At 49.6% G+C, this 120,110-nt stretch overlaps 5 protein-coding genes across 5 annotated transcripts in view; 3 read left to right on the top strand and 2 right to left on the bottom strand.

The window, feature by feature from the left end:
• The first annotated feature begins 381 nt into the window (after nt 1-381).
• MVD (mevalonate diphosphate decarboxylase) lies at nt 382-10,958 on the top strand. Its single transcript, XM_056862394.1, has 10 exons — nt 382-451; nt 2,516-2,586; nt 3,115-3,229; nt 4,886-5,041; nt 6,861-7,060; nt 7,269-7,343; nt 8,728-8,946; nt 9,500-9,615; nt 10,026-10,134; nt 10,878-10,958. The coding sequence occupies exons 1-10, from the start codon at nt 382-384 to the stop codon at nt 10,956-10,958; spliced, it is 1,212 nt and encodes a 403-aa protein (XP_056718372.1).
• A 4,612-nt stretch (nt 10,959-15,570) lies between these two features.
• On the top strand, nt 15,571-29,509 carry LOC130488754 (cytochrome b-245 light chain). Its single transcript, XM_056862393.1, is given in 7 exon segments — nt 15,571-15,629; nt 19,657-19,726; nt 21,273-21,347; nt 22,093-22,176; nt 24,338-24,419; nt 26,818-27,038; nt 29,386-29,509. Coding segments are annotated over 7 exon segments (714 nt in total). The 5' UTR covers nt 15,571.
• A 3,793-nt stretch (nt 29,510-33,302) lies between these two features.
• Nucleotides 33,303-35,427, bottom strand: IL17C (interleukin 17C). Its single transcript, XM_056862392.1, has 3 exons — nt 35,383-35,427; nt 34,539-34,837; nt 33,303-33,576 (listed from the first exon to the last, which is right to left on the bottom strand). The coding sequence occupies exons 1-3, from the start codon at nt 35,425-35,427 to the stop codon at nt 33,303-33,305; spliced, it is 618 nt and encodes a 205-aa protein (XP_056718370.1).
• A 16,707-nt stretch (nt 35,428-52,134) lies between these two features.
• ZC3H18 (zinc finger CCCH-type containing 18) lies at nt 52,135-105,690 on the bottom strand. The gene is made up of 19 exons (XM_056862749.1): nt 105,556-105,690; nt 97,044-97,668; nt 95,903-95,987; nt 94,164-94,318; nt 91,450-91,542; nt 88,117-88,274; nt 85,864-85,896; nt 83,742-83,868; nt 82,402-82,670; nt 68,567-68,767; nt 67,710-67,835; nt 65,406-65,507; nt 62,596-62,739; nt 61,984-62,136; nt 60,456-60,616; nt 59,431-59,642; nt 57,128-57,227; nt 53,489-53,585; nt 52,135-52,461 (listed from the first exon to the last, which is right to left on the bottom strand). Exons 2-19 carry the CDS (start codon nt 97,650-97,652, stop codon nt 52,257-52,259), a joined length of 3,030 nt encoding a protein of 1,009 aa, XP_056718727.1. The 5' UTR covers nt 97,653-97,668; nt 105,556-105,690; the 3' UTR covers nt 52,135-52,256.
• A 14,313-nt stretch (nt 105,691-120,003) lies between these two features.
• LOC130488752 (thyrotropin-releasing hormone receptor-like) overlaps nt 120,004-120,110 on the top strand; it is a 3,848-nt gene continuing 3,741 nt past the window's right edge. The window contains exon 1 of the mRNA XM_056862390.1: nt 120,004-120,110. This exon is cut by the window's right edge and continues 279 nt beyond it. Coding sequence (XP_056718368.1) covers nt 120,004-120,110 — 107 coding nt within the window.

Here is a 120,110-nt window from a genome sequence, read left to right as displayed (position 1 = left end):
AGGCGCGCGGCATCAGGAGAGCGAAGAGCCCCACCTTCCGCCGACGCTGATTGGCTGGGAGTCGGCACGAGAGGGGGTGTGGCTGGCGCCGATTGGGCTGCCGCGGAGCAGCTGGTGCTGCGCCGGCCAATCGCAGGGGAGGCGGCGCTTCCGGGCATGCCGCTTTTGCAGCCACGTGGAGGAGGCGTGCAAACTCCTGGAGGTTCCTGCTCCTCCCCTAGCGATTGCAGCTGGGAAACTGAGGCTGCTGGGCGGGCGTGCGGGCAGGCAGGCTGCTGTGGGGGGGACGATCCTGCGCCGGGTCTGCCCTTGGCCAGTTGGCCTTGGCCAGTTTTGCCTGCTGCCCACCCACCCACCCCCGGCCCCCTCTGCAGCTCCCCCATGGCTGAAGAGAAGCCCATGACGGTGGTGACCTGCACGGCCCCGGTCAACATCGCGGTGATCAAATACTGTAAGTAGCAAAATATTGTCGAAGGCTTTCACGGTCAGAGTTCATTGGTTCTTGTAGGTTATCCGGGCTGTGTGACCGTGGTCTTGGCATTTTCTTTCCTGACGTTTCGCCAGCAACTGTGGCAGGCATCTTCAGAGGAGTAACACTGCTGACTACTTCTTCTTCTTTCTGAAGAAGTGAGCTGTGGCTCACGAAAGCTCATACCCTGCCAGAAAATAGTTTTGTTAGTCTTTAAGGTGCTACTGGACTCTTGCTCTTTTCTAATACTAGGTGCTGTGGAACACAGACAGGACAAAGCTGCTGCAATCGTCTTGCTTGTGGGCTTCCTAGAGGCCCCTGGTTGGCCACTGTGTGAACAGACTGCTGGACTTGATGGGCCTGGGTCTGATCCAGCAGGGCCTTTCTTATGTTCTTATGTTAAGGGTTCATGGGAGGTGGTGTGGAGTTGGAAGGGACCACCAGGGTCATCTAGTCCAACCCCCTGCGCAATGCAGGAAATTCACAACTACCTCCCCCACACACACACCTCCAGTGACCCCTACTCCATGGCCAAGATGCCCTCCCTCTCATGATCTGCTGAAGGTCATGGAAGCAGCATTGCTGACAGATGCCCATCTAGCCTCTGCTTAAAATCCTCCAGGGAAGGAGAGCTCACCACCTCCCGAGGAAGCCTGTTCCACTGAGGAACCGCTCTAACTGTTAGAAGATTCTTCTTAAAGTCTAGATGGAAACTCTTTTGATTTAATTTCAACCTGGTCCGACCTTCTGGCACAACAGAAAACAACTCGGCACCCTCCTCTATATGACAGCCCTTCAAGTACTTGAAGATGGTTCTCATGTCCCTTCTCAGTCTTCTCCTCTTCAGGCTAAACATACCCAGCTCCTTCAACCTTTCCTCATAGGACTTGGTCTCCAGACCTCTCGCCATCTTTGTTGCCCTCCTCTGGACATGTTCTAGCTTATCTACATCTTTCTGAAATTATGGTGCCCAAAACTGAACACAATACTCTACGTGAGGTCTAACCAGAGCAGAGTAAAGCGATACCATCACTTCACGTGAGCTGGACACTTCAAGAACCCCTGCTCTGCCCTGGAAGCTCGCTGGGTGGCCTTGGGCCTGGCACACACTCTCAGCCTAGCCTACCTCACAGGGTTGTTGTGAGAATACAATGGAGGAGAGGGGAATGATGCCAGCCACCTTGAGTCCTCATTGGGGAGAAAGATGGGATATAAATGAAGGAAATAAATAATAAGTGAGGGGGGCTTTTTAAAGACTAGCCAAGCTACTCTCTTTGCATAAAAGGGATAGATCTGAAAAGAGAGGGCCTCTCTTCTTTCCTATGACTTTGATGAGGTGCAGCGATGTGCCTGCCCCCCCCCCCCATTGTGCCTGAGACGCAACCCAGTTGGGGAAAGGAGGAACACATTCACAGGTGCCTTGGAAATAATCCATTTTTAGCAGTAACTGAAGCTACTACTGAGGCATTTCTTCTTGAGCACCAATTTTTTTTTTGTCAGGTTCATTACAACTTTACAACAAATTAAAAAATATGATGCTCAAAGAAGGGGCCTTTCTTAGCGCTGCCAAATGTGAACAGTCAAGGTGTGCAGAAGAACTCTGTTGTTGTGCAGTTGCTTCAGAAAAGTTACAGTGCTTTGAAGATGCGACAGTTTAAAAAGAGAGGGTTTTAAAAGATGTCTTCTGAAATACAGGCTGTAAACAAAACTGTGCTTCGCTCAGCCCTTTAGAGAATTCAAAGCATCACTTTTCTCTCTTGCTCCCTCCACCTGCAGTATTTACATTTCATACACAGATAAGTAATCAAATAAAAGCCAGGAGAAGTTGGAGAAGTGAATCCCAGCCTATAGCAGGCTTCTCTTCTCAGTTGTTTTACAATTCCTGCCTGTTGGCAAAAGAGAGAGCAGGTTGGACTACCTGTGCCGAACCCCGAGATGTATGATTCTCTGCAGCCTCTGACTACCATCAGGATCCGGTTACGGAAAAGGGACTGGTGGTGCAATTTTACTTCCTCCCCCATTCTAACAATCTCATCCTTCACCCAGGGGGGAAACGTGACGAAGAGCTGATTTTGCCCATTAATTCCTCCCTCAGCGTCACTCTGCACCAGGATCAGGTTAGTATCTGATTGTAATAATTGTGCTGTTTTGCTTGTGAAACCAAACAGGAAGCAGACAGAAGAGCGGTTAGCTGAGGATCCAGGGCGAAGAAGTGTGTGTGTGTTTGGGGATCAAGTCAAGAGGAGAAACCAAACCCAGTTATGTTGATTGCCTTAAAAATCTGGCTCAAGAGGTCTGAACCCTGCTGAGTCTGCTAAAACTTGGGGTGGGGGTTTGTTTTGAAATTGTCATCTTTCATAAGGTCCTGGGAAGTCCTGTTCCTGTGATTTGAGGCAAGATCACCAGAAGAAGTTAACGACCCTCAAATATCTTGGAATAAGCACTCACTCTGGGGACACCAGACAGTGATGGTGGATTTCCATAGTGTGGAATCTGCACACTAACATTTCTCTGGCCCTCTTTGCATCCAGAGTTAGCCTGACCTGGAAAGGTGCTGATGCTGAAGTCTTGCGGAGCAAAGGCCGGAAATGAGAGCATCTCATTTATTGTCACTCTTGACCTTCAGTTTTGTGCTTCTTTTGCAGCTCAAAACCACCACGACAGCAGCCGTCAGCCGGGACTTCAAAGAGGACCGCCTCTGGCTCAACGGGAAAGAGGATGATATCGCGCACCCCCGTCTCCAGTCTTGCCTGCGGGAGAGTGAGTGGGAGGCAGGGATAGTGTGGCAAGGGCAAAAACAGTGTGGAAGATTAAAATTCACAGTGGGTAGCCGTGTTAGTTTGTCTGCTTCTGAAGAAGTGAGCTGTGGCTCACGAAAGCTCATACCCTGCCAGAAAATAGTTTTGTTAGTCTTTAAGGTGCTACTGGACTCTTGCTCTTTTCTACTACTGAAGATTAAAATGTTAGAGATTTGGGTTCAAATCCTTCCTCTGCTGCGAATGTTGCTAGGTGACTCTGGGTCAGTCACCTAGACTACCTTACAGGATTGTTGTAAAGATAAAATTGGGAGTGGGGAAGGACTAATAATAATAATTTGTAAAAATTGGATATTGGAGCCCGAACTGTTCATCCTGAAAATCTTCACTTATATGGGAGGGAGGAGGTTTTAGCTAGGTTTACAGTTGCCAAAAATAGGGTATTTGTGTGAGTGTACCCTCAGACGCTGGTGGGTGCCAAGCAGAATTTTGAGTGTTCCCCCTGAGCTATGTGAATGGCAGATATGGAATGAACTGTGGCTAAATTCACAAAGCAGGTGGCAGAATTTTGTTTGGGGCAGCTTAACTTTGATGCAAAATTCTGAGGCTTTTTCTGTCCCAATTTAGGCTGCAAGTCAGACATTCATGACTGAGTATTCCTCTGTGCAAAAAATATTTTGATACTGAAAAGAAAGATTCGAGCCTAGCCCCTCTCACTTGCTCTCTCTCTTCCCTCCCATCTTCCAAGGACCTCAGGGTGGTGTCCTCAATTCTCCTTTGCGCTGCTTTATATTGACATTAACCCCATGAGGTAGGTTAGGCTGAGAGAGAGTGAGCGGCCAAGGTGAGCGTCACGGCTTAGCACAGATCTGAAGCCAGGGGTCATCATAAGAACATAAGAAAAGCCCTGCTGGATCACACCCAGGCCCATCAAGTCCAGCAGTCTGTTCACACAGTGGCCAACCAGGTGCCTCCAGGAAGCCCACAAACAAGACAACTGCAGCAGCATTTATCCTGCCTGGGTTTCACGGCACCTGATAGAATAGGCATGTTCCTCTGATCCTGGAGAGAATAGGTATGCATCATGACTAGTATCCATTTTGACTAGTAGCTATGGATAGCCCTCTCCTCCATGAACACGTCCATTCCCCTCTTAAAGCCTTCCAAGTTGGCAGCCACCACCACATCCTGGGGCAGGCAGTTCCACAATTTAACTATGCGTCCTAGTCCAACGCTTTCAACTGTTCCCCCACAGTGGCTCTCAGTGCGCAAAATTTTCAGTGTGCAGGGAATTTTTTTTGTATAGATGAGACATTCTGTTCTCTGAGCCCTACCTGCTTCGGTAGCATATAAGCCCACTTCACACATGAACAAACATGAAGCTGCCTCATACTGAATCAGACCCTTGGTCCATCAAGGTCAGTCTACTCAACTGGCAGCCACTCTTCAGGGTTTGTGGTAGAGGTCTCTCGCATCACCTACTGTCTGGTCCTTTTAACTGGGGATGTTGGGGATCGAACCTGGGCCCTTCTGCATGCCAAGCAGGCGCTCTACCACTGAGCCAGGGCCTGTGGATGAGTGCCTGTGTTTCTGTGACTGCAGGGCTCTTCTCACTCTCTCTGTAGGCCTGCCCCTGTTCCTAACCTTTGCTTTCTTGCAGTTCGCCGCCTGGCTAGGAAGCGCCATGCGGGCAACGGCAGCGGTAACGGTGACGCCCTTCCCCTCAGTCTCACCTACAAGGTCCACATTGCTTCAGAGAACAACTTCCCTACAGCTGCTGGGCTGGCCTCCTCAGCGGCTGGCTACGCCTGCCTGGGTAAGCGTGGGATCCACGGCGTCTGTCAGGCATCGGTTCTTCAATTGCAGTGCCTTGACATTGTTGCTTCTCTTGTTCAAAATGGAGCCTCCACGTTCAGAGGCAGTCAAGCTCTGAATCCCAGTGCCAGGAAGCAACAACAGGGAACATGAGAACATAAGAAAGGCCCTGCTGGATCAGACCCAGGCCCATCAAGTCCAGCAGTCTGTTCCCACAGTGGCCAACCGGGTGCCTCTAGGAGGGCCACAAACAAGACGACTGCAGCAGCACCATCCTGCCTGTGTTCCACCGCACCTAAGATAACAGGCCTGCTCCTCTGATCCTGGAATGGACAGGTCTGCATCATGACTAGTATCCATTTTGACTAGTAGCCATGGATAGCCCTCTCCTCCATGAACATGTCCACTCCCCTCTTAAAGCCTCCCAAGTTGGCAGCCATCACCACATCCTGGGGCAGGGAGTTCCACAATTTAACTTGGTGTTGTGTGAAGAAATAGTTCCTTTTATCTGTTTTGAATATCTCACCCTCCAGCTTCAGCAGATGACCCTGCGTTCTGGTATTATGAGAAAGGGAGAAAAGCTTCTCTCTGTCCATTCTCTCCATACCACGCATAATTTTATAGACCTCTATCATGTCTACCCTTAACTGCCATTTTTCCAAACTAAACAGCCCTAAGCGCTTCAACCACTCCTCATAGGGCAGTATGGAAAAGAGGAAGACCCAACAAGAGATGGACTGACTCAATAAAAGAAACCACAGCCTTCAATTTGCAAGATCTGAGCAAGGCTGTCAAAGATAGGACATTTTGGAGGACTTTCATTCATAGGGTCACCATGAGTTGGAAGCAACTTGACGGCACTTAACACACACACACACATAGGGCAGTTGCTCTAGTCCCCTGATCATTTTGGTTGCTCGGCCTCTCCCTGTTCGTTTGGCCCCTCCAGGGCAGCTGGTTGGCCACCGTGTGAGACAGGATGCTGGACTAGATGGACCCTCACTGGCCTGATTCAGCAGGGCTTATTTGTAGAACTGCAGTCATGTGGGGGTTGAGGTGAGGAGGAATGGGTTCAGAAATATTGTGGAGAGAGCCGTGGGCTGTGATAGCCATCATCTGGGGCAGGGAGAGAGGAGGGTTTTTGTAGACTGGCATACCTGGTTCACACATGCAGGGAATGGGGGTAGAGACTAGAGGGGGTAGAACAGGCCGCACTGCTTAAGCCTGCAGGTGGGAATCACATTTTTGGAATGTCAAAAACTCCCTGCCAGTGGAAAACCAGCACTGCAAACAGAGAGGGAAGGTTAAACCTTTCCTGCATGCTGTGCTAGCTTCTGTTTGCATGGATGTTTTTTTTAATGTAAAGGAACATTCAAAGTTGGAATCCCCGGCGTGTTCTGAACTGGAGAAGTCTTCTCTATCACCGCAGGGCTCTGCCACCTTATCTGCATGTAGGAAGTAGACTTAAGGGCAGAGGAAGAAGCGGGGTCTCCTTGGGTCCTAAAATGTAGACAGAAGGGTGCCGTGCCCCACAAAAGTCCATAAGATCGAGGGAGGGAGGCTGTACACAGCCTCTTCCATTCCTGTCTGGTGAAACTGCAAAGCTCTCTTGGGCAGGTCCTTCATACTCAGCCTAGCCTACCGTGCAGGGTTGTTGTGAGGATAAATGGGAGGAGAGGCAGAGAACCACTTATGCAACTGAACTCTTTGGAAGAAGGATGGGATAAAAATGTCTTCTAACACAACGGAGGACTGTCTGTCCTTGGGGACATCCCTGCTAGCCCTGACCCTCAGCCCCCCCCCCCACTCTGCTCTTGCAGTCTATACCCTGGCCAAGCTGTACGGTGTGGAAGGGGAGCTTTCTGTAGTGGCCCGCCAAGGCTCAGGAAGCGCCTGCCGCAGCATATTCGGGGGCTTTGTGCAGTGGATCATGGGGGAAAGAGCTGATGGCAAGGACAGCGTTGCCCAACAGGTGGCACCGGAGACACACTGGCCCGAGCTGAGGGTCCTGATCCTGGTGGTGAGTGGCTGTACTTCAGGGCGCCAAGGAAGCGGCACAGAGTCTGGGGGCTGTGCCCTGGCAACGCTGCAAAGGATTCTGGGGTTGTGAGGGGCAGCCAAATGGCTGGGGTCGGTCCTGGTTGTCTGGTGAGTGGGGGTGGGGTGGGTTGAAACACCCTTCTGCAGGGAGCCTGAGATGTAGCACCTTCTTGCTTTCCCATGTCCAGGTGAGTGCGGACAAGAAGTCAGTGGGGAGCACAGCCGGAATGCAGACCAGTGTGAAGACCAGTCTGCTGCTGAAGGTCAGAGATGGCGCTGCCCCGTGCTGGCAGGGGAATGCATGCCGCCCAGGGGGCCTCCTCCGTTCTGTGCGGGTGTGGGCTCAGCTCGGGGAACGTTCTCTTCATGCACCATGCAGTACCTTAGCAGCAAGTGAGGACGCAGCAACCTTGCAAGGGCAGAAAGGCGAAATACAATTAAAAAAAAAATTATTTAAAAAAATAAAATAAACACAAGCAGTATACAACAATACATATATGACATAAGCAAAATACGTAAAATATAATAAGAACTACATTTCAAAATTGGAAAATGCTCTAAAAAACCTGCACCAAAATTACAGAACTAGGTAATACAATTATCAGTGCCAACGTAGTTGACACTCCAGTCTAATTCCTTAAAATCGGTGTGCAAACTGGGGGGGGGATGTTGATTTTAAGATTAAACAATTTTGTAAATAATAACAACAATAATAACCCTAATGAAATAACCTGGCTACACCCAAAGTATTCTGCATGACGAGGTCTTTTGAATGGAAGACGTGATGTAAAGAGCGTGACCGCTCCGTGTTCTTAATAATGGCCTGTCAGATGCCTCTGGGTAGAGGTTGTGAACAGGAGAAGACGGAGATCACCGATTCCTCTCGTTGAGTGAGATTCCATTTTTAAGCTAAAGTACATTAGTAGACACAAATGAGGGCCTGCAAAACACGTGGGGGGGGGGAATCTCATCTCCTCCCCCCCATCACGGCTCCGGCCCATCCCCATCCCTGCTCACTCGCTGGCTTGCCCAGAGCCAGATGGGGAGGCCCTTGAAACTTGCACGGGGGGAATACAATATCCTCCCCTCCTCACCTTCCAGCCTGGTTGTAGCCAGACACACCTGCTAATGGCTCCCAGGTGCTGCTGCCGCGGACAAACTTGGAATGGTTCCCGGGCTCTGCCACCACAGGAGTTAGAGGCAGCCCCGAACTGAATGCTTTTTGGAAAATCAGTGGGATTTAAACCTCCCAGTTTTATTTAATTTCAGATTTTTCTGCAGACCTAGGGGGTCTCCAAGTCTGCAGAAACATATGTTTGGGGTGAGTGCATCCCCTATATGTGGATTTAAGTATCTGCAGGCAGGGGGCACATTTTGGCATTAGATATATAGATTTGCTCTGTGAACCTCTGTTCTTGCTAGCTTCTGCTAGCAACCGTTGCCACATCTCATAGCAAGGAGTTCCATAGGCCACTTGCTCCAGAGAAGTATTTTTTTCTGCTTATCAAAATCAGCTGACTTTTCTGTTGGACTTTGAAAGAGAATGAATTATCCCCCCCACACTCAACTAAAGGTTTTATTAGGCGCTCTTCCTTATCTAGGTGAGCTTGGGTGTGATCTAACGTGTCCCGACCTCCCCTCTTCCAGCACCGTGCAGAGGCAGTGGTTCCGGAGCGCATGGCGCAAATGATCCGATACATCCAGCAGCGTGACTTCGAGGCGTTTGCGGAGCTCACGATGAAAGACAGCAATCAGTTCCACGCCACCTGCCTGGACACCTTCCCACCCATTTTCTATCTCAACGACATCTCCAAGCAAGTGATAGGCCTGGTGCACCGTTTCAACGCACACTATGGCAAAACCAAGGTTGGAGCTGGGGAGGGGTCACATTGGGAGTCTGTGGGGACAACGGGGGCCCTCCCCTCCAGCAGAGTAGGGGCTGCTTGGGAAGGGGAGACTCTGGGGGAGTTATCCAGGGCATCCTTTGATCAGGAACTCGCTGGAGGATAATCAAGTCCTTCACTGCATGAAGGGAGAGAGTGTTTTCTCCTTCCGTCACAATACTAGAACTCAAGATAAGGAAGGACAATAGATTTGGGATAGTCACACAAGAGCTGGATTTGGCACGTGATTTAACATTTGGAATTCACTGCCACAGGATGTAGTGTCAGCCACTTGCTTAAAGCTGTTCTTGTTTTGCAAGGGCTTTTAAGGATGCCTCCGGGTGGATTGGCGTCTTTGGATTTACTGTGTGGTGTGTTTAAGTGAGCCACCATCCAGATTTGGGAGAAGTCTGGATATAAATACATTAATTGAAAGAAGTAAAGCATAAAAGGGGGCTAGTCTGTTCTCCCAGGGCTTAGTTATCCAAACAGAAACCTTTGGCAACTGCTTCACTGATGTCTGGGCTGGATTGCAGGTGAGCTATACCTTTGACGCCGGTCCCAACGCAGTTCTCTTTGCCCTGGAAGACACCGTGGGGGAGCTGGTGGAGGTGGTCAAGCACAGCTTCCCTCCAGATGGCAACGGAGGCCAGTAAGTGAGCCGGGCATTCGCCGGGCTTCAGAGGGCGAGGAGCACAGTGGGTTGGGCTGGATCCCTCCCTGAGGCCTCCCTTCCCTTTACCCTTTAGGGGAGGGGCCGTGGCTCAGTGGTAGAGCATCTGCTTGGCACGCAGAAGGTCCCAGGTTCAATCCCCGGCATCTCCAGTTAAAGGGACTAGGCAAGTAAGGGATGGGAAAGACCTCTGCCTGAGACCCTGGAGAGCCATGCTGAGGGGCTGTGGCTTAGTAGTAGAGCATCTGCTTGGCATGCAGAAGGCAGCAGGTGATGGGAAAGACCTCTGCCTGAGACCCTGGAGAGCCACTGCCAGTCTGAATAGACAATACTGAGTTTGATGGACCAAGAGTCTGATTCAGCATTCATGTGCACCCCCCCCCACTTAGGTTCCTGAAAGGCCTGCCGGTGGAAGGAGCCTCCCTGTCTGACGAACTTCTCACAGTGGTGGTGAGAGATCCAGCGCCGGGAGCGATCCAGTACTTGCTGCACACCAAGGTGAGGCCGGTCTGGACTGCCCACTGCGGCCTGTCCATTGCCCTGGGGTGGGGGAGGGGCCCTCTTTATGGATGAGCCCATGCTGCGGCTCATGATGCGGCCACCCAAGGTGCTCCTGGGGTGTAGGAAGATGCTTCTGAGTCTTTGCCCCTCCTTTCCACCCCTGGCTTGGGGCTCTGGTGTGCCTGCTCCAAGTCCAGTTGGATGCTGCAGGTGCCATCTTGGAAGCTGGGAGCATTTAAGGCCAAGCGCCACCTAACCTGGGGTTAATTGAACAGAGTTTAAGAGCATCAGAAGATCTTGCTGGCTCAGACGAAAGGTGCAGTCTGGTCCAGCACCCTGTTTCCTGGGCTGCCAGGGGCTTCTGCCAAACCCACAAGAACCCAAAGCCCAAACCTCCCCCTGCCCCCCCCAATCTGGCTCTGAACTCCTGACATAGTCTTTATGGGGAAAACAGCCCCACTTTTACACCCCAGGCCCAGGATGCAGAGGACAGATCTGCTTGTTGGCGTAACATTTCCCTTTTAGCGACTTCCTTGTGGCCGTCCCTGCCCTGCTTCTTGCAAAGGATTACCACACTTTGCCAGACTATGCTAATTAAAACCACCAAGGGAGGGAAGCCTTGTAAAACAAATGAATCCTCCTCCTCTCCGCCCTCCCAGGTAATAACTGAGCCGCCTGCTCGCCCAGCTTCCTAGCTGCCAGCCTCCCTTGTCCTAACGCTGGTTTTGTTCCTCTTCCAGCCGGGGCCGGGGCCGATGACGGTGGAGGATGCCGGCGGTCATCTCCTCGGAGCAGATGGGCTCCCTCGAAGCAGCTGCTGAGCAAACTGTGCATTGTTTGCAGGAGCGCACAAGGACAGAGTCCAGGATGCGAAAGACCCGTGGAGGAAGCTGTCCTAAAAGATGGGTGGGTTTTGTTCATAAAGGGTGGCAAAAGGTTGTGGGGAAAGGTGTGCTGGGGGGAAAGATCTGGGTTTTCCCAGACTATGCAAACGGGTTATTTGCATAAGAAACCCCTCCCTTGGTTTTATATGTCTGGTTTTCTGACAGATTTCACACAGAGAAGCCTGGCTAGGGAAATAGCGGGCAAGCCGGGCAGTTTGTGGGAAATGTGGACCCGGCAATGGGGCAGGCTGAAGCAGAGTTTAGTTGCCGGTTAGTTGGAACCAGACAGCCAACTTATTTTGGGCTGTGAGACTTTGACTCTGGCTGTGCTTCACCCAGTGGGACCTGAGTTAAAGACTGTAATTCTGCCCCTCTGGGAATGAGATACAAATCTTGGTCAAGCCAGTTCCTGGTAGTGTAGAGGAAGTTTTTTTCCTGGTACTGACAGGTCATAGCTGAAATGCTGGGCTTTTCTTAAGATGGGTTGCACAAAATCCCGGCCTTGGGTTGTTCCTTGATTGGCAGGGATCTCTTCCCCACCACCCCTTTCGCTGTTCTTGTTAACTGTATACAAGTAACAGCACATGGTTAGACCTGCAAATGTATATCAGGTCTTGCCCTGGTTGCTTATTTCTTTAAAATATTTAGAAACTAACCTTTATAAAAAACTTTTTGGTTTGTAACGCGGAAAACAGGAAATGCAGCTCTAAAGTAAAGCCCAGTCAGAGCACACAAGGGGTGTCTGGAATTGCAAAAGCCAAATAACTTTTTGCTTATGAAATTCTGGTCATTGCAGAGCAAAACTGAAGCCTGGTTTGTGGGGGGGAGGGGGAGAATCTTGCTTGCTCCAGCCCCAAAGGCTACACTTCATTACTCTCCATAGGAGCGACAGCAATTGAGTTAATGCAAGGACATAATTGGTGGTGGGTAGGGCAGAAATTTGGGGGCGGGGGGAAGAGACAAGAGATTTTGACCATTCTCAGATTTTTCCCAGATTGCAGCTTGCTATCGTCTGCCCTCCCAAAGGTGCTGAGCCAGGACCCTGACTCTAAGAGGGGGGCCCCCACCTTCGACAGGCTTGCCTTCCTTTTCTTGCTGTGACCCTGGAGTGACCCTAGTCACTTTTTAAAAAATATATCATAAATTTACAAAATTACACTCAACATCAAAACTCACAAGTAATGACAGTAGTTAACAAATGTAATTCCTACTTTTTGCCAAAAACAAAATAATAATTCATCTGTGTGTCTGATCGCTCCTTCCCCTGTGGTGCCAACTATCCACTGTCTGTCTTTCCAGACGGACCAGTGGCGGTCTTACTTTTTGGGACACTGAAGCTTGAGCTGTTATGGGGGCCCCTTCACAACCAGCAACATTTTGGGGCCATATGAAACAAGTATTAAAGCCTATTTCTAAGGTCAATATTAAGTACTTCAACCCATTGGCGTACGATTCTGTCACTAAAATATCCTTATTTTAATAGCAAACACTTAAAAAAAACCTCCATCGATTTTGTTGAAGAGTCCACTCATTTAAAAAAAAGTTCCCTCCGAGATTAGGGGCCCTGAAGCTGAAAGCTTGGTTAGTTTCGTAGTAGATCCGCCTCTGAAACGGACTACACCAAATTCAGTGCTTCCAATTTTGTGGATATCGTGAGATGCTTCTTATTCCAAAAACCAATAAAAATCCTCTGTTGCTGAATAAAATGTTTCTGTGCAAATTTCCTCCTATTATCTTGGTTTTAATATTGACTGTTTATCCATAATCTTCACCTGCCTGGCTTTCTGCAGCCCTTATCGCCATCTAGGGCAGCCTGTGCTGTTCCCAACTCCTAGCACTCCTAACAGGAGTTGGAGGGTTTGGAGCTCTGGATCCAGTGGCCGGAGCTGCAAGGGAGGTTTTTGCAGTCTCTTGTGAGCCCCAGCACCTTTCTGTTTGAACAAAACAAGCCCTGGTGCCATCGCCTTCGTCTGACATGCAAATTCACATAAGGTGGGTTGCCTGCAGGGAAGCAACCCTTTCAGTGCAGGGACTTAGCAATTATTCCTTCTCAGAGGAAGATCACGACGGGTAGCCGTGTCAGTCTGTCTCCAGCAATAGACAAGAGCAAGATCATATGAAAGGCCCTGCTGGATCAGACCCAGGCCCATCAAGTCCAGCAGTCTGTTCACACAGTGGCCAACCAGGGATCTCTAGGAAGCCCCCAAACAAGACAACTGCAGCAGCATTGTCCTGCCTGTGTTCCACAACACCTAGTATAATAGGCATGCTCCTCTGACAGTAGAGAGAATAGGTATGCATCAGGACTAGTATTCATTTTAGATCATAAGAAAGGCCCTGCTGGATCAAACCCAGGCCCATCCAGTCCAGCAGTGTTCACACAGTGGCCAACCAGGGGCCTCTAGGAAGCCCACAAGCAAGACTGACTGCAGCAGCACCATCCTGCCTCTGTTCCAAGGCACCTAAGGTAATAGGCATGCAAATATAATAGGCAACCTGTGACGACCCCTTGGGTTTTCAAGGCAAGTGACGTGCAGAGATGGTTTGCCATTGCCTGCCTCTGCGACCCTGCACTTCTTTGGTGGCCTCCTAGCCAAGTTCGAACCAGGGCCGACCCGGCTTAGCTTCCGAGATCTGGCCAGCCTGGCTCATCCAGGTCAGGCCCCACACCCAACCAACCCTGGGAAAAGTTTGCAGCTTCTCCATCTCCAAAACGACCCTGCAGGGAGGGCCTCCAGTCTAAACCCACCGGCTCCCTTCCATCCAAGCCTGCTGATTCCCACGACGATGGCTCTCATTGTTCTTTTCCTCCCTCCAGTAGCACCTGGTCCAGTAGCACCTTAAAGACACACAAAATTACTGGCAGGGTACGAGCTTAGCTCATACCCTGCCAGAAATTTTGTGCTAGTAGACTCTTGGGGTGCTTTCACACATCCCAAATAATTAGGGTTGCCAACCTCCAGGTGGCGGCTAGAGATCTCCTGGCAGAAATCAGTTTCCCTGAAGAAAATGGTCAATTTGGCAATTGGACTCTATGGCATTGAAGTCCTTCTCCTCCCCAAACCCCGCCTGCCCCAGGCTCCACCCCAAAAACCTCCCACTGGTGGTAAAGCGGGACTTGGCAACCCTAATGTAGAATAAATATATGCTGCCTCTCCAGAGGCACCAAGTAAAAGTAATACCGTTAAATCATAAAACTATCAATGTTAACCCAATCTATAGAGATAATTCACAGTGGGTAGCTGTGTTTGTCTGCAGTAGTTGAAAAGAGCAAGAGTCCAGTAGCACCTTAAAGACTAACAAAAATATTTTCTGGCAGGGTAGGAGCTTTCGTGAGCCACAGCTCACTTCTTCAGATACCTGTATCTGAAGAAGTGAGCTGTGGCTCACGAAAGCTCATACCTGGTATCTGAAGAAGTGAGCTGTGGCTCACGAAAGCTCATACCTGGTATCTGAAGAAGTGAGCTGTGGCTCACGAAAGCTCATACCTGGTATCTGAAGAAGTGAGCTGTGGCTCACGAAAGCTCATACCTGGTATCTGAAGAAGTGAGCTGTGGCTCACGAAAGCTCATACCTGGTATCTGAAGAAGTGAGCTGTGGCTCACGAAAGCTCATACCTGGTATCTGAAGAAGTGAGCTGTACACCCTGCCAGAAAATATTTTTGTTAGTCTTTAAGGTGCTACTGGACTCTTGCTCTTTTCTTTTTTTTCTTTTCAGAGCCAGCACTGTTGACCTAATGTCCAGTATGCCGATATGCCAATATAACAACCACGTAAAGTCCAAAATAACTGTTATAGATAGGTAAGTATTTTATAATGCTATTACTTTTGCTACATTGATTCAATAATGTTGATGCAGGATACAAAGATATCAGTTGGACACCCAACACATTGACAAGAGACACAATTGTATCCATTTGCACAATTACACGTGTTCAATCAAATGCACCATTGATGCCACTGGATTGCTGCGGCTCCCGAAAGCTCCTACCAGGTATCTGAAGAAGTGAGCTGTGGCTCCCGAAAGCTCACACCCTGCCAGAAAATATTCGTGTTAGTCTTTAAGGTGCTCCTGGACCCTCGCCCTTTTCTGCCCATCTGTAGAGGTTGCAGAGGCCACTGCCGGCCCAGGCTTTCGGGTGTGGCTCCGTTCGCCGTCTTTGTATTATATTCTCTTTGGGAAAAGAAGACCCCTCCCTTCCCAGCCCCCCACCTCCTCCTCCGGCTCTTCCCCCAAACTCTCCCGGTCTCCCCCCGCCCAGAGGCGGCCGCCCCACCCACAGGGCGCCCTCGGTCCGTTTGCAAGCGGGGGCTGCGGCTTCGCCCAGAGCAGCCGAGAGGAGACTTGGCGAAGGAAGCCGGGGGCGGAGTCCGGGAGGCGCTGGGGGGGGGGTCCCAAGCGAGAGGTGCAATAGGTCCGAGCGCCCCCCGCCCGCCCGCCCGCCGGCCGCCGCCCCGGGCAGCGCCGCCCCTCGGCCGGGCTCCGGCCGCCCCGCCCCGGACGGCCAGGAAGGGACGTCGCCGGCCGAGCAGCGAGAGCGGCGGCGGCGATGGGGCGCATCGAGTGGGCCATGTGGGCCAACGAGCAGGCGCTGGCCGCCGGGCTGAGTGAGTGCCGGGGGGGGGGGGGGAGAGCGAGCGGGGGGCGACGGGCCCCTGAGCGGGTGCAGAGCGCCCTCCCGGAGCCGGAGCGCGCACCCCCGACTCTGCCTCGGGAAGCGCCCAGAGCCGTCGGCAGGGAGGGGCGGCGTTGGCAGCGCCCCCCCTCCCAGGAGGGTGGGCTGGGGTGGGGCGGGGGTGGCAGCCCCCGGGGTGGGCGCGGGCTGGCCGGAGTCGGCGGCGGCGCTCCCCCCACCCGCTCGCCGCGCCCGATCGCGGAGTCGCAGCGCGGGCATCGTCGGGACTCGGCAGGCGGCTCCGGCGCGTCCCGGGGGGCTTCCTCCCGAGGAGGGGGGCGAGCCCGCAGAGCCGGCGGGGGCTGGGCCACTTGGCAGTGGGCACAAAGGCTTCCCGGGGTCCCCCCAGTCGCGCCTGGGTTTTTGAGCGCCCACTGCCTTTGCTGGGGAAATGCCCGGGGCACCCCTCCCTCCCCCCCCCCGGGCAGGGTGGGCTCCCACCCACCCAGTGCCCCCGATGGGGGCTTTGCACGACTTGGCCTGCACGCTGCAAGTCCAGCTCAGAAGCTTTGGGGGCTTCTCCCCTCTGGCAGGCTTTAACCCCCCACCCCTGCTTTGTAACCTCTGGGTGGGGGTGGGGGAGAGCCCTTCAGGTTTGGGAAGGCTTTGGACCCTCCTGCCCCTGGCTGGATCTGCCCAGGCCGGAGGAGGAAATGAGTCCGCAGAGGGAAGATTAAGGAAGTCCCAGGAGCAAAAACAGGGAAGTCAAACTGGCAGAGAAAAAGGGAAGGAAAGGGCGGCAGCTGTAACCTGCTGGTGGGTTGGGCAGGCAGGTCCTTCCCAGCCTAAGTCTCGTCACGCGCCCGCTTTTGCCACCTACCACTTTCCTTGGGGCACCTGGTGAGTAAAGCTGCTTTAGCAGCCCTTAAGGCAGAAGCCCTGCGAGGTGGGCGTCCGGAAGAGCGGGCTCTCCCATTGCACCAAGTATCGGCCACTCCCTGCCTTTATTCGTTTATATCACACTTTCTTCCCCTGTTGGGATTCAAAGCAGCTTTTTAAAACACTCCACTCATTGCTCTCTACTCCTCCATTTTCTCACAACAACCACCCTGGGAGGTAGGCCAAGCTGAGGTTTTGTGATGGTCCCAAGGTCATATAGCAAGCTTCCATGGTAGAAGTGGGGATTCAAACCCACGTCGCCCGGGATGCTCATCCACCGCTCCGTCCACCACACTGCCTCTCCCTGCTTCTGGACCTCTGACCAGCCACACGTAGGATAATTGCCACCAGGCCAAAATCGTTGCTTAAAGGCAGTCAAAAGGGAACTTTTCCTGCCGTCTCCCTGCACCTGCCACAAGTCAGTCAGCGACTTCACAGGTCTCGGGGTGGGGGGAACACAGGTGTGGTGCCAAAAGGTGCACATTGAACAAATGGCACTGGATGGTGCAGGCGTGCGAGCCAGGTTGCTTGCTGAGGGAACTGGCTAACTGCAAAGACCTTGGGGGTTACCGCACTTGTCTTCCCAGCAATGTATTAAGAGTTTGAAAATGTTATAAAAAATACTGTTCGCACTTTGTTTGGCCCCTTTAGCTGTGAAGACGTCTTCCAACCATTTTTTAGCCATGGCATCCAAAAACCCTTTTAAAGCGATGTTTTTTATAACATTTTCAAACTCTTAATACATCGCTGGGAATACAAAGTGCTGTAACCTCCCCTGTTAGACGAATGCAACACATCCACTGCGTGTCCTAAAGCACACTGGAATTTCACCACAACTCCATGCCACTTGCTTCTTGATGGCTTCTGGGAAACATCACGTTGCTTAATGTGCTGGACTTCATAGATCCTCGCCCGGATCCAACACATGCTGTGCTTGTAGTGGGACATTTAAGCACTAAGCCATAAGTTGCATTCAGAACTTAGGGCTGTTTAGCTTGGAAAGAAGGCAGCTAAGGGGAGACATGATAGAGGTCTATAAAATTATGCATGGTATGGAGAGAGTGGACAGGGAGAAGCTTTTCTTCCTCTCTCATAATACCAGAACCTGGGGTCATCTGCTGAAGCTGGAGGGGGAGAGAGTCAAAACTGATAAAAGGAAGTATTTCTTCACACAATGCATAGTTAAGTTGTGGAACTCCCTGCCCCAGGATGTGGTGATGGCTGCCAACTTGGAAGGCTTTAAGAGGGGAGTGAACATGTTCATAGAGGAGAGGGGCTATCCATGGTTATCAGCAAAAATGGATACTAGTCATGTTGCATTCCTATCCTCTCCAGGATCAGAGGAGCATGCCTAATTTATTAGGTGCTGTGGCACACAGGCAGGATAAATGCTGCTGCGGTCGTCTTGCTTTTGGGCTTCCTAGAGGCACCTGGTTGGCCACCGTGTGAACAGACTGCTGGACTTGATGGACCTGGGTCTGATCCAGCAGGGCTTTTCTTATGTTCTAACTGCAGCTTTCTGCCTCTCATTTGAATGGGTTTCTGGGGTCCCTGCTGTGGGGCAACCTGCTTAGCAGGCCCTTTTAAGCCCTGCGTGGTTTGCTGCCCGTTCTGCCATCGCAATGCTGCCAAGGTCCCGTGGGGTCAAGCGTCTTCTAACTCGCTCATCTGGTTCTCTGACGGAGGCCTCCCCGGCATGCAGCTGGCTCCCCTCTGGCAATCAGAACCCGGTGTGGTGGCGGCGAGGATTGCTTTCGACAAATTCAGTTGCCCGCCGGACCCAAACGCCGAGGAAGCGGCGAGACTCCAGTCTACTGCCAGAGCGAACATTGTGGGTGGAAGGGTCACACGATCACTTGGGAAGGGAGAATCCCACCCAGAGAAACAGCCTGCCCCACTTAGGCAAGTCTGTTGTGGAACTGGCCCTTTGATCTGGGTTTTTTTATTTTCTTAAGGAATCTTAACCTGGGTCAGCGCATTCCAACAGTCACAAGAACGAACTTAGGAAGAGCCCTGTGGGATCGGACTAGTGATCCATCCAGTCCAGCAGCCTGTTTCTCCACTTGAGGTCCTTGGAAGTTGGCAAGCCGAAGCTTGCCTCTGTTGTTGCCCCCTTGCCAGCAGTAGGCATTCAGAGATACACTGCCTCTAAGCATGGAGGTTCTATTATATTTCCATGGCTAATAGCCACTGATTTGATCCATCTCCTGGGAATATGTCTCAGTCCTTTTGGAAACCATCTCAGCTTATGGCTGACAGACTTCTACAAGTTAATTACACACTGTGTGAAGAAGAATTTCCTTTTGTCTGTCCTGAACCTAGTGCCCATCGACTTAATTGGGTGTCCCCAGGTTTATTATGGGAGAGAGAAAGAAAGAGATCTCTCTTTCCACTTTCTACATAGCACATGTTATTTAAGAAGCGGGAGTTCATACAAAAAGGATGAGAAAAATCAGCATCCCCGGTTCACTCTTGGCAGCAGGAGGTGGATGGGGGAGGTGACGGGCATGTGGGTGGCAGATGGTGGGTTTCACTTCTCATTCCTCCTGCCCATCAGGTTGTGAGCCTAGCAAAACGATTTTGTGATTTCCATCTCAGTTGTCGGTGGTCAGGGGACCACAATCTCTGAAAGTAGCGAGATCGAAATCTGGTCTGCCGGCTGAGAGCGCAAGGTGGGAAGTTCCCCCTTCGAAGCTCCTCTCTGCCACAGACATGCTGGGAAGCCACCGTTTCTTAGCTCCCTGCCCCATCTCCACTACGAGCTCAAGGCAGAGGCCTACCTTACAAGGCTGTTAGGAGCACGGCTGAGTGGATGGCTGTGAAAGGCTTGGAACACACCGAACAGCGGTGCGAACACCACGTAACGTGGCACGTTCCACTATTATTGTAAGCCGCCTTGAATCAAGAGGAAAGGGAGGGGGGATAGAAACGTTTTAATAAATAAATATTAAGCATGGAATCTTGTGTGTATATCCAAGGAAAAATCGGTGCCACCAAATGGATCGAGGCTTTTTTATTTGTCAGGATAAAAAGGCAACCAGCGTTGAACCCCAAATGACTCATCTTTCTCTTGTCTGTAGTTCTTATCACCGGTGGCATCGTGGCCGTTTCAGCCCAGTTCCACGGCTGGGAGTTTGCAGCCTACGCAATGTATCCTTCTGGGCAAGTTGTGATGTGTCCCCTGTGTTTTGTTAATTGCTGTTGAATTTTATGATGTCAGCCACCCTGAGCTTGGCGGGGGAGGGCGGGATATAAGTATGATTAAATAAATAAAGTGTTCCCTTGCCCCTCCCCCATGCTAGGACGAAATGCCGTAATTCTTGCTGGTCCTTTCGGGACATTGGGAGGAGGTCTGGGTGTTACAAAAATCTGGCCGGGTTGCAGTAATTATAGTTTTTTCAAAAAAAAAAACCAAGCTTCTAGTCCATAGGGCCACTTTGAGCATTGCAACATTTATACATGCAAAATAGATGGTCGCTATGGAATTCCAAGATAGGAAGCAGGAATTACCAGGTAACCTGTGTGTACACTATGGCACATGACAATTGTGGAGGTGCGCACGTGTGTTTCTTACAAGGCACGGTTTGCATACAAATTGCTCAGAACCTGCAGCGTCCCAAACTCTTTGGAGAAAAGTCTGAAGATGGGTGATTTGTAATTTGCAGGTGGGACAGAGCAGGATGCGGAAAAAATCTACCTTGCTGAAGCTGAACAGTTCTGGGTTTGGGTGGAAGAGTTTTTGGGATCCATCTGGAGTCGTCTTCATGAATTCAAAAGAGATGAGCGAGTGGAGATAGAAGGGGTCTGAGTCCGGGTTCTTGGAGGAGGGGAATGTCAGAGAATTAGGATTGGGCATCTTTCCTCATCCTCGCTGTTGATGAGCATCCTTCCTTTCCGTTACCCCAGATTTGACAACAGCAGTAAACTAAGGGAATCCAGTTAGTCTCCACACAGAGCTTGGTGATTGCAAAATGTGGAATTTCTCTGGTTGAAGAATTTGGAAGTTGCTTAATGCAGAGCAGGGAGGGGGTGGCAGTGGCCCAGGAAAGCATGTTCAGGAAACTTTGATACCATCATCCACGGATGCTGAGAGATTCCCCCACTCCGAGCTTAAAGAATGTGTGTTGGGTGGATCACTGTGGATAACGGGTTTGGGCGTATTTTCATGGGCTGGCCTTGGGCAGATCACTTCCTCCCTGCTTCAGTTTCAGGGACGATTGACATCTGGACATGTTTTTACTCTCTCTGAAACTTTAGGATAGAGTTGGTGATGAGTCCGAATCTGTCTCTGCTACATGTGCAAAGTCTCCAAAGGGGTTCAATTTTTATGGCACCCTTTTTTGTTTTTTTGCAACTGCTGCAATAAAGGAAATGGTTGTGGGGTGCCCCTATGTACAGCTTAACTATCTCCCACCCCCACCCAACACTAACTGGCCCTGTGTCTTTGGAGAGACTCTTCACCATGTTACCGTTTGTGGGTATTTTAAAATGTCGCTTCCTCTTTTGGAAAAAAGAAGAAGCGACCCATTTCTTTAAAAACCAAACTCCTCCTCCCACCTCTCAGGGCTGACGTGAGGAGGGATTTGTGGGGTGCTGTAGCAATTAACAGGCCTCTGCGGAGAGGGTTTTCTGGGAATCTCCCAAGAATATCGGGATGCATAAGAGATTTGTTGCCCCTTAACCGAATTCCTTGAAGAGCAGCTGGTGTGTTTGTTTGCCTGTTGGAATATCCTCGTGGGAAAAGGAAAAAAGGTTCTACCATGGAGAGATGGTAAGTGTCAAACTCCCGGTCCTTCTGGCGATGGTCAGGATCAGGGCTGTGGGCGCTGCAACTCTGCGCGAGTGAAGAAAATCTGCAGCAGCCGGAGAGGTTCAGTTGTTAAGTTTCTAGTGCCTGTGGTTGCGAAGATTGACTCTTAAGTGGGCTCACGAAGCTTGGTACCACCTCCAACACCAGAGGGCAACTTAGCTGAGAGGGAGGCAAATTGTACTTTGCATGTAGGTTGTGTGTGTTAAATTCACACGTTCTTTTGGCACTACCTGGCTTGATTGGCGTGGACCTGTAATTCCACAGCATGGACTTTGTCAGCTGGCACAGTGGGAAGCGTGGAAATCAAAAGTTAGCTCAGCATCACCAAAGAGTGGGCTCCCTCAGTAGACAGCCTGGTTCCTTGGAAGGTGCAAAATGGTATCTTTAGTAATTCAACCATCCTGCCTGGAGCAGGACCAAACTGTTTTTCCCCTCCTGCTGCAACCAGGTGAGCCCCTGCCCAAAATTTTGTCCCTGGAGGGTCAGCAGAACCTCAAGAATAGCATTAGGGCAAAATGAGGGTCGGCAGTGTGGGGGGGAATCAGCAGAAATCTCCACCCGCTAGGAGGAAGTGCATGGTTGGATACAGGCCATCCTTAATGGGGTAGCTAGGAGGGTGCAAGCTTTTGAGCACTGCAGAATTCTTCAGCAGAGGCTGTTTGTGGTTGTCTCTCTTTATAAATGTTTTTATTCTCATCCCTAACAGTGGTCAGAGGTATTTCACAGTGGTGGTGAAGGTGTTTGGACCTCTCACTAGGAATTATTATGTTCGAGCCATCCTACACGCAAGGTAAGGGTGTTACTTCTGTTCCAAGCCAGTGTGTATTTGCAAGCATGCAGAATTCTCATCTTTAGCTCTTCTTCCTGCTGCTTCAATTTTTGGGTGGGCCACAATGTCTCTTTACATGGCTTTTGCAGTACAGTGGATCCCTCTGACATCAGCATCCAGCGTTTGTGTGTCCTCAGCAATATTATTGTTATTATAATTTGGTCATTTATACTCCACCTTTCTTGCTGAGGCTCCAGGCGGATGAGATAGTGTTAAGTCAAGTGCAATCGACAGGACGGGACAGCCAATGAACAGGGCCAGAGGGTTCGGACAACAGAAATCAGAAAACAAACAGGACTCTGAAACAGGAGCTTTTAAACATGACATGTTAGGCGGTGTAGAACTACCTGGTCTTCAACACACTTAACAGTGATAGGCGGCAATACAGTAGTAGAGGGCCACAGACTCTGTCCCTTGACCAATGCAACTCTGAACCATTTCAGTACAGCACAGTCTTATTTAATGTGGGAGTCACAGCCCTGCCTTAGGATGCTGGCCAGGCTTTCTTCAAGTCCAATGAGGAAAGGTTGAAGGAGCTGGGTATGTTTAGCCTGAAGATGAAAAGACTGAGAGGGGATATGATAACCATCTTCAAGTACTTAAAGGGCTGTCATATAGAGGAGGGTGCCGAGTTGTTTTCTGTTGTCCCAGAAGGTCGGACCAGAACCAAGGGGTTGAAATTAAATCAAAAGAGTTTCCGTCTAGACATTAGGTAGAATTTTCTAACAGTTAGAGCGGTTCCTCAGTGGAACAGGCTTCCTCGGGAGGTGGTAAGCTCTCCTTCCCTGGAGGTTTTTAAGAAGAGGTTAGATGGCCACCTGTCAGCAATGCTGATTCTGTGACCTTAGGCAGGTGATGAGAGGGAGGGCATCTTGGCCATCTTCTGGTCACGGGGTGTGGAGGGGGGAGGTAGTTGTGAATTTCCTGCATTGTGCAGAAGGTTGGACTAGATGACCCTGGTGGTACCTTCCAACTCTATGATTCTATGAATGTCCCATTTTGTTTATTGCACTGACTCTCTATGTGTAATCCACCTTGGATCCCTGTGAGAAAGGCAGACTATAAATAATGTAAATAAAAATAAGTAAGTTTGAGCAACTCTCTTCTACTAGGTGTCAGAAGCCTTTGCAAGTGGGGAGGAGGGGCTGCAGATAATCCTAAAATCCCAAATACCCTGAAAGTTTTGAACAATGCACCCAGTTTGCAGATCACTCCAGGGGGGCAGACAATGCCTGTTAGAAATCACAGCTCTAACTTCCTCTGCAAAACCCAAAGCCAGTTTACAAATCGTCTTAAAAACTTTCAGATGTTCATAGTTTCAAGCGGGTAGCCATGTTGCTCTGCAGTAGAAGAGCAAGATTCGAGTCCAGGAGCACCTTAGAGACCAATAAGCTTTCAGGAGTATGAGCTTTCAAGAGTCTTTTTTATATCTGATGAAGGGAGCTTTAACTCTGAAGTTTAGACCCTGAAAATTTTGTTGGCCTCTAAGGTGCTCCTGGACTCGAGTGAAGCTCTCTGTATAAATATGACTCCATGTGGTAAATCAGAGGCCCACCCACAGAAACGCCTCGGAGAGTCAGGTGAATGGTGGGATGGAGGAGACAGGCAGCCTGCTGGATCTTTTATTCAGGGCCCACACATGAACATATGAAGCTGCCTTATACTGAATCAGACCGGTGGTCCATCAAAGTCAGTATTGTCTACTCAGACCGGCAGCGGCTCTCCTGAGTCTCAGGCAGGAGTCTTTCACATCCCTGCCCAGTCCCTTTAACTGGAGATGCTGAGGATTGAACCTGGGACCTTCTGCATGCCAAGCAGAGGCTCTACCACTGAGCCACAGCCCCTCCCCTCAAGCTTCTGAATAATTTGCCAAGAGTATTAGCCCGCTGAACTGAGCTCTAAGTGCCATTAAGTGCAGCTAAGAGGGAAATGGGGGACTTGTGGGTCTCTGCACACTTCTGAGCATTCCTGCTCCCAATGGGGCTGGAAATAGAGAGCCAGGGTCCCACTCGGAGCTCTCAACAGCAGGTGGGGACTCAGTCGTAGCCCTCAGGCCCAGCCAAGCCTTTGCCCCTGTTCTGTCCACCCCCTCACCTCTCTCACTGGTCTTTCCTGCTTGCAGTTTGGCTGTCCCCGCGGGGTTCTTGCTGTCCACCATCCTGGGCACAGTATGCCTGGCTATAGCAAGTGGCATCTACTTACTGGTAAGTGACTAATGCGGTGCTCCGTCCTTCCCACGCAACCCCAGGGAGGTCAAGCAATTAATTGATTGTAGTTGGTGGATCATTTGCCTTTTAGCAGGCGGGAGCGATAATCAGTTAATTGCCAGCAGCTGTGCAGTTTTAGCAGGGCTTCACCGTTGCTGGGATACGGAAGGAAATGTGATTTCCCCCCCACTTTCTTTCTCACACACACACACACACGCAAAAGAATGAGAAGGGGGACTCAAAATCCAGCAACTAATAAAAAGGGAGGAAACATATATAAAAAAGCAGAAGCAGAAATATAACAACAGTGATATGTGTTAGAATTACATAATGTGATATGAGAAATGTGGTGGGATGGCATAAGAGGGGCAGGTCGTTGGGCAGAGAGGCTCTTTTGGGATCGGTTTTCAGCTGCTGAAATGTGCCGGGGCCTTTAGAAATTAGAAATCAAAAGAGTTTCCGTCTAGTCATTAGGAAGAATTTTCTAACAGAGCGGTTCCTCAGTGGAACAGGCTTCCTCGGGAGGTGGTGAGCTCTCCTTCCCTGGAAGTTTTTAAACAGAGGTCAGATGGCCATCTGTCAGCAGTGCCCTGATTCTATGACCTTAGGCAGATCATGAGAGGGAGGGCATCTTGGCTATCTTCTGGGCATGGAGTAGGGGTCACTGGGGGTGTGGGGGAGGGGAGGTAGTTGTGAATTTCCTGCATTGTGCAGGGGGTTGGACTAGATGACCCTGGTGGTCCCTTCCAACTCTGATGATTCTATGACTCTGATTCTAAATAGCAGTCACCAAAGGACCCTCCAGTGTGCGGGTCACTTGGTGCTTCGGTGATTGAAATCCCCCCCCCAAGTTGATCAACTAGCAATTTGTTGATTATTCTACCCATTCCACAAAGTTTGCTGCGCTAGTCTTGTGTGGGTTTGGCCAGAACCTGACGGAATGGCTGCTGTTTATTGGTTATTTCCCCCCACCCCGATTCCTACAACCACAGCTGGGAAGTGTGCGTGTGTGTGTGTAGGGGGGTGTTTCCTGGCGGATTCTTTTTCCTCTGCTTGTTCTGGGCAGTAAACCTTTTGGTTTCTGCCCTCCTGGATGGCCGTCCAGTTCTTGGCATTGGCCAACGGAGCCAAGGAATGACGGTCCTCTTGCTCCCTCTGCTGGGAGCCCTTAATGCTACACTTCAGTTTGAAATACGTTAATGAAGTCCATTTATCATATTCCGACATTTCGCACGCTGCTTGAAACAGCAACGTCTAAAATGATGTACGTTTTCTCATTCCGTTTAGGACATAAATGCCACTTCTATTTATTTAATTCTGCCTGATCATTTTGTAATAAGAGAGATCGCCCATCCTCTCCTTCCCCCTTTTGCGGGCATCCAAAAAAGGAATAAACTTTTTAAATTGAAATATGCTGATTGTTTTCTGAGGAATGGAATGCAATGGACCGCCCCCCCGCCCAAATCATTATTATTAGTAATTTCTGGAGCTGGAACCAAAGTTCAGAATGTGGCAAGTTTAGCCCATTTGAGAGCCAGCGTAGTGTAGTGGTTAAGAGCGGCGAACTCTAATCTGGAGAACCAGGTTTGATTCCCCGCTCCTCCACATGAAGCCAGCTAGGTGACCTTGGGCCAGTCACAGTTCTCTCAGGACTCTCTCAGCCCCAACCACCTCACAAGGAGTCTGTTGTGAGGGGAAGGCGATTGTAAGCTACTTTGAGATGCCTTAAAGGTAGAGAAAAGTGGAGTATAAAAACCAACTCTTCATTTGAATTCAAATTCCCAATGTATGATCACATCACCCCTGTGAGATAGGCTGAGAGAGCATGACTGGCCCAAAGTTACACAGCAGACTTCCTGGCCGGGTGGGGACTTGCATCCCGGTCTCACAGATCTAGTGGAACACTCTAGCCCATAAGAACATAAGAAAGGCCATGCAGGATCAGACCCAGGCCCATCAAGTCCAGCAGTCTGTTCACATAGGGGCCAACCCAGGTGCCTCTAGGAAGCTCATAAACAAGACGACTGCAGCAGCATTTATCCTGCCTGTGTTTCACAGCCCCTACTATAGTAGGCACGCTCCTCTGATCCTGGAGAGAATAGGTGTGCATCATGACTAGTATTCATCTTGACTAGTAGCCATGGATAACCCTCTCCTCCATGAACATGTCCACTCCCCTCTTAAAGCCTTCCAAGTTGGCAGCCATCACCCCATCCTGGGGCAGGGAGTTCCACAACTGAACTATGCATTGTGTAAAGAAATATTTCCTTTTATCAGTTTTGATAAATCACTGGCTCCCCACACGTCTGTTACCGTAGGATGGCAGGAAGAGAGGGACAGAACGAATCAGAGGTGACTTTGACTCCCTTTGCCTTCCCCGGGGTTTCTTCTGCAGGCTGCCATCCGTGGCGAAGAGTGGAACCCCATCGAACCCAAGCCCCAGGAACGGCCGCAAGTGGGGGCCACCATTAAACACCCCCCAACCAACCCGCCGCCTCGACCTCCCGCAGAAGCCCGCCGGAAGCAGCCTGACGAGGCAGCCGTGGGTCAGGACAACCCCGCCGCCGACATGTAAGCGGAGCGACGGATCCTCACGTTGCTGCTGCCCTCGAGGAAGCAACTTTGGAGCCTCTTTTGCTACGCTTGGGGGGAAGAAGAGGCGCCCCCCACACACAGCTGGCCTGCCTCTCACGTGGACACCCCTCCCTGCCAGTCTGTTGCTTTCCCATTTGTCCGTGGCTGCCCACCAGGCGCAGCGGCAGTCATGTTTCTTTAGGCACAGAGCCTGGCGGCGGCCACGTTATCAGTGTCCGCAACAGCAGGCGTGGGGGGCTTCTAGCCACTTCTGGAGAAGTGCAGTGGGCTCAGCTCCCTCTTCGCTGCGTTGGACTCTTGTGTTTGTTTGTACATTGTAATTAAAATGAGCGAAAGACCCCATTGGGTTTCCCTCTCGGTCGTGTGACGTCACTCCTTGGTGGCGGCAGAGAAACTGTCATTTTTTAAAAAGAAATTATTTCAAAAAGAAAAATTGACAATACAATGCAATGTTAGAACACCCATTTTCTATTTTGGAACACTTCACCCTCAGCAATAATAAAATTATAAATTAACAATCATCACAATATTGCAAATACAAAAATCAGAGCTTGTTAATATAACAGTTAAAAGGAGCCCTGTGGTGCAGAGCGATAAGCTGCAGTACTGCAGTCCAAGCTCTGCTTCCGACCTGAGTTCGATCCCGACAGAAGTCGGTTTCAGGTAGCCGGCTCAAGGTTGACTCAGCCTTCCATCCTTCCGAGGTCGGTAAAATGAGAACCCAGCTTGCTGGGGGTAAAGGGAAGATGACTGGGGAAGGCACTGGCAAACCACCCCGTAAGCATAGTCTGCCTAGTAAACGTCGGGATGTGACGTCACCCCATGGGTTAGGAATGACCTGGTGCTTCCACAGGGGACTACCTTTACCTTTTTTAATATAACAGTTACTTAATTAACACTTAGTCTAAACTGTTTACTCATGTCCATTTTCTGATTTAATGAATCTGCCTTTTTTTTTTAATTTGGCTATTCTGCTCCCCACCTTCCAGGGACTTTTGGGAGGGGGCTGTTATCAGAAATTCTGTTCCGTGGACTCATTAAGGTTTTCTGCATCATTGGAGAAGTTGTCAAGAGACAGATCTGGGAGCATTCAGACGAACCCCTTTAAGTACCCTGTTCTTCAGGCTGTGGCTACGACCTGTCTCGAGAAGGGTCTGGGCTTGGAACCCGCCTGCTCTGACCCTGCTCCCGTGCCGCCAAAGCTAGTGGGAGGAAGCCCAAAGTGACTCAGAGAAGAAGAAGAGTTGGTTTTTATGTGCCGACTTTCTCTACCACTTAAGAATCAAATCGGCTGACAATCACCTTCCCCTTCCCCACAACAGACACCCTGTGAGGCAGGTGGGGTGAGAGAGCTCTAAGAGAGCTGTGAGTAGCCCAAGGTCACCCAGCTGGCTTCATGTGGAGGAGTGGGGAAAACAACCCAGTTCACCAGATTAGCCTCCTCTGCCGCTCATGCGGAGGAGTGGGGAATCAAAACTGGTTCTCCAGATCAGAGTCCACCGCTCCAAACCACCGCTCTTAACCACTACACCATGTTGGCTGTCCTGACCCACGCTGAGCTCACCTGACCCAGAAGGACTGCTGGGGTCAAGGGGCGCCCCGCCCCTCCGTCCACCCTGGCCTGCTGGGGCAGAGAGCTTTCCATGGCTGGTGGGATGGGTCTTCCTGGCAATTTCCTCCTAGGCTGGTGAAGTATGGGAGCTACAGTGCACCCAACCCATCTCTCGGGTCACAGCCTGGAGACCCACGCTGCTGGCTCTTGTCTTGACCTAGCCTGGGGCTGGAATGCACCTTCTCTGGGAGACTGCAGGGATCAAAAGAGCTTCCGGGATGTCATAGATTGAGCTGTGGGGAACCGTGTGGGTGGGGGGACATGTCCCTATGCCCCTGTGATTGGCAGGCAGCATTGACAAGACCTCAGGGAAGAAGAAGAGTTGGTTTTTATATGCCTACTTTCTCTACCACTGAAGGAAGAATCAAACCTGCTTACCATCCCCTTCCCCTCCCCACAACAGACACCCTGTGAGGTAGGTGGGGCTGAGAGAGTGTGACTAGCCAAAGGTCACCCAGCTGGCTTCACATGTAGGAGCAGGGAAACCAAGCCGGTTCACCAGATTAGCGTCCGCCGCTCACGCAGAGGAGTGGGGAATCAAACCCGGTTCTCCAGATCAGAGTCCACGCTCCAAACTACACCACGCTGGGAACCTTCCAGGCAACTCCATCCTGTGCTCCAGAGGGAGAAACACACTGTGGGTCTGCCCCTCTTTCCTGGCAATGCACTAATCCATTCAAAGAGCAAGCTGCCACCTTCCTATTGGCACGGTTTTGTGCATGTGATAAATTCACAGTGTTTGCCGTTCATACATAGCATCCGAAGAAGATACGGCAACCACTGTGAGCAGCGGGTGAAAGGGCCTGGCACAGAAGGGCCAACCGGATCTATCGATTACTTGACTGCACCAGGCAAGACCGACCTGCCAGCTGGATACTAGCATTCTCTTCACCTCTTCCTGAGCTGGAACATCCCGGTTTCTGTCTCCTTTGAAGCTGCATTTATCAACCTAGCTTCCCTCCCACCCCCAAGTGGGTTACAGCTTGACAAAAACAGCCAGGAGCTCAGCCATGCTATTAAGAGTCCCAAGCAACTGGCAAAGGGGCTTATTGGCACATTTTGTTTCCCAGGCCTGGAGATGGCGCTGCAGGGTTTCTTTGGTTCTACAGATGAGTTTTGCAAAAGGGATTTCTTCCAAAATGGTTCGAGTCTTTAAATCATTCCTATAAGTAGGTTGCACTTTATTTAGAATTACCATTCTAATGTCCAAGCTGCAACTTTGGCCTGGAAGAATTTCCATCTTTGCAGCATACATGCAGCATCCCCACCTTGATGAAGTTTTTGAATGGTGGGAGGGGGGATGCTTTCCTTTGCAGAGTAGAAACATTCACCAGCAGGCTATTTAAAGCTGTCTGCTTGAAAGCCCTCCCCCCCTCCTCCTCCACCCGCTCTGTCCATCTTGTGTCAAACTGTGGCCTAGGGTTGCCAACCTTCAGGTGGTGGCTGGAGATATCCCAGAATTACAACTGATCTCCAGACCCACAGAGATCAGTTCCCCTGAAGCAAACGGCTGCTTTGTAGGGTGGGCTTGATGGCAGAATACCCAGTTGGGGCCTCTCCCATACCCTGCCCTCCCCAGGATCCACCCCCAAATCTCCAGGAATCCCAACCCACAGTTGGCAACAATTTGTAGGAAACCTGAAAGAGGCTCTAGGGTCGAATGCAGCTAGGGGCCCTTGAATCTCTCCTGACCCCACAGTTCTTTGGCGGCGTTGAAAACAAAACACAAACTGAACTGAGCTCTGTTTTTTTTTTTCATTAGAGAAATAAAAAATTTATTTTATGCATTTAAGAAAGTTTCACACAGGAGAAAACTTCTGCAGCCCAATTTGGGCAATGCTCGCTTCCATCATACAGAGTTGTCACGTAATAAATAATACATTTGCATAAATAGTTTAATAATTTAAGCATCGTTATTAAGAATTTAAATAGAACAATTAAACATTCAATAGACTATCAAATAAATAGAGCGCTATTCCCTGATGCAAACAAGGCACGGAATACTTGCTGCTCCAAAGGGTTTGGACTTCTGTGGAGAATTAGCTTTGCTTTCCCATGTAGCCCGGTTCAGACTTTAGTCTTTGGCCTCTAATATGGAATGACCTATCCTGAGAACATCTCCTTTTATGTAAATGAGGGGGAAAGTCGCTAGGCCCCTGAGATAAATAAAATGGGTCGGGAATGCTGATTCGACAATTATATTGTGTTTCATTTGTTCTGCAACTTCGTTTGCCACCTTGAGTCTAAGTGGGCAAGGTGACAATATAAATATCTTTTAATAAATAATAAATAAATACATTGATAAAACTCAGGCAGGAAGCCGGGGTGGGCGTCCCATGCCATGACTAGCAAAAGTGAGCTCATTTAATGAACAGCATTTGCAAACACCGCTTATAGACTTGGCTTGCAGTTGGTTCGAACTGTGGTTTAGATTTTTGGCCTTCCAAGGACAGGCCTGTTTGTGTGGAAGAAGGGGCCACGATCCAAGAGTCTAGTCTTGAGAATCTCTAGCGTGGCTTTCCTGGACTCACAAATCTCTTGGCCAGCTCCTTCCAGCACAGGAGGGCTTCAACAGAACTTTCCCCACCCAAGAGAAGCAGCTGGGCGAGAGAGCTGGACTGGCCAGTAGCCTGATGCCTGTCCTGTGCCAGCGCCTTACCTGGCAGGCTGGCACTGGCCTGGCATTGTAACCACAAGCGCAAATTTGCAATTGCTCAGGAGTAATGGAGAGCAGACTTCCCCCCCCAGATCAGACTCTGCTGCTTCCGGTGCTCTCGCCTGCCACCTCTGTTCTGGCGCAAAGTTGGCCGGGCAGTTTGGGGTCAGCTGCACACTGGCACAAAAACTCCTCCAGCCAATTGCGCCGCACTGCAGGGTTGGCGGAACATCGTCTGCACGCTGATGTGCAACCAAGCTGCAGGAACCGTGCCACGGGCTGATGTGATGGTTAGCCCAGAGAGGCTGGTTGACAGACGCAAAGTACGGGAAGTCAGAGGCCGGCCCAGCAGCAAAAACGCTGTGTGGTGCTTCTGGCAAAGGAATAAATTTAAGCACCTAGAAATTTCACAACTGAGAATAAATAGTACAAATACAAATAGTATAAATCACAAATAAATACGTGGTTTAGGGGGCTGACCGAGCTCAGCACGTCCCGTTGAGTCAGCACTGGCTCACTGCTATGCCTAGCATAGAAAGGAGTTGTCCTAAGTGGTGCTGAGTCCCCTTCACTAGAGCACCCCTAGTAGATCCCAGGACGAATGGGATGAGCCCAGAAGCAGGATGGCTCACCCCACAAGCCAGGAGATGGAGGCAACGCTGTGGAATCAAGGGGACAATGCCATGGAAATGTTGTGCTTGGGAAAAGGGCAAAGGAGAGACATTCTCCCGAGGACATGATCCACTGGGAAGTTTCCCCATTCGAGCACCATTGAATTACGGAACAGCGTGGCCGCGTAGCGTTTGTTTCAATGGGTGCTGAACGGGAGACCGCTGCAGATAGGGTTGCCAACCTCCAGGTACTGGAAAAGATCCAAACAGCACTACAAGGTAATATCAACACAAGATAAATTTATAAAGGTGCAGGTAAGTGCAAGGGGTGAACATATGTACAAAAATTAAGGGAAACACAATCAGTTTTTTTAAAAAACAATTAGCATATGCTTTGGAGACCTATATAGAAATCCTCTCGGTCCCTCTTTGAAATTGATATGATCGTTATAAACTTTTCTGATATGTGTAGCTGATGAAGCCATGTGCGAAACGTGTGCATGATCTAGACGACACGTCCGGGCACCTCTTCTGGCACCTCCTCGCTGTGGTCCTCATTTTTGACATTTTGTGTCCAGCTACCGAGAAGTACAGGAAAGTCTTTCATGGACAGTTATATTGTTTTTATGTGATCCATTGGACAATTTCTTTTGTCATATTGCATATCTTGCTGGACTATTTATGCTAATTGTTTAAAAAAAAAAACCTGATTGTGTTTCCCTTAATTTTTGTACATATGTTCACTCCTTGCACTTACCTGCACCTTTATAAATTTATCTTGTGTTGATATTACCTTGTAGTGCTGTTTGGATCTTTTCCATCATCTATACAGCACTGAGCCTTCATTCTCTCCAACCTCCAGGTACTAGCTGGAGATCTCCTGCTAGGCCTGGCAACCCTAGCTGCAGAGGATTGTGTCCTCTGACAGTATCTACTGACCCTGGATTGCTGAGGTGCCTCTTTTACACCCAAGGAGAGGGAAGGGGAGTCTCGCGAGACACGTCTCTTTTCAGAAATGTAGAGCGACATGGGGGACCCCATTTTTCACATGTTACTTTAGAGAAATTGCCCCCGGGGGTCATCCTGACCACCCATTCCCGAGGAACGGAATCGGTGGCTTTAGAAAAAGCTTTCAGCCGGGGTGGGGGGAGCATTCCCAAGGGCTTGAAAATGCTTTTGTGGCCGGTGATGATGGGCCCCGGCTGCTAGGAGGCATCCGTGGTGCGCCTCAGACCGGCTGTTCCACCTTTTCTAAGACCACGGAGGGCCTCCAGTTGAAATGCACAAGAGCTCTGAAACAAACACAGTACTGGGGGGGAGGGGGTGTAATGCGGTGTCCCCGCAAGCAGACTGGGGTGGCGGGACACGGCAAAGGCGTGGCTCGGCACCACGGGGCCCTCGCCCTCTCATCTGTTGGACTGGGGCAGGACGCAGGCACAGGCCACGGGCACCTTGACGTAGTCCACCACTAAGGTGAAGGCGGCGGGGTGAGTGGGGGCGGGGGTGGCTTCCACGTGGCTGCGTGGGCACGGCTTGCGGCGCAGCACCATCATCTCTTGGTAGACGGGCACAGAGTTGAGGGCGGTGGTCTCTAGGCCTGTGCTGGCATTGATGCAGCCCTTGCAGAGGCAGTAGGCAAAGGAAAGCTTTTGCGGGTAGCGGTTCTCGTCTTCGTCAATTCTGTGGCAAGGAGAAAGACCAGTCAGGCCAACCAGAGAAGGGCTGATGCGCGCAGCTGACCTAGGGTTGCCAACCTCCAGGTACTAGCTGGAGATCTCCTGCTATTACAACTGGTCTCCAACCGATAGAGATCCGTTCACTTGGAGAAAACGGCCGCTTTGGCCATTGGACTCTATGGCATTGAAGTCTCTCCCCTCCCAAACCCCACCCTCATCAGGCTCCACCCCAAAAACCTCCCGCTGGTAGCGAAGATGGGCCTGGCAACCCTAAGCTGACCGTCGGCCACACAGTGAAGATCCTTGGCCTGGGGTGGCCGCTGCTGCCGTAGGAATGTTTTTAAAAAGCTGCACAGCCAATCGAAACTCCAGTGGCCAATCAGAGGCCTTGCTGGGCAAAAGCCTCACCTGGCTCTGCCCACTTCCTAAAAGCATCCGGCAGGTGCTGGGAAAAGTGTCAGCAGAGATCATAGCTAGGGTTTCCAACCTCCTCCTCCCCAAAAACCTCCTGACGGTGGAGAAGAGGGACCTGGCAACCCTAATCATAGCACCCCCGGGAGCAGGAGGAAGAGGAGGAAGAAGAAGAGTTGGTTTTTATATACCAACTTTCTCTACCACTTAAGGAAGAATCGAACCGGCTTACGATCACCTTCCCTCCCCCTCCCTACAACAGACACCCTGTGAGGTAGGTGGGGCTGAGAGAGCTGTGGCTAGCCTAGGGTTGCCAACCTCCAGGTAACATAAACCTTCTGCCGGTGGCAAAGAGGGACCTGGCAATCCTACGCTAGCCCAAGGTCCCCCAGCTGGCTTCATGTGTAGGAGTGGGGAAACCAACCCGGTTCTTCAGTTCAGAGTCCACCACTCCAAACCACCGCTCTTAACCACTACACCACGCTGGCTCTCTGGCCACCATGTTGGGGACCCCCGGCCAGTCTATTCAGCTTCCTTCCTCTCTCCTTTCCTTACCGGTGGCTCCAAGGGGAGATGGACCGCTGGTGGATGCTGCTGTGCCGCAAGTCCTGGACCCGCAAAGCTGGGCAGTTGGACCCTGAATGCCTCCGATGCCTCCGCCCCTCGGCCAGCTCCTTTTCCAGGTAGGGCACCAACTGCACGGCGCTGTGCCGGTCCCAGCGCCGGGCCCTGCTGAGGAACTCGGTGGGCACGTGCCCCTCAGGCACTTCGTCGGGGTTGAAGCAGTGCTGGCGGTGATGCCGCTTGGCCTCTGTCCAGGCGAGGAGAAGGAGCGCAAACAGGAGGAGAGACCTCTGGACGGAGAGAGAGAGAGAGGCCTTGGGCATGAGGGAAGGTGGCTGAAGAGCAGACTGGAGGGGCCGGGGCTCTGTGGTGGAGCATCTGCTTGGCATGCAGAAGGTCCCAGGTTCAATCCCCGGCATCTCCAGTTAAAGGGTAGGTGATGTGAAAGACCCCTGCCTGAGACCCTGGAGAGCTGATGCCGGTCTAAGTGGACAATGCTGACTTTGATGGACCAAGGGGGGGGGGGTCTGATTCAGTATAAGGCAGCTTCCTGAGTTCAGACCTGCACTTCCAGTTAACCAGAATTTCTTTCTTTCTTTACATCATTTGTACCCAAAGCAGCTAATGTCGTTCTCCTCTCCTCCGTTTCATCCTCACGACAACCCTGTGAGGCAGATTAGGCTGAGAGACTGTGGGCGAAAATGCATGGGAGGTTTTGCCTTGGATTTGCTGCTCTCTAGATGCCCATTTTCCCCATCTGATTGCTCAAAACTCTGCATGGGAGCTTCTTTTTGCGTTTTGAGAATTTGGCTGGGGAAAATGTGCACTTTCTCACCAGCAAATCCACTTTGATTGGAATAGAACGCGTTGCTGTGGGCATGCTTAAGTCTCCGCTTTATCCTCAAGTACTCTTCGAGGCAGGAGAAAAGCAATGAGCAAGTGCAGTCTTAAGCATAGTTGCTTCAATGGACTTAGAAGGTCATAACTGTGTTTAGGGTTGCGCTGGAAGTCAGTCGGTCAGCAGTTTGACAGCCTGCCATTTGCATGTGAAGCAACAGAACGAAATAAGAGAAAAGAAGGGAGCCTGAAATCATCGTGTTAAAAGGGATGCCACACACACATGAAGGAGAGCTTCTCCCGTTGCATGGAAACCCGGAGGCTATTATTATGATTATTGACTCATGCCCCCAGATTTTCCTAAACGGAGACCCAAAGTGGCTTATTTCATTCTCCTCATCTTCATTTTACCCTCACAACTACCCAGCGAGGTAGGTCAGGCCGAGAATGTGTGACTGGCCCAAGGTCACCTAATAAGATTCTGTGGCACGGTGTGGATTCGAACTTCTCCCAGATTGTCGTCCAACACCCTGACCACTACACCACGCTGTCTCATAAGAGACGTTGACTGTCATCATACTTTACATTTTTTTAAAAAGGAGAGATAACGTTTTAAGGCTTTTCCTAGACAAGAGACAGTTAAGATGCAGATCAGGAATCTAACCAGCAGGTGGTTTTTGTAAACTCAAGTCTTATTGGGAAAAACCACAACCCACAAACGAGAGTAGCCAGGCTGAGGTCTTCTGCTTGGCTTTGTTTGTTTCTTTAGTCCGCATTTGCCCTTTGAAAAGTTAAATGTTTTCTGAACCGCTGAATGTATGGTTATACTTGAACACTGCCCAAATGAAAGGTTATTCTCTCCCAAAACTACAATCACAATTGAAACGAAAGCAGCTAGCCTCCTTGAGCCAAGGGGAAAAACGATACATCCATATTTTAATTAATAAATAAATGAAAGATCTAAAGCTGCACTCAGTGCCCCAGCATACACCGAACATGCAAAGCGCAATCTTCTACTGAGTCAATTATTATAATTTATTGCAGTTCTTGACCAGTATGACAGTTAAAACATCATTAAAACGACAATAGTTCAATACAACAACAAAATAGCTGCATGAACATTTGAGCTAGTCAAATGAGTTTAAAACTTTGCATCAGCTTTAATATCGTTTCCCTGTGTCTTACATATCCCTAGACAGAAATTGGCTACTTGTCTGGATACCCAGTGGTTTCTATCAGACAACAGATATTCCAGTTTAGCCGCATCAGACTATTGGTCCACCTAGCTGTGCATTGCCCACTCTGGCTGGCAGCGGCTCTCCAAGGGCTCAGGCAGAGAGGGGAGCTTGCCTCCCACCACCTATCTAAGATCCCTGTGACTGAAGATGCCCCCAGGGACAGAATCTGAGACTTATTCTGCACCCAAACCCATGTGCTCGACGGCTGAGCAACGGCCTCTCCCTATAAACCCAAGCATCCACACAGACAAACCTGAAAGTTGTGTGGTGGAGAGAGACAGGTGCCTGTGTACACCTGGTGGCACCTCAGCCCGCTCTGCTCTCCGCCAGGCTGATCCTGCCTCATGCATCTCAGCCGGCGCACTAGAAACCGTCCCAGCGGGATAAGGCCAGCATTTCCCTCGGGCACCTGGAGGTGGCAGAGGCGGCACCCTTACCATTCTGGCTGGAGCGGCTGTGCTTGCAGAAGGATGCTGGCGGGCTTGTCCAGAGTCTCTCCCTCTTGCCCTGCTCTTGGGGGCTGGTAGCCAGGTGTAATGACAGGTGATCTGAAGCCGGCTTTGCACCTGTCTCCTTTTATACACAGTGATGTTACACACCTGGAAACTCCGGCTTCTGGTCCCTCCTCCCCTTTGGGGAAATAGTTGAGTCTACTCACTTCCTCCTCCCTTCCCGAGCAGGGGTGCCTGATTTTAATAACCCGGTTCTTTATTCTGCAATCCTTGTGCATTCATGGAATAGTTCTGCTACGACGATTGCTAACACCCCTGCTAACATTTATTTAATGCCAATGGATTGCCTGTCGGGCACATGGATCTATTACAATCTTTCTGCCCTGGTTAACTTTATGCTGAGACTTTTTGCTATCAGGATTCAAAGGCTGCTTGCTGGATTGGGCAACCCAACTCAGGAGACACCCCAGAAGTAATGCGAACACATCCCCCCCCCCATCCAAGGCTGTATATGCATTTAAGTACTGTCAAGTCAGAGAGCTGACTTATGGTGACCCCAGCAAAGGGCTTTCAAGGCAAGTGAGAAGCAGAGGTGGTTGGCTATTTCCTTCCTCTGTCAAGTCTTCCTTGGTGGTCTCCCAGCCAAAACCCTGCATTTGTTCTGAGAACAGATGAGATCAGGCCATACCATGCTTCCTTTTCCAAAGGCTCTATACTGTTTCTCTAAATACAACTAAACCCAAGCTGTGTAATTCTGTTTGGTATTTCTTTTTTGGGGGGGGGGGTTGAGCTCTTCTACTGAGCCAACTTAACTTTGGTTTCACAAAGTATGCCCACTTCTGAGTTCCACATAATTCTTCATAAAAATACTCTCTCTTTCTATCTCTCACACACACTTTTATAGAGATAGAGAGGGAACCCCTTCTGGATGCACACCTTAACGTGGTGAGGGGGTTTGTGAGTGTCAGGGAAGCTGAGAGCAATACCGTAAGGGGTCTAGACTCTATCAAGAGACTACACTCCTAGCAGAGTCACTCAAGACGGAATGGTCACAGCTGAGACACCAGACGAAGATGCATCCACCCCCTTAAGGGATCAATGGCCACATCCGCAGAAGAGAACAGGCAGTTCCAATGGGGATGGGGGTAGAGGAATCCCTGAAGGTTAGCTATTGGGCAGCAGCAGTAGTGGAAGGTGACACTGGCGGAAGATCTTTCGTAGACAACGGCAGTGCCACTACGGCTAACTCTGGTTAGTACTGCGCAGAAGAAGGCACTGGTAAACCACTTCTGACCAACCTTTACCTTGAAAACCCTATGATGAGACTGGGAAGGACAGCCATGAAGGAGCTAGAAAATATTTTGAAGTGTAAGGATGTGACTCTGGCCACCAAGACTAGATTAATTCATGCCATCATATTCCCTATTACTGTGTATGGGTGTGAAAGCTGGACAGTGAAGAAAGCTGATAGGAAGAAAATAGATTCCTTTGAAATGTGGTGTTGGAGGAGAGGGTTACGGATTCCGTGGACTGCCAAAAAAACTAATCAGTGGGTTATAGATCAAATCAAGCCTGAACTGACCCTAGAAGCTAAAATGACTAAACTGAGGCTGTCGTATTTTGGTCACGTCATGAGACGGCAAGAGTCACTGGAAAAGACCGTCATGATAGGAAAAGTGGAGGGCAGCAGGAAAAGAGGAAGACCCAACAAGAGATGGGTTGACTCAATAAAGGAAGCCACAGCCTTCAATTTGCAAGATCTGAGCAAGGCTGTCAAAGATAGGACATTTTGGAGGACTTTCATTCATAGGGTCGCCATGAGTCGGAAGCGACTTGACGGCACTTAACACACACACAGAGAGGGAACTACATGACATCCGGTCTGTATGCTGGAGGCCTGGTCACCTTTCCATTCCATAAGATGAAGAGCTCTGTGAAACCCCTAAGCCTGCATACTCTGCAGCTAATAAGATATCTTTTGTTCATTTCCTCTTTCTATCTTCCAGTTGGGGAAAAGTGCCTTCATCAGTCCTCATCTCCCCCCTCCCCTATTATTTGTTCTTTCTGTCATTTTTACTTATCCTTTCAATCATCCCAGGGAATATTGTGCATAGTTCTGATCAATAATAATATTGTAGCACTTGAAAAGGTATAGAAAAGAGCAACCAAAATGATCAGGGGCTAGAGCAGCTGCCATATGTGGGCTGATTAGAATGCATTGGGTTGTTTACCCTACAAAAAAGGTGGGTGAGGGGTGACATGATAGAGGTCTATTGTGCATGGCGTGATCATCTACTCCCCCTCCCCTGGGTCCCAGAGGCACTATGCTGCTGCATATCAGTTGCTGGGGAGCACAGGAAGGAGGATGCTGGACCAGGATAAACTGAGGCTATCTAGTTTGGTCACATTATGAGAAGACAAGAGTCACTGGAAAACACAGCCATGCTAGGAAAAGTTGAGGGCAGCAGGAAAAGAGGAAGACCCAACAAGAGATGGATTGACTCAATAAAGGAAGCCACAGCCCTCAATTTGCAAGACCTGAGCAAGGCTGTCAGAAATAGGACATTTTGGAGGACACTGATTCATAGGGTCGCCATGAGTCGGAAGCGACTTGATGGCACTTAACACACACACACACACACAATGAAAGGATACCTGGGGTGGAGAAAGTGGGCTGCTTTTTCTCCCTCTTTCATAACAGCAGCGAAGCTGATGAGCGATAGATCCAGGCCAGGCAAAAGGAAATACCTGGTGGGTCGGTTTCAGCAAGTGGAGCTAAGCGAACTGCTGCTCAGCCCCTTGGCCTGGGGCCTGTGGGGTCCCGCAAGGTTCCAGCTCGTCCCCTACATGAAACCTCTGGGTGAGGTCATCCAGGGATTTAGGCTGTGCTGTCCCCAGTATGTGAGTGTCCCCCCCTCAGCTCTGTCTTGGGCTTCCATCAGATCCCAGTAGGGGTGACAGCCTCCAGGTTAGGGTTGCCAGCTATCAGGTATAGCTGGAGATCTCCCACTATTACAACTGATCTCCAGCCAATAGAGATCAATTCCCCTGGAGAAAAAGGCTGCTTTGGCAATTGGACTCTATGGCACTGAAGCCCCTCCCCAAACCCCACCCTCCTCAGGCTCTGCCCCAAAAACCTCCCGTCGATTGCGAAGAGGAACCTGGCAACCCTACTCCAGGTACTAGCTGGAGATCTCCTGCTATTACAACTGAACTTCAGCCGATATAAATCAGTTCAACTGGAGAAAATGGACGCTTTGGCAATTGGACTCTATATAGGGTTGCCAGGTCCCTCTTCACCACCGGCAGGAGGTTTTTGGGGTGGAGCCTGAGGAGGGTGGGGCTTGGGGAGGGGAGGGACTTCAATGGCATAGAGTCCAAATGCCAAAGCAGCCATTTTCTCCAGGTGAACCGATCTCTATCGGCTGGAGATCACTTGTAATAGCAGGAGAACTCCAACTAGTACCTGGAGGTTGGCAACCCTAACTCTATGCCATTGACGTCCCTCCCCAAACCCCACCTTCCTCAGGCTCCGTCCCAAAAACCTCACGCCTGTGGCAAAGAGGGAATTGGCACCCCTACACTGAACCACTGCCTGGAGGCAGTTTTGGAATGGATGCAGCCTAAGAAACAGAAGCTTAATTCCGACAAGACGGAAGTGCTACTGGCGGGCGGGAGGTCCGACCCAGGATTTAACGTGTCCCCTGTTCTCGATGGGGTTGTGCTCCACTTGAAGGAACAGGTCCATAGTCTGGGAGGGTTCTTGGACCTGGGTATACTGTTGGAGAAGCAGGGTGGCAGCTGGGGCTAGGAGTGCCTTTTTACCAGCTTTGGCTGGTGAGCAGAAAAGATCTGCCCATTGTGGTGGGTGCCATGGTGACATCTAGATTAGATGACTGCAGGGCACTCTATGTTGGGCCGCCCTTGAGAAGTAGGGTTGCCAGCTCCGGGTTGGGAAATACCTGGAGATTTTTGGGGTGGAGCCTGAGGAGGGCAAGGTTTGGGGAGGGGAGGGACTTCAATGCCACAGAGTTCAATTGCCTCCCCTATTCGCCAAAGAATATGACCCTACTCACCTACTTATTGCAGATTAGACCCACAGGCGAATGAGTTGCAGGCTTCAAACAGGATTCTGAGCACATCTAATTGGAAATAAACTGCACTGAATTACAAGAACCCTGGACTGGTTTCATTTTTTAGATTCTAAACCTTCTAGGCAGGAAAATAAATACAACCAACATTTAATGTTGAAAAGTACCGTATATATTACTGTATATATTACCACATACAATGTTAACTATTATTGTAAGCCGCCTTGAACCAAGAGGGAAGGTGGGATAAAAAGGTTTTAATAAATAAATTATAGTTTTCACTTTAATTTATTAAAACATTTCTATCCTGCCTTTCCTCTTGGTTCAAGGCCGCTGACAATAATAGTTAAAACATCCCCAGCTGAAACCAAAGATAAAAGAGCCAGCCCCTAATTCCTCCTCCCTTCCCCCCTTCAGGAATCCCCCATGCCCAGGTCTTCAGCTTTCGCTTACTTAATGTTCCCTCACATTTCATTTCATTTCCAGTGTCTCAAATCGCAAGGCAGATTAGCCGCCAATTTACAATCCATGTGCCAAACCACAAGGGCGTGAAGAGAGCTCCTTTCAGTAAATAAGCAAAGAGACCCTTTCTCTTGTAGGGCTGGCACAGCTGGTTCACACATGTGCTCACACAATCCCATGTTGAGAGCTTGGAGCTGAACATGGGAATTCCCTCCACGGAACAGCCCATGGTGTTGGAGGGGTTAAAAACGCTCTGCACAGTGTACAGTCTGCATTGCAATTACCATTCACGCATGCAGGTAGTCAAGTGCAAAATACCACCTGAACTCCAGCACCTTCTGGAACTGTACAGCAATTTAGCATCTGTAGGGAAGGGGCTGTTTTAGCTCAACACCAGCAGTTTACAATCTTTTAAAAACACTTGTTCTTAACATAAGAACAAGCCCTGCTGGATCAGACCCAGGCCCATCTAGTCCAGCATTCTGTTCACAGTGGTCAACCAGCTGCCTCTAGGGAGCCCACAAACAGGACGACTGCAGCAGCATCCTCCTGCCCGTGCTATTCCTTGGGGGGGGTCACACTGCCCCTTTCTCTCCCCCCCCCCAGCTTGATCGAAGCAGCTTACTCATTGCTAGGAATGCTGGCCTCCAAGTTATGGTTGCCAGCCTCCAGGTACTAGCTGGAGATCTGCTATTACAACTGATCTCAAGCCAATAGAGATCAGTTCACCTGGAGAAAATGGCTGCTTTGGCAATTGGACTCTTGGCATTGAAGTCCCTCCCCAAACCCTGCCCTCCTCAGGCTCCACCTCAAAAGCCTCCTGCCGGTGGCAAAGAGAGACCTGGCAATCCTCCTCCAAGTGGGGCCTGGGGAATCTCTTGAAATCACACCTCATCTGCAGACCACAGCGATCAGTTCCCCTGGAGGAAATGGCTGCTTTGGAGGGTGGACTCTATGGCATTGTGCCCCACTGAGGCCTCTCCCCTCCCCAGAGTCCACCCCCAAATCTCCAGGCGTTTCCCATCCTGGAGCTGGCAACCCTAGCCCCTCCCATCTTCCACTGGTGGCCAGGTGGGATCTGGCAACCCTATTGTCCCCACTGTAACAGGCCTCCTGTCTCGCATCAGGCGTGACACCACAGGTACGCCAAGAGCAGCCGCTCAAGGGGTTAACAATTCTGCAGCGATGTTGAAATTAGGTGAAAAGTCAGCCCAAGATGAACTTTTTAGGTCACGGGATCCTTGGAAACCGGCCCTGCAAGCCATCACTCTTCTGCAAGGTGCGTGTGTGTGTCACTCACTCACCCACTGGGCAGGTCACATGATCCCACCTGCCTCGGCGCAGGGAAAACCCCTCCACGTGGCTGGGAGCGTCACGACACCCAATTCCATTTCAAGGCAGGAGGAAGAAAAATTGCCAAACTCCAAAGCTCATTAGGACAATAGAGTCTTGATCCGGGGAACTGAGCTACCAGGTTGGAGGTGCCCCATTCGGATTTCCGCTCTGCCACTGACTTTCCTAAGGCCTGCCACTCTCTCTCCTGGCTTCTGCAAGAGGTGCCGTGCAAGACTGGCCCTGTACCTTCCACGGCTGCTTACAGGGCTGCATGTTTGTGGAGGGCTCTGGACACCGGCCGTGCTGTCTAAATGCAAAGCCACGTTCATTGTCTCTGTCCATCCCATTTTTCCTGCAAGGAAACTCAGGACGGTGTACAGCAAAGGTTCACAGACCTTTTGAGTCATGAAGCACTTTTCAGGAGAGAAATTTGTCACGGAGCACTGATTTTCACCTAGCACCTCTATACTAAACCAAATGACAGTAGTATTTTTCTTTCCAGTCTCTTCACAGAGCACTAGGAGATGTTTCTCTGAGCACTAGCTGCTCCACGGAGCACAGTCTGGGAACCTCGGGTGTACAGGGTTCCCTTCTCCTACATATTATCCTCACTACAACCCCGCAAGGTAGGCTGGGCTCGAAGGGAGTGATTGGCCCAGGTCACCTGTGGACTGTGTGGCTGAGTGGAGATTCGCCTTGGGATGCCTTGCCCCTTGAGACTCGCCATATGGTCTTCTAGGAGGCCAGACCATAATATTTCTTTTTCTCCACCCCATGTCCAGTACTCTAACCACACTGTCTAGCTGTTAGCATAAGTATTGGGTTTCATCCATCCTTATCTTGCGACACAATCAGGACATTTAAAGCAAATGAAATCTGTGTATTTCTTGGAAGATGCTCTCTTTTCAAGCTGAAGCCCTGCTGATTTCAGAGCAAGAGGTCAAAGATTGTGCCCGGTATTCTCCTGTGGAAATCAATGGGACTTTCACAGTTCTTTTCTGCAAGATTTGTGCACCGTATTATTAATAATACTTTTTTACTTCAAAATGCCATAACATGGGCAGGGCATGGAGATAACATGGCCATCTTTGAAGCCTGCATCCGTAGAAGGCTGCTTAGGTAAGCGTATAAGCAAGCCATGCTGCATCAGGCCAGCAGCCCATCTAGTGTACCGTCCTGTTTTATAAAAGCAGGGCACAGTGGCCAAAGCCTGCCCCTGCTGTTGCCCCTCAGTGCTGGTACACTGCTCTTGGATATGGAAGTTCTATTTAGTCATCATTACCAATACACATCATGGACCCACCCCACCCACCCCCTTGAATTTAGCTAATCCCCCTTTAAAGCCAACTAAGCGACTAGCTATCACCCCCTCCCGAGGAAGCAAATTGCACAAATCCATCACTTTCAGCGTTGCTATAAATTGGAGAAAGAAATTCTAGTTTCACATAATTTCACATGGGGTCTGAACTGGCCATAACTCACGAGGAATGAGCTCTCAGGGCCAGCGTGGCAGGCTCAAGGAAAATGTTGGGGTTGTGGCAGTGGAGAAGAAAGACAGCTATGTGAGAGGGATGACTAGGAAAGGGTTTGAAATGTGGGAGCAATCATGAGATCTGGCCAGGTGAAAGATGCCCTTGGATGGCTCTCTGGTGCAGCTGCGTTTGGTGTTCAGCGTGTTGCCGTATCTCAAAAAGGATGTTGTAGCCCTAGAAAGGTAGAGAAAGGGGCAACCAAAGTGCTTAAGGGGTGGGAACCTCTGTCCTGTGAGGAAGGACTGCAGAGCTTCTTTGTATCTGAAGAAATGAGCTCTGTCTTATATTGAAAGCTCATATTTAAACAAATGTTGTTCATCTTTCAGGTGGACTTTTATTTTGTGACGACAGACTAACACGGCTATCCCTTTCTAGAACCTGGGACTTTTCAGTTTAGCAAAAAGGCAGATGGCGACCCTACTAATAACAGCACTCGGCCCCCCCAGTGAAGTTGACGGGCAATAGATTTAGAATAGACAAAAGGAGAGACTTCTTCACTCAGAGACTAACTTGTGGAACTCACTGACACAAGGCGGACAGAGGGCCATGGCTTTAAAAGGGGGAGGAGATGTAAGATTAACGAAAGATAGCTCCCTTAATGCCTACGACCCTCTGTGACTGAATGGACACTCCCCCACCCCCGTTCAGAGGCAGTAAGCCTTTGAATGCTGGTTGCTGATGGGGGGGCAACAACAGTCAGGGGCTTTGATCTCTGGGCCCCTGGTGGTGAACTTTCTAGGACAGTGATGGCGAACCTTTTAGAGACCGAGTGCCCAAACTGCAACCAAAAACCCACTTATTTATCGCCGAGTGCCAATGCGGCAATTTAACCTGAATACCACCCCCAGAGGGGGCCCAGAGGGAGAGGCTAGGGTTGCCAAGTTCCTCTTCGCCATGAGTGGGAGGTTTTTGGGGTGGCGCCTGAGGAGGGCGGGGTTTGGGGAAGGACTTCAGTGCCATAGAGTCCAATTGCCAAAGTGGCAATTTTTTCCAGGGGAACTGATCTCTATTGGTTGGAGATCACCTGTAATAGCAGATCTCCAACTAGTACCTGGAGATTGGCAACTAGTTCCTTAGTGTTTTCTCTCTACATATCAAGACAAATGGAAAGGTGTTTGGAGGATGGCTTGTGGGCACTTCAAAGGTGGAATAGGACTGCACGCCCCTCCGCCCGCACAGACCCAGAGGGTGCCGGAGAAACCGCTGGAGGGAAAGAAGGAAGGAAGGAAGGAAAGAAGGGAAGGGAGGGGGAAAGGGAAGGAAGGGAGGGAGAGAAAGAAAGAAAAAGAGAGAGAAAGGGAGAAAGAAATGGAGCAAGGGAGAGAAAGAAAAGGACAGAGGGAGACAGAAAAAGAAAGAGGCCATTTATGCATGGGAGGTTTTGCCTTGGATTTGCCACTCGGTGGGGCGCGGCGGCAGGCTTGTGAGAGGCGAGCAGGGTGGGGCAGAGGGCGCCTCCTTGGCACCCACCGACCAGCCATGCCCCTCCGCCCGCACAGGCCCAGAGGGCGCCGGAGAAGCCGCCGGCCATGCCGAGTGTGAGCGCTCGGCTTCTGTTCCCCGCTCTCCCACCCGCCTGGCTGGCCGCGCACGCTCCAGCGGCGGCAATGGCGGCAGCTTCTGTGGGAGAGTCCGGGGGCCACCGCCATTCATGTCGGAGGTTCCCCACCCCTGGGCTACAGCCTCCCCCATCCGGGGTGGGGCAGAGCCGGAAAGGCCAGCGGCTTGGAGGAACCGTGCGTGCCGGCAGAAAGGGCTACGCGTGCCGGAAGTGGCACCCGTGCCATAGGTTCGCCAACACGGTTCTAGGACATACGTTGGCCACTGTGGGGAAAAAAACCCCAAATCTAGATGGTCTAATCTAGGTGAGCTCTGATCTGGATGGCCCAGGCTAGGCTGATCTCATCAGATCTCAGAAGCTAAGCAGGGTCAGCCCTGGTTAGTATTTGGATGGGAGACCACCAAGGAAGGCCAGGGTTGCTGTGCAGAGGAAGGCACTGGCAAACCACCTCTGTTAGACTCTTGCCATGAAAACCCCAAAACGGGTCGCCATAAGTCGGCTGCGACCTGACGGCACTTTACACACACACAATCTAGCCGAATGACTCTGCTGATGTTCTTATGTAGAGGTTTGCTTTAGCCATCGGCAGAGGTCACGCTGCGATGAGATTTGAACCTGCCACCTCCCCAGTCCTGGCCTTTCCGTTAGTATCTTGCCCACCAGCTCTCTAGCAGCCAAATAAGTCAATAAGGGTGTCGGATTGGGTTTCCCCGTGCTTTCCGTCATGCTTAAGGAAAACTTCCCTTTACCTTGTTGGAAAAAGCCCTCATAATTTTAATTGCCCTGATCTGGGCTGCCTGGCTAGCGTGATCTCATCAGATCTCGAAGCGAACCAGGGTCGGCCCTTGTTAATATTTGGATGGGAGACTCCCAAGGAATACCAGGGTCGTGACCCAGAGGCAGGCAATGGCAAACCACCCCTGAACATCTCTTGCCTTGAAAATCCTAGGGGGTCACACAAGTCAGCTGTGACTTGATGGCACAAAACTAAAAAAAAAAAAAGTATTCATTACATGCATGTCCATTTCGTCCACTGGCTAAGCCACACAAAAGCCTTGGATATCCTAATTATAGTTAGGGAAAGTATACATCACAGTATTTATGAATTTATCTGAAAAATAATTGAATGAGTCAGTGCTCCTGAGTGGCTCAGCCAAAGCAGCCAATCCACAGGGCCATCAGTTAAAATCTCACCCCTGCCACAAGCTCACTTGGCAGCCTCAGGAAAGCCATTCTTCTGGCCCTAGCCCCCTCCCCAAAATAGGGGAAATACTAATGGTCTCCCTTACAGGGCTATTGTGACCATTAAAATAAGATAACGTGCATGATGTACTTTGAACACCAAAATAACTACATAAATGCTAAGCATTATTATAACTGGTGGCCACAATCCAACACGGTGTGTTTAAAGCCTCATCATAAATAGGATTTTTGGGGTATCTCCTTGTGCACTGCCGGGATTTAAAAACATTGGTGGTCTTATTTTCATAGATGCATCCTATGTTGGTATAGGTAGGGGTGAGCTATTTCTCTGTCTTGTTTTTTCAAAAAGTTATTATTGTACCTGCTCAGATTTCATGAGGAGTAAACTGTGAGTGAATAAATTAGAATCTGATCATTTGTCGTGTTCGTTCATTGAGAATGCAGTTTGATCGCTGAATGCTAATTGCCTGTTAATAAGACAATCATAATGTTTCCTCACTTACAGGATTGGGAAAGCATTCTGGGACAACGTCAACTTCTGTAGTGGGAGGTGGGAGGGGGCATTTTATGTATGTATTTAATTGCATTGGCTCCCTGCTTTTAATTCAGTGCAGCTTCTTAAGGGGAGGGGCCGTGGCTCAGTGGCAGAGCATCAGCTTGGCGTGCAGAAGGTCCCAGGTTCAATCCTTGGCATCTCCAGTTAAAAGGACCAGGCAAGTAGGTGTTGTGAAAAACCTCAGCCTGAGACCCTGGAGAGCCGCTGGCGCTCTGAGTGGACACTACTGACTTTGGTGGACCGAGGGTCTGATTCACTATAAGGCAGCTTCATGTGTTCATGTGATTAGGCTGAGACCTGCTTGGTTCAGCCTAACCTACCTAACAGGGTTGTTGTGAGTAAAATAGGGAGGAGAGACTCATGTCTGTTGTATCACATTCTGTGGAAGAGGGGCAGGATAGCGCCATACAGGATTCTTCACCCCTGCTTCTACAGGAGCTTCTGCAGCAGAACTAATGAATGTTTATTATGACTAATTATCAGAAATGATATCCAGATAGCACCCAGGTATCAGCCTGATGGCAAACAGCTGTATGGAATGCAATAAAGTACACTTGGCAACTGCATGAAACAAAAAACAAAACAAATATAAAAAATTAAGCTACGGATTTTTGGAACGAGGAGGGAAGTAAACACGAAAGGGGACAGAAAGTAAATACCATCAGAAGAGCAGCCCAGAGTCAACTATCTGGAGGAGCTTGGCTCCGTATCCTGGGGTCTAAGAACGTGCATGACTGGCCACGGGATGCATGGTCAGATAAGCCTTGTGGTAGAGCCCTCTTACGACTATACCACTTCAGAACGCAGGTGGGAGGTCACCCTGGGCGCACGCTCTCCTCCTGACTTCCTCTGAAAATCCTCTCCACTGCATTGGGAGCGCTCCCACCCTGACGCTTCTCCCCTAAGGAATTTCTGCAGGGGAAGAATTCCCCACCAGCCAAAATCCCCCCTAGAAGGCCTTGCCAGCATGGTGTAGTGGTTAGAGTGTCAGACCAGGATCTGGGAATCCCGGGTTCGAATCCCCACTCTGCCATGGAAGCTCCCTGGGTGACCCTGGGCCGGTCACACACTCTCCGCCCAACCTACCTCAGAGGGTTGTTGTGGCGAGGATAAAAGGAAGGAGAGGACGATGATTTAGGTGCTTTGGGTCCCCGGTGGGGAGAAATGTGGGCTATAAATAAAGGAAATTTAAAAAGAAAACCACCTGGTCTGTCTACCATTCAGTCTTTTGTAAGGGCTGCTTTCTTTTAAAACCCAGCTTCCAACGCTCCCTCCCTCCGAGTCCCACTGAAACATGAAACCAGCTGTCTTTTGGCCCTTCCCGCCCGGCTGGCACTGTCTTCCCCCAGAGAGCTACCCAAGGCTGGCACATGGGCAGGGCGCGCGGCACATAAATCGCCACGTGCTTTTTGGCCAGCCCCACCAAGGCGCCTCACAGCTGGATGGGCAGGGCAGTCTCCTCAAGAGGCACAGGTGCCGGGAACCAACCAGGGCCGGACAACAGCCACGCCCCTCTTACCTGAGGGCCCCCAGGTGACGTCACCCACTCCTTCCTCCTCTGCAGTGGGGGCTGTGTCTTGCACACCTCGAGCAAAGGCCAGAACTCCCAAATGAGGCAAGAGTGGACAGGTCTTGGCTGGACAACACCTTTCCCAGCAGTGTAGTTTTGCCATTGCCTGCCAGAGTATTGACCCTGGCCTTCCTTGGTGGTCTCCCATCCAAGTCCTAATAAGGGTTGACCCTGCTTAGCTTCCGAGATCTGACAAGATCAGGCTAGCCTGGGCCTTCCAGGTCAGGGCTTACAAAGGATTACTGAGGATTGGCATCTGCCTCCTTCTCCCCAATCTTGCCTCCAACTGATCAAGTTAAATCTGACATATTTCTATCATTTTTTAAAAAAGGTTAAGCACACAGGTATTTTAGTGTTCCTTGAGGTTCCACCGGCTGACTCTCCCAACCTAGCCAGTTCATCACAGCAAGAAATTTGTCTCCGTTGTATCGTTGGCTTTTCCCTGTAGAAAAATAAGCACCTGTAGATCTTTCACAAAACCACACAGGCATTGGGCTTGGATCTGTTCAGTTAGGAGCCTTCTTAGCCTCCATCTCTCTCCGTTCACTCCTACATGTTGTGCAGGTTTTTTAAACACACACACAAATCTACAACCAAGATCTTCAAAGGGAGCAGAGCACTTGCCTGTTACATGCTTCCAGCAGGTTGCAGCAAAGCAAGACTACTTCACCTTTGGACAAAGCTAGCGGGAGCTTCGTCCCCCAGGAACGGAGAAAAAATGCCACTGAGAAACAGGCTAGAAAGGGGTAGTAATTGTTTCAAAGGAAAAAGGCCCCTGAAAAGCAGCTGAGGCCATTGTATGGGGCCACCAGTTGCTTCATGGTCTTTAAAAATGCAACCCCCCTCACAACCAAAAGTCTCCTAGGAGCACAGTCTGGAGGCAAAAGCTTGCGCTCAAAGCGGGCTGCCCTGTGCTGCGTGTCCAGCAAACAAGCGATGGGCGAGGGTCAGTAGCTGCAGTCCTCCCGAGCTGACTAAAAACATTGCCCTTAAAGTGGAAAACTGCACCTGCTTAAATCAATGCTCCAATCCCTCCAAGAGAATCTCACCTCCACAGTCGCGTTTTCTGAACAGAGGCATGAGAGTTTATTTAACTTTTCGTTCAGAAGAGCCAGTATTGGGAGGCTACCGTTACCCCTCTTCTGAATTTCAACAGCAGTTTAGTGGGCATCCAAGACAATGTTTAAGGTGTAGAAAACAGCAAGAGTCCAGTAGCACCTTAAAGACTAAGGAAATTTCTGACAGGGTAGGAGCTTTTGTGAGCCACAGCTCACTTCTTCAGAGCCAGATCTACTGGCAGAACCAGGGAAATAAGAATTTCCAGATGCTCTGAAAACTCTGTCCTTACAAGCAGAGAATTAAACTTGATTTGCAAGAGGCCCTTTACGGATACAGGCACTATATCCCAGGAGTACTCCCTGACATATTTTGAGGCAGGGAAGAGAACAACTGAAAACCAACAGGGCTGCCATTATGGAGTGAACAGCTAAGCAGAGACTTCCGTGCAAAATTTAGTGGCTTGCAGAAAATGTTTGAGCGCCTCAGCTACAGAACAGTAGTCAGGGAGAGGTTTTCACCTTTCCAGCAGGCACAGAAGAACCTTTCTGGAACAGACCAATCCCCTTGTTTACTGCCCCCCTCCCCACCACATCCCAGTTTTGAAATACAGAAGTACAAATACATCTTATTTTGCATATTCAGATCACCTGCAGAGGCAGATTTACCACAGAGGTGAGTAAAGAAGAGTTGGTTTTTATATGCCGACTTTCTCTACCACTTAAGGGAGACTCAAACCAGCTTACAATCCCCTTCCTTTCCCCTCCCCACAACAGACACCCTGTGAGGTAGGTGGGGCTGAGAGAACTCTAACAGAGCTGTAACTTGCCCAAGGTCACCCAGCTGGCTTCATGTGTAGGAGTAGGGAAACAAACCCAGTTCACCAGATTAGCCTCCGCCACTCATGCAGAGGAGTGGGGAATCAAACCTGGTTCTCCAGATCAGAGTCCACCACTCCAAACCACTGCTCTTAACCACTACACCATGCTGGCTACCACCAGGGGGGGAACCCCACTGAAGTAAAATGGTAAAAGGCGGAAGTTATCGGATACCTCAAGGCAGAGCCAGGGACAGGAACAGAAAAGGCCAAAGAGTAGGAACTGTTTATCAAAATACTTTATTTTCAGTGTAACCCCTCAAAAAAAATGGCCCTCCTTATGAGACACACATCCCGACAAGACCTTTGCCTTTTCTCTTTTAAATCAACTAAAACAATCTTTTCTTTAAAATAAAAGACACCAGGGATCTTCCAACCAGACCTCCATTGCAAGGATATCTATGTAAATTCATTTAGTCCCTGTTGGGGACAAGGGGAAGGCAGAGAGACAACCGGTGGGGAGGGGGGGGCACGCTTCCGGAAGGCGACGGTAGTTTTAGGCTCTCTCCTTGCACGGTATGCAGAACTAGGACTGCATTGCTGAAGACAACCCCACAGACAGCAGAGCTAACTACGGAATACGGCTCATCGCTAGCAGAGAGGAGGGTGGGGCGGGGGCACCGGGCAGAGCTGCCGTTCAGTGTCTGCAGTGTCTGATGACCATGGAAAAACACCCAATGGGCTGGCTGGCTGCCTCTGCCACGGTGCCAGCAACGTGTGGGCTGGGAAGGAAGACGGAGGGAGCCGCCTCAGATCCAGAGGGTGTGGGGGGGGAGGGGTTGTAGCTAACAAACCTCTCTTCTCCCCCCCATTTCAATTTTTAAAAAGGATCACAGCCAAAAGAAAAAAAAACAGAACGTCAGAATCCGAAGTGGCTGCTTGTACGCTATTTATAAAAACACAGAGAGCAGTCTCTAATCCGGGGCAAGCCGAGGAAGCCTATGCTTTCCCGGGGATCTTGGCCCGCTTGCGGGCAATGGCGTCCTCCACGGCCTTCAGCTGCTTCAGGAGTTCCTCCCGCCGGGATAACGTGCTGGACTTGCCCGATTTTGCAGTAGCAGCTGGGGGGGCGGGATCAGCCCCCTTGCCAGGGATGCTCGTGACTTTGCTGGAGCTCTTGGACTGGGGAGATGGCAGACGCTTCCTAGGATGGGAAAAAGCACACAGTGGTGAGAAGCGGAAGGGCTGGCAAAGAATGGGGCCGATTCCAAGTTAAGCAAGGAAGAGTCTGTGGGAGTGGCTGCTGCTGGCCATTCCGGTCCTAGGAATAAGGAGTTCTGCTCCAAAAGTTTTGGAAACACGAAACAGGTGGTCTACCACTGAGCCATGGCCCCTCCCCTAATTTTGATCCCTGCCTTTGCTGTGAGGAATCCAACATTTAGAGCACAGCGCTTATTCAAATAAATCTGGCATTCCAGCAAGATTCTCCCCCCCGCCCACATACACACGCTTTCCATTGTGAAATGGCATGTGTATGTCCTCAAGAAAGTTTTGAGACAAACTGGGCTCTATGCAACTATCTGCAGATATGAACGTTGCTATTTCCCCCTTCTGCTGGGACCCACTGAGCCCCCTTTGGGCAAAGTGGGGAGGGGGTCTGCGGTGGGAGGGGGAAAATGGCAGAAATCACTGCCCCTCTCTTCTGTAAACTGAAATGCCTGACTGTGGTAGGAACCATGTAGTTTGACACATTTCCCAGGAAACAATTCCTCCTTTCAAAGGTGGGAGAAACAAAAATCTGGTCCCAACCAGCATAAGAAAACATTAACATGAAGTGTAATGAATTCTGAACTCTCCCAGTTCTGTAAAAACCTGAGGGTTTTGAATGTTTAGTTTTAAAAAATGCTTAGTTGTCAGACTGCAAATTCTGAATGCCCATTAAAATCCTCACATCAGCCACCGGAGTCCACTGAGAGGGTGAAAAGCTCCACCCTTCTGCCACCTTGCCTGTGACGGGGGGGGGGGGGGAGAAATTCAGACATCCCCAGATCAAGGAAAGCCTACGCAGCCTCTAGAAGGGCAGTGCCAGGAGATTCCCTGCCAAGTCAGATCGCTATCAGCAGTTGCCAAGCATGTGGCCCACAGACAGGGAGGCCCTTCGAGGAGCCTGCAGGAATAAACAAGGCAGAGGTGCCAAAAGCAGACAGCTGAGAACTGGGAGTGAAACTCACTTGTCGGCCTGAGCTGGGGAGGGCTTGGGATTTGGGCCCCGCTGGCGCTCTTGTTTGGGCGAGGAGATCCTTCCCCCGAGCTTCCTATCACGAGGACCTGGGACAGAGTGGAAGGAAAAACAAACAAGTCACATGACCGGAGTGAAGCCATCACATGCCCAAAAAAGCTTTGCACGCATTTCACTCTAAAATCCTTGCAACACCCCTGTAAGGTAGGGACGCACTGCAGATGGGAGACTGTGGGTGGCTGGCCTCAGATGGGATTCCTGGTAGAGGTGAGATTGGAACTGGGGATTTTCCGTCTCTCTCACTCTCGTCGCCAGTAGCGCTACCCAAGCCCTAATTAACACCCCACAGCTTCTTGGAAGACAGGTCAGCCTCAGGAATGAGGCACAGTTAACTGATGCTCCAAGGAAAGTCATCTTCTTGGCAACAGTTAAATAAGCCAGAGACAGTCTCAGGGATGGCAGCCCGGGCCTGACAGCAAACACCGAAGGAATCCAGGTTAAGCGCTGGTTGCCTCATAATCAGTTCTGCTTGGCTGAGTCAGCCCCAGCAACACACGGGAAAGCTGGGAGCAGCCCCCCGGGACCTTGAACGGACTGTTCGAAATAAGGACACCACATCATGGAGAGGTACATTCTGGGACCCGATAAATGGGGGGGGGGGAAAGGAACCAATCAGGACAGCTCTGTCAGCACCGGCAGAGGCTACAAAACATGCCCCTTCCCAGCTGCTATTCCAGATGTGGCCCAAAGAAGGAGGAGGACGAGGAGAAAAAGAGTTGGTTTTTGTATGCCGACTTTCTCTACCTTTTAAAGAGAATCAAACCGGCTTCCTTAACTTCCCTTCCCCTCCCCAAAACAGACACCTTGTGAGATAGGTAGGACTGAAAAGAGTTCAGAGAGAACTGTGACTAGCCCAAGGTCACCCAGCTGGCCTGATGTGTAGGAGTGGGGAAATCAAACCCGGTTCTCCAGATTAGAGTCTGCTGCTCCTAACCACTACACCACACGGACTCTATTACTGATAAATATTCATAAACGTATATTTATTATTTATATTATTTATCAAGCAAATGCGCCAGACACTAGGCGAAAACCAAGAACAAGAGCAGGCTTACCATCTGAAAGATTAAGAACAAGATATTTTAATAGAGGACAGGAAAATAAAAAAGGATCCTGTTCAAGAAGACCTCTCTGGCTGAAGGGTGGACTCATTGATGGGAATTTAAATTATGATTTGAAATTAACTTTCCTGCTTGGATCTTCATAGATTTCCTGGTTTATAACCATATATTGGTTTAGGGCAGGGTCGGCAAACTCATTAGTCAAAAGAGCCAAATATCAACAGTACAACGATGGAGATTTCTTTTGAGAGCCAAATTTCTTAAACTATATAGGTAGGTACACTGTTTATTAACTTAATAAACTTTAATTAAAGTTTTAAGTCTTAATTAAACTATAGGTACACTGAATAAAACTTGATATCATACTTAATAGTGATCTTATTTATTGATAAAAATTAAATTGTAAGTCCCTGCCATTTCCCCCTCCCCGTCCGGAGTCCTCGTCTGGAGGCCTGGTCTACCGCCATAAAAGCCTATTGGTAGAACTGGCCTCCGGCTGAGTCCCATTGGGAGGCCAGGTCTACCCATTGGCTTTCTTGGCAGTAGACCTAGCCTCCGGAGGCCCATAGAAGCCAATTGGTAGACCTGGCCTCTGAAGGGGGACTTTTTCCCCTCCTCGGAGTCCAGGTCTACCGCCAAGAAAGCCAGTGGGTAGACATTGTCAGATGTTGCCTCTGAGGAGGGAAAAAAGTAAGTAAGGTATCCATAAAATTAAATCATGACAATGCCTGACAAACACTTAATGTGAACAATGTGAGCAAACTTTTCTCTAGATTCACAGACGCAGTAAACACATGAGAACATAAGAAAGGCCGTGCTGGATCAGACCAAGGCCCTTCAAGTCCAGCAGTCTGTTCCCACAGTGGCCAACCAGGTGCCTCCAGGAAGCCCACCAGCAAGACCAGTGCAGCATCATTGTCCTGCCTGCGTTCCATAGCACCTGATATAATAGGCCTGCTCCTCTGATCCTGGAGAGAATAGGCATGCATCATGACTAGTATCCATTTTGATTAGTAGCCATGGATAGCCCTCTCCTCCATGAACAGGTCCACTCCCCTCTTAAAGCCCTCCAAGTTGGCAGCCATCACCACCTCCTAGGGCAGGGAGTCCCACCATTTAACCACGCGTTGTATGAAGAAATACTTCCTTTTATCAGTTTTGAATCTCCAACCCTCCAGCTTCAGCAGACGACCCCGAGTTGTACAATTACGTGTGTCCCGGGTAGGGGGCCCCACCCCGCACCCCGGGGCTTTCCCACCACCCTCCACTTACCAGACAAGCCCCTGCTGGCTCCAAAGTGTGCCTCTTCCCTACAGGGACCAGCAGGCCCAGAAGACGACGGGGGAACGGAGTCGGTGCCGCAGAAGATGGGGTGCCGCGGCCCAGCGCCGCTGCAGGGGACGCGCCGCCAAAGGAAGCCCGCCCCGCCCAACAGCTGATAGGCGGGCGGGGCGGGCCAGGAACCGCCGAGCCGCCCGGCCAGCAATCACGCGGCTAGAGGGAAGGCTTTAGCCTCCCAACCATTGAGGGCAAGGGAAAGGGGGACCCGGCCATTCTCCATGGCGGGGGGGAGGGGGAGAGACAGCGTGCCCGCTCTCTCTCCCTCAGGCACGCCGGCTCCGCAGTCCAGCTGCCAGCGCGAGCGGGTGCGAGAGCAGGGGCTCCGAACCAAGTTCGGAGAGCTGCACTCAACGGGCCAAAGAGCCGCATGCGGCTCACGAGCCACGGTTTGCCGACCCCTGGTTTAGGGGAACCAATACACCCATCCACACACACACTGTATACAACATGTGCGTTTTAGAAAAGGCTACATGGTGCACTCCTATAACTTTCTTCGTTATGTTAGATGCAATTGTGGCAAAGTAGTTTATTGTCCTAAAATGAAAAAGAAATCTTGTTTACTCACAGAAAGTAAGTCTAGTTTTGGAACACTCTGAAGACCTCAAGTAATAAAAACAGGAGTATACAAAGTCAGGCCGGTGGGCCCAAAGGACGATCCTTCTAGTGGAAGACAAGATGGCACTATTATGCCATACTGACCCCAGCAAGATACTTTCCTCATGTACAAGGAGGAGTTAGGTCAACGGGCGTGAAAGATGTCCACTGGGTCAATTCTAAGAGACTGTGTGTGTTTAACATACTCATACTTAATTTTCACCATGCTGTTTTAAGAGGAAAACTTAAAATTTTTAAAAGAATATTAAAAACCAAATATAACAAACGTAAATTTAAAAACTGACTTAAAAAACCCTCCAAGAATATTTCTTCATTCTTCTTCCAAAGTCTTTTTCTTTTTTGCTGTTGTTGTTTTTTAAAGTGCCTGTCCCAAATTCTGTAGGTGAGCGAAGCATGTGCAGAGGGCAGCACTGTTTGCTTTCCCAGCCAAAAGATTTCACCAATACAGCCGAGTCCTTCTAAGCCTCCAGTGTGAGCCAGCCCCACAGCAAGGGGGCCCAGCTGAACTACTGGAGCCTGGAGAGGTGCTACCACAGCGGCAGACGCTTCCTCACCTTTGTCTGGAGAGAGGTTGATCCGCTTTGCCGGGGGAGAGGCCTGCCTGTCCTTGTCGGAGGGCTCATACCTCTTCCGGCTGCTTCCTTTGTCAGCTGTCTAAAAACAGAACACAGGCCGTCAGTGCAAAAGCCCGGCCATACACCGGCGAAGGCCAGGAGGGGCCGCCTGGCAGAGTGGCGCTGCATGGAAATGCACCCTGGCACTTCTGGCCCTCGCGCCAAGTTTCTGCTTTGTCGCTGGCAGCCGGAGGCTTGCTTGCGCCTTGCAAGAAAAAGGTCAGAGACTGTGACATCAGGCTGGCTCAAGGCGGGTCAGCTGAGCGCCTGCCCGGGGCCCTGATCCAACCAAGACGTGGTTGGAGGCTTGCTTGCCCAACACAGGCTGTCTTAATTCATTCTTGCCTCCCAAGCAACTGTGTGCAGAACTTCACCGTGCCTCTTCAGAGCTGAAAGCACAGGAAAGCACCAGGAGCCTTATGATTTCTCCCCAGGGCTGAGTTCCTGGCCCCGCTGCTTCCTCTCGAGCAGACAGAAATGCCAGTTCCCAACACTGCTCCTGAGTTGAGCACCATCAAGAAAACACAAGCAGAGCAAGGCTGTGCACACACAGACCAGCTGTGATTTAGGATGCAACTGTGGGTAAGGGGAGAAGAGACACGGCCCACCACTGACCCTGGGATCACCCGGGACATGGTTGAGATGATCCGCCAGGCATGGCTTTTGAACATAAGCGGATGCCACCTGCCCGTTTGGGGAAACTAGGGAAGAGTTATATTGTGCCAAAACTACACAGGACCTCTGGTTGTGGGGTAGGCTGGTTTGTGCTGGGGGGGAGGGGGCTCCCATCCTGTGGGCAAGGCACAATGCATTTTGGGCTCCCGACACACGTTCTGCCAAAGGCCTTGTCCTCCCCTGCAGGCAAGACAACGGGCATTTGCTAGCTAGAAAATAACAGGCCGGGCTAGAAAATAACAGGCCGGGCTTGCACATCTATAGATACACCAAAATAGTTTCAGGACAGGAGCTGTGTTGGTCTGCGGTAGAAGAGCTGGATTAGAGTCCAGCAGCCCCTTAGAGACCAACAAGGCAAAGGGAACTCTGACTCTCGAAAGCTCATACCCCCAAAAATCTTGTTGGTCTCTAAGCTGCTCCTGGACTCAAATCTAGCAATTCCAAAATTCCCACACATCCCTGACCCTTCCTTCCTTCCACGTAAACATATACACACACCTATTCTAGCTGCTTTCAGCCAAGTTCGGTCATTTGCCTACTTAGCCCAGCACGGTCTACTCTGAGCAGGAGCAACCATCAAGGATCTTGTGTGCAGTAATAATAATAACTTCAACATTTCTCTACTTCAGGCACCTTCGCCTTTGGGCTAACACAAGGCCCCTGAATGCAGCAGGTAATACAAAGCAGCAAAGCCATTTTTTACAAGGATAGCCTGATTTCTGCACCCCACATTCCATAATCCCGAGCTGCGTGCAGCATCCACATTTGCATACACTCGTACATTCTGCCAGTTGTATTCTGAGAGGCAGAGAATTATGCTGAGCCCTGAAACCCAAGCACACACACCCCTTTTTGTGTCCAAGCCAAAAAAATCCAAACGGCACAAGCCCCATTGAAATGAAATGAAGTTAGGCACAAAAGTACCACTCTTGTTCACTTCAATGGGACCCACGCAGGAGCACTTCCTGACTGACGGTGCCCATGATGGGTCAAAATCAGCCTTCCCCCTTCGTCAGCTGCTTCACTTTGCTCTTGGGCTGTAGCTCCACACACCCAGCTGGAGGGACGATTTCTCTATGCAAGACTGATCAGGGGGCCCTGAGTCAGAGGAAGCCACCCTGCCCGCTGCTTGACATCCGGTCCCCGGTTGTGGAAATTCCAGACGCGTGGGATCACACTGGGACTTCTCCGTATTGCTCCGGAGAAGAAGAAAGAGTCGGTTTTAATATGCCGACTTTCTCTACCACTTAAGAGAGAATCAAACCGGCTTACAATCATCTTCCCTTCCCTTCCTCTCCTCACAACACACACCCTGCGAGGTAGGTGGGGCTGAGAGAGTTCTGAGAGAGACCTGTGACTGGCCCAAGGCCACCCAGCTGGCTTCATGTAGAGGAGTGGGGAAACCAACCCGGTCCACCAGATTAGAGTCCGCCGCTCATGTGAAGGAGTGGGGAATCAAACCCAGTTCTCCAGATTAGAGTCGGCCGCTCCTGACCACTGCTCTTAACCACTACACCACACTAGAGAAAGGAAGAGGGAGGACAAACGCTATAAGGAAGGGCCCTCACCTTGTTTAAGAGTGTGAGTTTGATTTCTTTGTGGGCGCTGAAGCCCGCCGGCTGCAGCTGAGGTGGTGGTGGCTGCTGCGGCTGGGGGGGCTGCTGGGCTTTACTCCCTGGCACGGGCTTGGCTGGCTTGGGCGGCTGTGCGGGCACCTCCCGTTTCCGTTTCTCCTCCTTGACGTTGCTGCCGCTGCCACCTTCTTTTTTCGACTTGCCTGCTTAAAAAAACAGAACCAGCCTCTGTGAGCAAAGAGCTGGACCATGTCCACCTTTCAGCTTCTACAAGTGGTGGGGAAGAATCACGCCTGTGTGCCAGCAACTGCGAACAATTCTCACTGTATTCTGTCATTAAGAAAAATTCGCACACTGAAACTGAAATCTGGAACAAATTATTAAAGCTAAACATAATTTCGGCCCTGAGCTGGATGGCCCAGGCTAGCCTGACTTCGTCAGATCTTGGAAGCTAAGCAGGGTCGGCCCTGGTTAGTACTTGAACGGGAGACCGCTGAGGAACTCCAGGGTTGCTACGCAGAGGCAGTCCATGGCAAACCACCTCTGAATGTCTCTTGCCTTGAAAACCCTATGTGGTAGCCATTAGTCAGCTGTGACTTGAAGGCACTTTCCACCACCACCAAACATAATTTCAGGTATGGGGCAATGAAGCTGACTTATAGAGACTCAGACGATGGAATCTCCTTGCTCGGGACTCCCTCCTTTGACAGAAGGGGCTCTCCAAGTCCAGGCCTTCCCTGCCCTGCTGCCTGAAACCCTTTAATGGAAACTGCCAGGGCTGGACTGGGGATTTTCACCAAGCAAAGCATGTGCTCAACTGCTGAGCTACGAGTCATTCTCGAATACAAAACTGCCTGATATTGTCTCAATAGATAATACCAGGTTTGATAGTCCAGTGTTATCAGTCAGTTTTGTATTCGGGAAGGACTCAATACGTCTTCACCCCACAAGGACTGAACCTGCGGCCCTCCGTTGTACCCAGAAGCTTGGGCTGAAGGTTGTGGTCACGAGGCACCTACCTCTCTCCTTCTTCTGCTGCGCGGGAGTCGGGGATCGGGAGCTGGCTGAAGACACGGGGCTGGGCAGGCCTGCGTACATGTCTTCTGAGTCTGCGCTGCGCACGGAACTGCTACTGGAAGAGGCACTAGAGACAGACGAGACACTACTCACACTTAGGGACCTGATGGAGGGGATGAGGGGAGAGAAAGGAGTGCAAACAGCATTAGCGCCTGCAGTAGAGACCAGACCTACAAGGAGTGGCTGAATCAGACCTTCGGCAGACGCCAGCTATCTTTTGTATTCGTGTAATCTGCTGAACATAGGTTTCTGCCAGTCAACTGCCTGCTGCGAGCCGCTCCCCACTCACTAGCTGACCTGCTGTGATGTCACGGAAAGCCCTGTCAACAGCAGGACACTTGCCAACAATACAAGCTTCTCGGAAGGCAGGCAAGTCAGTTGGATAGTGAAAAACTCCACACAGGCGATCTAAGGAACAGGAGTGGTTGTTTAATGAGAAACAGAGGAGGGGGGGCAATTGCTCCTGGGCAGACAGAGAAGCTCCACTGGAAACATTCTGCACTTGCACGAGGTCACCAAGTTCATCCCTGGTGAGGAGGAATCTGGGATTCTCAGAAGCATCGGGCGAAACAGCCCAACAGACTAGCACGTTGGCCGCCTCTGCACTGGGTTTTTTCCCCCTGGACTTCTTCCAGGCAACAGGCTTAAAGGCGCACCAGTCTTTTCCACACAACTAAATTAAACCAAGGCACACAACCACGTTGGCACAGGATGCCATGATGGCCACTAGTATTAACTGAAAAAACGATTGAATAAGCAAAGGACAGTTCCTGGCTGTGCCACCCACACACAGAGGGGAAAGTTTTCAGAGAGTCCATCAGATGACCATGTCAAGCAGCAGCCAACAGGAAATGGACACCTCTCTCTCTGGCCATTTATGCTTGGTAATTAGCAGCGCGTATCAGGCTGAATTTTTTTTGAGTTTTTCACACTGAACCGTCACTCAGGAAGTGACTGCGAAGCCAGCACATACTTGCTTCGCATTTCTTAAGAGCCTCTTTAAAGCGACCTTTTGTGTTTGCTCTGCCCTCACTGTGAAGAATCCTCTCAAGAAAGCATGCAAAATCACTGCCGTGCGTTAGCTGTGCATACGGAGGTTGCTAATGGCTATGCAAACAGGAACGAAGGAGCGGGCGAGTGGGGTGTGTGTGTGGTATTTCTCCTTTTGTATCGGGACCGTGAATAGACATTTTAAAGAGATTTAAAAAAAGAGATTTGAGCAAGCATCAAAATTGCATAAATGGCCTCTGGGAACTGTCTGGAAGGATCTGGCTAGATACTGGCAAGAGGCAGGGGGACAGTTGTTATCTTCCCACATGGCCATTCTTAGATTTTTATAACAAATGTCGATCTTTAACTCCCCCGTTCAAATTATCAACAAAAGTTTCAGGAAACAGACTCGGTGTCGGGAAGAGTGCCGCCACCTTTTTAGCCTCCTAACCCCTGCAGAAACAGAAGCGAGCCTCTCACCTGGATTTTCTGGAGCCAGAAGGGGACACGGAAACAGAGGCCGAAGAGGACCGGGAATGAGAGCGGGAGAGAGACCGAGATAAAGACCTCGAGCGGGAGCTGGAGCCGGTGTAGCTGCTGCCGCTGCCGCTGCCACTCAGGCTGATGGCTCGCCTGCAAGAGGACCAGTTAGAAACCAGTTAGGTTGCTTCCACACAGAGGCTGTGCTCCAGTTTGGTGTTCAAACCAGAGGGTTTAAAAAAACAACTACTACTACACAATGTTACAATCACCTTCCCTTCCCCTCTTCACAATAAACACCCTGTGAGGTAGGTGGGGCTGAGAGAGCTCTAAGAGAGCTGTGACTAGCCCAAGGTCACTTTAGTGGCCAAACATGATACGTGTGTGTGTGTGTGTGTGTGTGTGTGTGTGTGGGAGCCACGCTTGCAAAAGTATCTCAATTTCAGGCTTGGATGTCAAAACAGCCACTCAATTCTTTGGTCGTTTGTCTTTGGAGGAAGCCATTCCCCAAGCGTGCTGCAACCGCTCGGGGTGTCCCGCCTCCCTAGGCATCCCATGAAGCCATGCGCTCTTGGCAAAGGCAGATCTCGCCCACCTCCTCAGCCCTCCTACCTCCTGGGGGGTGTCCTCATTTGACGCTCCTTCCGCCTGGCTTCCCGGGCATCCCCTGTCTTGGCTGGTTCCGGTGCTGCTGGGGCAGTTTTCACGACCGGTGGCGGCGCTGGGGGGGCAGCTACTTTCTTCACAGGCCTGTCACTGGAGGAGTAAGATGGCATCAGGTGACACCTGTGGAGGTCACTAGGGAGAGCCCTGGACATCAGCCAGACTGGGGACATCCCGGTCTCCAACCTCAGCTGCTGCTGCGCTCTTCGGGGAGGCGGAAGGCAGCAGGCGCTTAATTTATTTAAAGCACGGACCTACCAAATGCTCAGCCTACAAGAGGCTTCACAATGACCTGGATGGCCCTGGCTAGCCCAATCTCGTCAGATTTCAGAAGCTAAGCAGGGTCGGCCCTGGTCAGTATTGGGATGGGAGACCACCAAGGAAGTCCAAGGTTGCCGCACAGGTAGTGGCAAACCGCCTTTCTCTCGTCTTGAAAACCCTACGGGGTCACCATAAGTCTGCTGCGACTTGGCGGCACTTTCCACCACTGTACCCATAACCAAATCTTAAAATTCTCTATCAGGGATGTCAAATAGCCATAATGACTTTGTACTGCAAAAAACAACACATTTTTAGGGGAGGGTGGTAGAGCATCTGCTTGGCATGCAGAACGTCGCCGGTTCAATCCCCAGCATCTCTGGTTAAAGGGACTAGGGAAGTAGGTGATATGAAAGACCTCTGCCTGAGACCCTGGAGAGCTGCTGCCGGTCTGAGTAGACAATACTGACTTTGATGGACTGAGAGTCTGATTCCGTATAAGGCAGCTTCATGTGTTCATATCTATTCTCAAAATCCAGCTCAACAATGGAAACAGGTGTGTATGGGGTGTGTGTGGGGGTGGACACTCTGTCACTGGAGGTCTTCCACGCAGAGGCTGGTCAGCAGTTCGGCAGAGATGTTCTCGCTTTGGATCCGTGTGTGTGTGTGTGGGGAGGGGTTGGGCTCAGCGGAAGGGCTTTGTTTCACTGAAAAAGCCTCCTCCTGGCACGTAGAACGTCCCGGGTTCAATCCCTGGCAGCAGCTCCAGTTAAAAGAGTCAGGCAGTAGGCAATGTGATGTGGAAGACCTTTCTCGGCCTGAGACCCTGGACAGCCGATGGCAGTCTGAGTAGACCAGTGGTTCTCAACCTTTTTTGCTCCATTCCCCCCTTTCACCATTGTTCAGAATATAATTTTCCCCTTCCTAACTAAAAAAACCCAACTACAATTTTACAGATTGTACATAAACTACAGGACATCACACTTTGCTGAGTAGTGGTCCCAATTCCCCCCCCCCCACCACCGAACCCTAAAATCCCCCCCGGGGAGGAATTCCCCCCTTGTTGAGAACCCATGGAGTAGACGGTACTGGCCTTGACGAACCGAAGGTCTGATTCAGTACAAGGCAGCTTCATGTGTGTGCGTGCGTGTGTCTGTTCGTGTTTGACTAGACGGCCTAGAAAGCCCCCCTCCCAACTCTAGGCATCTGCGGAATCCTTACTTTACATGGGTGCAAATCAGACTAGCCTATTAGATTAGCAAGGGGCACGGACTCTCTGGGCACCGAAGCTCACTGCATGTTTCTGCATAGCTGCAGCTACACTCGCTTGAGATGCTACCATGGGCCCAAACCACACAGCCCAGCACAGTGAAGAGATTTGCTGAGGCACTTGAAAAAAAAAACTGCTCATGGGTGAGAAGCCATCCGTCCTCCCTGGGTCTGCTGTGTGTACTCTGGTTGCGGCAGGCATGCGTGTCACGCTAAGGCGGCGCTGGAGTGCTTCTGTTTGTAAGGATATGACATCAGCTTCAAAATCAATATTTAAGCATCCTACGGCTGTTGTGTTTGCTTTAATTCACGCGCAGCCATCACAATAACTCTGGACCACACTTCAGGAACCTGATCAGGTTCCTTCCTGGCTCTAAATAAAAAGGCAACAAAGAGGGCCGGTAACGGCAACAGAAAAGAAATCCCTCCGGAGGTGCTAAAAAAGCACCTTCCGTGCTTGGTATCGGCCGCAATTCAGGCCCCGCGAGCATTCAGAGGTTTGGGAGGAAGAAGGGGGGGAATCACTCACCCCCCACCCCCGCACACCTTTGGGACATTCCCTTTTGTGTCTGTTGATGCAAACATGGTGAGCGTCACAGGTCCTACCCCAAGCCCTGGAAGCAGCTCTGGCCCCCCAGGCCTTTCTGCCTCTAGCTAGGACCATCCCTAATGCCTCTCAAGAGAGGGCAAAACAGACAAACACTTATAGTCCTTGCGCTTGCAAGGAGACACAATCCCCCCCACCAGGGGTATTTCGCTACCTCCCTCTAATGCAGGGGTCGATGTTTTTGAGCCTGTGGGCACCTTTGGAATTCTCACACAGAGCGGTGGGCACAGTCACAAACTGGCTGGCACAGGAGGCAGAGCCAGCCACAAAACATCAGGGAGCGAGGAGACATGTAACTCTCAAAGTCACTCTTCAACATTACAGGCAGAAACTCTCTAACAGGTTGCCTTCTAATCTGCGCATCCAGTCAGCAACCCTGCTGGGCAAAGCCCTGCCCACTTTCCAAAAGCACTTGGCGGGAGCTAGGAAAGGTATCAGCACCATGTTGGGGACTCTTGATCTAACAGCACCCTCTCCATTGCTGATCTACGCCTGGCTTGCAGCACGGGCCTCTCAGCCCAGAGGCCAATAGATGAACGCAGTTCAGGCCGTATGAACAAGCAGAAGGACGCAGCCTTCCGCTAGGCTGCAAAGGGACTCGCCCAGAGCGGGAGGAGAGCGTTACCTCTTTCCAGGCGGTGGCATGGGCTCCCCTTTGGTTTTAGCAGGAGGTTTATGTGGAGATGGCGTTGGGGAAGCAGACGGGGAGGATGAGAAGGACCGCGACCTGCAAGAGAAACAGAGAGAGAGAGAGGGAGATTGGGGGGGGAGAGAACTGTCCCTTGGCTGCAGCCGAAAGCTCTCCCCGCTTTGGGCTGCAGCCTACACCAAGAGCTGGGCCAGCGGATCCATCAACATGTGAGGGAGGGCCGCAACTGTGTGCAAACCCCCTCATCCAGCGTCACGCTGCTCTAGTAGGGCCTGCAAAGGTAAGATCAGGCTAACGGAGCATCCCAGAAGGCTCTGAAAGAGCTCCCCCTTTGATTTGAAATTCTGAGTAGCCAAATATTTTGAAAGTCCTCTCTGAGTGGATGGCGGCTTTTAAGTGTGCCAAATGCTTCCCATACCGTGTCCACAGGACTCGTGGGTGTCCACGGGACTCCCACACTAGCAAAGAATCAGGGTGGTGAAATTTAACCTCCGAGAACCTCCATTTTCTCTTGGCAGGTAGAGAAACAACAAGCTTTCTAGTGGAGGAGGGAAATTTCAAAACAGGTAGGCAATGCACCTCATAAACTCTGAGCGCCGAGGAGTGTCTGCCAAGATTTCCAGTAATCAGGAGTAACACGTCTGCACCCTACAGTGTCTCCTGGCCTCTTATCCCTTGTGAGGCATCTGACATCACAGACTTCCCTCTTTCCAGTCCCTGAAACCCTTGCGCATTCCTTGGGAAAACCCCTGGACTTCAGAAAAAAGAATGATTGCAAAAAGAGGCTATTTAATCAGCAGAGTTTGCGGAAGGGAGGGGAGGGCTCCTGGGCTGCTTTGGGGGTTACCAGACAGGATGGGCCTTTCTCGTTCCTTGGCCTTTCCAAGGAAAAGAGCAGTATTGCTGAGTCCTGAACTGGGGAGAGAGAAGACTCTTTCCTCTCCTCCATTCAGGTCCCAGCAATGCTGGGCTCTTCCTTCTCCAGGACCCGGAGGGCGGGGGAGCGAGGCAGAACGCAAGTGCTGAGCTTTGCACCCCCACTTTGAACCAAAGCACAGGGCTTCTAGGTCAAAGCTCTTTGCTGCAACACCTTAAATTACAGGCTGGTTCTCTTGGAAGAAGGAAAGGCGACATCACAGAGAGCAGACTCTGGCAGGCAATTCACAGGGATGTGAAAAGCAATGTGGGAAGAGAATCAGCGGCTGCCTGGCTCAGGGCCAAGATGAAGCCACGCGCTTCCCTGACGCTGTTATGGGGTGCTATAAAAACCCATAAAGACTTCTGGGTTTTCCTGCACGTCTGCCCTTGTTAACAGAGAGGACTCTTGTGAGTCACAAGACTGCCACAGACGTGATGACACAGGGTGATCATTATGGGTGTATTTAGACACCGCTGCACTATGCTGTATCGGTTCTGGCAGAAGTGGCCAATCCAAACACACAACCCAAGTGCCAGTCTAGGAAATGGCCCTTAGGTTTGGTCACAAGCTGAGCCTGCACATAAGTAAGTGAAACTATAATAGTGAATAGCCCTAATTGCCCTAGAGATGTAACATTTCCAGAAATGTTGAAGCTATGGAAAAAAACCCATTGTTTTTCCTGGAAAAAACAGACATTTGGGGAAAAACTGAAATATATACAATACTTACTGTCCAACCAAACCTTAACTAATACTGCTGCTTTAACATAAAATGCATCATTTATAATTTAGTATATAAAACTGCAATATTTGACATATTTATGGACTTTAAAAGTTATAAATGCTTTAGGTTCCTACAAACAAAATTGCAAATATACCCAATACTTGAGAGAGCTGCAAGCTGATGCGCCCTATACTTTAGCACATGTACCTTAATTCTTGCTACTTGGTTAGTTCTTAACTAAACTTTTCAGTTTTCTTGAGGCTTTGGTGCTGTTTCTGCCCCACGTCCTCCTGATCTTTTTTCTCCCTCCTGCAAGGTAGGGCAATAAGCTACTTTTTACTCAAGTCTGTGGCTAAATGTGTCACGGTGGTTTGAGGGAGAGGTGAAAAGGTCAACCACAACATGTCAAAAAGACAACAGAAGGCATGCAACTGTTGAGAAGCGATGAAAGCCCTGCATACTTCCCTCACGAAGACCAGATATCCTTCTAGGTGCAGAAATGCATCTCGGATTTAAGAGCGGTATATGTCTGCCTCAGGCCCACCCTGCCTTTAAAAGCACTTCACTTGTTCTAAAAGACTCATGTTGGAGATTCTGCAGAGGTATAACTGCCGGCTAAAAGGCCAGAGGAACCGTACCTGGATCGACTGCCTGAGAAGGAGCTGTGCCTGGAAGAGCGACTGGAGTAGGAGCTGTACGACGATGACCTGGATCGGGACTGCGAGGAACCAGAGCCAGAATAGGAGGAGGAGCGAGAGGATGATCTGAGAGGAGAAAGGAAGAGACAATGCTGCAGAATTTGCTAGAGCGGCGAGATTCTCGCACATGGGCTTCCTTGTTCTAAGGACCTTGGAAGCCAGCGTGGTGTAGTGGTTAAGAGCGGTGGTTTAGAGAGTTGGACTCTGATCTGGAGAACCGGGTTTGATTCCCCACTCCTCCACATGAGCGGCGGAGGCTAATCTGGTGAACTGGATTTGTTTCCCCACTCCTACAAACATGAAGCCAGCAGAGTGACCTTGGGCTAGTCACACTCTCTCAGCCCCACCTACCTCACAGGGTGTCTGTTGCGGGGAGAGGAAGGGAAGGAGATTGTAAGCTGGTTTGATTCTCCCTTAAGTGGTAGAGAAAGTTGGAATATAAAAACCAACTCCTCTTCTTCTTCCATTTATGCACCTTTGAGACGCCTCTAAGTTGACACGATCTCAGGGCTTGTGCCCAGCTACACCCTACCCCATACCTGGGGGCTACCCCCTGTGCCCAAGCGGTTTCCCTTTCCTTAGAATAACATTAGGACAGTCAGCTTCAGCACAAACCCGATCCCACCTGCCTGCAGCCTTTCAGTAACAGCCCCAGGGAATCCACGTTCTTCTCCCCTCTTAGTTTCCTTCCTCTCCACCACTGCTTCTCCCACTGGAACTAAGTCCAGGTAATCATCTGGGAAGGACGCAAACCGAGACCTGCTCTCTGCCCGCGTCTGGCCCTCTCAGGGGTGTACCTTGAAGAACCAGAGGCGGAGGCTGATGAAGCAGAGGTTTTCCGGCGCCGGTGAGCGCGGCTGGGAGAAGCAGACATCCCGTGCTTCTTCTTGGGGGATTTGGATCGGCGCCAAGGGTCCTTCCACTCATCGGCTCTCTTGGACTGAGAAGGGGTGGTCGGGGCCGTTTCCTTCTCCTTCTTTGGTGGCTCAGGCTGGCGGCTGGAAGAGAGACAGAAAGGGATGAGCGGTGACCGTGGGGGACAGAGCTGCTCTGGTTCGTCGCCCCAGCGCCATCTCCTGCATCTGGAGGGGCTCGTCCAAAACGTGACCTATGTAGCTGCTCCTGAGCAGGATGTGATCTGACACTTAAGCCACAAAGAAGGGCAAGTGGGTATCCCATCTGCCCCTGCTTGCCTTCAAGAAACAGGACGGGCAACTGGAACAGCCCCACAGGACTGTGGCGGGAGCTTAAGGGTGGGATGGGCAGGGGAGAGGCCCCCCCAGATCTTCTTCTTAATGCATCAGGCAGGGGAAGGGAGAGCTGGATATCATTTGTTGCTGTTGTCCAAAAGTGACAGCAACGGTTAGTATTCACGCTTTTTAAAGCGCTGCTGCTCTCACAGTCAGCCAGCCTCGGGTGGAACATTTATTTTATTTATTTACATTATTTATAGTCTGTCTTTCTCACCAGGACTCAAGGCGGATTACACAGAGTGAGTCAGCACGATCAGCTAAATGGGACATTCGTTACATGATGCATTAGGATTGTAGAGGCCTGGAACCAGCCAGAAATCTAAGAGACAGAACTGAAGCATAGCCCATAAATATTCATGTGACATATAAAGCGGTGTAAAAATTACATTGTAGGATCCTACTTACACCAAGCTATACACAAGAGTATAGACACGGTCCCTTTTCATTTATCCAAGTAAGTTTGTGAACCATTTTGCCTGCCTAGAAAAGCCCCTGGAATCATTCAGTTTTGCATAGTTTGTGGAAAGCCAGGGGAGGGGGAGCCTTCCTGACCCCCTCAGGAAGGAGGAGAAAGGGCATGTCCAGGCAGCTGTTGATTTTGCTCATTTGCGGGGTTGGCACCCACAAAGGCCCTGCTGAGATGAGCGAAGCTGTCGTGGTGCGGCAGAGGGGGAGAGGCAGTCCTGCAGATAAGAGGGGCCAAGGCCATGAGGGGATTTTTATGTGATAGTCAATACCTTAAATTGGGCCTGGTAAGAAAGGGGCAGCCAATAAAGGGAATGAAGAATGGGAGTCAAATCATACTCCCTATAGCTCCTGATAACAGCCGAGCTGCGACATTGTGCACCAACTGGAGTTTCCAAATTGATTTGAGGGGAGAGCACTGTACAGGGCATTCTGGTCAAACCCCATCACGAAGGAACAGCCTGTGCGGGAGCCCTGCCGGGAGATGAGAGGGAAACACATGAACACATGAAGCTGCCTTATACTGAGTCAGACCCTCGGTCCATCAAAGTCAGTACTATCTACTCTGGCCGGCAGCGGCTCTCCAGGGTCTCGGGCAGAGAGGTCTTTCACGTCACCTATCTGCCTAGTCCCTTTAACTGGTGATGCTGGGGATTGAACCTGGGACTTTCTGCATGCCAAGCAGATGCTCTACCACTGTGCCATGAGCCCACGGCCCCTCCCTCCAAGGCTCCGCTTACTTGGGGTGCTGTCATTACTTTGACTTATCAGATCAAACCCCTTCAGCTGTTCAATGAATGCAACAGAATTTCTCCCTTCTCTGGTTTCGCTGCAACGGCAAAAGGGGCTTGCAGCTGTTCGGCTGATAAGACTGGAACTGCAAGGAAAAGGTGTGGTGGACATGTGTGAAATCAACCAGGCATCCCAACCATTCTCTCTGATGGGAAGGCTCTGGAGTGTCAAACCCTTTCGCCACTGGCCAGCACACACTGGCTTGGCCTGCTGAAGACCCTGCAAGTGACCACGAGGCACTGGATCGAAGCCTGTACGCCTTTCTGCTTCCCTGTGTATGTGACCCTCCTCCAGGCCAGGCACTGGTTGTTTAGTTAGGGCAGACGCTTTCCCGCTTTCCTCCTCAACGGGGACCCGAAGCGAATTACAAAACACCTGCCAATTGAAATAACTTAAATAAACCTCTGGGACAGCCTCTCTGGTACGCCCCCCAAAGAGCTCTACGCTCCACTGGTAATAATCTGCTGGTGGTCCCCAGCCCAAAGAGCATGCGGTTGTCCTCAACAAGGGCCAGGGCTTTTTTGGCCCTGGCCTGGTGGAACAGCTGTCCTAGTGACATCAGGGCCCTGTGGGACCTTAAGGAGGTCCTCAGGGCCTGTAAAACGGAGCTGTTCCGCCAGGCCTACAATGGAGGGCAGCCGTGCGTTTATTCACAATTACTGGCCTCCCCATCCTTCCCCCCCACTCTTGACATCTGTGGGGGGGTTGACCTGCCGAAACCCAGTTATACTGCGGCAACCGAGTTGTTTTAAGGCTATCTGGTCTATGGTTTTAATATGAGGTTTTAAATTATTTTTCTATGGCTTTATATATTTTAAAGGTTGTTACCTGCCCTGAGCCCAGCTTTGGCTGGGAATGAGGGCGGGCTATAATACTGAATGAATGAATAAATAAATGTGTGCATATAACAAAGAAACAAAGCAAAACAAAAGATACTCTAAACATCCTGGGCATCTCTGGGATCCATACGGTCTCTCAGGGCCATGGGCTAAGGAGCAAGGGCCAAGAGCCCTTGGCTCTTGACAAACAGCTTGCCCCTCCAACCATGCAACAGGAGGGAGAAAACAGCTCACGACAATTTCCGCAGCTCAGAGCGCCTGCACAGAGACCACGAAAACAGTGTCACGGGCCTAGCCCTCGTCTCATGAAGAGAAAGCCTGAAAGCATGCAGACGGAACCCAATAAAGATACAGAAACCAGGAGACTCAAAAGGTGCCCTTCCTGTCCTTTGGGAATATTCAGTTCTCTCTCCAGGGGTTCTTCCAGACCCTGTCGGAGGCCTCAGCTAGGACTTCCTCCACACCATTCCGAACTAAACCCTTGCCAGGGGGTCGCTCCCTCTCGCTGCAAAGAAATATTTGTGTTCCTCATCCACATTCTCTTGGAGGGATTCTTAACATTCTAACAGAAGCCAACAAGGAATGCAATAAACTGTCCTCAGGGCTACACGCTCCCCTCCTGTATGCTTGAACTCTCCAAAAGCTGGCTGTTTGCAGTAGGAAAGGTAAGAATGACATATGGGCAGAACAACAGCACTTTGAGATTGCCACCCCGATTCTATGAGAAGTTTTCTGACAATGCACGAGGACCAGTCCTGCCAAAGTGACAATCCTAGCACTGCTCAACACACACACACACATCACCCTGGATGTGTGTCATGGACAAATCCGGCCGTGGTTGTGTTCAGACAGGTTACCTCACTGGAGAGGAAACCAAGCAGGGAAATCGGGACCTGTGCCAGGGCAACGGATTTTTTTTAGACAAAAAAAAAAATCCCTTGGAATGCATTCATGCAAATATTTGTGCCGTGCTATTGTGTGCTTCGGAAAATGATCTAGTCAGAGAAAGTTCCTTCCTTCCCTCTCCCCCTTCCTCCAAACATGACATCAGGAAGACTTTTGATTGATGTCCTAATCTTATCGGGCAGGAAAGGCTGCTGACGTGACGACTCGGCTCTTTGAAGATCACCGCTAAGACACTACACCTTTTGCAGGCAGAAAGTCCATCTCGAGCAAGGAAGTAAAATTGTGGGTTTTTTTTTTTTTTTACAAGAAAGGTGTTGTGCTGACATCAACCCCAAGTTTCCCAGGATTGTCAACAGGAAATGAAACGGTTTGGAAGTAATTGCTCAACAGCCACCTGTTTGAAGAAGGTCTGAACACACAAATTGTTTTTTTCTAAAAATAACCTTGACAATCTTGCAGGTGTGATAGGCCAGGAACCTTTAAATATGAAGCAAAGGGGACATGGGGGATGCATGAATTGTCTTAAGATGCGGTGGAGATAAGAGGATTGTGTTTTTTACTGCGGTATACGCATGGTTTAGTCCTGACTTGAATGACCCAGGCTAGCCTGATCTTGGAAGCTAAGCAGGGTCATCTTTGGTTAGGACTTGGATGGGAGACCACCAAGAAAGTCTAAGGTTGCTTTGCAGATGCAGGCAATGGCTAACCACCTCTCTTCGTCTCTTGTCTTGAAAACCCTACAGGGGCCCCATAGGTTGGCTGTGACTTAATGGCAAAACAAAGAAAAACACCCTAAGGGCCACATAAATGCTTTCCATTTACTTCTAAAGCCGCTGTTTGCAAGGGTTAGCAAATCAAGGGCCACCGTTCTCGTTTACAATTTTTCAGAGACTCTTCCCCCCTCCCTGAAGCCCCTTCCTTGCTGGTGTCTGCCACACATCAGAGAGTCTGCGAGGCAAGCCACACATTCCCCTTTTAGGGGATTCCGTCCTCTCTCACACCCTTAAAACAATACAGTTCAAAACAAATCAGCTACACTTGAAAGGCAAAAGTGAGAAAAAAGTTGTTATTGTCTGAAGGTCTCAGAAGAGTCCTTATGAAAGACTCACGGACATCCTGGAATAGCCTTGCAGACTCACTGGGAACCCCAGAGTCCAGTTTGAGATACCCTGCTCTAAAGGTGGCTGCATTGTGGGGTTTTTGTTTGGGCAATCTCACTGGCCTCCGCAGGGCTAATTCCCTTTTTCCATTTTGGTCTGGCCGGTATGTATGTGGGGGGCAGGATTAATGCTTTGAACCGAGGTGTTCACATACCTCATAAGTGAGGACACCTATTAGAGGGCTATTTCCCTGGGCTTTCTTCCTGCCACCTGCCCCTGGAGAGTGGCTGGAGAATTATAAACGAACTCAGCCGAAGGCAAATGGCACCACCGTATGCAACACAGGTCCATTTGCATGGTGGCGGAAAATGCCATCGAGTTACAGCTGACTTACAACCACTCCGTAGAGTTTTCAAGGCAAGAGACGTTCAGAGGTGGTTTGCCACTGTCTGCCTCTGTGGGGCAACCTGGGACTTCCTTGGAATTCTCCCATCCGAGTACTAACCAGGGACAACCCTGCTTAGCTTCCGAGATCTGACAAGATCGGTTTAGCCTGGGCCATCCCTTTGCAAAACCTGGTCTGTTTTGGTGGTGAATGTGAACTGCATCAAAAAGGGCCCGGGGCCTTTGCAACGCTCCTCAACAAACAGCCAGGGCTAATTGTGCAACACGAGACAAGAAAAATGTTGCTCTCTGGAGCCCGCTGTTTCCTGTAGCAGTGGATCCTTCTGAGCGTCATCCCAAGGAGGAAAACTGGACCAAGCGAGGCTCTTGTATGACTAACCAAGACGGGACTAACTCCTAGGAAAGAGTGTAAATCCGCTCTTGCTCCACATGGGCCCCGCAAGGTTATGACTCTGCCTGCCTGCCTGCCTGTGTCAGCGAGGGAGGTACGGTCATGAAATTACAGTTGCATGACCCGACTGCTGCCGCTCCCTTCCGGCTCCGAGCTAATTTCTTCCAACACTTTCCCGTTTGCTGTGGTGTCTTAAGGGACTTCTGACTCAGATTGAGGCAAGGATGGGGAAGGCAGAAGAAAATTAAAATGCATGATTTCATGGGGTGAAATGAAAACCCCGCTTGGCCCAAATCCTTTCTCATCTTTGCCGGCTAAGAGGTTTACGCCTGCCTGGATTTCTGCCGGATCAGGAGGAGAGGCCTAAAACTTCTGCCCCTGAGATGCCAGGGCCCTTTCTGCCACTGCGCCGCTCAGAGCCCAAGAGGCATGCTTCACATTCATATGGGAGCCAAGGACAGTGGAAGAAGAGTGGACATGTTCATGGAGGAGAGGGGTATTTAAGGCTACTAGTAAAAATGGATACTAGTCATGATGCATACCTATTCTCTCCAGGATCAGAGGAGCATGCCTATTAGGTGCTGTGGAGCCCAGGCAGGATGGTGCTGCTGTGGTCGTCTTGTTTGTGGGCTTCCTAGAGGCACCTGGTTGGCCACTGTGTGAGCAGACTGCTGGGCTTGATGGGCCTTGGTCTGATCCAGCAGGGTCTTTCTTATGTTCTTGTTATAAATGCGAGCGATTCACTGAACCCCACCTGGAATCCACCAGGGTCAAGCTACAGCTACAAAACACTAAAAAACCAATAAACCCCAATACAACAGAAACAAAGCAAAGATAACAGCAACTATTCAAACATCAGGTTTGATTGGAGATGCCTGAAGTTGTAGCCAGAGGAAGCTCTGCTAGGCTGCTTGGTCCGCCCCTGACTGCTGCTGGGCTCCAGGTGGGGCAAACAGCCGCCCCTCCAACCTCTGCTAACAAAAGGCCCCACCAAGAATTCACCAAGGCAATCCAGCACCTCTGCGACAGAGTTCTTGGCTTCAGGGAATATCTGACCACGGTGAAACCACAGGCAGTTAACCGGGAGTATCTAACTGGCCAAACCCATCTCAAACAAGACTCAACATGCCAAGTGCCCTGATGCAAAAATGGCAGCACCACTCTGCCAGCAAGTCCACACTGCTGTGCCAAGCACCCTCAACTTCTGTCATCAAAGGCTGCCTACTGAAGCCACAGGGCAGTGTCCCCTGGGGGTGGGTGGAGCAGAGGCAGCCCGCACGCAGGACTGCAATATCCTTTGTTTAGCAGACACTGCTTCAAAGCAAGGAGAGATCTGGGGTTTGTTATTTTATTTTTGGTTTTAAACTGAAAATATTTTAAGAAGAAGAGCTGTGGCTCAGTGACAGAGCATCTGCTTGGTATACAGAAGGTCCCAGGTTCAATCCCTGGCACCTCTAGTTAAAGGGACTAGGCAAGTAGGTGATGTGAAAGACCCCTGCCTGAGACCCTGGAGAGCCGCTGCTGGTCAGAGCAGACAATACTGACTTTGAGGGACCGAGGGTCTGATTCAGTAGAAGGCAGCTTCATGTGTTCAACTATAATCGTAAGCTGCCTTGGGCCACGAGGAAAGGCGGGATGTAAGCGTTTTAATAAGTAACAAATAAATACATGAATAATATATTTGACAGGGCGCACATGCAGTCTTTGTCATCACTGCAGTTTAGGAACTAAGGATCCAAGACGCCCTGTTTTCCTTGAATCACCTTAACAGGGTAACGGATTTCTCATCCAGGTTCCTGGTCCCAACACATGCGCATGCGCCAAAATGTTTGACCACACTTCCAAATCCTTAGACCTGCCGGCTCCATTACACTCCCTTTCCACCTGGGGAAGGAGTTGTGGGGACTTCCTCAAGGACCAAGGTGAGGCCTGTGGAGACGACATCGTAGCGGGCACCTACACACCCTTCAAGTAACCGTGGAGTGGTGAAACAACTAGGTTGCATAATTTCATTTCCTGGCATGGGTTCTCTCTCAAGTTTGGTGTTCAGAAATACTTGGGTTTAAAAAAAAGTGTGTGTGGGGGAAACTAAAACTGCTAAGTCCCTCTTCCTCCAGAGAGTTCAAGGCAGCCCATGGTGGGAGGCTCCTCCGATGCCATCCTAACTTTAGCCCTGATCAGAGATCACGATTTGAGCAAAGCAATCCAGGGAGAGCCATGGGTAAGGGTCTTCCTAAGCAAAGAGGTGCCAAGCGGGAACTGAAACAGGCAAATCTTTTGCCAGGGGATTAAGAGAGGGCGGCAAACAGAAATTATTGATGCTGACAGGCTGTGCTTTGCAGGGGAATGCAAATAGTCCTGCCAAGAACGGGGCGGGCTCATCGACAATGAAGCCGGCTCATAATATTCTCTCATCTGGTTCTCCTCTCGCAGGTTATAAAGGTGAGCAACTATGTAAACAGAAGTTTTTTTGGGGGGGGGGCAGGGGGAGAAGTCCATAATGAGCACTAAGCGCAAGTCTTCCAATTTGCATTTTTGGCTCTCTGCAACTTAAAAAAAAATCCAAAAAAAGTCAGTTCCATGGAAAGACTTGTTTCAAGACCTGAGTGCCTGGCCAAATCACGTGAAAGTTTGGGCAGCATCAGCCCGAAATTATGCAAGAGTCTGGAAGTTGCCAAGAACTGAGGCAGGACTGAACGATTAGGGAAAGCACAGGAGTCTATAAATAGCCCCAATTAATGAGAAGTCACTCCCACTCCAAGGGAGAAGCCGGCTAGGGAAACAAGGCATTTCTAAAGACGTTATACGTTTAACAAACTTCGATGTTATTCTTCTTCTTCAAGCGCTAAATTTAAACCGATAATTAGAACCCTAATTATAGGTCAGGGAGGGGAAAGCAGACAAGCAAGGAAACTACTGCACAGATTGGAAGTCAGAACAGAGAGTGGCAGATTTAAGAAGGCGCACCGACACACGGCATCTGTAAAAAGAAACAATCAAATCACATAATCAAATCTCTCAGTTGTTCTTCCACAGAGGTTTCTAGACAAGCTTGCTGTTGCTTTGCTCCGGCACAGCAACATGACCTGATTTCTGCGGGTCAGCAAAAGTACCGCTGTTGGTCAGCTGTCCAGAAAAAGCACCAAGGTCATGGTCAAGATCAACCCAGAAGTGAGGCAGGAATCTGGATTGTGCTACTTGGGATCCCAAGAAACAGAACCCACTACCAACACTGCCTCTGAGTGAAGGGAACCTTCCTGCAAAGTCTCTCCAAAACTGCAGACGGCACGCCGCCTTTACTATGCAGGCACCAATAACGCCCAGGGCTCTACTGTGATGCGCTTTGTGTAGGGCTGTCTCAGTCAGAAAGTCCAGAGCACAGCAAAACAAAGTTTGCACTTACCCGCAGCTGATGTCCAGCGAGTTTCTTCTGTGCAGGCACACACTGGGGTCTGCACATGTGCAGGCCTGCCTCCGAGGTGGGCCCTGCACATGCGCAGTCCCCCAATGTGGGACTGCACAGAAGAACGGTGATGAAGCAGCCTTAACAGAACCTACACTGGCTGCCAGCGTGTTGCTGGGCACAATTTACAGCGCTAGCTCTTCCTTTGAATGACCTGGGATCTGGGCAACCCCTCCCACCACAGCCTGCCCCGAGCCCCACCCCCTGTGTGAACCCCGTATTCCAGGAATACAGCAGATGACCGCCAGGAGCAGCAGATAGCTATGTGGTGCAGTGGTTAAACTGTTGGGACGACCCAGGATCAAGCCCCCAAACTCAGCCATGAAGCTCATGGGGTGAGTCACCAATTGCTCTGATGTGGCTAAGCCTTCCTCAGGGATGCTGAAAGTATAAAAGAGAAGAGGCAAGACCCATGCATGCCATTATGCACTTCTTGGGGGAAGAGTGGGATAAAATATAAGAATCTGAGACTGGAATCCCCTACCAACATTGCTTTTCCTGGCACTAGGACTATTAGGTGCCAAGTTAAAAAAATGTATATTTTTTATTTCCTCAGAATTCTGTTAATTCCCCCAGCCCATAGTTTTCACTGTATTTTGATTATCCACTTATCATCTGTGATGATGTTTTATTACCACTCCTGTTTTCATAAGAACACAGCCTGTCAAGTTCTAACTTTTGTGTTGCTTTCTGGGTTCAGCTTTGTTTACTTCATTTATACCCTCACTTTTCTCCCCAATAGGGGTTCAGACAAGCTTACATTATTCTCTACTCCTCCATTTTATCTTCACAACAACCCTATGAAGTAGGTGAGGCTGAAAGTGTGTGACCGGCCCAAGGTCACCCAGCAAGCTTCCATGCCAGGGTACCTGAACGGAACCTCTACATTCAGAGGCAGTCAACCTCTGAATCCCACCAGTGCCAGCAACCAACAGCAGGGGAAGGCCTCTATGCCGTTATTGGACCTCCAGAGGAACTGGTTGGCCACTGTGTGAGATGGGATGCTGGACCAGAGGGACCCTCACTGGTCTGATCCAGCAGGGCTGCTCTTATGTTCTTACGGCAGATTGGGGATTCGAATCTGGGTCTCCCAGATCTTAGGCCTACACTCTAACCACTATACCATAATGGCTCTGATATTTTTTAAAACTTACATATGCATTTTTAAAATATTGTAGAGGGACACCTTGCTTTTTTAATTAGAAAACAAACAAAATAAAAGTAAGTGCACTTAGAAATATTCTAAATAAATCTCTACAAGTGTAAGGGAAGTGAAGTATCTTCCTGTCAGATGCTTGCTAAGTTCCAACAAGCACTTCTCACATTCATGATGAAATTTCACCTTCTGAAACTGAGGAGCCCATTTAGAGCCAGCCAACCAAGTTAGAGAACATTAAATAAAACAATATTTCCTGCACTTATTCTTCAGCTGCAACTGAAGCAGCCAGAGAAAAACAGGGTTCAAGAAGCCACTTACTTGATCACACAAAGCTGAGAGAGCCAGCGTGGTGTAGTGGTTAAGAGCGGTGGTTTGGAGCGGTGGACTTTCATCTGGAGAACTGGGTTTGATTCCCCACTCCTCCACATGAGTGGCAGATGCTAATCTGGTGAACTGGATTTGTTTCCCCACTCCTCCACATGAAGCCAGCTAGGTGACCTTGGGCTAGTCACACTCTCTCAGCCCCACCTACCTCATAGGGTAACTGTTGTGGGGAGGGGAAGGGAAGGTGATTGTAAGCTGGTTTGATTCTTCCTTAAGTGGTAGAAAAAGTTGGCATATAAAAACCAACTCTTCTTCTTCTACTGAATCAAACCATCAGTCCATCAAGATCAGTCCTGTCTACTCAGAATACATGAACACATGAAGCTGCCTTATACTGAATCAGACTCTTGGTCCATCAAAGTCAGTATTGTCTACTCAGGCTGGAAGCGGCTCTCCAGGGTCTCAGGCAGGGGTCTTTCACATCACCTACCTAGTCCCTTTAAGTGGAGATGCCGGGGATTGAACTTGGGACCTTCTGCATGCCAAGCAGATGCTCTACCACTGAGCCACAGCCCCTCCCCAAATGGAATGGAAGGGTCTGTCCAGGGTCTCAGGCAGAGGTCTTTCACATCACCTCCTACTTGGTCCTTTTAACTGGAGATGCCGTGGATTGAACCTGGGACCTTCTGCATGCCAAGCAGGCATGCTACCACTGAGCAATAGCCCTCCTTGAAGTGTCAGGAGGAGAAAACATGCTTTTAGCAGACTTTCTTCATCAGCAAATCATAATTAAGCCGATGTCACAGACAGACATTCAGCTCAGCTAATGCACCGGCTTCCACTCTGAGAAACAATACAGGTTGGCTCTTGGTTACTCCCAAAACCGATCTTCAGAAACAATTTTTTTTTGTTAAATTCTCTCCAGGTCAGCTAAGGCATCATCAGTGTCAGCCTTTGCTGCTAGCAGGGGTAAAGGCTCTTGACATGAGCAGGCCAGCTTTCTGGCTACACACCAAGTCCTTGGTTCTCATGCCTGTAAACTCTGTGTACAGTTTCGCTCTTCCTTTCTCCCACAGCTGCGCTGATGTTTAGTCTGCCTATCCTGGGAATAGCTTATCTCGGGGATGCTTAGCAGTGTTTACCATCGTAGCCTGTAATGCTTTTAAACATGTAATCTGCCAATGTTTCACCATTACTAGCCTCACCTGGTGCAAGCAGTCAGTTCTTTTATCTGTCTTTTTACTCCTAATAAAGTATTACTGCTTCAGGACTACCTGCCTGGATGAGTTTACTTATGGGATGCTAGGAACAGACGCCTGATCCTGACATTCAGGAAGCAGGATGAACTGGGGCTGCTCTTGGCAAGTGAGGACACCTCACATCAGAATACTTCAGAGAGAGGGAATGCATTTCCTTACAACGGGGAACTAGAATGCTTCTAAATAGCAGTTGGGGAGCTGGGGAAACCGGGCTTTTAGCAATCTGTGGATATTTCAGTCTTACATCAAAGGTTCTTCAGCTGCTTATTCATCAGCTGGGCATGTTATGTAATTGGAGTGAAAAGGCAGTTGGGACACATTATGCTTTCATGACAACGTACAGGCTTGAGTCTACGAGGATGGCACTGAAACCAGAGGGTAAGAGCTCCAGAGAAGACACAAAAACATTAGGGAAAGGGAGAAGGCTGGTGGGTTCTGGGCCCCGAGAACGACAAAGCCTCAACTAACATACCCAATGTTTGAAAATGCCCACAAACTCGGTACATAGCTGTACAGGATACTTTCAGAGGGTGGCTGTGTTGGTCCACAGCCCAATGGCTAGACACGCATCCAGTAGCACCTTAGAGACAAGATTTTCGGGGTATGAGCTTTCGAGAAACAAAGCTCCCTTTGTCAGATACAAGTCAGCATGGGGATCCCCGAGTCCTGATATCCCAGTCAGAAGGTGGGAGGGGTGTTGCAAAGAAGGGGCTCAGGAGGCAAAGGTACAATGCACACTGTGATCAGCTCGATTAGAATAATAGATTTGGAAGGGTCCACAAGGGTCATCTAGTCCAACCCCCTGCACAATGCAGGACATTCACAACTACCTCCCTTCCCACACCCCCAGTGACTCCTACTCCATGCCCAGAAGATGGCCAAGGTGCCCTCCTTCTCATGAACTGCCTAAGGTCATAGAATCAGCACTGCTGACAGATGGCCATCTAGCCTCTGCTTAAAAACCTCCAGGGAAGGAGAGCTCACCACGTCCCGAGGAAGCCGTTCCCTCTAGCAGTTAGAAAATTCTTCTTAATGTCTAGACGGAAACTCTTTTGATTTAATTTCTACCCATTCGTTCTGGCTCGACCTTCTGAGGCAACAGAAAACAACTCGGCACCCTCCTCTCTATGACGGCCCTTCAAGTACTTGAAGATGGTTATCATATCCCCTCTCAGTCTTAGGGCTGTACAGGAAAAGGCAAAAATCCTACAGGGAAGATGGAAGACTTTGGCTGGTCATGCTTATCGAGCCCATGGCTGGATGCCACCGCACAACAAATAGGAAGAAATCGGCATAGCGTTCCCCACTGGAGGAGCAGACGTCTCCCTCTCTTTCTACATCACCTATGCGCTGACAACTGACAAACCAATAAAAGTAGCCAGGAGGTGCTGTACACAGAATTATGCAAAATACTGACGGTGCATATCCAGTCTACGTGGAGTATCTTGGCAAGAACTGGGGCGAAAGGCAGAAAGCAAAGGCAGGGAGGATCAGGCTTAGAGGGTCACTGGAACACGTAAGTACAAGAGGTCAAGGGGTGGTAGCAGACAGGGAAGCGCCTACGTTTGTTAACTGTGCCTAGTGACTGCTGGCATAACAGATCAAAGCAGTTCACAGATCACAATATAAAAAACACCAAATCTCGAAGGGGCTGGATGTTGCGTGGCAAAAGCCCTCCACGTGTACAACTAAAATGGGATGTTGCCTCAGAACCAACAGGCCCTGCCCCCACCGGCTGAATTTCTGCAATGACACAGAATGCACACGAACACAAACTGTTCATGGAAAAAAAATGGCCAAATGATCTAGATGCACACACCAAAGCCTGGGTGAAAAGAAGGCCAGCCAAACGAGAGTTAGAAAGCCTGCTTTCAAGAACGATTTAACAGGTGTATTTGATGATGCTCTGTTTGAATCACATACTTGCATCTCTGTGAGAAAGGCAGACTAGAAACTGAGTTGGTAAATAAATATATAAATAATATTTCACAGCCTGAGACCAATCAGCTGGGTTACCAAAGGGCACTCTAAAACTAGAGTAATTTGCAGTAGTGAAGCTCTCCAAAGGAAGCCTCCGGGCTAACTCATTACACTAGCCCATTTCCCCACTAATCTAGACATTTCAGACGTCCTCTGAGCTCTCCTTGAGTGGCCAGCACTCCTGACCTCAGCAATTCCAGCTGCGACCAACAAGATTAAGCCTTGCATCCTTCTTGCTAGATCAGCAGCAGCACAAAACCACAACACCAGCTCCCAGCAAACAACTCTGCCCATACCTTGGCGGCTGTGGCGATCTCGGTTTTGGTTTCTCTTTCTCTTTCTCCCGCTCCCTCTCTCGATCCCGGTGCTGCCGGTCCTTCTCGTCCCTCTTGATGCGTTCCCGTTCTCTCTCCCATTCCTCTTTCCGCCGCTGCCGCTCCTTGTCACGCTCCCTCTCCCTCTCGCGCTCTCGCTCCCGCTGCCGTCGTTCGCGCTCCCGCTCCCTCTCGCGCTCCCGTTCCCGTTCGCGCTGCCGGTTCTCCCGCTCCCGCTCTCTTTCTCTTTCCTTGTAAAACAAAATGGAGAGAGGTCAGCCTCCCACCTGCATCGGTTGCAGTTCTTCAGCAACATAACGTGGCCCGTAAAACTCTTCAAGCTAGCGGGGCGTCGCATGGTGAACTGGCATTAACGCTGCTCAGATCACCCAGGACCTGGGCTGGAGACTGCAGAAGTCCTTGCGATGGGGGAAAAAAGCCAGACTGTCTGAATCCACCCAATGCAGAACAAACATCTGAGGCCCACCAGAGGAAAAAGTCCAGGAGGGTGAATTTTATCCCTCAAGGACTGCTACCCCTGCTTCTACAGGATAGGTTCCAGTCAACATGGCTAAAGATGGTCCTTAATAAAATGGCCTGCCTGGGCCTTTCTCCCCCTACCCTGTTAGCCATGGGCGTAGATCAAGCATCAAGTTTCTTGAAGCAAAGGGTGGGAGACATTGAACGCCAGACAGACCTTGGAAAATCACCATTTTCCCCAGTACCTGATAAATCTAGATACTTGGTCTCACCTGCAGCTTATTTTTATCATCTTGAGTCTATTAATCATAGGAAGGCCTTTACCCTTGCCAGATGCCGGGCCCTACCATCGGCTGTTTTAGAAGGGAAATATAAGAAGATCCCTAGATCAGAGAGGTTATGTCCGTGTGGGACAGGGGACACTGAAACCATTGAAAATGCACTGATATGTTGCCCATTCTACCACGAAGTTAGATCAAAGCTTATTTCCCCCCTACTTGGTAAATTCCCTGATGAGTCAATTGAGCTTTTGGCAAAGAAGCTCCTATTAGGAGAAGACCCTCAGCTTACGCTCCAAACCGCCAAGTTCTGCGCTGTTGCTATTAAAATATGCAGAGCTTTATTAAAGAATGATCATTAGAATATTTTACAATTTTATCAATTTTAAGGTGATAATTTTAACCAGGGGTTGCTTTTATTGACCTTACACCTTTATATGTACGGGCAGTCTGTGATTCTGTGGTGCAAAACTATTGTGTCTGGAAATTTTGATGTGTTGGCCCGTGATTGGTCAGTCGACCGTACCAATAAACTTGATAGTCCAAGAGGGAGCAGAGAATTACCTTACTCAGCCGGTAGTTGCGGTATGGATCCGGGTCCGTGTACTGCACCCGGAAGTTCTCGTATTGCCCACCTCGCCAAAAACGCTCTATTTCATAATCATAACTGGGATCCGTATATGGGTCAAGCCTGCAGAGATCAAGGGAAGAGTTTAATTCAACGCTGTTGCGACTGTTGGAAAAACAACAACATACATTTGCTGGCAGCCCTCTGAATCATTCTGCTAACCAATTCTTTGTCCAAACGCTCGCATTCAGAAGGGGACAGAAACTTTTGGAAGTACACTGGAGAGCACTACATGCACAGAGAAGAGTTATTAGGATAGGTCAACCATGCAGTGTCTTCAGCGACAATCTAACAGGCTTTGGCTCACAGGATCATTTTTGGAAAAACTGTTCATTAGTCGTGCCTCCCCCAGGCTCAGTTTATTTATTTACGGTCGTATGACCAGCAGATAAATTGATCGATACAGAGCCAGAATTACAATTCTGATGTGCTAAACAGAGCTCTCCGCACTCTAGTGGCAATGTAACCACACTTTGCCGCTGTGTAGGAAACGCTGGCATGCCTTCCCCAGGTATTTGCTAGTCTCACTAGATGCCAAGGACCTGGTTCCAGCGACCATGTTTGCTAAGCATACTGCCCACAAGCATTCATTCACAGGGTGAAAAAAAATAAGGCAACCTCATGACAACAACAACAAAAGGGGGGGAAACCAAATGGAACTCAACCAGAGTACTGATTCCAAACCAAAGAGGTTGAGCTGAAAAATGCTAAAATTACAAATATATAAATTTTAATAAGGTGCACATTCAAGTTAAAAACATGGGCCTCTAGCATCGGCAAAACTTTCACATTCAGTGTATACAAACATGAACACCTGCGATGTACAATCTTATATTGACCAAAGTAGGATCCAAAAAAAGGACCAGATGCGTTTTGGCCTAAGAAGGCCTTCCTCAGTGGTCAATAATATAGTTATAATTTAGCACACATCCTGATAATATAATTATATCATAAAGAACAGTAAAAAATGTATAAAAGCCCTTCTAGTATAGTGAAGCTCCCTGTATGTTTATTTACACTTGACCTATTACACTGCTTGATGTATACACATCCTTAAGAGCCCGGCATGCAACAGAAGGTGAGACATGGAAGCCACGTTCTAGTATATAAGAAATAAATAAACATCTTCCCTGTAGGATTTTTGCCTTTTCCTGTTCAGCCCTAAGACTGAGAGGGGATATGATAACCATCTTCAAGTACTTGAAGGGCTGTCATAGAGAGGAGGGTGCCGGGTTGTTTTCTGTTGCCCCAGAAGGTCGGACCAGAACCAATGGGTTGAAATTAAATCAGAAGTATCCGTCTAGACATTAGGAAGAATTTTTCTAACCGTTAGAACGGTTCCCCAGTGGAATAGGCTTCCTTGGGAGGTGGTAAGCGCTCCTTCCCTGGAGGTTTTTAAGCAGAGGCTAGATGGCCATCTGTCAGCAAGGCTGATTCTATGACCTTAGACAATTCATGAGAGGGAGGGCATCTTCTGGGCATGGAGTAGGGGTCATTGGGGGTGTGGTGGGAGAGGTAGTTGTGAATTTCCTGCATTGTACAGGGGGTTAGACTAGATGACTCTGGTGGTCCCTTCCAACTCTATGATTCTATGATACTCTGCTGCTGAGATGGAACAGCAGAGCGGCCCCTGACTCAAATCTCACCCCTGCCATGATCTTACAGGGTGGCCTTCAGCAAGCCGCTCAGTCTCCTGCTTGCCCTCGCCCCACCCACCCATGATATGGGCACAATGGCAGCCCAAAGTGGGACCAACCCTCAGCGTGGAAGCAGCCACAGATGCAGCTCTGCTGGCTGCCCTTCCTTGCTGGGGGTCACCAGGAAATGCGCACCACTGTCTGGGCTCCAGAAGTGGTTGAGCGATGAGGAGGGCAACAGTTACAGTAAAACACCTGGCAGCCTCCAAATCAGATCACGCTAAAGCAGGAGTTGGTCAGCTGGAAACCCTGCCTTATACAACCGCAGATAATGAACTAAGAATTCCTAAGAATTACGAGGGATCAAAATAAAAACAACAGGGCCCTGCTGCGAAGGCAAGAGAGATTAGGGGCTGCTTACCCATAGTTAGCATTCTCTTTGATGTCCACCTCGCTGGAGTTTTTCAAGAAAAGGTGGGGGGGGGAGAAAAAAGGAGACTCGTGAAGTCTTCGGCCATTTTCATACATTATAAACTGATCATAGCACAAGATTAATGATCTTAGCATTTGGAGGAAGGGAGTACATGAAAAGGAATCCCATTTTATGGCAAGAAAATCCACAACCAGAACAAGTTATTCAGAGTAAGATCATTGCTTAAATCTGCAGAATTATTCAATTCCTCTGAGCCCTGAAAAGTAGCAAGGAATGCTTGTCCCTTATCCTCTGACAGCTCTGCCCAAACCCTCTCTGGATCCTGAAGTTTAACCTGCCTGTATGTTTTCAAGCTTAAAGTGTCGGCCACATGGACTAGAAACTTGGCTTGAAAACAAATCTACACAAGCCAAAACTGTGCACCTGTGTGAGGACACAGCTGTCAGAATGAAATCAGTGCATCTACTTGGGGCTTTTTCCAAAGTTGGGAGCCTCTCTTCCCTGTATTCAGCTCACACTCCCTCAAACAGATCACGATGGGTAGCCATGGTAGTCTGTCTGTAGCAGTTAAAAAAAAGCAAGAGTCCAGTAGCACCTTAAAGACTAACAAAATTTCTGGCAGAGTATGAGCTTTTGTGACTCACGAAAGCTCATATCCTGCCAGAAATTGTGTTAGTCTTTAAGGTGCTATTGGACTTTTGCTCTTTTCTGCTCCCTCAAATAGGTTAGCTCTAGCCCGATTCAATGTGTTGGTTTTGACATGAGAGAGGGCCTTTTCGGTGGCAGCCCCACAATTATGGAACAGCTTCCCCAGGGAGGGGCACCTGGCCCCCTCACTTTCCATCTTTAGGAGGCAGCTGAAGACGGTTTTATTTAGGACTGCGTTTGATTAAAGCAGTCCTAAACTGTGGTTTTAAATTTTGGTTTATGTATTTTATGTTTCATATTTTAATGTAATTTATTTCATGTGTTAATATTGTCAGCTGCCTTGGGCTCCATTAAGGAAGAAAGGTGACTAATAAATATTTTAGACAAAAAATAAAAATAAACTTTGAACGAATGATCTACAGGGTTGATTCATGAAGGCCGGGATCTGCTGGCGCACCAAGCAGGACTGTGATCTGTACACACAGCTGCTGCAGCTCCAGGGGCTTTTCAATGTAAGAGCCCTGCCGGGTCAGACCGGCGGTCCACCTAGCGCAGCACCCTCTTTCCCACAGTGGCCAGGCAGAGGTCTGTGAGGTCAATGAGCAGTGCACCAAGGCAATGCACTATGAGCCAGTGAGTTCCGTAAGTTAACCATGTCCTGTCTGGATAAGTGCTTTCTTTGGTCTGTTCTGAATTAACTGCCCACTGCTCTTGAATAGTGGGGCTCTCCACGCAAGAGGATGGTGCCGAGTTGTTTTCTGTTGCCCCCAGAAGGTCGGGCCAGAACCAACAGAACTTCCATCTAGACATTAGGAAGAATTTTCTAACAGTTAGAGCAGTTCCTCAGTGGAACAGGCTTCCTCGGGAGGTGGTGGGCTCCCCTTCCCTGAGGTTTTTAAGCAGAGGCTAGATGGCCATCTGTCAGCAATGCTGATTCTGTGACCTTAGGCAGATGATGAGAGGGAGGGCATCTTGGGCATCTTCTAGGCATGGAGTGGGGGTCACTGGGTGTGTGTGGGGGAGGTAGTTGTGAGTTTCCTGCGTTGTGCAGGGGGTTGGACTAGATGACCCTGGTGGTCCCTTCCAACTCTATGATTCTATGAAGACAGGTCTGCTAAAATCCCTCTGAGTCAAAGAGTCAGAGCTGATGCAGCAGGGTGTGTGTGGGAAGCAGGAGGGAACCCCTGTTTTACAGACGCGCACCCAAATGCCAGGCAAGCAAAAAGTGTGGCTCACAGCACTGGAACTGTAAACAGAAGAGTATTAACACAACCACGCACAGCTGTCCCATTTGGCATATGCACCTCCGTATGCGGCACGGACCGCCAGGCAGAGAAAGGATGCTCCAGAGAGCAGAGAGGAAGAGATCTGCTGGAACGCGGAAGCTTCTTCAGAAGCCAGAGAGCACACGAGAACGCCAGCAGTGGCGCAAGGTGCTTCAAACAATTAAAGCACTACGTAAATGCGGCCCGCAGGGCTAGCCAATGCTGCCCTCTGCTGGATGCCGCGCGTAAGCAAGTCGAGGCAAGAGAAAACCACAACAGGAAAAGCCCGCTCTCGGCCCCCAGGGACCCAAGCAGAACAGTCCCTTACGTCGACTCCCGGACATCCTGAGTGATCCGGTAGTTCCAGTCTCGGAAAAATTCATTCTCCTTGTCGAACTCGCGCTCGTCCTCCCCGATGGTCACCGTGAACCGTTTCTCCTCAAAGTCCGGCTCCTGCTCTTTCCGCATTGTGGCCTTTTTCAAAACCTAAAAGCGCAGGAGGGAAGGCCCCGTCAGAGGTGGCACCAGGGACCCTCAAGGAAGGAGACTCCCTCATCATGAGACAAACCTCTGGTGTTGAGAAAGACCCTTTTGAGCCTAAGACCCTGCTGGTCAGAAGATGCAGCACTTAGTGAGATAAACCTCTGGGTCTTAGGCTCAGAAGGGTCTTTCTCTTTTTTTAGTTTTTTTTTTTAATTATTGAATTTTTATAGGATACAAAAAGAGAAAAGTGGGGTCAGGGGGAGGCAAAGCATTGACATGTAGTTGAGCCCGTGTCTGGACTGAGTCTCCATCAACATCACAAGAGAATATTTCATTGACAACCTACTATTGATTAGTCATCGCTATTCAAAATATATGGTCTTTCACTCACAATCATACTTGTTATACAATAAAGCTTACAATTTCCTAAGATAATATAATCTAGATCTACAGTTATTTCTTTAAATATAAGAATATTGCTAGGGTAAGACATATAAAAGAGTTGCCACCTCCGCCTATGGTCATCTGTCATCTTCCTTTGAAGCAAATTAATTAATTTTGCCATAGACGCATATTCCAACATCTTTGTAATGTACTCTTTTAACTCTGGTGTCTTCCTGCCTTTCCAATACTTTGCAAGAAGGGTCTTTCTCAACACCTGTGACCCAAGAGCCTTTGGCTGGAGATGCTAGGGAGTGAACCTGGGGTCTCCTGAGTACCAAGCAGCTGGCGCTGTACCTCTGAGTCACAGCCACTGCCCAAGTGGTTTGATTCTTCCTTAAGTGGAAGAGAAAGTAGGCATATAAAAACCAACTCTTCTTCTTCTAATTCAAGGTATTGGTTTTGTCCTTTAAAGCTCTACGTGGCTTGGGACCTGTCCAGGAATTAAGAGAACAGAGAGAGGCCCTCCTGACTGTCCCATCGATAACAGAAGCTCATCTGATGGGCATATGAGAGAGGGTCTTTTTGGTGGCGGCCCCATGATTATGGGACAGCCTCCCCAAGGAGGTATGCCCAGCCCCCTCCATTTTCAGTCTTCAGGAGGCAGCTGAAGACAGATTTATTTAAGACCGCATTTGACTAATTCGGTTTTTATTTACTGGAAGTCCTAATTGGAAATTTTAAATTGTGGTTTTTTATAACTGTTTTATTTACATTGTAAGCCGCCTTGATTTCTGCAAGGCAGAAAGGTGGCTAACAAATATCTAAATAAGCACATACATAAATACTCATTTGGATCATTCTTACTCTGGAAACCAAGTCCTATTTGGTCTGGAGACCAAGTCCTATGAGGAAAGGTTGAAGGAGCTGGGTATGTTTAGCCTGAAGAGGAGAAGACTGAGAGGGGATATAATAACCATCTTCAAGTACTTGAAGGGCTGTCATAGAGAGGATGGTGCAGAGTTTGTTTCCTGTTGCCCCAGAATGTCTGACCAGAACGAATGGGTAGAAATTAAATTAAAAGAGTTTCTGTCTAGACATTAGGAAGAATTTTCTAACCATTAGAGCGGTTCCTCAGTGAAACAGGCTTCCTCGGGAGGTGATGGTCTCTCCTTCCCTGGAGGTTTTTAAGCAGAGGCTAGATGGCCATCTGTCAGCAATGCTGATTCTATGCCCTTAGGCAGATGATGAGAGGGAGGGCATCTTGGCCATCTTGAGGGCATGGAGTAGGGGTCACTAAGGGGGTGGGGGGAGGTAGTTGTGAATTTCTTGCATTGTGCAGGGGATTGGAGTAGATGACCCTGGTGGTCCTGTCCAACTCTATGATTCTATGATACTCTGCTGCTGAGCTGGAATAGCAGAGCGGCCCCTGGTTCAAATATCACCCCTGCCATATCTTACGGGGTGGCCTTCGGCAAGCCGCTCAGTCTCCCGCTTGCCCTCGCCCCACCCACCCATGATATGGGCACAACGGCGACATGCCGCCTTGAAGGGCTTCTGTAAGGCTTACGTCCAGATGCTGCGCGCGAGGTGCTTCAAACAATTAAAGCACTACGTAAATGCTAAGCATCTGAAGTCCCTCCCGAGATTTCCACGCCGGGAAATGACGTCTGGGAGGCAGGTGGTTTCTTTCTCTATAATAACCGGTCTGTGGGCGATCGCAGCGTTGAGCATGGCTCCAGCATGCAGGCCGGCCATGCCCTCTCATGAGGCAATGCGCAGAAGGTATTTGTAACGCATGATGCTTAGTACATAAACAACATTAGCTGACGCGACACCCGCTTTTGTCACCCTGAGCTCTGGAAGTAAGCTGCACAGCAACCTGGGCATTTAAGGAAATATGTTGGTCAATTAAATACGTAAACAGGGTTTCCTAGTGAACTTGCCCGGGAAGGGGTGGGGAGAGATAATATTGCACATGGCCTGGAACATGTTGGCATGTCATTGAGGAAATCACTAGCTTGTGGGCTGTGGCTCAGTGTGAGGACGCATACTCTGCATGGAGAAAGCTCCACATTCAATTCCAGGCGACTTCTAAATAACAGCGTCAGAGCTGAAAAGGACGTTTGTCTAACATGACAAGTATTAATCTAGTACAGTTGCAGTCTGCCCTTCTTCCAGGGGTGGCACACAGTTATCACTTCACCAGTTTATCCTCACAACAACCCTATGAGGTAGGCTTAAGCCTCAGGGATTGTGACTGGCTCAAAGTCACTCAGCTCTTAAAGATAATAATAATAAGAATTTGTTTTTACATCCCGGCTTTCTCTACCACTTAAGGGTGACTCAAATCAGCTTACAATCACCTTCCCTTCTCCCCCCCCCCGACACCTGGTGAGGTAGGTGAGGCTGAGAGAGCTCTAAGAGAGCTGTGAGTAGCCCAAGGTCACCCAGCCAGCTCCATGTGGAGGAGTGGGGAAACCAACCCGGTTCACCAGATTAGCCTCCGCCGCTCATGTGGAGGAGTGGGGATTCGAACTTGGTTCTCCAGATCAGAGTCCATCGCTCTTAACCACTATACCACGCTGGCTCTCCAGAAGAATGGGGACCAGAACAGCAGCGCTGCCACTGAGAGGAACAATCTTGCCAGTGGCTTCTCAATCTGGCTCTGAAAAAGATGGATAGGATGAAAATCCTTTACCCACTCCAGTGTTCATGGAGATCACACCTCCTGTTTTTAGGGGATTTACCAGAATTGCGTTTTCTTTCCCTGTTTACCTCCAAACAGCTGCCTTACCTCTTTAGCTTGGCGAAGGCCCCTTTCCCAGGCACTTTCTGTCGGAGGGTCTGGAGGAGGCGGAGGCAATATTTCATCAACAGCTGGTCCTCCCTGTTAAAGGGGGGGGGGAAAAGTTATGACTCCCGAAGCAAGAAAAACATTTTCCTTCCTGCAAAAGCCTTGGGGGGGGGGGCTGCCCGTGTATCCCCCTCAAAACTGGAAGTGCCTGGGAAGTTCATCGAACTTCCAGAGGGTTGCAACAATCACCTTTTCATTTATATTATGCAAGAGCACCACCTTTGCCACTCATAACCTCAAGAGTCAGAGCCTCCCTAAGGCCAAGCGGGGGGTGGGTGGGGAGTTTATTTCTTCATGAGTTTACAGCCTGCCCTCTTCCAGGAGGATCGGGATAAGTTGTTCAGCTGTTTACAGCACTAATTGCTTAGCATTTAAAAAACACATTGGAAAGGTATAATTCGTTCGACGACTCTAAAAGACTTCAAATAGGTTTCAGTTTGCTCATAATCAGTCTCCCCCCACCTGCACAAACCCACTTGCCAATGGCAGGTATTCCTGGCCCCCTGTGAGGGAGGCCACGGTGAGAAGAGGACTGTGGCCGGACCTGACGGCTGCTCCAACAAAGGCCTGAACCAGAGGAAAGGGGCTAGCAATCCCTGGGACTGTTCTTCCTCTTCCTCCTCCTCTGCAGGAGTCACAGGAGACGCTCCACCCATCATGTGCTGCCTCCCACCAGTTGCTTCCCAGCCCACTGCCTTCCTTCCACCCTCAAGTCTCATGGTGCCTTTTAAGTAAAGGATTAAATAAAGTGCCGGTTGCTGATCCTGTAACTTACAAGATGAGATTCCACTCATACACTTTGGCCTTTGGGCCTGTCTGTTTATTTGGTCTTTTTTTTTGAAGTAATTACTCAGATCCATTTTGCCTTAAAATATTCCTTGATCCTTGAGGATGCTTTTGTACTCTTAAAATATTTGCCTGTCTCCTGGAGATTAACTGCTGGTCAACAGAAATGGACTCTCTGGGCCCTTGCTGGTGCTAAAGACTTATATTGCAACACTGGGGAGATAAACGCCCCCCTTCAGTAATCCACTGGATTGAGGACCTTACAACTTTGTCAACATTTGAAAGTACAGCGTACAGACGACAATTCCACATGGATGTATTTTTAGATATTTGAAAACCTTTTACAGGTGGTGATCTGTAGACTTGCAAACGTTGTTGACATATTTTTTAATTTCTTTGTTTGGGGCAATTTTTTAAAAGCCTCACAGTAAACAGAGAAAGTGGCCTCATCACCAAGGCAACGGGGATGTGGTTTTCCAAGGCATTATGGGATCTGGCTTACGGCTGGCCCTGTGGCCAAGCTCTCTGCCATGCCAAAATCGAGGCCACAGCTGCTGACCAGTCCGAGAAGCACCCTGTGCGCCAACTGGCCGAGTGCTGAGCAGCCCCACCAGCTTCCCCTGGCCTGCAAAGTGGACCGGCAGCTGCCTCTGCATTTGCATCTGCTCCCAAAGCTCCATGCAATATGAAAATCCCCCCTTCCTAGTCCTCTGGGATGCACAAAGAACCTCTGAGATGCACGAAAAAAGGTTGGTGGGGACCACAAAGAGCAGCTGGCTCTGTAGGCCCAGCCAGGCTCCCAGTCTACTGAAGACAAGCATAAGCTGGGAGTCACGTTGGCCTCCATAACATCCCTGCAGTTAACAGAGATTGCAAATTTCGGGCCAATCTATGATTATTATTAAGCACAAGTAGAGCTCTCTGTTAGGGGTCAGCAAAGAACACAAGGCTCTATATACAGGACAAAAGGACTTCTGTGCCAAGCGTGCATGTTTTTCGCCTGCCCAGATGACCTGCCGGTTGGATTTCTGCAGAATGAGAACATTGAGAATGAGAAAAGGAACTGCCTTTTCTCCATACAAGCAGGCCCAGGCATATTTCATGACCCTTGCTATCTGGCCCAAAGGCTGTATTGCAGGAATATTAAAACAAAAAGCAATAATCATACAGTTTACACAAAATAATCTGACTACAGGATTTGGGTTTCCAAGCACGCAACAGTCCTATGGCCTGGAACATGATTTCTGGAGTCTCCTTCTTGGAAAACAGTTTTAAGTATGCGAAGAAGAACTAGGCCCTTACAGTGGTGCCTTGTAACCTGCTAGCTACTGCAGAACAATCCAAACCAGAGATGGGAAACAGAGAATAGAAAGGGGGGTCTCTTCAACCCTTACTGCCTGGTCATGTTTGTAAGCATGGAAGGAGCTGAGATTTCGGCAGCAGCACATACATCTCCTCTGGAGGCCTCTGCAGCAAGCCACAGTACGCACACACCTAAGTGATCTCAGGCAAAAGAGCTAGGAAAGCCCCTCTGCAAACATAAATTTATCTGGGGTGTCTCCAATCAGGGCTGTCTGTGACTACAAGCGTTGCTGGCTTTCTGGTTCCTCATAGCCCAGGTTTTCTAACAGGAATAACCCCGTGACAGAGCACACAGGGGCCGCCAAAGGCCCCTGGGTCCTCGTCTCCTTCCTCCAGTTCCTGGGATCACCTGCAGGCCAACACAAGACAAGAGGGAGGACCCGACCGCGCCCACTCAATGCTCCTCACTTGCCTGGTGCTGCTACAGATTCCAAAGTAATGCACCTTGCTCAATGAGTCAGCATCCAGAATGAGAAGAGTTTGGTTTTAAAGTAATGCTTCCATACCCAAGGGTTGGCCGGCATCAGTGGGTGAGGGCCAGGGCCAATAGGTGGGGCGCCGTTGGGCGAGAAAGGGTCTGGCTTAGATATCAAGGAGTAGTTCCCTTTGTCATTCACGCCAGGATGAATAAACCTGCAGTTCATGCCCCAAGTGCAGTGACCTGTAGAGAGGGAAAAAGCACAGTCAAAATGGGAACGGAGCACGTGGAAGAGAATCCAGCCTTTCCAGAAGAGATCAGACGATCTTGTCGTGTGACAGCGTACCAAAAGTAGTTCTCCGCAGAAGCGACGCTGCGCGAACCAAAGCAGGCCTGAATCCTGGACGCCCCATTGATGCTGGAGAGCACAGCCACCTGCCGCAGCTGAATCACGTTATCCCAGCCTGCCTGCTCTCATTCCCTAAGCTCTGCATCATTGTTGCTGTAGAAGAGCCTCAAAACCCAGAAATGTTAAGACCCTTGCTGATAAAGAGGGACCCGAAGGGCTGGCCCATGAAAGAGGAGCCATGGTAGAGCATCTGCTTGGCATGCAGAAGGTCCCAGATTCAAATCCCTGGCATTTCCAGTGAAAAGGACCTCTACCCGAGATCCTGGAGAGCTGCTGCCACCGAGTAGACAAGACTGACTTTGATGGACCAAGGACCCGATTCAATATAAGGCAGCTTCAACGGCTCACATGCTTGTTTTCTGCAGCTCTCAAGGGCAAGCCTAGATTTCATGGGCTAAAGTGAACGGTGGGCAGATTTCTGCCGAACGTTAGAAGAAACTTCCTAATGGTAACAGCGGTTTGCCAATGGAAGCAGTTACCACAGGGGGGGAAAGGGAACACTCCTCCTTGGTGGAGGTCTTCAAATAGAAGCTGAGCAGCCTTCTGTTTGTGATGCACTGTGCAGGAGCTGGGCTCCTTCTAATTCTACAACCCTAATCCTAATGAAAGAGAACTTCCATGCTTGGAGGTAGCTTGCCTCTGAATACGATGCCGGAGTTGGGGAAGCAACAGGGAAGGGCTTGGGGACTTCCACAAACCCCTCGAGGGCTGCTATATTGGCAGGGCCTTTGGTCTGACTCAGCCTGGAACATAATTAACAGATTTGAAGTACTTGAAGGGCTGTCATAGAGAGGATGGTGCCGAGATGAGAAGACTGAGAGGTGATATGATAACCATCTTCAAGTACCTGAAGGGCTGTCATAGAGAGGAGGGTAATGAGTTGTTTTCTGTTGCCCCAGAAGGTCGGATCAGAACCAATGGGTTGAAATTAAATCAAAAGAGTTTCTGTCTAGACATTAGGAAGGATTTTCTAACGAAGCGGTTCCTTAGTGGAACAGGCTTCCTCGGGAGGTGGTAAGCTCTCCTTCCCTGGAGATTTTTAAACAGAGGCTAGATGGCTATCTGAAAGCAATGCTGATTCTATGACCGTAGGCATAGGGCATAGATTCTATGACCGTAGGGCATCTTGGCCTTCTTCTGGGCATGGAGTCGGGGTCACTAGAGGTGTGTGTGTGGGGGGGGAGGTAGTTATGAATTTCCTGCATTGTGCAGCGGGCTGGACTAGATGACCCTGGTGATCCCTTCCAATGATTCTATGATTCTATCTGGCTTGGTCTTGAACGAGGGAAACAACCCTGGGCTGTCCCACAAATGCTTGGAAGCTATAAGCCTCCAGAGAGACCAGGCAGCACAATGACAGCCCCGACAGCTCCCTCAAATGTGCGAGGGGAAGGGAATGCCCGCGGGGTGGCTCCCACCTTTCACGAAGAACCGGCAGATGGAGCGCGGCCTCACTTTCCTGTCACTGGGGTCTTTCACCTCTCCCTCCTCTAGATCGTCATCCTGGAAGACACAGAGGTATTGAAAATGCAGAAGTTGGTAAGAAAGCAAGGTTCCCCCCCTACCCGCCCCAAATGGAGTGATTCGTCACAGCTCTTTAGTCACACTGACTCAAGAGTCCAGGAATCTGCCTTCTGATACGAACAACGAGACACACTTGGAGGTGCACAAGAGAACTGTGTGGCAGGGCTCCCCAGCTGACTCCCGTGACCCCCGGACATTCTGGCCCCACACCTTTCTCTGCTACTTGCTGGTGACTGCTAATCCTTAAGATTCAAGAAACGCCCCGGAAAACGTCTGGGCTCCAGGAAAAATTCATTTCTTTTGTTCTTTGTCCTTCTCTACTTCTGAAGAAGAAGAGCATTGAACTTCTCCTGGAGCCCAGACGTTTTCCAGGGTGTCTCTTGAATCTTAAGGATTAAGAATCTTAAGGAAGCTGCATCCTTCGCCCCACCTCTGCTCAACCACACACCCCTTCCCACCTCTCGAATCATTGCCTAAATATTTCAGATTCTTCAAAAACTCTAGAGCCGGTTCTGAGGAACGCACAGTAGACAGAAAACCTAAAGCAAATAAACATATATTTTCAGGTTTGCACCAAATAATTTCAGGGGAGGACATACATTTACTTGGGAGTTATGATCCCCCCAGACCCTTTGGTGCAGAACAGGAGATTCACACTCTCTTCCTGGCCTCCACCTGTTCACAAATCTTCATGAAAGGGGCAGGAACACAACATGCATGCAAGGACTTTCTCCACTTTCCCACAGATTATGCATGAGAGCCAATTACTTCTCAGATCGCCCAATTAGGTGCTTGATAATTCCCTGAACAAACGTGCTGGGAGTAACCCTGACATTTCCAGGAAAGCTTAACATGCGTGTTATAACTCCTCTTGATCCAAACACACCAATGGAGACGGCCCTTTCTGAATATGCATCAGGTCTACAAAACTGAAGGGGAGCCAAATACTTTGAAGCCCCAGAGCTTTAGTGTTTCTCCAACAGCTAAGGGGCATAACACAAGGTAGGGGGCAGGGGGAAAGACTCCAGAACTTACATCAATCTCGCCGTCGTCAATTTCTCCGTCATCTTCCTCTTTCTTTTTGTCGAGGGGCTCCTGTCCGTCCTTTTCATCATCACTCTTGGCGCCGGGTTTCTTCTCGTCCTCGGGGGCTTCATCTCCCTTCTCCTCCTCTTCCTCCTCCTCTGCCCCAGCCTTGTCGGTCTCATCGTCAGCAGCAACAGTGCTCGGCTCTTCCGGAACCTCCTCGTCATAGTCCAACTCGTGCTCATCCAGCTCACGAGTGACAGAGGAGGCTTCGTCCCCAAGATCATTTGCCCTCTCTTCCTCTTCCTCCTTGACACTCAAAGGGCCCTTTGGCTCCCTGTTGCGTTCATTGTTGTCAGAATCTGGAGACTTGGCTTCGCTCAAGTGGTCCTCTTCCTCCGAGTGATTCTCCTCTTCTTCCTCCTGACTCAACACTCTGGCCGCATCTTCCTCTTCTCCCAAATGGGCATCCTGCCCTTCCTCTCCGTCCTTCTCATGCTCTGAGCCGCTCTCTTTCAGGATTTCATCATCAGACAGCTGCTGGTCTTCCTCTTCTTCCTCCTCCTCCTTCTCATTGGGAGAGCGGGGGCTTTGTTCTGGGCTTTCAGAAACATCCATGTGGGCCTGCTAGTTTCTGTAAAGGAGAGGAGGGGAAATTTATTTATTAAAACATTTCTATCCTACCTTTCCTCTTGGTTGAAGGTGGCTTACAATAACAGTTAAAACATCTCCAGCTCAAACCAAAGATAGAATAGCAAGCCCCAAATCCCTCCTTCCACCACTTCAGGCCTCCTTTTTAATGGTATAGTTTTCAGACATGTGTACATTCATCTGACCCATTTCCCTGGGTGAAAAACACACTGATGTGAGCACCTTAAGACAAGGGAAGCCATTATGGAAGCCTTCCAGGTCTTAAAGCTGTGATCTAACAGGAACTCTCTCAGTCTTTGGTGGTGGTGGAAAGCGCTGCCAAGTTGCAGTCGACCTATGGTGACCCCCTCATGGGGTTTTCAAGGCCAGAGATGCTCAGAGGTGGTTTGCCATCGCCTGCCTTTGCGTAGCAACCCTGGACTTCCTTGGTGATCTCCTCAATCCCGCTTAGCCTCCAGGATTGGGCTAGCCTGGGCCATCCAGGTCAGGGCCCTCAGTCCTTATGCTGCCTACATTTCCTAGGTAGCCGACAAATGCAAGGACTCCATTTACGATACGGGGGGGGGAGTATTGGAGCAGGTCTGATATTTTCTTATTGTATAATAGGGTAAAAGTGGGAATCTGCACAGCTAGAAGTTCCCAGTCCCACAACGTCCGGCAGAGCACTGTTTATGATCACAGCCTTAAAAGTGGGCTGTTCTCTGCTCCAAGGAAGTGAAGGAGGAGGAGGAGGGGGGAAGAGGAGAAGAAGAAGAGTTGGTTTTTATATGCCGACTTTCTCTACCACTTAAGGGAGACTCAAACCAGCTTAGAATCACCTTCCCCTCCCCACAACAGACACCTTGTGAGGTGGGTGAGGCTGAGAGAATGTGATTTTCCCATGGTCACCCAGCTGGCTTCATGTGTAGGAGTGGGGAATCAAACCCGGTTCTCCAGATCAGACTCCACCGCTCCAAACCACCACTCTTAACCACTACATCACACTGTCTCCAGGGTTTCCCAGATGAACTAATCTAATTCCTGGTTCGGATAAAGATGATGACAAGACTCTCAGATTTCTCTAATGCACAAGCTTCTGCCCCTTTTGGGCGCAAAGTTGGGATTATGAGCACAGGGCCTTGGATTTACAGGACAGCTCTATTCAACCTCCCTGTTGCCTTTCCTTTCTCCTCACCTTGCCAGGCATGGAGCCTCTTTCTCAGTTCTCATCTACCTGCCCTGCCACAGCATCGCCACGGGCAATCACAGCAACAACCAAACACAAGCCATTTCGGAAACCCAACCCACGAAAGGGTAAATTCATACCCAGAAACTTACACCGAATGCAGAATGGGCGAAATCACGACACAAAGGTAATGCAGCTGTAAAAAATATTACTTGGGTTTCTTTCCCAAAGGCTCAGGGAAGATTATAATACCTAGCTATTAAAAATTCCAGGGGGGAAGACACATTAAGTCAGTTGCAGCAAAAACAACAGTATCCTGTTGCACCTTTGCTGTGGCAGAGACGTCCATGGGCTACAGCCCAGCCTGACAAATATTCCATACTTGCAGTTGGAGACGTTAGGGCACTTGCCAGAACCATGCATATCTCAACAGGAGGCCCCTGAAGATTGGCCCGAAATTCTTTAGCTACACAACAGGAATCTAAGCGAAGGAATTATAAAGATGCAGCTCCACATACCTGGGCTGGGAAAGCCCTGGCACATCTATGGCACTGTGCAACCAACACAAAAGCAGCCTGCATCTGTGAGAGTGAGAAAGAGTGGCCAGGCTTTCTTAGAAGGAGGGATGTGGGCTGGAGGCAGAAGCCACTGAGTTCATAGGACAGTCCCAAGCAACAAGAAAGGGAGGCAAAGTAGTCAAGTGTGTGGGGTATAGACTTAGAATATACCACAGTTCCCAGTCTTAGGCCTACTTTTATCTATTCTGTTTCTGACACTAATAATGAACACACATGAAGCTGCCATACTGCATCAGACCCTTGGTCCATCAGTCAGTATTGTCTACTCTGACCAGCAGCGGCTCTCCTGGGTCTCAGGCAGAGGTTTTTCCCATCACCTCCTACTTGGTCCTTTAACTGGAGATGCCAGGGATGGAACCTGGGACCTTCGGCATACCAAGCAAAGGCTCTACCACGAGGCCATGGCCCCTCCCCGCATAATATAAAGCATGCTCAGCCAAGAGAGACAGAGCATTATCCCAGATAAAATAGCTACCTGAACTTTGAGTCTCCTGCCCCCAAATGCCGCTGCCCTCACTCGCCAGATCTCTCATAGAATCATAGAGTAGGAAGGGACCACCAGGGTTATCTAGTCCAACCCCCTGCCCAATGCAGGAAATTAACAACTACCTCCCCCCCCATCCTCAGTGACACCAACCCTCCCCCCACCATGCAGGATCCCACAATCAAAGCACTCCCGACAGATGGCCATCTAGCCTCTGCTTAAAGACCTCCAAAGACAGGGACTCCACCACCCTCCGAGGCAGCGCATTCCACCATCGTGCTGCTTGTCTTATCACAAGCTTAGGTTGAAAGGTCAAGGAAGGAAAGGAAAGGAAAGGAGGAAGAAAGAAAGAAAAGAAAACCCCAACCAAGACTCACACCATTTGTAAGAATTAACAGGCTCTTTAAGAATGTGAGGGGTATCTAACCTGGGTTTCCTAACCATTTTCCAGAACATACAGTTCCTTCCTGCTTTCCTAAAACATCTTCCCCTCAGGCTTCCCCTGAAGTGCTTGGCATAAAGAGCTTCATAGGGCAACTGAGATACAGCACCTTCAAAGAAGTCTGGCAAGTTCTCTGGGGGAGGAAGGCAGAAGGGAGGGGGATCGGTGGAAGCAGCATGTGTTCTCTTTGCTTTGCTCCCTCCTCTTCACTGGGCTCTGAAGTGCTCCAGGAAATGGAACACTAAGACCACCACCCACCTCCAGTGGCAACAGCCCACCCGAAGTCTCTTAAATTCCTGCCAGATTCCCAGTGCAACCCTGTGTATGTTTATTCCAACGTCAGTCACGCTGTAGACAACAGGGTTCACTGCCAGGTAAGCGTGCTTAGGTCTGCAGTACCTAGCTATGCTGATGTTCACTTATAAAAGCAGAACCTTCCCTGAGCCTTCATAGGCAATACTCCATTGCAGAGACCTCTCTCTGTTTTGCTTAACACTTTAGTCTTTCTCTCCCCCTCACCAGAAATAACCCTTCTAGAAACGGTTCAGGCTGCGTCAGACATGCCAAGCAGCAGGCCAACCTCTTTCCTCCACGAGGGTAGCAAAAATTAACACAGATAAACTATACAGAAGAAGAGGTGACAAACACCACATCATAATTGCTACCACATGGGCCAGTGGGGAAAAAGTCACCACCTCAAGAGCATGTCACGAACCTGCATGCATTTGCATCGGCAGCAAAGAACAAAAGCAGAACTGTGGTTTGTGTTAATTGAGGCAGCACTTCAAAACACCCCAAAGTCCCTCAGCAAGGACCATGCATCGCATTTTGAGTCAGATCTGAATGTTAAGCTCACATAAACGACAACTGAAGCGATACTATGAGGAGTGGGGTGAGACAAGAGCACTGCTAATCACCTCCTGTTAATTGCGGTCCAGGGCAGGCAAGAGAGGCCTGGATGGGCTTTTCACAAATTGGCCATTTTAAAAGCACTTAAAGGCCAACACCGAGATCAGAAACATCCATCACCAACAGTCTGCAATCCCAGCTGTTTTTCGATTACAGTTTAAAACTGTTTAACTGCTTGAGAAATTATCCCCTTCTGAGAGCACACACAGGACAGTTTGCTTCCAGTTCGAAACATCTGAAATTAAAGGTCAGAATTAACAAGCTTACAAAAACGTGCAACGTGTCTGATGAAGAGGGCTGGGGTAATTGTTTCTTAGCCTGGCTCAAACAGACGGCTTAAAGGCAAACACGTTTCTGGGGGATGTCACTGTGATGCCCTCCCCAGATTAACTCCTGAGCAGGAAAAGTTAACGCCAGTGTACATTTCATTGGCAGATAAAAGCAGTTTGTCTCTTAACCACTTTAACTTCCAGCATGATGTACTTCGAAGGAGCCCCGTGGCGCAGAATGGTAAGCTGCAATACTGCAACCCAAGCTCTGCTCATGACCTGAGTTCGATCCAAACTGAAGTCAGTTTCAGGTAGCCGGCTCAAGGCTGACTCAGCCTTCCATCCTTCTGAGGTCGGTCAAATGAGTACCCAGCTTGCTGGGGGTAAAGGGAAGATGACTGGGGAAGGCACTGGCAAACCACCCCGTAAACAAAGTCTGCCTAGTAAACGTCGGGATGTGACAATACCCCATGGGTCAGGAATGACTGATGCTTGCACGGGGGACTTTTACCTTTTATGATGTACTTCAAGTGTACTCTCCTTCATTTTAAATGAAGTTTTCCTTGCCTTGTTACCTACAGGAAATCCTTCTAGAAGCAAATGAAAAACTAGCTATTAACAAAACTGGAAGATGAAAAAGAGGAGTAAACCAGAGAAGCTAACTAAACTATCTTGGAACTGTTGAAAGTGGCTTGATGGAAAATCATGTACAGAACAGCAACCCTAAAGGCTTCTTTTTACTTCACAAAAGCCTAACCTACAATGCTTGTTTTAAAAGCTAATACAGAATGCCAAGTGATCTAGGAACAGAGAAGGGGAGGGACAAGTTCAAGCCTCCAGCTTCAGTTTTTAACAAACAGCCTGCAAGTGGCCAAATAGAATCATAGAGTTCTATTGGTCTAGATGACCACCAGGGTCATCTAGTCCAACCCTCTGCACAATGCAGGAAATTCCAAACTACCTCCCCCACAAATACTACTTAAGTGTTCTGGTTGCCAGCATCAAACTTCCAGATGCCCAAGATCTTTCCAACCCTGCCCATGAATAAAGAAACGGGAATCACTAGAGATACTACGGTTGTTTCAGGGGGAAAGCATTCACACTATACTTGGACAGAGTCTCTCAGGATGACAACGGGCACTTTTGCACAGCCCAAATAATGCACTTTCAATCCACTTTCAGTTTGCAAGTGGATTTTGCCAGTTCAGAGTAAAAGCCACCTTCAAAGTGCATTGAAAGTGCAATGGGCTGTGTGAAAGCACCCAATGTCACGTCTACTGGATTGTGACTACAATGGAGCATATGGAAGGCTCACTGTTAAGTCTACTCAACAGAACCTGTCCAGGGTACTGACCATGAAAGAGTTTGCAAGAAAGGTCAGGGTGGTGTGAAAGACCTCTGCCTGAGACCCCAGAGAGCCACTGCCGGTCTGAGTAGACAGTACTGACTTTGATGGTCTGAGGGTCTGATTCAGCATAAGGCAGCTTCATGTGTGTTCATCATGGCTTTCATGCTTGATGCAACTCACTGGCTTGACTGATTTGGATTTATCCTGGGTGGTGGGTGGCAGAGCACTTTCCTGCGGGGAAATTTCATACACACTGTGTGAAATTCTGGGGCCCAAGTGTCGTAAGACGTGGGCAGATCGATCTTCTTGTCACAGCTATTCTTTCCCTGCTTTTCAATATCTACTAGACCATTTCAGGCTTTGCTGGTAATGCTGAGGACTCCCCTTCGACAGAACTTTAGCCACGTGGGAACTACTTTGTCCCAGGGAGCCTACAGATGCTAGTTCCAAAGAAGGAATCCATACAGCCAGTCTCCACCCACACAGCTGGGTCGCTTACGTGTTACCCAGCCATGCTAGGGCTAAGTGAAAAAAAAAAAAAGAGTTCCTGTATGGCTGGAATACCATTTACAAGCCCCCAACACCAAACTTCAAGAAGACAATGATGAACAGGGAGTGAGACACAGAGAGTGGGATGCCCAATATCACAACTTTCCAAAACATGTCCCAGTGAGCAGTGAAACAATATCGGTCATCCAGCTTGGACCTATAACCCTGCCACTCAGAAGCAGACACCTGGAAATACAGTTGGCGACAGCAGTAGAACAGTTTCCATGGTATTCTTGACTGTAGCACTTCAGCACCCCAGTGACGAAGAGGCGTCCATTGCCCCATCCAAATGACTTTTAAATAAATCAACTTACCACACCTACAGATTCAGTTACATACAATACACCATTTTGCATTTTTAAAAACTCCATGTGTGTCACGATTACAGAAAAATGGCTGTATAAAGTGGACTGTAACTGGAGAAAAGTATTCATTAGCAATCTGAAAAAGGGCATGTGGTGTTCTGAGGACAGGTTTAACTGAAACCCCAGAGGTCTCCTTGGCGGCTAATGGTTATTCATGTTGGGTTTAATGGTAAGTCTCTAATACACAGTACTTAATGTCTCTTTTTAAAAGCCCTTTGATGACAACAAAGAACCCTGCGTCTCTAACTTACTAGGAGTACCCCAGAACTACCGTCTGACAACTTTTACTTAAAATTCTCCAGGAGCCACCAGTCCATGCTTGGGAGCAAATATTTCCAGGTCAAATGAGAGCTAACAAGAACTATGACTCCATCAGCATTCCCACAGTCACTGCCATCCTTGTCCACTGAAGGATCACACTTTATTTTGGGGGATTCTGAGACAAACCCTTGCATCCTGATACCCGCTCTCTCGCTGTCAAGATGCCACTGTGGGTAAGCATGCCCTTTCAAGAATAGCTGCCACCTCCAAGCAATATTTGTACTTTTCAATCTCCCCATCCCACAAATAGTGACATCCAGGTTCCTCACTACACTTTGCCTTTTTTTAAAAACAAAACAAAACAGGTTTCTCCTCAGCAAGAAGGGGGAGATACATATTCCTGTTTCCCCTTCCATTATGTGGAAAAACTCCTTCCTCAAGCTCTACCACTTACCTTGCAGGGCCTTCAGACCCATGCTTCATGGCCCCACCAGCCCACACAGTTCCAACAAGCTACTTCGACCCCCTCACACCGTGCGTGAATTAGGTCCTCAACCTCTTCTCATCAATGGCTATGGAGCCTCTTCATGCAGCTAAGACAAGCTTTGCCACCATCATTTTCCACCATGGAAACGTCTCCCAGACCCTCACCATAGGGGGGAAGGCCACCCACAGGCCACGCCAGATCAGGCCCAAGGCCCATCTAGCCCAGCATCCCACCCCCCACACAGTGGCCAACCAGATGACCCCAGGACAGCCACAAGCCGAGCAAGCAGGAAACTGCCTGGAGGTCTTTTGTCAGAGGCCATCGGTCAGCAATGCTGATTCTAAGACCTTAAGCAGATGATGAGAGGGAGGGCATCTTGGCCATCTTATAGACATGGAGTAGGGAGCCACTGGTGTGTGTGTGTGTGGGGGGGGGTAGTTGTGTATTTCCTGCATTGTGCAGGGGGTTGGACTAGATGACCCCCGGCGGTCCCTTCAACTCTATGATTCCATGCCTCCACCGACCGTTCTCCCTCAGCAACTGGCACGCTGCCCCTGAACATGGAGGATCCATCCGACCTGGGTGACTGACAACCCTTGATAGATTTGCTGCTGCTCCTCCTCCGAGAGCCTGTCAGAGCCTCCTTTAAACCACCTCAAGCAGCCCCCCACCCCATTCCCGAAAGCAATCCGGAATAACCCCTTCAGCAGCCTGGGCCGTGACCAGCTACCCCCTCCTTTTCGTGGGGCAGCCCCCCCCCCCAGGACCAGGGGCGGGGCCCGACTCCTCCCCCGGGGGAGCCCCCCGAGGTCACCCCTCCCCCCATCAACTCCCCCCTCCGCCCTGGTGGGGCTCGCCCCCTCCCCTCCCGATGACGCCACTCAGCCCCCCCTTCCCCCGGGGCCGCGGCCTCCTCCCCCTCCCCCCTCCCCCCTCCCAGAGACGTCGGAGCCGCCCCTCCCGGCCCCCGCCTCCCCTCTCGGTCCCGGAGGCCTGGTCCCGCCGCTCCTCACCTGGCCGGGCGGGGAGGGGGGAGCGGGAAAAGCGGTTCCGGGAAGCGGCGGCGCGCGCGCGACGGGGCCTCTACTGGCGGCGGCAGAGCGGGGCGGCCATGGCGTGACGTCATCCGGGAGCGACGTCGACGGCCCTGTGAGGACGAAGCGCGTGCGCGCGTGTGCGCACGCGCCGGGGTGAGTCGCGCCCCCCCTCCCTCCCTCCGGCGCTCCAGAGGAGAGCGAGTGGGGGCGTGGCCGAATTGGAAGGCGGGGGGAAAGGAACCGGCGAGGAGCCGCTCGGCCCCGCCCCTGGGAGGGCGAGGAGCCAATCAGCGGGGGGCAGCCATGACTCCGCCCCGACTCCGGTGCCTCCAGCGCAGAGGAGGGAAGCCCGGACGCGCCTGCGCAGTACGCGCGCCTCTTGCATATGGGAGCAAGCGGCCGTCCTGGATATTCCCTGCGGAGAACATCAGAACATTTGCAACAGAAGGTCCTGCAAGGTTGCAATGCTCTCCCACTGGTTTTTGAACACTGTGGTTTCTGATGTCAGACTTATGACCATTTAATCTTTGTCTAAGAGCATTTATTCATGGAAGGTTTTGCATTGGATTTGCCACTCTTTCGATGCACTTTCCCCCCATCCATATTCTCAAAACTCAACAATAAGCCGCCATGCAGAGTTTCGAGAATTCAGATGGGGAAAATGTGCATCTAGAGACTGACAAATCCAATAAAAAACCTTCCATGAATAATGGAAGTAAGAGACTGACCCGTTTGTCCAATGTAGATTGTGGAAGGGCATTGCTGGCATAAATCACATTAGAAGATGAGCAGGAGTATGAACCTGAGATAGTATGGCTGACATTGGTGGCTCCAGAGATGATGTTCCTAGAATCTATATGAGGGCAAAGTTGGCACCTTGGTTTGTTGCAGGCCTTGGTGCCAGAGTCCATGTTCCTGTTCAGTAGTTTATCATCATGGGTGAGAAGTTTTAATTTCAACCTTCCAGGACATTCTGTTGCAGATTTAAGAGTAGCAGTTCTCTTACAAAGGGATTCCAAAGGGAGACTGGAAAGAGAAACTGCTGAATTACAGTTGATATTCAAACTAAAGACAATGCATTTACCTGGGCTGAATAAAGACCTTGCATTCATGGCCCATTACCAATGCTGATTTCTCCACACCCATCTCTCCCCTGGACATCACAGACTCTTCTGCATACCACACCTAATCCCATCATGCCTGCTATTCACATTTACATACTGTTAACATTTACATACTAATGCTTGTCTGAATTCACTCTCCTCTACTTAAAGACAGATGCATTCACATTCTAGCTGTATCTGAAGAAGTGAGCTGTGGCTCACGAAAGCTCATACCCTGCCAGAAAATATTTTTGTTAGTCTTTAAGGTGCTACTGGACTCTTGCTCTTTTCTACTACTGCAGACAGACTAACACGGCTACCCACTGTGAATTATCCCCATAGGACAGTTGGTCTAGTCCCTTAATCATTTTGGTTGCTCTTTTCTGCACCTTCTCAAGCTCTGTAATATCCTTTTTTAGGTGTGGTGACCAGAACTGTACACAGTATTCCAAGTGTGGTCTCCATAGATTTGTACAAGGGCAAATGAGGAGGGATGAGAAGTCGCGCGCCTGTTGGAAACCGCCTGTTGTTCCATAACAACAATGATAAACAAATGATTAATAAATGTGGTGATTAAAAACATGTCCTAACAGACATAGAATCCTAGAATTGGAAGGGACCACCAGGGTCATCTAGTCCAACCTCCTGCACAATGCAGGAAATTCACAACTACCTCCCCTCCCCACACCCCCAGCGACCCCTAATCAATGTGCATTAAAATGAGACCATGCAAAAACAAAAAACGCAAAAATAATTTTTAAAGGCAGGTTGGCTCAGCACACAGAGGTGTAAGTAACATTATTTAACAGATATAAAAATGTATCGCCAGACTCAAACACCGCATAAGAACATCAGAAGAGCCCTGCAGGATCAAGCCAATGAGGGTCCTGTTCGTCCAGCATCCTGTCTCACACAGTGGTCAGGCAGTTCTGCTGGAGGACCGACAACAGGACTGCTGAACGTGGAGGTTCACTACCGTAACCCCCCTTTGAAGCCGTCTGAACTTGTGACCATCACTACATCCCCTGGAGGTGTTTCCTTTTATCTGTCCTGACTCTCTTGCCCATCAACTTCATTGGCTACCCCTGTCCGAGTTAGGGCTGCCAACCTCCAGATGGTAATCACCTCAAAAAAAAAAAGAAAGAAAGAAAGAAAAGAACCGAGGTTGTTAGAATGATAGTGTTCTAGCAAAAACAACCTATTATAATCTTAATCAAGTTACAATATCAAAGTTACAAGTTCTGTGGTTACTAACCCTCCTGGACGAACTCGAGCTTACAATAAGAATCCATGTGCACCTTCTGAGGAAGAAATCTTTGAAACAGGAACAACCAACCAGTAACCTGTAAAGAAAAGAAAAGAACTTCACACATGGACATGTCTGGAAAAAACAACAATAGATATGGATACTTACCTTAAGAAGTAATAGTGATATGGTTCATGGACTTTACTTGTTACATATGGAGACTGTAGCCTCTGACCTTGAGATTGTGTATGATGACTGATCTACTGTATGGTATTTGTATTACATGTAGGTGGGAGATTGTGTATGTATAGTATTAAGTTGGTTTATGTCTAGCATTATAGTTATAGTAAGAATATATAGTATAGGAATATCACCATTAAATGTGCAACGTTGATATGAAAACTTGGTAAGATTATAATAGGTTGTTTTTGCTAGAACACAAGCCCTGGAGTTTGGCAGCCACAGAATTTCAGTCCAGGAAAGCCCTTGAGATTGGCAAACACTCTTCTCCAGGCAATTCCTGGAGGGTGGCAACAGATAATTTTTCCTCCAGGCCAGCCCTGGAGGTTGGGAACTGGAATCCCCCCTCAGGTTCATCCAGGAGGGTAGTAACCACAAAACTTGTAACTTTGATATTGTAACTTGATTAAGATTATAATAGGCTGTTTTTGCTAGAACACAAACCTCTAGATGGTAGCTGGAGATCTGCTATTACAACTCATCTCCAGGCGACAGAGATCAGTTCACCTGGAGAAAATGGCCGCTTTAGCAATCGGACTCTATGGCATTGAAGTCCTTCCCCTCCCCAAACCCAGCCCGCCTCAGGCTCTGCCCAAAAAACTTCCCATCGGTGGCAAAGAGGCACCTGGCAACCCTAGTCCAAGTTCTAGTATGGGAGAAAAAAAAGTTCTTTCTATCCACTTTCCACCCTCTAAGTCTATTTTTCCCCCCTAGGTATGACTTGTGCTTTTGAAAGCCTTGCAACAGGCAGAAATCCAGGAGATGAAGCTTCTCCATAACTGCAAGTCAAGAAAAGCTGCACCTGTTGGTCTTCTAGCAACATGAGGGGAGCAGCCTAAAGCAGTAAATTGCAAGAAATTGTGAGATATACAAAGTCCCAGATTTGCCAAGGAAAAGCATACATGGTGTTGCTGATTTCTATGAGCTACGTAGCCTGAAGAAAATAATATGTTCTAAGATGCACTAAGAATGGCAATTGTTTCAGTAAATCCATATATGCCACCCATAGGTGTAGGCTGATACCTGGTGGTTTTTCTACTTGCTTTAAAGACCTGGGAACAAGTTCAATTTCAAAAGGTGTCATCCCTGGTCACTGATGAGTCTTTTCTACAAACCACTCATATGCCGCTGGCTGAAGGGGGAAGGAATTGTGTCTCAGGAACATCTTTTTAAAGAAATTAAATTCTGCAGGTCTGGAGAACACAGTACAATCAGGTATTTTGGCAATGTATTTGTCTATATTCAGCACCAGGTTTAGATTTCTGTTATGACACAGTCCAGCAAACCAGGCAGATCCCAAGAGCATGTTTTCCAAGTCCAGCCAATCATTTAATATCTTCCCCTGAGGTTCTCAAGTGGTTTCCCACCTGGGCATGGACCAGACCTAGACCTACTAAGCAGGACGGCTTCAGCAGGTATCTTCCAAAAAATGCCCTGCAATAGGTGAGCTAGCCTGCCTCGAGGTGTTTTTGCCCTAGGTGAATTAAAATGGGCAGCCCATATGAGAGCAAGCAGTGCTTTTGGTACCCTAGTCTCAGGCCCTTTGGGACTTTAAAGGTAAAGACCAGGGCTTTGAATTGTGGCCAGGAGGGAACCAGCAGACAGACTAGCTCTTTCAGAACTGGGAAGATTCAGCTTACTGCAGTCATCAATCTTACTGCTGGGTTCTGCATTAACTGAAGCTTCCAAACAGTCTTCAAGGGCTGCCCCACATAGAGTGTATTGCAGTAGTCCCATCTGGATGTGATGAGAGCAAAGGGAGGCTGTAACTAGTTCACCAATCAAAGCTGGGCAAAGGCCCTATTTGTCATAGAGGAGGCCTGAACCCCCATCTGTGGGCAAAGACCTAACAGAAGAAGAGTTTTCATATGCTGACTTTTTCTACCATCTAAGGAAGAATCAAACCAGCTTACAATCACTTTCCCCTCCCCTCCCCACAACAAACATCCTGTGAGGTAGGTGGGGCTGAGAGAGCTCTAAGAGAGTTGTGACTAGCCTAAGGTCACCCAGCTGGCTTTATGTGGAGGAGTGGGGAAACCAACCCGGTTCACCAGATTAGCCTCCGCTGCTCATGTGGAGGAGGCGTGGGGAATCAAACCCGGTTCTCCAGATTAGAGTCCACCGCTCCAAACCACCGCTCTTAACCTCTATACCACGCCGGCTCTCCACAGTACCTCTGTGATGCAAACCTGCCCATTTCTTGAGGCCCCACTGAGAATGGCTCCACCTTTGGAGACTGGCCAAAGGGACATCCCCTCTTCTACGATGGCATCCTGGTTCTGGAACGCTGCCCTCCAATATGTTCAGCTGTTCAGACACCCCACTTTTAACTGGAGAGCCACTTAATACTTGCTGTTGTTAAATCCAACACGAGGGGGAGCTCAAACCCAGCAATGATCAAAATCAGTTTTCATATGCCAGTATGCCAGTGAATAATTGGGGTGGGGAGGGGGGAGATCATGCATGCAAAGTGACAGAACAATATTCTGGGAAAAAGTGAGGTCACACAGGGTCCCCCTTTTAAGGACCCTGGAAATGTATGCTTCTCCTGTGAAACTACATCCAACTGGGGAATGTTGGCTCCTTAGGGGGTGAGCAGACACTGTTTTCCTTCAGACGATTCTTCCTTGAGCAAGTATTACAATCAGTAACACGGAGATTACTATTTCATATGTACTGAGTATGAGGGGGGGAAAGCCACCTTTTAGCTTCCTACTGCTGTGCACAAAGGTGGGTGTAGGGTAGAGGAGTTTGGGGGAGTTTAACTGTGCAGTCATAAGTAGAGTTACCCCCTTCTAAGGATAATGTGACTCTGCTGAGGTTTCTACTGCAATTGTAATGCCATGCACTCTCAATTTCATAGCAACAGAGAAAAGGGGCCATGTTCCAGGAGGTTACTGGTTCAAAGCTCAAGCACTGTAGATGCATTTACTATATTTACAGCCCACCTCTCCACAGTGGGGGGCTCCAAGCAGCTCACCTTGTTCTCTTCTCCTCCATTTTGTCCTCACAACAACCCTGTGAGGTAGGTAGGCTGAGAGTGGTCGCCCAGCCAAGCTGCCATGGCAGCGTGGGGATTCAAACCTGGATCTCCCATACTTTACTCTGACACTCTACCCACAATGCACTGGCTCTCATTTTATATCCCTGATGCTTTGTAAGCCTTAAAGCTTTTCACAGGCAGGATTTTTTTTTTAAAAGGGAGGGGGTCTGTTATTTTTAGAACGTGCTGGTTTAATTTGGTCCGTCTTCTGCCGTCACTCATCATTTAAGTGTTTGGGTGTATCTATCTATCTATATCCATAGCTACGTATCCATACAAGTGTTTACTCCGCTGCTTCACGAGGGTGATAAAGCAGCCTGCCACCTACGGAAATGGAACCAACTGCTTCTAAGTGATGCTTTGCCTTCTGACTGGCTACTGGCTGGGCATTAATCTACACACTCACAGCATCTTCATCGCTCACGCAAAGCGACTGAGAGCTCTACCACCCACACACCGTGCCCATGCCAGATTTACCAGTAAAGAATTCGCAGAAAAAGGACAGCTCTCTTGCACTTGGCCCCTCAGCCTGAGCTTTCCATGACTCAAGTGGGAAGTACAGTCTGGCAAATTCCAGCAGGCCTGGCTTGTAGGCCTGTTGCAGCCACACACGACAGTGTCTTGCGACCCCATGAAGACTAGCAGACTGGACTGTTTCAACAGAGCTTCTTCAGCCATGGTAGCTGCTCCCTTGCTTGTCTTAACCAAGTAAATTCATTACCAGCAACTACAGCCAATACAAAAGGTCACTGGTGTTCTTATTTTAGACAAAGGTCACAAGTACTCCTGTTGGTCTGCAGACCAATTCCAAAAAAAGGGGGGCAGACCTTTTATTAAGACCAAGCAGAATATGTCAGAACACTGTGCAAGCTTTCCAGCCCCATAGCACTCTTCATCAGACTGTGTGTTTTGTATTTGTTTTAAAGCCCACAGTTATAACCTGAAGATGGAAAACAAGGCATGTTGCAGACTAACAGCTCAGAAGTCCCACGGAATTAAACAAGACTTACTCCCAGGCAAGCATGCTTGGGACGGTAGCAGTAACTGGATGGGTTTAGTCAGAGAGGGTGCAAAAGAGGTTTTTGAGTTGTGCTAAGTTGCTAGGACAAGGCGGGGGGGGGGATGGCGTTCTGCCCTTTGATGAATATGAAAGGCAGCAGTTAGCTGCAGAGCAAGCATCAAAGAGAAATGCATCATGCTCTGTGACAGCTAAATGTGGAATTTCCCCATAGACCAAGGGTCACAAGGAGCCATGTCAGTCTTCAGACAAAATTCCAAAACCAGAAGTCATGGTGCACCTCTTTATTAGGGCGCATCAAAATATCACAAAGCCTGGAGCATCATTTCTCCTTGGTGCTTCTGAGTCTTGCCTAGAAATCTCACAATCTGCATGTCATAGTCTCTCCCCACCCCCTCGCCCCATTCTCTTCTCCTGGATGTAGGGTTCCACCGACCAGGGTTTCACTTCATGCATCTGATGAAGCAGGCTCCAAGCCCACAAAACCTTCTTCCTTGAGGTTCCAAAGGACTCCATTTTTGCTTTTGGAGGGAGGCAGAATCTTCAAACGGAATGAGTTCACCGCAAATCAAAGACAGCCTGCTGAGAATTAGCTGCAGACCCCACTTGCTCAGTTCATCAGGAGAAGCAAAAACGAACATCGCAGCAACCCCTCCATTATACATTAGCAGTTTGTGGATTAAAATACGGCTTGGTTAGCACGGAATGAGACACAGGGGCCAGGGCAGCACTTTTCACCCACTTTTCAAGGATGGATACAGCAAAGTCTGAGATTCTCCCCTTAAACACACACTCACATTCCTGAGTGTTTTCACCAACACCAATAACTACATGAGATAACAGTCATGAAAAATGCAACATATGTTTTAGGCCACCTCTAAGCCATGCCAAAAACCTTACTCTTTGTATCACAGCATTCTTAGTCAAACACAACTTTCCATTCTGCCCCCCAAAGAGTCCTGTGCAACCCATAAGCTTGCATGCTCTTAAACCCAGATGGCTCAAAAAGAGGTCTCCCCTAGCCTATACATTTGTGGATGCTGTTTTCCAAGAACAACAGGCCTGCAGTTGCCTGTTTGTCTGCTTCTAGCAACATGGGCAAAAGTCCGTGGGTCTCAGGAGGTCAACAAAGGCAGGGGCTGCCCCATTGGTTCAGTCCTAGGAAGAAGAAGAAGAGTTTGTTTTTATATGCCAATTTTCTTTACCTCTTAAGGAAATATCAAACCGGCTTACAATCACCTTCCCTTCCTCTCCCCACAACAGACACCCTGTGAGGTAGGTGGGGCTGAGAGAGCTCTAAGAGAGTTGTGACTAGCCTAAGGTCACCCAGCTGGCTTCATGTGGAGGAGTGGGGAAACCAACCCGGTTCACCAGATTAGTGTCCGCAGCTCATGTGGAGGAGTGGGGAATCAAACCCGGTTCTCCAGATTAGAGTCCACCACTCCAAACCACAGCTCTTATCCACTTCACCACACTGGCTCTCAATGGTTGGGTCTGTGTATTCCCTACAGAGAAAGAAGCTGCTGCTGTTTCCAAGAAGCCAGCCATTAGCAAAGCATTTCCAGGGCTGAGGACAGAGGGAGCTCCCACTTCCAACTTGCCAGGGTCATCTCAAGGCCTTGCTAGGACATTTCAAAACAAAACCATCCCATCCCAAGAGGAATGCCAGGCCTCTGGAATGGGAAACCTGTTCAACGTAGCCCCTGGAGATAAGTAGGGATTCCATTGCCTAACTAATTTCTGTTGCAGAGAGAGGAAATCCATTCTGACATGTTCCAGGGCCTTCACAAAAGCATCTCTGCAAAGCTTAACTGGATGCGTGGAGTCTAAAACAACTGTTCCAGCTTCCTGGTTTAAGGACAGAACTACATTCATTGTAAACCTTTACATGGAGACAGAGGGAGAAAGAGGCATGATCACAGACCCAAAGCAGCTGATCACAGATCCATGCTGTTGTCACTTTAACCCACTGACATCTTCCCTTCCAATCTCTGGAAGTACAGTTGGCTTAGAACCTCTGAGCTGGCACCACTACCCAGAATAGCAGCCAAGTCTTTTTGACTCTTTTGGCCAGTGCCTGGAATTCAGAATCACTCCTTACGCCTTAAATGATTCTGCACAAAACCTGGGATTAGAGGCCAGGCTTGCCAGTTAAGCCCCAGGAACGGTCGTGTGTTGACTCTCCTGGCAGAAGCATTGCAGAGGGACAGTTCAGGGAAGGGGTGGACAGGCCTACCACTTTGCATAGGCTTGCATGCCTGTTAAGAGTGGGACTTGTAGGGCAAATGCTTCATTCCCCCTTCAGAGAGCTGCAGTCTTGCCTCTGGGACAGTGGCTCATGGGGAGAGGCCAAAGGGGGTGGATGTGGGACCAGGCAGACATCCACACATGTTGGTTGGGAAGCACACAGGTGAGTTTCAGCTTTGCAAAGGGGGCAGGGGCAGTAGTCAGTAGCATCCTTTGGCACAACTTGACAACAGTTGTGAGAACCTGGCATAGAAGAACTCTTGATTTCAGCACCGATGTGGCGGATAGCAGCACTTACACCTTCTCCGTCCATCAAATAGGCTCGACTCTTGAGGCTGTCGTATTTTGGTCACGTCATGAGACGACAAGAGTCACTGGAAAAGATCGTCATGATAGGAAAAGTTGAGGGCAGCAGGAAAAGAGGAAGACCCAACAAGAGATGGATTGACTCAATAAAGGAAGCCACAGCCTTCAATTTGCAAGATCTGAGCAAGGGTGTCAAAGATAGGACATTTTGGAGGACTTTCATTCATAGGGTCGCCATGAGTCGGAAGCGACTTGACGGCACTTAACACACACACTTGTGGTACCACAGCAAGGAAGAAAGGAAATGGATGTTATTTGTATATTGATATTTAATATACTTTAAAAGGTGTTAAAAACACCTACAACCTCCAGCGTGGCTGCTACCCTCTATTTGATCTACCTAGTATATTTAATCACACCCTCCCACAAACCAGGTCAGAGTAATGTACCTGGTTCCTCCACCCCACTTCAGGCAGAAACCCTGTGAGGTAGGAAGGATGAGAGAGACTGGCCAAAGGTTATTGCTCAGCAAGCTTCATGGAGAAGTGGGCATTTGCATCCAGGTCCCAGCCCTGCACCCTGACCTTTGTGTGATCCCACGAATAAGCCAGAAGCTGATATTAAGATGGCAAAGGACTGACAAGAAGGAAAGCCGGGGGAAACTGGGCTGATATTTTTGTGCTTGGGATCTGCAAAACCAGAAATGGCATCTGTCTTACTGAATGTTATCTGAAACCGAGACGATCTTTTGAAAACCTGAGATGACTTGTCCACGGTCCCTCAGTCTGTGACAGGGCAAGGAACTGAACCCAGACCTCCTGAGGGGCAAGTTGTTCCTGTGTCACCTGCCAGCACTGCACACAGGTTGAAACTGAACCCCAAAAGAGTCTTTTAAGGACAACTGATGGTCCCATCGAGGCCTGGAGACACATCACACGCCAGGACTTGGCAGCCCCTCCAAGAATCGGCACTTTGGGACTGGAATGCAAATGCTCCCCCCGGTTTCCAATGTATTCTCTTGGATGCAAGCAAAGTTACAGCTGTCAAAATATCCCCTACTTGAACCAACAATACATGCATTTAAAAATGACAGGCAGAACACTGCTATTTTTTATTTATTTGTCCCCCTCCCAGTTTGCTTCCCTGCACAACAAACAATTCTGATTAAAATTTCTTTCTGGGAGGCAGTGAGGACGGGTCTCTCCTCTCATAGGTTAGCCTGGCAAACTGGAGCTACATCAGCTGATGAGGACTCCCCGTATATCTGTGAGCAAAAACCGGCACCGGCTCTACAGAAGGGCGAGAGACGGAGGCTGTAGCAACCGTGGGAGAAGAGGCAGAAGAGGAAATCACTCCACTGTAGCAAGGCAGAAGGGAGAGCTGGGGAGAACGAGGCGTCCGGCTGTCCTTTAACTCTCTTCCCTCTCGAGGCACCACCTTCAACCCCCAGGACATGATGCAAAAGGTAAGTTCTCCAGAAAAGTTAGTTATCAGGTGGTGACAGATTTGGGACAGAGGGAGGGAGATGTTGGCTCCCACAATGATGGGGCTGCAAACTGGCTTCAGTGTATGACACAGTCAGGAGTCGTCCATTTAGAGTCCCGGGGATTGGCAGGTCAGGGTGTCCTGGTTCCTGGAAGGAGGGGCTCCCTCACAGGTGCAACATGCCTGCCTAACAAAGAAGCTCTGGCTTCTCCGGGGAGGGGACTATGGCTTGGGAGGGGCTGTGGCTCAGGGAAAGAGTCTCTGCTTGGCATGCAGAAGGTCTCAGGTTCAATCCCTGGGATCTCCAGAATGTGAGTGATGTGAAAGACCACTACCTGTGAACCTGGAGAGCTGCTGCCAGTCTGAGTGGACAATACTGACCTTGCTGGATCAAGGCTCTGATTCAGTGTAAGGCAGCTTCAGATGTTCATCTTGGGGAGGGGCTGTGACTCAGTGGTAGAGTATCTGCTTGGTATGCAGAAGGTCCAAGGTTCAATCCACGGCAGCGTCTCCAGTTAAAAACATCAGGTACCAAGTGATGTGAAAGACCTCTACATGATACCCTGGAGAGCCATTGCCAATCTGAGTAGGCAATACGGGACTTGATGGAATGATGGTCTAGTTCAGTATAAGGTAGCTTGATGTGTTCAAGATATAAAGAGTGCTCCAGAGAGAGGGAGAGCTAAGAGGAGCTCCATGAAACTTTGGGGTCTGATGGCTCTGACAAGGCACAGAGCAATCCACCGCCTCTCCATGGGCCCGTTGTGGCAGAGCTTGGGAAAAGCTTGGCCACTAAGACACCAACCAGCCAGACCACACTCTGAGCTGCTGCCGCCATCATCCACTTCCTACTATAATTCTCCTCTAGGCCCCTTTGCCTATGAGATACAGATCAGATGCAGCCTTTAACAGTTAGAGAGGTTCCTCAGTGGAACAGGCTTCCTCGGGAGGTGGTGGGCTGTCCTTTCCTGGAGGTTTTTAAGCAGAGGCCTGATGGCCATCTCTCAGCAATGCTGATTCTATGACCTTAGGCAGATCATGAGAGGGAGGGCATCTTGGCCATCTTCTGGGCATGGAGAAGGGATCACTGGGGGTGCGGGGGAGGAGGTAGTTGTGAATTTCCTGCGTTGTGCAGTGAGTTGGACTAGATGACCCTGGTGGTCTCTTCCAACACCATGATTCCAGTACAAACCCTTCATGCATTGCATTTTGACTCGTTCTTGTTGCTTAAAGAAATGTGTGTGTGTGTGTGTTTGTAAAATAAACTGGCAACTGGCTGGCTTGTTTCTAAACAAGAAAACAAGAGGGGGCAAAAGAGGGATTTGACATCCAGGAAACGGCTGCCATCGGGACAAGTTAGGCCATGCTGGGGTTGTGATATTTCGGTGCATCTGTCTGACTCCACTTCCGACACACATTTCCTGCTCTTCTTTATTGCTTCAAGAGAGTAAAATCTGCAGTGGTGCATAAGTCTCCTTTCTTGCCTAGGATGTATAATCTCCAGAATTTCAGCAGGTACCTCGGGAAAGGATATTGCAGGTTGCTTCAGGGATGAGCGAAGTTAAGGAGGACCTGTATTTGAGAGTCGAGCAAAGAATATAAAATTAGATTCCACAGTGCTCAGATGTGAAAGCAATGAATGGTTAAATGCAGGCTGAAACTGGGTAAAGCAAAATCCAGTTAGGTACCTTAGTGGGTACCCAACTAGTCAGGCAACCCACCATGCTCGTCTGTACCCCAAGAGATGCCCGCAGCTGTGTTTTTCAATATCTAGCTTCTTCCTGGGCAACCTAAGAGTGATGCTTCAGATCAGGAGGTAGCAGCTCCTTCATTCCAATCCTTCTTCAAGGCACAGAGAGCTGCTTTCCTCCAGATAAGAACAGCAGGGAGAGAGAAGCAGACTGCAAAGGAAGGCATCAAAATCTAATCACCTGGGCTGTCGACCGATTAAAGCGTTCCAAATTGATCAATTATCTGGTTATTAACCAATTAAGTCAATTCACTCTCCACATACAGCAATGCATTAGTGTGCTGCAAAGCCCACATTGGAGAGTGGGGTGTGTGGGGCCCCATTCCCAGACACTGCTGCACTTGTTGTGGGGCAGCTCCGGAATAGGGGTCCCTGTCCCCAAGCAATGCACTGAGTCAGGATGACTCACTTCAGCCGTGCCTCATGCTCTTGTTTGGCCGTTCCTATTGGGGGAAGGCTAGAAATTTCAGTTTCACCCTGAAAGGCACACTGTTAATTTCTTTTAGGCAGGTAGAGCCAGCGTGGTGTAGTGGTTAAAAGCGGTGGTTTGGAGCGGTGGACTCTGATGTGGAGAACTGGGTTTGATTCTCCACTCCTCCACATGAGCGGCGGACGCTAATCTGATGAACTGGGTTGGTTTCCCCACTCCTCCACATGAAGCCAGCTGGGTGACCTTGGGCTAGTCACAGCTCTCTTAGAGCTCTCTCACCCCCACCTACCTCACAGGGTGTCTGTTGTGGGGAGGGGAAAGTGATTGTAAGCCGGTTTGATTCTTCCTTAGGTGGTAGAGAAAGTCAGCATATAAAAACCAACTCCTTCTCCTCCTCCTCATAGTGGGAGATGAGCTTCCTTCTCATCTCCTCCAGTGCAGGGAGGAGAAAGTCACAGTAGAGTAAATAGGAAGGGGTCCTTGAACAGCCTGGGCCTCAGGATCCCTCGCAGGGCTATCAAATTAACCTCCTTGGATTGATCAGAGATAAAATTTAAACCTGCAATTAAAAGTTTAGTTCATTCGTCAGCTCAACTAATCGATTAAGGCTTGAAGCCCGACTGAAGCACTGTGGCATTTAGAGAGAGGAGAAAGCTGTTTGGAGAAGGAGGCAGAGCCGAAGGTTGTCTTTGTGCCAAGAGCTTGACGGGCACATTAGAGAAGCGACGTATGGGTCATGCTCTCTTGCAGAAGAGCCGCGGTGGAGCAGATACATCTTCTGGCAGGGATGGAAACATTCGTGGGTCTCATTCAAGCCTTGAGAGGGACACTTCAGTTTCCCCCAGGAATTGAGGGTGGGGTACACATTGAATAAATAAAGTTACAGCCGCAGCCAGATTGCCCTCACATCCAATAAATAACATGTTGACAGTGCTGTCTTAAGCAGAGTTACACCCTTCTACATCTATTGAAATCAACAGGCTTAAAAGGGTGTAACTCTCCTTAGGACAGCACTGTAAACTTTGCTAATGGATCCCAGCTCTGCAAATCACTCACTCCAACTGTCCTCAGATACGATCAGGGATGGAGCGCGCAAGGAAAGCAAATCTATTTCTGCAAATTTCCATGTTTATTGGCTTATAAATATCGGTATTTTATTTTCATACAAAACTGCCTCCCAAACCAGCACCGTACAGACATGATACTTAATACCTAGCTCTGCTTGGGAGCCTGACAAATGCTGAGGCCGGAAATGCACAAGGGAAGGGGAAAGGCAGGGCTTCGTTGACCACAGAAGAACAAAGAGGTGAGTCGCCCACGTCCACAGGCATTTCCAATCCAGTCGATTGCAGCTGAGCTCCCAACACTTCAGTTGCCTGTAGCTCTTACCGTCTGATTTGTGTACGTTTGTTCCGGCACGCAGAGATTGCGATGAAAACACTTGAATGGGAGAGAAGAGGTCCCGTCCTCTGAAAGCTGATTCCTCGTCTCCCCACCCCACCGCAGACCAACAGTCAGGAGCTCCCACTGGGACCTACCTCACCCCACATCTGGCCATGGAGAACAGCAGCAGCAGCAATCCAGGGGACAACCCCACCAACATCTCCCTGGCAAACAGCAATGCCCTCTTTGCCATGCTGGAATATAAGGCTCTCTCCGTCTT

Source organism: Euleptes europaea, chromosome 17, assembly GCF_029931775.1.
Source record: "Euleptes europaea isolate rEulEur1 chromosome 17, rEulEur1.hap1, whole genome shotgun sequence".
NCBI classification, from domain to species: domain Eukaryota; kingdom Metazoa; phylum Chordata; class Lepidosauria; order Squamata; family Sphaerodactylidae; genus Euleptes; species Euleptes europaea.
Note: the sequence above shows the minus strand (reverse complement) of the source record. Positions and strands in the feature narration are given on the sequence as shown.

Excerpts from the sequence above, each read along its gene's own strand:
- MVD (XM_056862394.1), top strand. The coding sequence starts at position 382 with ATGGCTGAAGAGAAGCCCATGACGGTGGTGACCTGCACGGCCCCGGTC. Across the intron at positions 2,587-3,114 it reads TCACTCTGCACCAGGATCAG|CTCAAAACCACCACGACAGC; the intron begins GTTAGTATCTGA and ends CTTCTTTTGCAG. Across the intron at positions 9,616-10,025 it reads CCAGATGGCAACGGAGGCCA|GTTCCTGAAAGGCCTGCCGG; the intron begins GTAAGTGAGCCG and ends CCCCCCACTTAG.
- IL17C (XM_056862392.1), bottom strand. The coding sequence starts at position 35,427 with ATGCCCACAGCAACGCGTTCTATTCCAATCAAAGTGGATTTGCTG. Across the intron at positions 34,838-35,382 it reads CAATCAAAGTGGATTTGCTG|AGGTCTCTCCTCCTGTTTGC; the intron begins GTGAGAAAGTGC and ends CTCTCCGTCCAG. Across the intron at positions 33,577-34,538 it reads ATCTCCCCTTGGAGCCACCG|AATTGACGAAGACGAGAACC; the intron begins GTAAGGAAAGGA and ends TCCTTGCCACAG.
- ZC3H18 (XM_056862749.1), bottom strand. The coding sequence starts at position 97,652 with ATGGATGTTTCTGAAAGCCCAGAACAAAGCCCCCGCTCTCCCAATGAG. Across the intron at positions 65,508-67,709 it reads TTCTCAGGCAGTCGATCCAG|GTCGCGGTCCTTCTCATCCT; the intron begins GTACGGTTCCTC and ends TTTCTCTTGCAG. Across the intron at positions 52,462-53,488 it reads TCCCCAGCTCAGGCCGACAA|GAAGCGTCTGCCATCTCCCC; the intron begins GTGAGTTTCACT and ends TTCCCATCCTAG.